The sequence below is a fragment of the Podarcis erhardii genome (genome assembly GCF_964252035.2).
Source record: "Podarcis erhardii genome assembly, chromosome: 17".
Taxonomy (NCBI): Eukaryota; Metazoa; Chordata; class Lepidosauria; order Squamata; family Lacertidae; genus Podarcis; species Podarcis erhardii.
This window is the reverse complement of record NC_138515.1, coordinates 2,350,105-2,472,000: the sequence shown is the minus strand read 5'-3', so window position 1 is coordinate 2,472,000 and position 121,896 is coordinate 2,350,105. Positions and strand designations below refer to the sequence as shown.

General features: G+C 46.7%; 1 protein-coding gene across 9 annotated transcripts; it reads right to left on the bottom strand.

Annotated features, from left to right (window-relative positions):
• Window positions 1–18,358: 18,358 nt before the first annotated feature.
• On the bottom strand, window positions 18,359–110,272 carry L1CAM (L1 cell adhesion molecule). Of its 9 annotated transcripts, none has more exons than XM_081844506.1 (29): window positions 110,174–110,272; window positions 87,083–87,270; window positions 71,491–71,505; window positions 71,111–71,216; window positions 68,136–68,332; window positions 65,591–65,713; window positions 64,460–64,630; window positions 63,081–63,192; window positions 60,164–60,348; window positions 59,158–59,289; window positions 58,917–59,060; window positions 56,845–56,956; window positions 55,978–56,144; window positions 54,515–54,674; window positions 54,300–54,428; window positions 53,563–53,660; window positions 52,153–52,350; window positions 50,845–50,915; window positions 43,744–43,963; window positions 42,047–42,162; window positions 40,905–41,124; window positions 39,603–39,725; window positions 39,143–39,325; window positions 35,065–35,187; window positions 32,823–32,990; window positions 29,031–29,162; window positions 27,152–27,224; window positions 24,517–24,528; window positions 18,359–18,798 (listed from the first exon to the last, which is right to left on the bottom strand). In XM_081844506.1, the coding sequence occupies exons 1-29, from the start codon at window positions 110,260–110,262 to the stop codon at window positions 18,570–18,572; spliced, it is 3,996 nt and encodes a 1,331-aa protein (XP_081700632.1). In that variant the 5' UTR covers window positions 110,263–110,272; the 3' UTR covers window positions 18,359–18,569. The 9 variants fall into 9 exon arrangements, with proteins under 9 accessions (XP_081700632.1, XP_081700635.1, XP_081700639.1 ...); XM_081844509.1 differs by having other exon boundaries at window positions 29,043–29,162; XM_081844513.1 differs by having other exon boundaries at window positions 29,127–29,162.
• Window positions 110,273–121,896: the final 11,624 nt, after the last annotated feature.

Below are 121,896 nucleotides of genomic sequence, written 5' to 3'. Positions count from 1 at the left end.
ATGAAATCCCTAAATCCAAAAAGAAAAAGAGAAAGGAAGGAACTCCCAAAGAAATCAGACAAAATGGAGGATAAAGCTATCCATGGCTACTTGTTACGACTGCTACATAGAAACTCCAGGATCAGCTGCAGTGTGCCTATGAAGACCACTGGCCAGGGCAACTGAGGCAAACCACAAAATGGCTCCTCCCCACCTTGCTCTATATCAGGAACCGGTGGGAATAAAGATCTACAGATGGTGCATTCCTTGGAGGCTGGATCTGCTGCTGCTGTGGATCCTGCTACCCAAAGTGGTCGCCTCACCTTCCCTCATGAGTGGGCCGGCCCTGCCACTTGCTGGGAATCACAAGTCAGGGGAAAGACACTCATGGGCTTCCAAGAAGCGCCTGGTTGGTCATTGAGAGAAGAGAATGATGCCCTAGATGGGCGTTTGCAGTGCTTTTTTTCATGCAGTTTGAATCCCCGCGACAGGGTGAGCTTCCGTTGCTCGGTCCCAGCTCCTGCCAACCTAGCAGTTCGAAAGCACATCAAAGTGCAAGTAGATAAATAGGTACCGCTCCGGTGGGAAGGTAAACGGCGTTTCCATGCACTGCTCTGGTTTGCCAGAAGCAGCTTAGTCATGCTGGCCACATGACCCGGAAGCTGTACGCCGGCTCCCTCGGCCTATAGAGCGAGATGAGCACACAACTCCAGAGTCGGCCACGACTGGACCTAATGGTCAGGGGTCCCTTTACCCTTTACCTTTTTTACCCTACATATTTGACCAATGGCACTGCTGGTTTTTAAAAACCTAACAGGAAGAGCCAAGTGAAGCCAAAACACATCTGTTTTTAAAGAATGCGTATACAACTCTTGTTAACAGTGATGATTTCTTCTTAATCTCCTTTATTTTCTTTTTAAAATAAGTTTATTCAACATTACTACTTTCTACTTTTATTATGCCTGCCTTGATTGGGGATTTGATTTTCACACTGTTTAATTCATTTGGCATATGTATTAAAAAGCATACTGTAAGAAAATGTGTACATAAATTGGGTGCAGTAATCTTCTTAATGCATTCATCCAATGATTCACTCAGAATCAATGAGAAAATGTTTTCCACTCCTCCAATATATTATTCCCAATAAAGAACAAGTGATGTCAGATGAACTTCAGATGAAAATTATCCATCAATTGATTTTCCTGTCTTGTGTGAATGTATTATATTAAGCTAATCATTTTAGAAACTTTCCACACATATTTTGCAGTTATTCATTAACTGAGTGATCTGTTTAAAGCTATTGCCACTTTTTCCAGCTGTGAGGGCACTTGTGGCATTAATTCTTTTGGTATCTGAAGAAGTGTGCATGCACATGAAAGCTCATACCAAGAACTAACTTAGTTGGTCTTTAAGGTGCTACTGGAAGGAATTTTTTATTTTGTATTAATTCTTTTGACATTCAATATTTAAAGCATTGTATCTAAACCACAGAGCCTAGGGTTTGCCGTTCAGAAGGTCAGCAGTTCGAATCCCCGCAATGGTGTGAGCTCCCATTGTTTGGTCCCAGCTCCTGCCCACCTAGCAGTTCAAAAGCATGTCAAAGTGCAAGTAGATAAATAGGTACCGCTCTGGCGGGAAGGTAAACAGCGTTTCCATGCGCTGCTCTGGTTCACCAGAAACGGCTTAGTCATGCTGGCCACATGATCCGGAAGCTGTCTGCGGACAAACGCCGGCTCCCTCGGCCTATAGAGCAAGATGAGCGCCGCAACCCCAGAGTTGTCCACAACTGGACCTAATGGTCAGGGGTACATCTACATTTATAAGGATCATTTGGCATCAGTGTAGATATGTTGATTACACCTTCATGGGGTCTTTGTCTTGAAAATGGCCACCACAGCTGGAGGAAGGTGCCATTCTTTCTTCAACAAATGGAACACAAACCGCCCTATATCCTAGGGAGTTTTACTGGCATGGGATACCATCCACAAATCAACATCCAAAGTTCTTCCTTAAAAGCTATACAAGTAACACTTTCCAGATGTTTTTCAAACTTTCCTCTCTAAGTCCCAAGTTTCCTAATGATATTATGTTCATCCAATGCCCTAAATATTTATAGATGATAAGATATTGTTCCTTTAGTTGCAGCTTTTATTGATCACATGTAGCACTTGCACTTCTGATTTCCAACAAGAAGATTAATGTTGGTTATTAAGGAAAATAATTATTTTGTAGCATCTGCTGTGTGTCTTTTTCATGGTGGGTACAGGGACTGAGAAGCCAACTATATGTGTACTATGTGTCAAAATGATACTTGTGACTCCACACAAATATCACAAACTGTAAAGTAACAGAGCAATCCTAGGCTTGTCTAATCAAAAGATTAACCACACTGAATTCAATAGGACAACCAGCAAAGTGAGTACAGGACTGCAGCTGTGAATCCTGATTCTGTACATGTTTACTAGGAATTTAGGACTCAGCTATACAGCTGCAAATAAAATGTTTTAAGTGTGTTGTAAAGTGCAATATACAAATGTGATACTAGATGGCAATGGTGAGCTATGGCAAATTAAATATAGTTTTCAAAACTTTTTTTAAAAAAGCATTTTCACAGCGTTTTTGATATGTGTGTAGATTCTACCTAAGTCCCACCTGATTTCAATGGAGATTAATCCTGAATAAGTATGCAAAGAATTGCAATCTTAAACCTGGTTTGCACATCACACTAACAAAGCCAAACTATGGCTTAGCAGCAGTGTGTTCAAGCATTCAGAGTCACAGATGAGCTCATAGCTGCTTTGCTCCTCTTTGGTTTAGCATAGTGTGTGATCTGAACCGGGGTAGTGATTCTGCTTACTCCTCAGTAACTACAAGCTGTAACTAAGAACAAACCTTGGTCACATAATCTGGCTTAGTGTGATGTGTGAACCAGGCTATGGCTGCATACACGTGACATTTGATTTTAGAATCAGTGGAGGCTGAGTACTACCCCCCCCATCTGTTCCACACACAATCCAGAGCTACTGCATATTTTTTGTTCCTGGAAAGCACTTCTTGAGAAGCTGGTTCCAAATGAAAATGGATGTGGGAAGTCCTGGCATTGGAGGGGTGTATCCATACCTGCTCAATGACATTGTGGGTGGGTCACTACTTCATTCACCTGGGATATGGGCATGGAGGCAAAGGTGGGAATAACCTCATCAAGGGGAGGGTTTTCAAATGTGTATCAAGTAGCCAGGTCTAGAATCAATCTAGGCTGAAAGCAACACACTGAGGATGAGCATGAATGATTCCAAACTGAGAAAACTAAATTTTGGCTTTACCAACTGGTTGGTGCGTATGCATCCAATGTCTCTTAATTTCCATTTCAGAGAAAGAAAACAGAAAAAGAAACAGGTGTCAGTACCCTCAGAGTAAGGGCCAAATGAGATAAGATTCAGGAGAACAGTGTTGTGCTTTTTTAAAACTTCAAAGCAGCAGTGGAGTGTTGCAAGATTTTTGGAGGGAGGAGGGTTAAACCTTCCACAATTGCACCATTTTCCCCTCCTCCCCAAAGCTACTATAATCTCTACTGGGGAGAAAGAAAATGCAGGCAAGATCCAAGGACATGTCTGACTCCAGTCAACTGGAAGTTAAGAGCACAGGGGTTCATTCTAGCTTAAAGCTCTGCAGTTCCTTTTATTGGGAGATGTTGTGCAAGCACAGAACTATCAGGGGAAGCCGTGGTTCCTGCACTGCTAAGGGTTTGAATCCTAATATCACATAACACCATCTCCCCCTGTTTTTTTTACAGGTTTTGAAGCTGAAAAATATGCTGTTGGAAGCGGATCCTGGCTAACGACGCTCCAGCTGCTGAGACAGCAGTTTGGGCATCTCTGGGGTGTCAACTGTTTACTGTGCTGCTGCTGTTTAGCCCAGGGAGCTGTGATCTATGGGACTTGATGGTGTTTGCCTTTAATTCATTCTCTCTGTGAGTAGGAGGGATGTTAATGGAATTTCTAGCTATGGCTGCCTCTGCAGTTGATCCCTTCCCTGCCACATGCCCTGCTGCTCCTAAATATCCGGGGCTACTGACCCTGTTGAGAGTTTGGATTTCTTTGCATGGCAACTGATATTATATTGGCTGGACCCAAGCATTTCCCCTTTCCCAGACAGCTATGGCCCTCCCTGAACTTTTAGCAGTTCTTAACCAACTTTCCAGCATCAGCAGCACACACTGCATGAACTAGCAGAAGGAAGGAGTCTATGATTCTATGAACCATCTTTGCAACTGTGGTTGGAAGATTCCAGGACAATCAGAGAAACATTTAAGCATTTCAGTGTAAACACCCTTCCATTTGAAGGGTGTTTTTGAATGTCAAATGTGCACCTGTAACATCTTCGTCAGCACCTTTGGTGGGGTGTGTTTTTGGGGGGGTGGCATTGTTTTAAATTGTTCTTAAGTGTTAGATGTTAATTTGTAATTTGTACTAGTACTTGTATTTTTTTTGTTTTATACGGTGGATTAATATTCTATAGCCATTCATATAATAAATAATAAAAATAATATATTTAGTATTTATACCCCGCCCATCTAGCTGAGTTTCCCCAGCCACTCTGGGCAGCTTCCAACACAATTTTAAAATACAACGTGTTTGTGGGAGAGGGTTATTGTTTTGTTGTTTTTGTTTTAAGTATTTACTTGTGTTTTTGCCTTGCATTTTAATCCTGTAAACTGCCCTGAGATCTTGTGATGAGGGGCAGTACATAAATCTAATAAAATAAATAAATAAATACATTGCTACAGTATACAGTGGTACCTCTGGATACGAACGGGATCCGTTCCGAAGCCCCTTTCACATCCTGAAGCGAACGCACCCCGTGTCTGCACGTGCGCGGGTCGCGATTCGCCGCTTCTGCGCATGCATGTGACGTCATTTTGACTGCCTGCGCGTGCGTGAGCAGTGAAACCCGGAAGTAACACGTTCCGTTACTTCTGGGTCACCGCAAAGCGCAACTCAAAAGCACTTAACCTGAAGCAACTTCAATCCAAGGTAGGACTGTAGTATCAAAATTTTACACACACACAACCAGAATTAGTATCCACACCTCTCTTCAAGAGCATTGGCTATTCTTCTACAGTCCTCCATGACATATTGCTGCAGACAGGGATTTTCAATGAATGATCAGAAAAGAGCAGAGCTTCTTTGTGTTGATGAGGAGATGAGAATTCGTTTGTCTCAAATTAGACCTAATATAAATGAGATTATCTGGCAAAAGCAAGCTCATATCTCTCACTGATTCTTAAGAGGTTTGTTTATAATTATATTTTGGGAATGATTCGTGTTGTTATTAAATTTATATGCCACCCTTCACGCAAGGATCATCGAAGCAATAAGTCTACTTGTCCCACCCCGGGTCAAAAGAGAGACAAATAAACTACTGGTAGGCAGAAAATGTCCATTTGTTTTAAAAGCTGTTGAATGGGAAGCTCACTGAGGAAGCAAGAGAAGTACAGAAGGGGCAGTTCCCAGACTGACAGCCCTTGTACCAAACAGTTATTAATTCCCAGTGCTGTTTGGGAGACTGGAGCAAGCCTTAAAATGCTGCATTGTTTTATACTTTCTGGATGTCCCATGATCATATTATAAAGCAGTTGTGTTCTGTGTTACAAATCAAGCACTGCCAGGAGTTATTTCATTTTCTTTTCCAAAGTATTTCTTATCAATTACAATTTTTTATTGGGAAAGTGTGGCCCAGAGAAGATGTTTGAGAACCACTGGTTTAAGGGCATATTCAGGGGAAAACACCCAGGGAAGGTGCAAAGCAGGGCTTGTAGGTGTTGTGACTGGAGAGAGCCCTGAGGGCTAGAGAGGCTTGAAGGCCACATTCTGCCCCCTGACCTGAGGCTCTCCACCCCTGATATCAAGGACAGATAATTTACAGAGTTCCATGTGGAGGTAATGTTACAGTTGATGTGGAATTGATGGTTTCATCTTGCATTTGTGTGGAATTCTTCTGGTGAAAGCATTATGGGTACCTGCTGGCTGAGGATTCTGGTCCTTCAGTCTGCTTGAGACCTTTGCATCTTTCTTGGCACTGCAAGAGATGCTGGTACAGTGGTACCTCAGGTTAAGAACTTTGCTTCAGGATGAGAACAGAAATCGCGCAGCGGTAGCAGGAGGCCCCATTAGCTAAAGTGGTGCTTCAGGTTAAGAACAGTTTCAGGTTAAGAACGGACCTCCGGGATGAATTAAGTACTTAACCTGAGGTACCACTGTATTCACCTCTTGGGCAGCATACTATTGCTCAGTGGTGCCTTTGAAAATACTTCCCAGAGGGCTTTGCCATTTTCATTTTTTGCAACATTAACAACAAAGAGGTTTGTGGCACCTCAAGCACTGCATAAAGGTAAAGGGTAAAGGGACCCCTGACCATTAGGTCCAGTCGTGGACGACTCTGGGGTTGCGGCGCTCATCTCGCTTTATTGGCCAAGGGAGCTGGTTACAGCTTCTGGGTCATGTGGCCAGCATGACTAAGCTGCTTCTGGCAAACCAGAGCAGCGCATGGAAACGCCGTTTACCTTCCCACCGGAGCGGTACCTATTTATCTACTTGCACTTTGATGTGCTTTCGAACTGCTAGGTTGGCAGGAGCTGGGACCGAGCAACGGAAGCTCACCCTGTCGCGGGGATTCAAACTGCGACCTTCTGGTCGGCAAGTCCTAGGCTCTGTGGTTTAACCCACAGCTCCACCTGCATCCCTCCAAGCACTGCATAGGTGCTGCCAATTTGTTTATTTATTTATTTCATAGAAATTATAGACCTCTTGACTGTAGAGAAAACCTCAAAGTGGTGTTCCTGCCCCAATATTGCAAAACTGCAACTCCCATCATCCCAAGCATTGTCCATACTGGCTGGGTTTGATGGGAACTGTAGTCTATAATGACTGAAGGGCAATATGTTAGCTGCTCTGCTGTAAGCCACATAAACTCTATAATTAAGTAACTATAACTAGTAATTGAGTTTTCTTTCTTCCTCCTCCCTCCTAACCCCTGCTCTTTTTGTGTCATGTCTTTTAAATGTAAGCTTCTGGGCTGGGACTGTCTTATCGCTGGCATTTGCAAATTGCTCTGAGAGTCTTTTCTGACTGAAGAGCAGAATGAAAATGCTTTAAACAGATAAGCTTCCATGGACTAGAGTCCCCTTCATCAGATGGATGGAACGTTATGCATCTGATGAAAGGAACTCTGGTCCATGAAAGCCAATGCCACCATAACCTTGTTAGTCTTTAAGGGGCACATCAGATTATTGGTGGAATGCTCTGTCCCATGAGACCAGGGCCCTGTAGGATTTAACTTCCTTCCGCAGGGCCTATAAGACAGAGTTATTCTGCCTGGCTTTCGATTTGAACTTAGCCTGATCTTTTATTCCCCTTCCTTCCCTCCCGCTCCCCTTTTATGAAGATTACCCGCTCTGGGATCTACAGCTACCGGTAATTCTCCCTTGGTCTCCTTGCTGGCCCAAATAGGACTAATTTAGCCAGCTAACCCTGGTGATCATCTAATGTTTATTGGGTGGATTTCCCCCTAAACTGATTTTCAAATTCTGAATTTATTTACAGATAGGTAGCCGTGTTGGTCTGCCATAGTCAAAACAAAATAAAAAAATTCCTTCCAGTAGCACCTTAAAGACCAACTAAGTTAGTTCTTGGTATGAGCTTTCGTGTGCATGCACACTACTGAAGAAGTGTGCATGCACACGAAAGTTCATACCAAGAACTAACTTAGTTGGTCTTTAAGGTGCTACTGAAAGGAATTTTTTTATTTTGTTCTGAATTTATTGTTATTCATATTTTATACTGTATTTTATGCTGTTTTTTGTTGCATCAATTATGTGTTTTAAATTTGTTCAAAACAAAATAAAAAAAATTCCTTCCAGTAGCACCTTAAAGACCAACTGAGTTAGTTCTAGGTATGAGCTTTCGTGTGCATGCACACTTCTTCAGATAGAACTAACTCAGTTGGTCTTTAAGGTGCTACTGGAAGGAATTTTTTTTATTTTGTTTTGACCATGGCAGACCAACACGGCTACCTATCTGTAACTTTAAATTTGTTGTTAGCCACCCTGAGCCTGGTTTTCTGAACTGGGAAGGGCGGGGTATAAACAAAAATTTATTTATTTATTTATTTTATTCTAAAAAATAGTAAACGATCCTTCCACAGCCACGTGAATCAGACTGGCCCTGGTGAAGTGGGAGGGATGCTAGTGGAAGGCAGGTGTCTTTTTCCTCGTGACGCACACAGTTGTCTGCGAACACTGTGGGAAGCCAGACAGATGGACTTGCCAGCCAGCATCAGGCCCTTGCCAGGCCCTTGCAGCCACATGGGCTTGTGGAAGCGAGACATCAATAGGAGATGCAGCACTTCATGAGCCAGGATGGCAGAGGCTGGGCACACTCAGCTGGTTTGTTCCGCCCATGATGACATCAGAGCCATCTGCTATACCTTGGCTCACCTGTGCAGTAACATGTGCTCATACACTGTGGCCACCCCCTCCGCCGCTCCATGAATCTGAAAAAGGTGACAGGAGCTAAGTGCCAGACATTCTGGAAGCTTTAGCCACTTAGTGTATTTCCATTTTTCGGGTTAGGTATCACATAATAATAATAATAATAATAATAATAATAATAATAATAATTTATTTATACCCCGCCCATCTGGCTGGGGTTCCCCAGCCACTCTGGGTGGCTTCCAACAAAATATTAAAATACCGTAATACATCAAACATTAAAAGGTTCCCTAAACAGGGCTGCCTTCAGATGTCTTCTAAAAGTCTGGTAGTTGTTGTTTTTTTATAATAATTTTTATTCATTTTCCAAACACATAATAAAGACAAGCGAAACACAAAACAAAAACATACAAAACATTTAAACATGTATAACTTCATAATCTTATTTTCATGCACCTTTTTTCCTTCGACTTCCCCATACCTCCCCATCACTGCATCCTTGTTTTACGATTCTTTAGCAACCCTTTAGTCAATTTATCTATAATTCCCTTTCATTAAGTTTTCTTTAATTTGTTAATTACAGCTGTATAAAAGTCTGGTAGTTGTTTTTCTCTTTGACCTCTGGTGGGAGGGCATTCTACAGGGTGGGCGCCACCACCGAGAAGGCCCTCTGCCTTGTTCCCTGAAACCTCACTTCTCGCAGGGAGGGAACTGCCAGAAGGCCCTCAGTGCTGGACCTCAGTGTCTGGGTAGAACAATGGGGGTGGAGACGCTCCTTCAATATACTGGACCGAGGCCATTTAGGACTTTAAAGGTCAGCACCAACACTTTGAATTGTGCTCCGAAATGTACTGAGAGCTAATGTAGGTCTTTCAGGACCGGTGTTATATCGTCTTGGCAGCCGCTCCCAGTCACCAGTCTAGCAGCTGCATTCTGAATTAGTTGTAGTTTCCAGGTCACCTTCAAAGGTAGCCCCACGTAGAGCGCATTGCAGTAGTCCAAGCGGGAGATAACCAGAGCATGCACCACTCTGGTCTCAGCCTGTGTACCAGATGGAGCTGGTAAACAGCTGCCCTGGACACTAGGAGATGTGTGAAGGATTGCCTGGTGTAGGCCCTGAGAGGGCTTCTGTATAGGAAGGAGAATTTGCATAGAAAGGAGAATTTCACTAGCTGCAGCTTTTGCAATGGTGTATGGCTAGGTATGCAGTAGCAGCTGAAAAGACAGAGGTAATTTCCACCCCTGCTGCATTTCAAGTCGCATTTGCATGGTACTGTATGCATCAGAGAGGGGGCAGGCATGCCTTCACCCACGTTTGGTCTTCCTGCCCCTGCAGCCCCTGGCACTCCTGTCAATGAAGTTACAATCTCTGCACACATAACGGCAGACGCAAACCACTCTGAGGTAGGAAGTGAACGCAGCTTAGGTTTTCTAGTTTGATTGAAGCTGGCTTGAGGAGGAGGAGGAGGAGGAGGAGGAGGAGGAGGAGGAGGAGGAGAAGAAGAAGAAGAAGAAGAAGAAGAAGAAGAAGAAGAAGAAGAAGAAGAAGAAGACAACACATCAAACTGGAGTCTCTCTCAAGAAGCTGCAGGATTGATATGGACTGTGGCTAACATTGGGGGGAGTCTTCAAACATCAGCAGAGAGAGAGCAGTGGACGCAGAGAAAGCGGGAATGTGCAGACAGCCAAAGAAGAAGAAAAATCTTTTGCAGGTACTGAATGAGGTCAGTCAAGTTCCTGCATGGGTTGGTCAGCTGCATGATATTCCTTGTAGATGAAACTGGTTCTGTTAATTACCAGCTGTAGAAAGTTGTGCACGGGGCTGGTTAGCTGGTCTTCCCACTATCATGAAGTCATTTCCACACCCCACCCTCCCTGTCTTTCCCCAGTGCCTGGATTTTCAAAATACTGTAGACAAATCAATCCCTTGGACATAGCTCAGTGTGGTGCTGATAACACCAAGGTTGCAGGTTCATTCCCCGGGTGGAACAGCTGCACATTCCTGCATTGCAGGGGGTTGGACTAGATGATCCTCAGGGTCTTTTCCAACTCTACAATTCTATTATAAGGTGCCAAATTAACTTGCCAAACACTTGAAAACTCTGAATGAGAAAGCATGGGCATGGCAGGAGTACTGGATTTGGAGGCAAGTACATGTACCTAAGTGCAAGTAGATAAATAGGTACCGCTTTATAGCGGGAAGGTAAACGGCGTTTCGTGTGCGGCACTGGTGCTGGCTCGCCAGTGCAGCTTCGTCACACTGGCCATGTGACCCAGAAGTGTCTTTGGACAGCGCCGGCTCCCGGCCTCTTGAGCGAGATGAGCGCACAACCCTAGAGTCGGTCACGACTGGCCCGTACGGGCAGGGGTACCTTTACTTTACCTTTTTACATGTACCATTTGAGAAGGAAATGGAGGGGGTGGGGGAATGTGGCCCTTATTCTTTCTCCTTCAAGCAAAGGTCGAAGTGGGAGTGGTGAAGTAATCAATGATAGTTCATATGCATTTTTGTTTGTATAATAGTAATGCCTCTGAGCATGTAAAGGGACCCCTGACCATTAGGTCCAGTTGTGGCCGACTCTGGGGTTGTGGCGCTCATCTCACTTTATTGGCTGAGGGAGCCGGCATACAGCTTCCGGGTCATGTGGCCAGCAGGACTAAGCTGCTTCTGGCAAACCAGAGCAGTGCATGGAAACGCTATTTACCTTCCTGCTGGAGCAGTACCTATTTATCTACTTGCACTTTGAGGTACTTTCGAACTGCTAGGTTGGCAGGAGCAGGGACCGAGCAATGGGAGCTCACCTTGTCACAGGGATTCGAACCGCCGACCTTCTGATCGGCAAGTCCTAGGCTCTGTGGTTTAACCCACAGCACCACCCGCATCCTTTTCCTCTGAGCATGTATAGGCTACCTATTTCTTCACCAATGGGCAAGAAATCCTGCTCCCGCATATCTAGCACTAAGCAGCACGGCACCCACACAGGCCTGCCCCCCCCCAGTTCCTGTTTCAGGAAATAAGCAATGCCTGCTTCCCCCACAACAATAGCCTTCTGAGATCAGTCCTAGTTTACAGTGGTCTTTAGCTCCACCAAACCTCGTGCAGTTTCCACTACTCTCTCATTGACTGCACCTCCATCCTTTCCCCACTGGGTGCCAGTGCCAGCGTATGATTCTCCATCCCATGAACCTCTTAAAATTCCAGGGGCTCTCATGGTGCATAGTGGTGCAAACAAGAGACTTCAGCAGAAAAGCAGTCAGCACAATAGCACAGAGGGAAATAAATAAAGTACCCCGGTGCCACCTGCAGGCCACTAGTACTACTGCATTTTGCTACCCGCTCTGATTATCTTTTGTCTTTCTTTTAGGGCCTGAGGCTGGGGGGTGGGGAGGTGGGATGCCACGTGAGCCCTTGCATCTGTCAGTGCAAGGTGCAGTATTATTCCTCGGGACATTGGGACAATATATGTTGGAAAGCTTAAGAAAGTGGGTTGTGTCCTTTTCGTTTGCTTAGGTCTGAGCCACAACGTTAAGGCTACCACAAGATGATGCACCACATAAGTCTGCTTGAGAATTGTGCCCCAGGATGTCTCTCAGAGGATGCTGAGGTGCAACTCTTTGATCACCTGTAGCATGCACAACCTGGGAATTGTATGCCAACATCCTCTGTAACACTGCAACACACCCGGGGGTGGAGTGTTGCAACATATCACACATACAATAAGAGCGCATCATTTATACTGGGCTGTCCACAGGTGATTCTAATTTATTAGTTGTTCTGTGATGCTTGTTTCAATGTTACTGCATTATTTCTGTCTGGAGGGACCCTCTTGCGCAACAAATGTGATATATGCAGCCCTTCACCAAAAAGTTATGGGACAGCACTGACTGAAAATGAAGTGGAAGGTGCAAATGGTATTGAAAGCAGGGACTACAGCAAAGCACCCTGATACCACCATGAGCACAAATCACCATGAATGCACAATAAAAAGGAAGGCTGGAGTCTCTTGAGAGCCAGTGTGGTGTAGTGGTTAAGAGCAGTAGTCTCGTAATCTGGGGAACTGGGTTTGCATCTCCGCTCCTCCACCTGCAGCTGCTGGGTGACCTTGGGCCAGTCACACTTCTCTGAAGTCTCTCAGCCCCGCTTACCTCACAGAGTGTTTGTTGTGGGGCAGAAAGGGAAAGGAGAATGTTAGCCGCTTTGAGACTCCTGAAGGGGAGTGAAAGGCGGGATATCAAATCCAAACTCCTCCTCCTCCTCCTCCACTGCCAAGCGAACCAGTTTAGATTAGTGGCTATTGAGCTGGCCCTCTCAGAAAATGCTCCACCTCCGCTACTTGGGTTACATGTCCCTGTTTATAAGGGGAATACAGTGGTACCTCGGGTTACATACACTTCAGGTTACAGACTCCGCTAACCCAGAAATATTACCTCGGGTTAAGAACTTTGCTTCAGGATGAGAACAGAAATTGTGCTCCGGCGGCGCGGCAGCAGCAGGCCCCATTAGCTAAAGTGGTGCTTCAGGTTAAGAACAGTTTCAGGTTAAAAACGGACCTCCGGAACGAATTAAGTACTTAACCTGAGGTTAAGGCAGGAGCTTTAAATCAATTGTTCTTTGGGAGGAAGAAATTCACAATACCCATGTTCAGGGGTGACCTGTCCCACTTCACCACCCAAGGCCAAAAGGGAAGGGGCACCTCATTTACTGGGGATGCTCAGGGCTTCTGGCAAGATCTCACAATAAGCTTCTGCCATTGCTCCTGCCTTGTGGGATTCCGCCGCCCGAGGCAGCTGCTTCCATCTGACTCATAGGTGGGCTGGCCCTGGTGAAAACGTGATTTCTCTGGTGCAGCAGTTGTCAGGCTTTCCCATTATTTCATAGGTCATAGGAGCCAACTCCTAGGGGCCCTGAGGTCTTCGGCCCCCACAATAAAATATTTGCCATTCAGATAGTGTGTGTGCACAGTTATGTGATCAGTTATGTGGGGCGGGGCTTACCTGGTGGCTGTGAGTTTAAAATGGCAGACTGTGACCTGCAAACTTGAGTACAGTCGTACCTTGGGTTAAGTACTTAATTCATTCCGGAGGTCCGTTCTTAACCTGAAACTGTTCTTAACCTGAAGCACCTCCTGCTGCCGCCATGCCGCCAGAGCACGATTTCTGTTCTCATCCTGAAGCAAAGTTCTTAACCTGAGGTACTATTTCTGGGTTAGCGGAGTCTGTAACTTGAAGCGTATGTAACCCAAGGTACCACTGTATAGCAAAGTAAATGTCAGGAAAGCTAAGCATTATTTTATTTTATTATTACCAGTGTGAAAAAACAAAACCCAGAGACTGCACATGAAAATTATGGGATTAGATTCATATATCTGAAACCCACTAATGACTCTGGTCCCTTGCTCATGTTGTGGCTCTTTTGTTAGAACAACAACTTTATGTGGTTTAAGCTCTCGGGGGTAAAGAGATGGTGGCCTGGTGTGACAGCACTGTTGGGAGGCAGGAGAGAGGTGCAGCTGGAGGAGGAATTTAGTCATTCTCCAAGACCTCCAAGTGACTGATGCCATCTTCTGTCATCTGAGTGGAACTGGAAGTTGACCATTCTGGCATTCCTGCACTAGGAAAGGTGCAAGGAGCCCAATGCAGTGTATTCATATAACTGGGTTGGAGCCATCATTCCTTTGCCTCACACAACAACTTGGTTGGCTAACATCTGATATGGCCTGAGTTAATGATATTTCATAGGAAAATAGGCTTTGCATTTTGTCTGCTTTCCTAGAAATCCTTATGAGGGGAGTCTCCCACCAGAAACCTCCTCTTGTCAAGCCGCAGAGGCTGCTATTCTATGCCTCTTCAAACCTGTGAAGTTTCTCCTCCTGCCATTCCCTTCCACGCACCTGCCCTGCAATTGCCAGGGTGGAGTGAGGGGTCTGGATCATGTAGCACCACCTTCAGAAATCTTGAGCAGGGTCTTAGGCATGTTTACCCAGAAGCAGGACCCACTGCGTTTGATAGGATTGCAATGTCCTCCTTCTGTTCTCTGCTTAGAAAGGACACATGAGGTCTGATAAGTGGTAGAAGCAGATTTGAGTGATCACTGGCTTTTATTGTTTTGGTGGCCCATGTGAAATGGCTGAGCCAGAAGGCAAATTGGATCCTCTTCAATCGGTGCTGAACAGCCATCATGTTTTTCTTTCACACCACACTTGATCAAACACCTGTCATTTCAGTAATTATGTGTATTTAAACTAAATACCTTCTTCCCAAACTTCAGTGTAGGGACCTTTCCCCCTAAATACACAGGTGAAACTAGTGTGTCTCTTAGATGGGACAGAACTGTCAAATGCTATTATTTACTGTGAGAAAAGTTTCAGGGGATTGGATGTAGACTTTAGTCATGCTTAGGGGAGACACACTGAAATCAATAGGACTTAAGTTAGTGATTTAAATGGACTGCCCCTAAGCATGACTGACTCTAGATCCAGCCCTAAGCATTTGCTTCAGGAATATGGAATACAGAATATTCCCAATTAAGTTAACACACCGAAGTCAAAATAGCTCCCCCATACAAACTAGGCCAAATTCCACAGCATGGGTTTCAGCAGTGTGCCATCAGCCTCAGCTGCCCACAGCTCTTCTTGCTTTAGCCATTTCCTCAAAGGAAGGCTTATTGGCTGCTACTGCACGCAAATCACAAGGAAAACCCACTTTAAAAAGTTTGGCTTTCATCAAAACTAGTACGAGGAGGAGGAGGGAGCCATTGCGGCTGTGTGGCTCTAGACACACAGCTGTGTGCCCTTCAATCTCAGATCCGCCAGTTAATCAAGGGCAAGCTTTAATCACAGATTACTCTGCCAATTAAACTGATTAAAGTTTGCCGCCCAAGTCCTTGTGTCCTTAATGTACAAAGCAGTCATCAGAGCGGCAGGCTGGCCTTCCTAAGGAGGCATAAGCAGCTGTTAGGAGAGGCAACAGCAACACCCTGCCAGCTTTGAGGCGCATCTTGATTGATCCAGCAGGCAGAGTGGCAGTGTGCTTGACCCAATCTGTGTTTTACAATACTGGCCGACTGAGGGTTGATAACAGAGAAACAGCTAAGGGCTCTCGGAGGTCTACGAAGGTCCTTGATCGCAGGGAGAGTTCTACTGACTGAACCTTTCCCGGGTTTTGTTCCTCTATTATCAGGGTCAAACTAGATGTTACGGCCAGTGTCTGGCTACATCGAGTTCTAGGCTTATCTCCTCCCTGACAAGCTTGCTTTCCATGTGCAGGGAAGGTTACTGGTATAGAGAAGCAATCAGGTAATGAGAATCCCCCACTTGCAGCATGAAGAGGTATGACTCAGATATGGGTTGACCCCTTCCGTGAGAAGCTGCTGGAACTGGCCAACTGGAAAAACCAACAGGGGCATCTTCCCAAACTCCCTGCTGATGATGTCAAACGCTGCATTTGCACTTTATCTGGCTCGAGATGTCCGCCGGTTGGGGAAGTTGATTTACACCTGGGGTCAAATGTGGTCCCACAGGCTTCTCTGTGTGGCCCTTGGGACTCTCTCTTTTCAGCCGCACACCCGCTCACCACAGGCCACACCAGCTCTGATCCTCCCTTCGCGAGTGTGTAGGCTTCCTTGAACTCAAATAATGCCTCATTGACCAGCCTGGAGGAGAGAGAGGGCTGGTGTGTGAGAGTGCATAGAAAATAGCCTCATGGACCAAGGTAAAATTTGCAGCAGTTAGTTGTGCCCACTTTTGCCTCTAATTCTGCCCCCTGTGGGCACATGCCTCCAGTTCCCCATCCCTGGTCTACACTGGCTGGCAGCAGCTCCCAGATTCTCGGGGGAAAGTCCTTCCCCATCCCCTGCTCCCAGGCCCTCTTTTAATTGGCAATGCCAGAGGGTGAACCTGGGATCTTAGGCATGAAAGGCATGTGGCCCACCACTCAGCTATGGCCCCTCCCACAGCACGATGCCACCTCAGTTCTGGGCAACTGTCACTGAGAGAGGTGAAGAGTGTGCTTCGGACTGGCAAGAGGAAAACCGGTTTGGCTTTAGGGACCCCAAGAGAACACGCCTGCCGTGAGCCACGTTTCCCCATCATCACTCCAAGCAAGCTCCAATTCCAGCATTTATTTACCATTTTATAATTCTGTTTATATATACATATATATATATATATTAAAAAAGCCATTGAGAGAGAAAGGTAGATAGCAACAGACCTGACAAAAGAGAAGGATACACAGGGCAGGGAGGCTTGGAGCAGGGTGGGGGAAGGAATCACAGAGTAGGAGGAAGGGGACTTTTCAAATGTTTTTTCCTTTTTTGTTTTTTAAATTCCAAGCCACCTAAATAGACCAACTAGAAGACTTCAAAACACCAGTCCTAAGATACCTAAAACAAACTCGAGCACAAGGGTTTGAAATATTTACAGACCAGGGAAAAGATGGGGTTTATTTTGCGTAGGGTTGCTCAAAACATCAGAGTACTTTTGTTATTATTTTTTATTATTATTTTAAAAAACGTTTTATGCAAAAAAGCAAGGGTTTGCTTCATCCCCAACAAGCAAGAGGGAAAAAAATTACATCAGACAGAGGCTGGAGATGGGGGTGGGGGGGTTTGATTCGGTGAAGAGGCCACTTTCAAAGGACAGAACGTGTCGCAAGGCAGCTGCGTGAGATGCATTCAAGAAGCACAGAGGTTCTTGGGTTTTTTCTTTTCTCTATTGTTTGTGGGGAGGCTGGGAGTGGGGGACAGAGAAAGAGGAGGGGGGTGTCTGTGAAATGGTAAGATATTTGGCCCAGTGGAAGAAACTGTGGGTTTTGGTCATCAGAAAAAAGAGGGACATGAATTAATGTGGCACCCAAAGAGGAAGAAAAAGGAACAAGAGAGATGCACGCACACACACACACCCTAAGTGGGAAATTCAGCACCAGAAGGGGACTAAGTTCTGGCAATGGGTTTCAAACTTTGTTCCCAGGGGTGTAAGCTGGGGCCTCTTGGAAACTAATTTGGGGATTCCTCAGTGAGTCATGGCAGCTAAGTTTCTCCTGAAGAACCCCTTGCTTATGACCACCAATCTTCCACTGCGATGCTTAGTGTGGACCCTGGACCATGTCCCAGAATGCTTGGCAACGCAGACCTCCACGGCAGATGTGCAAGAATGCCTCAGCAGATCAGCCTCGAGACAGAAAGTTTGAAAGCCACTGGTCAAAGGGAACTGCCCCCTGAACAAGGCATGGGTTGGGAAATCAAGCAAGCAAGGAGGAAAGGATTGACAGATCTATGCAGTGGGGTTTGGGGGTCCAGCTGGGGCACACCTCCCCTTGCTAGGTGCAAATTTAGGAAACTTCAGTTGGCTTAATCCATGAAAAGAAGGGGGTGCATAGCAGAATCAAGAGACCCACAGCTTTTGAACTTTCCAGCCCACTGATACTCATTCCTTTCCCACAGCCATCTTTTCAGCTATCCCACAAGCCTTCCTTCCTTCCTTCCTTCCTTCCTTCCTTCCTTCCTTCCTTCCTTCCTTCCTTCCGCAGGGGCAGGCAGAAGACCCCCATGGACTCCCGGCCCCTATTATTCCATCAGCTGTTCTGTTTGCTTCCCATGTCTTGGGGGGCGGAGTGGAGATGGGACTTTGCAGTACCAGTTAGCACCTGCTTCCTAAACACCTATGAAGAACGAACATTTCTGAGGCTTGGGAAGGGGGTCATCCGTTCTTTTGGCAATTTTGAACCCTGAGCCCCACTAAGCCCCTCTGAGCTTGTCACTGCCTGGCCCTCCCCACCACAAACACACACACACACCCAATTTGGCTGAAGGATAACTGGGTTTTGGGAGAGGGGTGCAGAAAAGAGAGATATGACTTTGCTCAGGGCTGGTGAATAATTATGGGAATCCCCTGATTTTCTAACCCTCCCTGATGGGGTGGGGGGGTCAGCTAGTAAACAAAGGGGTGAATTCCCCCAATTACCACTTCTGCTTGAGCAATTATTATTTCTTTGTTTCTTTCCCTTGGTGAGGAGGGGGTTATCCCTGTGTCCTCAACCCAATAATCCACAGGGAAATCCTCTTCCCCCGGGGTTGGGGGTATCCTTTGGGAAAGTGCCCCCTCTTTTATTCCAGGGCAGTGACCACATTGGTGGGGCTCGTAGCCCCTGAGCTGTCGTTTCCCCCTCCTTCTTTGCCCTTTTGACCGCTGTACTGGCCGATGAAGGAGCCGTCCTCATTGAACTGGACATCCACGCTGCCCCCATAGTCAGCCAAGCTGTCGTCGCTTCCCAGGGCCTTAATTTCGCCGTTCAGGGAGGGCTGGCTGCTTGTGAAGGGTTTCTCCTCATTATCACTGCAGGGAGGAAAGGAGAGGGATGAGAAAGGGCAAGAGCAGCAACTGGTGTGCTCTACATTCTGCTAGGCAAGGCAGGCCTCAAAGGGAAGCAAACAAATCATGGGTGCAGGAACCTGTGGCCCTCGAGGTGCCATTGAACTCCAACTCCCATCATCCCCGACCATTTCTTACGTTGGGTGGGGCTGATGGGAGTTGGAGTCCCAACACCTGAAGGGCCACAGGTTCCCCACTCCACTATAAGGCAGCATGCAAAACTGCAAGACTTGAATATTTGGGGGTGGGGAGAAGTGAAGTGCATGCCAGAGGACCAGTCCACACATTACAAATATGGCTTGACACACTGTGGGAACGGCTGTGAGAGAAACTGCATCTGCAGCGCGCTTGTAGCCCTGCCCCCATCATTCAGCCCAGACACTGACGTCCAGCTCCAAGGTTCCCTCATTGCAAGAAGGGAAGTTACAGGGAACCTTTCTTGGAAGTGGTGTCCTCCCTGTGGAACGCCCTCCCACCAGATGCCAAGGAAATAAACAACTATCTGACTTTTAGAAGACATCCAAAGGCAGCCCTGTTTAGGGAAGTTTTTAATGTTTGATGTTTTCTGTGGTTTTATAATGTGTTGGAAGCCACCCAGAGTGGCTGGGCAACCCAGACAGATGGGCGGGGTATAACAACAACAACAACAACAACAACAACAACGAGGAGGAGGAGGAGGAGGAGGAGGAGGAGGAGGAGGAGGAGGAATAAGTCATCTTAGGGCTTATCCACACTTAACCTTTCCTCTGGAGAGTTCCCCACAAAAACCCGCTCTTTACCACTGAATTGGAGCATTGCTCTTTGTTGTGCTTCAACTTTAAAGAGTGGGTTTTCACGGGGAAAGCTCTGGGGCAAAAGATGGAGCTTTAAAGCATGGGAAGAGCAGGCCAAAAGGTAAGCATGGAGAAGCCCTCAGGCAACAGGTTTGGGCTGTCATTTAAGTGCAGCAGAGTGGAAGACAGACAGACAGACCTGTCCCCTGGGGCTTAAGTCACTGAGAAGTAGTCCTGTTTGTTTCAATGGGTCTTGTGCAAGAGAAGCTCTTGGTGGATGGTGCCCCATCTCAGTGGGCAGAAGGAGAATGCACTTTTGATTATGCACGTCAGGCACTAACATGCTCAGCCACAGTAATCCACAGGATCACTCTCTGGCTCTGTACACACTATACCCTTCCCCCAAAGAATCCTGGGAATTATAGCTCTGCAAAGGGTAAACTACAGTTCCCAGTATTCTTCAGGGGAAGCAATGTGCTTTAAATGTGAAGTGTGTACAAAGCCCTCACAAACATGTCCCTCAGAGCCTCTTTGGAATGTGTGAAGTGCCATAAGGTGGATGAGAATGCCCAAAATAAAGGACTGTTTAAAGCACCAGAGCTCAGTGAGGTAAGGTGGGGAGGGACTTAGTTTCACACACACCCTGCTTTGTATGCAAACAGGCAAACATGTGCTTAAGATGCCTGTAAGTGTCTAGGTTGGCCCTTACAAATGTCATCATAAAAGTCCTGTGCTCCCAAAAGCATCGAATGCTGGTTGTGAGCCTGCAACAAAGGAAAGTGCAAAAGAAAATGCAAATTGGGAAGCCCAAGGTTGAGTGCTCTCCTGTGGGACAGGGAGAGGACCTGCTGAAGTCTGTGCTTCCAGGATTACACCCTTGAGGATCGCTGCACGTAAGAGAAAATGAATGTTTGAAACTGGCCCAAAGGGACACATTTTAACATTTGAAGAGGAGACTGTGGGCAGGCGGTCAACATATGCCTGAGAGATGCAATTGGCTTAGGATCTCAGGGATATGTTTGCAGACATCATCATCATTTATTAGTTATACCCCACCCATCTGGCTGGGTTTCCCCAGCCACTCTGGGCAGCTTCCAACAGGAGATTAAAAATACATTAAAACACCAGTCATCAAAAAACTTCCCTAAACATGCACAATCTCTCCCCTGCCCCCCCCCCATGTCCCACATCTTCAGGTAGATCAACACCACACACCTAAAATACATCCAATGTACATTTAGAGCAAACACCTTCCACCAAAGAATTCTGGGAGCTGCAGTTTAGGGGAAGTCATGAGCTTTAAATGTATGGTGTGGGTCTGTCTTTCCTCTTATTGTGAGAAGTGATCCCAATTTGCAATACAAAGCATGGCGAGAGAGAGACAGATACAGACAGACAGACAGTGTCGGCAATAAACACACCAAAAAGGGGCAGGCCAAGGATATGCCCCAAAGGGCAATGTGTAAGCGTGCAAAGATAAAACAGACAGCAGGAAACACTTTTCAGGCAGGCATGCATGACTAAAACCCAATCAGAGGAGTGGATGTGGAAAGTGGCAGGAGCAAAAATGCACATAAAGGACATGTAAGAAGTTTGTTTTATGGCTGCGAAACATGGGCTGTAAGTGAGCCAGAGATGGCAATGTTAAGACTCCTGCTCCGTGATTGCAGTCATGGGATTGTTGTCTTTCACATGACGGTGTATGTTTTGACTCCACAGAGTGGGAAGTGACGGAGACAGGATGTTTGTGTTACTGTGTTCTGCGAAGTGGGACTATTGTCCTTTGTTCTTTCTCTTTGCTGTCTGATGAGAAAGAGGAAGGAGCTAAGTCAAAATGCTCCGAGTGTATTATATGTAAATAAAGTAGATTAGCCAAAATGCTGAGCTACTGAGTTCTGTTACACAAGCTGCGAAGACTCTGTGGATCCATAAGTGTGCTGATGTCTGTTGGCATCAGTTGCTGTGATGTTTGGGTAGAAGAAAGCTTTTGAAGCTCCCGAACGATTGACCAGGAGGGAGAGAACATGCCAGTCGGGCATGTGTCTCTGCCAGGGTCCTACTAGACAGTAGGACAGCTCCTGAGAGGCATGACTGGGAAGAAAGTGTGGGTGTGTAATGGAGATAAGGCTATGTGTGCTTTAATAATGCAGCAAGGAACCCCAAACGTCATATCAGGAAATGCCAGATCCTGCAACCTGTATGCATCATGCAAACTAAGCAAATCTGCATCTATTTCCTTAGCTCATATTATTTATTCTGACTTTGCTTGCTGTAGGAAGGGGCAATGAGCACCGTGGATCACTGAAGGCCTCACTTTCTGGTCTCATTAAATCCTGTCAATACTCCTTTGGGGTTTGACAATTTCACTAAATGGCTGCTCTATCTTCACAACCATAAGGCCCAGAAACAAGCTCCCCAACCCCATTTAAATAGAAGCTGAGATTCTCAAGACGCTATGTAGCTAGTACCAAGTTCTGCAGTTTTTCTGAACTTGTACAGAATTGCAGATTGCTGCCCAGAGAGGGAAATCAGGTTCAAAGGAAAGTCCAATTGTACTACAGGGGTGACATCTGTTAGAAAGAAGCAGGCGTACTCAGTCAAGTGAACCCTAGAGGGGCTGAGCAAAGCCCTGGCTGTAGAAGTGTGCAAACATGCCCATGAACTAATGAGGCAGGGACCAAAGTGAATCTCTGTTGTCATCAATTCTGACAAAGCTACGAAGGCCCATGCCCACCGCAAAGAGGAAAGCATGCAGGCTGCAGCACTAAGAAAAAGCATCTATTCAGTATCTCCCAAAGGGAGGAAGCAGGGAACTCCAGGGCGCCTTCTGCAAGGCTTAGATGGCAGGTAGCTGAGACGATGCTGCTTTGGTGCTCCAGGAAAGCAGATCAGGACAAAAGTGCAAGGGCTGGAGGGCAAGGGGGAGATCGTTACCTAATTCTAAGCATTGATGAACTTCAAGGAAGGAAGACAATAAGAGAGAAAGAGGTCAAATCATGCACAATTAGCTCTTGGGTCACTTTTATCCTGATGGCATTATATATACGCACACACTTCCTCTCTCCCCTGTATAACTGTGTCAGTTCCTGTTCATTAAACCCAAGTTTTGCCATTGGTTTCAATAAGAGATGGACTGCATTTGTCCACAGATAACTGTTTCCTTTAGGACACTGGTCTTCAACTTGTGGGTCGCAACAGGAGCACTACCACCATGCAAATATATGGTAAAAGATTAAAAAATGGGTCTCCAAAATTCATGTTTTGGTTACAAGTGGGTCCTGAGTGTGAAAAAGCTGAAGGTTCTTGCTTTTGGATACAGTGGTACCTCCAGATACGAACGGGATCCGTTCCGGAGCCCTCTTTGCATCTAGAAGTAAACGTGAGTAGCGATGGCACGTCTGCGCACGCGTGCGTTGCTTTTTGCCGCTTCTGTGCATGCGTGTGATGTCATTTTGAGCGTCTGCGCATGCGCAAGCGGCAAAACCCGGAAGTAACACGCTCCGTTACTTCCGGGTTGCCAAGGAGCGCAACTCGAAGCGTATTCAACCCGAGGTATGACTGTATAGCTAAATTCTATGATACACTTTTTCCATGTGCGCAGTATCTGGAATCCCAACATTGTTCAAAAATTATTTTAAAGAAAAGGGCTTTGGGAGAAGGGACTGCCAAACACTCTAAAATCAATTCTCCAAATTCATAAAAATACCATCAGTAAAATAATAATTAAAGCAAAGCACCCTTTGTAAAATGGGAGTTCAAAGTTGCATTGTTTATAATTAGCTAAAAATGGGTAACAAATTGTCCAAACTTTGCCTTTTACAACAAGCTTTAAATTGTACTTCTAACGGGACCTCTTGGAATGCTTGATTTTATTCATTCATACAGTTTCTCTTATGAGCAGTTTTGTAGTACTGAGGCAGCAGTAGCAAAAGTCAAATTTACAAATGCAATGAAGAATGTTTTTATACAGTCTGAGATGTTAATGTTGAATTGTGTGAACGTTGCACTGCTCCAGTAGCACACACCTGCTCTTTCCTAAATATATACCGGTAATTAGGAGAGCTGTATCTTTAGTAGTTTCACTGACTGCCCATTGCAGTTCATTATGGAAGAGTACTGCATGCTTCAACTGATTGACTGAATTTATTTATAAGCTGTGCCCAAAGAGGCTAACAATAAATATTCACTTATTGTCAAAACAGAAAACATTGGAGGGGGGGAGAGCTTTGAGACGGGCATATGGGCTCGTTGAACATCTGCTGCATTTCCTATGTTCAAAGCTCTAGGAACTTCAGTGGCTTGTTAGCTGAAAAGGATTATTGGCTGAATTTGGAAAATGTTGAATTGCTGCTTGGCAACAAAGAAAAAAAATGAATGAAAAATGTGCAGCTGAAAATATATGGGATTTTGTGCTCCACCCCCGCACATGTGGTCATCAGTTTTGATGATTACTGAATAGTGATTTTATATTCTTGAGTGTTTTCTTGTTTTGGTGATCAAAACCCTATCTGTCTGTCTAAAAACAATCGGAATTCCAGACATTTATCGCATAATCTGCATATATCCTCAGGGTGGAAAGATCAGGCATGTAGCATTTCAGGGGAGATCTACCAAGAAATTAAAAGCCATTTTCACAAGCTAACATTAATAAGACTGCCTGTTGGTCTGGAACTCATCACTGGAATGCTAATGCAAGGCAGACAGTAGAAGAGAACAGCATTTAAAATGTAATCTGTCTTGACACCTATTTTTCATTTGGATTTGCAAAAGATGAGGAAAGCACAAAGCTATTTAAGGGTCACTTGTGGATAAAGACAGTGAAAAAGGGAGGCAGGAAGCAAGGGGGTGAGTGTCCTTGTCCAGCCCCACCTTCCTCAGGCAATATGCAGTCCCCGGATATCCCTCTTACCTCTCCAGGGACCTCCATTAATGAAGCAAGAGATGGGGGAGAAAAGAGAGAAAACCAGCGTCATATTTCAAGAGTTTCCTGCAGGGGACTAAGGGCAGAAATGCATATACTAAGGCTGCGTTGTACTGTGTAATTTGGGTCTATGGACTGCAATAAAGTGTAAATATACTAAGGGCTTATCCACACTTCCTCTTGTTCCGTTGTCCTCCCACCCCACCCTAAGGGGAAACTGCTCTTCAGAGCTCAATTGAAGCAGATGGCAATCTGCTTTTCCATGGATTGCTCTTCGTTCCAATTAAGAACTAAAGTTGAGGTGGATTTAGGGCAGCACGGCCAGTTCCTCAGAACTGAGTGCTGAACTCGGGGGGGGGGGGAGGACCACAGGGTGTTGCAACTATGGCATAGAGCATGCGCAGAACGGAAGATGAAGGTGGGGGGGGTGCTAAATTTTGGGCTTGCACAGGGTGCTGCGGAAAGTTGAAAGCCCAAAGTCCTCCCCTGGCTAAAGAGCAGGTTTTCCCTGGGAAAAGTGGGGCAAGGGGAAACCGCTTGGACCCACGCTTTCTAGGCATGGGATAAGCGGAAGCGTGGGCAAGCCCTAAGAGGAGTGAGCAGCATGCTAAACATCAGGAATCCTATTTATGAACCCTCACTTCTTCTGACCTCTCACCCCTTAACTTACCCAGGGACTCCCTTCTTCAGTCAAGCCTTTCAAGAAGCCTCACCAACTTTTTATTGCATCCTTCCCCAACCTAGTGCCCTCCAGATGCTGCTGAGCCCCCATCATCTCTGATTATTGGCTGAGGATGATGATGGTTACAGTCCAACAACCTCTGGGGACACAAGGCTGGGAAAGGCTGCTCAACTGATTCCTCCGTTGACCTCCCCCTCCCTCTCCTCACTGCTCCCTGTCAGTCCTTGACTGCTTCCCTATCTTGTCTATTGTAGATTACCAACCCTATGCAGAAACAGCACAACTTTGTCAGTCTGTAAAAACCCCCAGCATCCCACTAACGCTATATCAATGGAAATACTTGGTGTAGTAACTCAGGTGCCAACTCACAAGATCTCCTGGCTGCCCTGATGTGTAGCACCATCAGAATCTCAATCTCACACTTACTAAACTGGATTATTGCAGCAACCATCATTTGGCAGATGATGGTGTTTTGTACAAGACTCTGCAGAAGATCACTCACCGGCCACCACCGTCACCCTTACTCTCTCCTCCTGCTTGGTCACTCCCTGAACCTACCACCAAGGAAGAGGGACTCATACTCAAGACTGGGTGTCCAAATAAAAATCCCAGCAATTGATTTACATGAAGGTAATCCAAATCCTCTGCCAAGATAAGTGGGATTTCTACAACCTGCATACATTATGCAAATTTGCATGACATCTTACTTAGTTTATTTTTCTTTTGATAGTCATGGAGAGGGAGAAGGAGGTATTCAGGGCACTGAAGTGAGGCACAACCCACAGAAGTATATACCATATTTTTTCGCCCTATAAGATGCACCTTTCAGAGGAGGAAAACAAGAAACAAGAAAGCAATGCAAAGCCTCTTGAGTGAAGAGGCAGGAGCGCTCCTGCTGTGCTCAAGAGGCTTTGCGTGGCTATCCCCGAAGCCAGAAGAGCAAGAGGGATCAGTGCGCACCGATCCCTCTCGCTGTTCTGGCTTCTGCGATAGCTGCGCACTCTGCATTCGCTCCATAAGTAGCACACACATTTCCCCTTACTTTTTAGGAGGGAAAAAGTGTGTCTTATAGAGCGAAAAATACGGTGTTTGCAACAATAAGGGCTAGAAACTTGCTTCCTTTAAAAAAAGGAAAAAAGAAAGCTTGAGATTCTTAAGGAAGCTGAGTTCTGTGGCCAATATCACATTCTACTGCTTTTCCACATTTCTGCAAAACTACACAGCCCTGCTAATATCTCACAAGGTTTGGTCACTGGGATTCCAAGCACAGGCTGGATTGGTCATCGTGTGGTGGTGTAGACTAGGTGCGTGGCAGCATCAGAAGCAGGCTCACTTCAGTAAATATCTTGAAGTGTTGAGAATGGGCAATACCTATCCAAACACCCAGGCTTGTTTACATCTCGGATGGGAGGATAAAGGAAGAGCATAAGAAGAGGAGCCCTCCTGGATCAGGCCAAGGGGGACCCATCTAGTTCAGGATCCTGTTCTCACAGTAGCCAACCAGATGCCCACGGGAAACCTGCAAGCAGGCCATGGGAGCAACATCTCTCCCTCCTCTCCTGCAGCTTCCAGCAACTGGCATTCAGAAGCATCACTGCCTCCAACAGCGAAGGCACAACACAACCATCAGGACTGGTGGCCATGGATGGCCTTATCCTGCATAAATTTGTTCCGTCTTTAATGCCATCACTGCTCTTGGATGCAAAATAAACCCCAGAGTCTGTTTCTCTGGCCACAAGCAAGTGCAGCCCATTAAACCCACACTTTCCCAAGCATGGGCGTCCAGGCACATGAGGCCACTTAAGTTCCTGGGGTTCAAACCTATAGAAACCACATGGATAAACCTTGTGGTCATGGAGAGTGGCTGCCTTGGCCCTGCATGTCTTTACCGCCCCACCCTCCCTCCTGAGCCCAGGGCATCTCCACTCCCCTGCCTTGTACCTGTACTCCCCAAAGGTCTCGTCCTTCATAGGCCTGGCCTCGGAATCCACCTGAGTATCTTCTTTGTCTTTCACTAGAGAAGAAGAGAAAACATGTCAAATGAGGTGAAAGCCTTGATGGGCAGGGGACCAACCAACCAACCAGAGCAGAGCAGAGGTTTGGAATTAGGGTCTGGGGTGGGTGAGGTTAGTGCAGAAGGTGGCCAAGCAGGCAGGGAGATGTTATTAAGAAAGAGGAGAGGAGCAGCCCTGCCTCTCATTCTGAAAGGCTATGCCTCTCCTCTGCCTCACTGAGGTGTTGGGATGGGAACTATGGGAAAACTGCAGGTTGGGGGGAAACCTGTGACAGACGGTTGTTAGAGAGCTGCCCCACAGCTCTTGGGGCTGAGTGGTTATCTGAATGAGGGTTTAGCTATGTGGGCTGGAGATGGAAAACATGCCTGCCCCCCCCCACCAGAGCATTGAGATGTGCACTATGGAAATATTATTGTCCAGGGGTCTCTATAAATTCATTTCTTTTGTCCCACAGCCATCTCAAGGCAAATAAGCTTTGAAGCATTATGAAAGCTGCCAAAGCTCTTGGATCAGAGATGAGTGGAAGCATCTCTAGATAACAACATGCTATTTTTAAATTTTTTTAGGGGGTGGGGAAGTTATTTGGCGCAGTTATTCAATGTAGTGCTCTTACAAATGTTCCACCGGCCCAAGCATTTCAGTTTGCCAGATGAAACCATCTCCCCTCTCCCTCCCCCAAGCACTGTTCTCAGGGTTCTCCCAACCCCGCCCCCATGCTATCTGGGAGGGGGAATCCCATGGCACTAGCAGGAATCGTTGTGTTGGCTCCTGCCAGAGTAACTGTTTAGTCCCCCCCCCCCCCGGGGTTTCCAACGCCCAAGGGGAGGCGAGAGAACCCACTTCAGGCAGAGGGCCAGAGGAAACCATGGGCAGAGCAACAATGAAAAAATTACCTTTCTACAGTAGTGCCTAGTTTGTGCACACACTCACACACCCCTCTCTAGCCTCCATCCAGGCATGTAAGTGGCATTATGAGACTTCAAGAGCACAGAGCACACAAGGAGAGAGTGCAAAGCAGGGTCAGTGAGGGGTGCAAGAGGGTGGCTGGGGAGAATTCCAAGGGGCAGGTAGAGAAGCCCGGAGAGCTGCATTCGGCCCCTGAGCCTGTGGCCCCCACGCCTGCTCAGGGGACAGCAAAATAGTAATAAGAGCATATGAACAACACAAAGGTAACGCCAGCATTCAAAAGCCTCAACTGTTTTTGGCTTCTCTGCAAGGAGCCCTGGGAGCTGCAGATAGGAGAGGATGCTGAGAAGCTGGAAGAGGCATTCTCACAAAGTGCAATTCCCAGGCTACCTTAGGGAAGCAGTTACCATGAAAACAGCTTATGCCGGTAACACATCCGTGTCCTAACCTAAAATCTGTCTCTCCAGTACGTAATGCAAAGATGGGGAACCTCTGGCTCTCAAGATGTTACTGGTCTGCAACACCCGCAATCTCTGACCATTGGCAACGCTGGCTGGGGCCGATGGAGTCCAGCAACATCTGGAGGGTGTTATGTTTTCCCTCCCTGTTTTGGACTTCCCCAGCCCAGTGGGTCAAATAGGGGACTTGATCGCATGAGTTCAACTCCTAGCTCAACAATGGACTTCACTCCGTGAACTCCATCAACTCCCCCATCTCTCAAGCTCAGCATCCTTGTCTGTAAAATGGGAACGATAACAACCTACCTCACAGGAGTGTTGTGAGGACGAACGCCACCAGGCACACTAAAAGTGCTATGTAACTGAAAAGTGATAATAGCCTGGGGGGTGGCCCACGGGGGTCTGCTGCGAGGTGCTAGGGTGGGGCTGGGGGCACCTCACCCGAGTACTTGCCGCCCTTGCTGCGCTTGATGAAGCAGAGAAGCACCAGAACCAGGATAAGGAGAACGATGGCGCTGACAAAGCCGATGAACCAACCTTCCGCAGCAAAGCTCTTCTGGAAATCCTCAGGAACTGCAAAGAGCACAGAGAGGAAATTAATGTTAAAACTTTTGAAGCAGGTGAACTCTGAAGTGCTTTCGCCTGTTGCACAGCTTAGCAGAGTATAGCAGAGTACTGCAGCATTTCTTAGGCAACACTTGAGATTGCCCAGGCAGGAAGACGATCAGGAACAAAGACTGACGACTACTAGTAACTTGATTCTTGTAGTTTATTATACACAGCAGTAAACATACAAGTCTATCTACAAGTTACTATTTTACAACACAAAGTGCTGGGCTGGGGCCCACCTGTTATATTCAATGCTTTGATGCTTTGCCCATCTCTAAATTCTGACTCCTGAGAGACGTTCCTCCCAAAAACATCTGACTGGAATGTGGAATTTCCCTGTGATGGTGGAAATCCACCAAGTAAGTATGTCAAGATCAGGCTGCAGAGAGAACAACTTACTGTTATCCTGGCAGGGCCGCACTAACTCCTAGAGAACACCTAGGTTCTTACCATATACCCCTGCACAACCTGGGTTCAAATAGCACCTGCGTATATATATATATATATATATATATATATATATATATATATATACACACACACACACACACCAGCTGATTTTGTGTGTGTGTGTGTGTGTGTGTGTGTGTGTGTTTTGAGATCGGGGGATTAGACCCATCTTCATGCAGCAGCGCATAGGAAAGTACATTCCGTTCATACATGGAGCAGGTCATTCTAGGAAACGCCACCCATATTATGCTGGTTCTTAAATGGACAAAATGTACAAAATCTGCTCCACGCATCTGGGGTTAAGGGTTCATTGGCTCCTGCTGGAATACTTCCCCAGAAATGCTGGAGCCATTTGCACCTATCAGTGGGCTGGGCCACTAGTTTCTCTCAAAAGAGAAACATCACTTTTCTGCAATGTTCTCAGCAGTATCGTGAGTGGACCAGTTGGTTGGGAAGGGCTCTCCGCCCATGTATGGCAGCTAGGGGCATTTACTCACGAATTCAGGAAAGAGCAGCATGGTTAGAACAGCAGCCTGGAGTCCTCCCTAACCAAGCGCCATGCACATGAAAGCTCATACCAAGAACTGACTTAGTTGGTCTTTAAGGTGCTACTGGAAGGAATTTTTTTTGTTTTGACTATGGCAGACCAACACGGCTACCTATCTGTAAATGGAGGGTTCCAGTTTCAATTCCTCGTAAGTCCAGAGGGGTCTGGATAAAGACCCCTGTCTTGTGTGAATGTATTATATTAAGCTAATCATTTTAGAAACTTTCCACACATATTTTGCAGTTATTCATTAACTGAGTGATCTGTTTAAAGCTATTGCCACTTTTTCCAGCTGTGAGGGCACTTGTGGCATTAATTCTTTTGGTATCTGAAGAAGTGTGCATGCACACGAAAGCTCATACCAAGAACTGACTTAGTTGGTCTTTAAGGTGCTACTGGAAGGAATTTTTTTTGTTGGAACCCTCCATGTGCAAAGTGTGTGTCTACCATTGAGCTACAGCCATTTCCTGCATCCATGGGTCTACTCAGACACCCCAAACATGGGGTGCTTACACATTAGCTAACAGCTTGAGAGAACAGAATGGTTTTCACCAACACACATACCAAGATGTTTAAGCAAGCACCAGACAAATGCACCTGTGCTATCCCATTCCCACAGCTTGGGGAAAAGGCAGCGGAAAGCAAGCAATATAATAACAAATAATGAAGATTTCTCTTATAAAATCTCCTACTCCCCCCTCCAAAAAGCTCTCCTGATCTAAGTCAGTACAAATCTAAATATAGCCATTGCTCTCAGAAGTAGGATTGTCTTCCTAAAATTCACTCTCCTGCCATATAAACCAGCAGCCTCTTGTCCCTTTGTCTACATGGCAAGAGGGAACAATGACTCTCTTATCTTCTTTGCTGTGGCTTTAAAAATATTTCAAGACAGCAATCAAATCTCCACCTTCCCCATCTTTTCCCAAGCCTAGAGACACAAACAGCTCCTTTCAGCATCACTTCCCAAGTCTCCACGAGTATGAATCTGACATTTTTGTCAGATCACAGAAGGCCCTTCCTCCACTTAAAAGATGTCACATTTAATAGTGACAACCATAAATAATACATTACAACGCCTAATAAAAAGCCTGAGAAACTAGGAGGGAGGCAATGCTCAAAAGATAAATGCAACAGGGCAATACAATCAAAGTCTTTGAAAATATAATTGATAGATTGTGAAGCACTAGCTGTGAAGCACAGACTACACACACACACACACACACACACACAAGCTCCTGTAACATCATCTTCAGGAACAGTTTAATGAAGACTGGAGAAGAGCCCTTCAGTTTGAAAGTAACAGGTCTGATCCTAATATGGTTTTTTTCTCCATTAAAAAATAGCCAGTGGAGGAAGACCCTTCGCTTTTAAAAGGCAGGCTAAAGTTGCTCTCTCCTCCAAGGCATCTACTTCATAGAATCATAGAACTGTAGAGTTGAAAGGGACCGTGAAACCCCCTGCAATGCAGGAATCACAACTGAAGCATCCCTGACAGATGGCCACCCAACTTCTGCTTAAAAACCTCCAATGAGCAGGGCTGGCCCACCCATGAGGCAAGGTGGCCACCTGGGGGGGGGCAGAATCTGCAGGGCAGCAGACCCAGCCTACATGGAATGCATTGCTCACTGCTGCAGCAGCAGCAATATCTGCAGCAATGCTCCTTGAAGGCCAGATTTGCCTCCTCCTCAGTAGCTCCCCACCATGCTGCCTCTGCAGTGGCCTCTCAGAAAACAGCTGGCAAGGCTGGTCTTCTCCTCCCACCCCTAGGGAGGAAATGGATGGGGCCACCCTCCGAGATCTTCTGAGTTCTGCGCCCACCTGGCATGATTCAGAGTAGGCCCCTTCCCGTGACAGCCTTCGACTCTCACTTCACCCATCAAGTAGGGTTCCTGGTGACTCAAGGGGCACAGGATCCCTCACTCTGCCTTAATCCATCTTTTTCTATTATTCTACTGTTCTAATAATGGTGGCAAGAAATTGGAAGAATGAAATCTTACCACCGATTAGCAAATCCTTATGATAGAATACCTGCAACTAGCAAAATTAACTGGAAAAATTAGAGGAATGTCAAACCAGAAGATATTTAGGGAATGGAAAGTATTTAAAGAATACTTAAAAATGTACTGTACTAACGATAAGATACTTGCAGAAATACAGTGAAATTGGTAACCAAGAATTACTTGAAATACAATAGTGAATTATATGTCTATATACAAAACAAAGTAATATGAATCTGTCCAAAGAATACAGATAATGTAAGTAGTATAATGAGAATTATTGGAAGTTATATATTTTAATTTGTCATGTAGGTGTAATATATTGTATTTGTTTATGTTTGTTTTTCTATCTTTTCTTATTTCATTGTTTTTATTCATTTGTATTGTTTTCTGTATTTTATGTTATGTCATGTATGTTATGTATCTCATGTATATTTGTCTATATGAAAATTAATAAAGATTTTCTAAAAATTTTTTTTTTAAAAATCCATCTTTTTCTTTGTAGTAACCAAGCTGCAATAAATCTCTTTGTTATCCTTCCTCACCTTTTGGTCTTGTTATTGCTCACTGATCCAGCAAAAGAACCACTCTCCTTAGCAATGCAACCCCTTGGTCCAAAATAGCACTTACCTACGCCACTAGTTTCAACCTCTGTCTCCCAGATGGTCTGATCCTCCCCAGTGCGGTGCGCTTTCACAAGCCGGACCCGATACTGCTTGCCTGGCTGCAAGTCTGGGATGCTGAAGGAGCCCTGGCTGGAGCTGGCATCCCCTACGGTTCGCCACGATTCTTTATCTGCTTAGAAAACAGGGAGAGACAGGGGGAAACCAGACTGTGCATTCAGTCCCCTCGGCAGCCACACCCTTTCACCTGAATCTGGGTTAGAAGAAGTCAGCGCGAGCAAACCTGACCTTTTCAGCCTTTCATTTTTCCAAGCTTAAGTTCAGTTCTCCATGTTTACACATAATTGTTTGTTTTATTTTTTAAAATTCTTGTAAGATTCACCAGTGGTTTAGTGTGAACATTTTATAAGCAATATTGCTGAATATACACATTTTTTGCAAAGCATGTTTTCCCTAATATTAACACTTTCCCTAATGGAATGCATTTTTGTATGTTATTTTCACTAATATATGCATTGCATGCACCTCGATAATAAGCCTCTTATAATAAACCTCTTATACACATTACTTCCTGCCAACCTAGCAGTTCGAAAGCACATCAAAGTGCAAGTAGATAAATAGGTACCGCTCTGGCGGGAAGGTAAACAGTGTTTCCGTGCACTGCTCTGGTTCACCAGAAGTGGCTTAGTCATGCTGGCCACATGACCCGGAAGCTGTACGCCGGATCCCTCAGCCAATAAAGCGAGATGAGCGCCGCAACCCCAGAGTCGGTCACGACTGGACCTAACAGTCAGGGATCCCTGCACCTTTACACATTACTTGGCTGGAGTACTTCCTTGTAATTTTCAGTGAATGTGAATTTCAAAGGGTGGTTGTGTTTTGGCTTGTGCAGTGTTTTTTGGACAGTGTGAATTCAGTAGACTTTCCTTTAAATACAAACTTAATTGTACTTCTCCCCCATCTCTAGCTAGAACAGGCATGGGAAAACTCAGCCCTCCAGATGTTTTGGGACTACAACTCCCATCATCCCTAGCTGACAGGACCAGTGGTCAGGGATGATGGGAGTTGTAGTCCCAAAACATCTGGAGGGCTGAGTTTGCCCATGCCTGAGCTACAAACTGGCCTGCAGATGCTGCCCAGCAGACACTAAGAGCACAGGCTGATTTGTGTACTGCCTTTCCTCTCCTTAAAAAATGTATAGAACTATGTTATTTCCGAATTTAAGGACCAACCTCCACTCTCCAAGTTGTTGACTAAGAAACTGTCAGTATTGTTACTAAATGCCATCAATATTGTTCTGTTCTCAGATGCTCAGACGGGCTCATGACATCTGCTGCTGGCTTGGGAGGATTTTTGTGAGAAGAATTTGTTCATGTCAAGAGCAAAATTATTGGGAAATATCCATCATCCACACTAGCAGAAGAGGAATGGAGGATAGTCTTCTGCTCCATCCCATCCCTGCCTGCCTGCAGAAAGGGCATTGTGTGTCAGAGCAGCAACTAATTAGCTCCCACTCACCCAAGCAGATTTCTCTTCAAAATCCTCCTTTGCAAATATTGCTGTTTATCAATACTCGGTAATGCGAATATTTCACTTCAGTGTATAAATGTCTAACATTTATGCCATTTGCCTAACTTGATGAAGAAGGATGAATAGTATGTCCAAAATCTATTCACTAAACTATTCACCTTTTAGAGGTTGAACACTGAATTCTAATCATAAAGAAGGCTGAGATGGGAAGATCTGTGCTGTACCTGTGGTCCTCCAGATGTTGTTGTCTACAAACACCCTTCGTCCCCAACCCACTGGCCAAGCTGCCTGGAGCTCATGGGAGTTGGAGTCCAAAAACATATGGAAGGTCACCAAGGTTCTCCAGCCCTGCCCTATGCTCTTTTTGTTTCAGTAGCAAAGAGAATCCACATTTTCCAAGTGACCATGCCTGGCACTTTTTCCAGCTTCTAGCAACACAGTCCATTTTCTGTTGGCAGGGGAGATTAAAACCAGTGCACACTGCTAAATGTGCAGGATATTTATGGACTTGGTTGACCGATGGAGTCATCTGGTGGCTATGAGAAAGCCTCTATCCTTCCTTCTCAATTACCACACCTATAAAATTACAGTAAGTAGCATCTCAGTTTCTCTGGTGGCACGAAGACTATGAGAGAAGGTAAAGTTGCTGTGGTTTCCCCTCCCACCCACCACCCACCACCTTATCCAAAGGGCCACAGCCCACCTTTGCTTGCTCTTACCAGTCTTGCTCATAAGATGGACTTTGATTTCCACATCTCGCTGGTTGGGTCGTGGGGTCCAGACGATGGTGGTGTAGTTCTTCCCTGTTTCACCCAAACTGATATTCATAAAGCTCAGGTTCACTGGGCATGGAGGCAGAAAGAAAAACAAGGTTGCAGAGGAATTTATTAACATTTCAATGCCTTCCTTAAGAAGACAACAGAAAGTAATGCCTGATTAACTCCATGGAGCAGGGACGAGGAATCTATGGCTCTCTAGACATCGTTGGATGGCAGCTCCCAACACCCCAGACGATTAGCCTTACTGGCTGGGGACCAGTGGGAGTTGAAGCCCAAGGGCATCTGTAGGGCCACAGGGCCCCTCCCCCAGCCTTGCTACAGAGCCCTCCAGAGAGAAAAACAACATAATCAAGGCAGAAAAAGCATCTGGAAGTGATACCCTATGATCCCATGCATGGATTGATCTTCTCTGCCCATCATCCTGAAATTCTGCATGAAAAAAACCACAGATAAATCTGGAACATGGCATAGATTTTTGTTTTCTGAGAATCATTGATTCTGAAGGGAGTGGGGAAGGTAACCAAGATAAAGTGTTGCTTTCCTTTCTTTCTGCTACCAAGAGTGATAGATATGTCTGACTGTGGAAGTCTGAAACTGGGGGTCCTCCAAGAACTTTTAAGCTCATATGGTAGAAAGGGGACCTGCCACCCTTACTGGAGCAGGTTGTGAGTCAGATGTGGAGAATGTGGCGGACTGTTGCTTTTGCAGCAAGCACTCACTTGGTTGTGAGCAGGTTGCGGCACAAGTGATGGCACCAGCAGCCTCTGTTGGCATTGCTGGCTCTCTAAACCACCACCCAGAACCCATGTTGCAATGCAGCCACATGAAATGAAAGTAGCACTTCTTCCTGCACCTCCAAAAGCACCGTTTAGCAAGGGCCCTCTCCCCTTAGGCAATCCCACTCCGTGGTAGACAGCTTGTCACCCAGCAGAGAACTTGCTGCATGAGTCACCACTGCTTGCTCTCGTGTTCCAAGCACTCCAGCCCCAATGATGACAAGCGATCAGAAATGTAGTTCTCTATTGGCAAAGCACTTGATCGCATCAGTTTCTAAGGTGCAACAAATATACACACTACTCTTGCTACTTAGCTAGCTAGGAAGCTACTTCTTCAGAATTATACTCTAATTTGCAGCAACAATGCAACCACACCCCATTCAGCTCACCTAAACCCCCTCATCAGATATAGTGAGTACAAGCAAGTGGCGGCTCCAGCTGCTCCTGTCGCTTTAAGCCCCTCCTTGTCCTCCACACCTGGAGACAGTGTGGGAGAGGATGGAGATTCTAATGGGTCTGACTCTCTCTGGGACTGTCTCTTCGGCCTCTGCCTTGCTACAACTCTGCCCCTGCCTCCTTCTCCCAGACTCTTCCCTCTTCCTCTTCCCCCACCCCCAGCTCCTGTCAGGCAGCTGTCAGCGACTCCCAGCCAGTTGCCAGAAACATGCAAAGACAAGGGAATGTTTCTTACCATCCTCTCTTTATTCAGTACTTACAGAGAGAGGCTATAGAACCCAGCCTCTGGATAATGGTGTTGTCCCTAGTGAATCTCCATCCCTCATCTCTCCCAGCTCCCCATTCATCACTTCTATGGGTGCTGCTCCATGCCCTCTGCTTTTGAGCCCTTTGCTCTCCTACTTTCAAGGTTCGCCGGGTTCTGGGAGGTGGGGTGTGGAATGCTTTCTAAAGACACTCTGTCTGTCAGCTGTTGCCCCCTGCTGCTGCTTCCTCCTTCTCCTCCTCTCCCATTATTTCCCAACTTTTCCCTCGTCTGCCTCTGAGCTGCGACCTCCCTCAAACTCCTGTTGTAAATCTAAGCTGTCTTCCTCTCCCTCCTCCCTGGAAGGGTCAGGCTGGGGAGGCGGTCTCCACCATTCCTCCTCTGCCCAGTCCCTGACAGATCCTGCCTCACGAGTGGCACAGAACCCCATAAGTCACTGGCTCCTTCCCCTGGATCATCCTCCTACCCCGTGGCTCTTCTGCCCGCCCCTCAGATGCCTGCCCATTCCTAACATCTTGGAACCATTGCTCTTCCTTTGGAATCCACAGATCTCTGGATCCAAACAATTTTGCCCAGTCTTCTGTCTTGCTCCCTGTCTCCCCTCTCTTACTGACCACTGCTACTAAGCCAGTGGTAAATTCTGAACTGCAGGAACTTGTCATGACAACCCCCATAACTGAAACACCAAGGTGAGTCCAAAATGCACATTGCTGTGCTGATGCATTACACACACACACACACACACACACACACACCGCACAAGAACAGCACCAGATAGCACAATACCCCCTTTTTAGAATGAACTGACCATCATAGAATTACTGAGCTGGCCTCATTCTCTGACTTCCTCTAGACTAATAGTACAAACAATAGTTCAACTTGAAAGCTTTGTCACCACCTCATTCACACGAATTGTCTGTCAAAGAAAGGTCTGCCAATTGTGGAGAAAGGCAGAGGCAATCTTCACACAACAGAAGAATCTCCTAGTTCCCCAGACAAGAAATCAAGAAAGAAAGCCTGGTCTTGAAGTATCACCTGACCAATTATGTTCTATTGGTGCAAGAAGGCTTCCTTGGTTGGCATGGAGGGTTCCTGCAGTTTGGGGGGGGGGCATGCAGAGTGAGTCTTTGTCTGACATCCCTCAGGACACCAGTTCAAGACCCAGGGTGGACTCAAGTCTTAATACTTGTTGTTGATCATAGAGGCAGCCTTGTTGCAAAGCAATGCATTACCTCCAGGCAATGGATCATGGATGCCATGAAACATATCATTCTGACTAGCAGAGTGCAAACCTGCTAGAAAATTCTCCATTGGAATGCTGAAGCAATGGAAGAATATTTCCTATATTCATCAGTGAGAAAGCAATGTTACACCTTGGATCTTCTGCCTCAAGTGCTCAGCTTATTCACACATGAACGAGGCTCAGGCTTGCATGTTTACCCCCATGCGGCCCCTTTATTTAGTTACTTCTTTCATGGGGGCAAACCATAGTTTACCACTATGTCAGAAACAGGAAACTATGGCTTGCACTTCCCCTTCCAAATTGAAATTGCAAATCAGCTTCAAATCATGGTTTATCATGCACAAACCAAAGCATGTTGGTTAGGATGAAATGACAAAGCACTCTGTTGCTGAAGAGGGAGAAACTAACTGATACAGGGCACATGAAGGGATGAGAGAGCATGCAGGACTTGTTCACATAGTGCTTTATCATTTGATGTCACTTCTGAAACAAGCCATAATTATCTATTGGCCTTTGATCCTGCAAGTCCCTGATCTACATGTTGGGATCAACACAGGAATCACTCTCTTTGCATGTGGCGTATGGACATCAGGTATGCCTACTGGGGACACCGGAGTCCCCCACAAAAGCCTTTGTCTGGGAACCTTCATCTAAAAGCTGTGCCAGGGACTTTGAACCTTATTACCAACAACATAAAAGAAGGTCAGTGAGAAACCTTGAGTACATTTAGTAAAACCTGGAGGGCCAAAGGTTCCCCATCTCTGACCCAGAACATACAGCTGTATCCTATAATCTCTGAGTGTGAATACAATTTCTATTTTAATTTCAAGAGTATTTTTTTTTAAAAAAGGAGCACACACACTATCACTAATCCAGCAAACAAATACATCAAGGATTATTCAAAAGTCCTCCTCACAACCTGTTCTTATTCTTTTCAAAGGCACCTACTTTAACTTACAAAAAACAAAACTGGCAAACTATGGGTGGCCATGGGAGCAGTGCCCAAGGGCCAGGCTATGGCAGGGGGGTAGGGGTGGCCTTGCTCCAGTTTTGTCCTCCTCGTCCTAAGCAGGGAGTTTGTGCAACCTCCACAGGAAACATCTTCTCTTTTTCTTCCTGGGTTTGACAGGGATGTGTGGCCCTCTGGATGCTCTTGAACTCCAACTCCCATCAGCACCAGAAAACATAGCCAGTGATCCGGGATGACAGGAGTTGTTCAACAATATCTGGAGGGCCACAAGTTCTCCTTGGAGGGCGTATCCATAAGGCTTCACTTACCTGACTCGCGCATTGCATGTTCTTCCAGAACAAATGGCTCCCCTGGCCCCACACTGGTTTCTGCCCATAAATACAACTTGTAGGGAGTATGGGGGGCAAGGTCAGTGAGATTAAAGTCATTGTGTTCAGCACTGATGCTGTAGGAGGTGGATTCCAGCGCTGTCTGGTTGGCTGTCTGGTTGGCTAGGCGCAAGAAAGCAGAGAGGGTTGGAGCATTAACAATTAGGGTTGTCACTATTAGTTGTCACTACTGGCAATATTACAAGTAACAGTAGCAGCAGTATGCTTAGAAACACCATCTATACCCCCACATCCAAAGTACAGTATGCTTTATTTTTACTAAGAATAGTTTTGGGCTGTTTTTCTGGACAAATGCCCAACCAAATGCCTCTCAAGCCCCCTAGTATTCCACAGACCAACCTCACTGCAAGCGGCCAGACAAACCCTTCCACGGACTCACCTTGCTGGAAGGCCAACTTGTATCTCAGCAATTTCCCATTGGGGAATTTGGGGGGTGTCCACTCCAGTTTCAGTGCCGTATCTGAGATGCAGTCCAAGTGGAAGGATGCTGGGGGACTGGGCACTGTGTGTGGAGGCAGAGAGAGAAAAGGAGAGTGAAGATAGTGAGAGGAAGCATTTGGGAAGAAGTGGGCCACATGTGGTGAAAAGAAACACTCCCATTCCAGAAGTTTCTTGGGGCTAAAAAGCTGAAAGTGAGCAGGCGCACCAAGAGACCAGACTGCTACCCCTGGATGTGGGAAGGCCAGGTTCATATCCTAGCTCAGGCTCAAAGTTCACTGGATTACCTTGAACAAGTTATTATATCTCAGCACAACCTTTTCCAGAGGATTAACAAGCTCCATCTTAGTTAAACAATGGGATAATGTTTCAGCTTCCATTCTAAAGTATCATTAGATTATCTCATACACAATTACATAAACATGGTCTATCAACAACATGCGCTTGCGGATGCAATAAGAAAACTGCTTCCTTGAAACGTATGTTTATACACTGTTCAGTTTTGGAAAAGTTTTGGGAGGGAAAGTATTAGGATGAATAAATAACATTGTGGGGAAAGAATTAAAAATTTCAGAAGATAACATCATCTTAAACTATAGTTTTGACAATCAGTCAATAAATGGATTCTCTGTGCCCTTGAATCTGCAAAAACATTGATATTGATACATTGGAAGGACCAACGTCCGGCCCTCTTCAGTCAGTGGATAGATGAGATGACAACTCTTGCAACTCATGAACAGATTGCTTTGAGACGAAGATTATTGCATGGGGAAATTTAATAATATTTGGAAAGTATTTGTCAAAACCATAGTGACACATGAATACAGTAACTTAAGGGAAACAATTAGTTTATGCAACTACACATATACAATATAGTTCTGTAACCTTAATTATATTTTATGGTTATTTTATTATTGCAGTTTTCCTCAGTTTTTAAAAATGTTGCAATGTATCCTTCTTTTTCCCTTTAAACAACAACAACCTACTACAGAGGACTGTTGTAGGATAAAATGAGGTTACCCAACGTTACGCTGAGGTTTGCTGGAATTTTTGTTGTTGTTATTACTGTTATAATTTCTGTATGCTTTGGTACTTGCATCTAACAAAACAAGGACACAGAATGCGGTGGGAGGGCTCAGCCCCTAGAGGTAAGAGGAGCATAAAGTTAGCAGCAGGTTAGCCATATGCGTTGAGGGGAGATAAAATGTGGACGGTTTGAGGGTGATGGGCTTAGGGCACTTACCCCCCTCCGGGGTGTTGAACTCCAGGGCCTCATTGCGGGGTCCCTCGGCCTGCCCGTTCAGCACACTCATCTGAAGTCGGTACCGGCTCCAGGGCCTGAAGCCCCCCAGGGTGACTTGAGACACATCCCCTTCAATCTCCAGGTCCCCATGGGGGTGGGGGTGAAGGTAGACCTGACGATGGCTGTGCTCTGCCATGGTCCCAAGGTTTGAATAATAAATCTGGGGAAGGGGGAGAGAGAGGAACAGAGATTTTACCCCCAGTTTGGTTCTGGCACCCTTTGTGCAAAGTGCCTCTTGCCATGTGCAGATTGCCTCCATGCTCCAAGAAGAAGGTTTTAAAAAAACCTGATGGGAATGTACTTTTGATCATGTAAAGAGTGACTTTGCCCTTTTAATGGTACATAATTTTAAAAAATTATTATTATTATTATTATTATTATTATTCCCCGCCTTTTCTCCTGACAGGGACTCAAGGCAGCTTATAGATAAAATAAGAACAGTTTAATCTATATGGGTCCAGAATGTTTCTGAGCACATCTTCACTCTTTCTCAAAGGGCCTTTTTTAAAAAAAAAGCAAGGAAGCAACATTAAATACAACATTTTATCCTGGCGTTCAGTGCAGTCAATATGGCAGCTGGGCAGAAGGATGAAATTCTGGCTGGGACAGTAGAATTATTGTGAGTTGGCAGAGCTGTTTTGCATTGTACTGAAATCCTTTAGGCCAGTTGGGTATGTGTATACTCAACTATTTTAAAAAAAACAACAACACAATAATAATTCTGCAGCAAAGTACTGTATTCCAAATTCTGCACCACAATTTGCTTCTATAAATTTCTCTTATTTTGCTCTGATTTAGTCTGCAACGGCTTACTATTTCAAATAATTTAGGCTGCAATCCTATACCACCTGACCAGGGACCAGGTCTTATTGATCTCACTGGGACTTCTTTTATGGTAGATATGTCCAGGACTGTGCTGTGCTACTATTTTGGTTTTGCTGGTGACAGAGCAGCATTGTAATGGGTCCGGGGAAATTTATTTGAAGAGTGGGATGTAAGTTCTGAAAACACACAAGTAAAAATGAACAGACCCCTGCAGATGCTGCCCCCTCCCTGCTACTGAGGTGAGGTTTTGCCTTTACCTTAAATCCCCTGAGGTGGCCAAAAATTTTCTGTCTGTGAAGCAGGGTCCAGGAAATCTTGATGGTTGTGCTGTTGATCACCATAATTCCCATATTCTCAGGGACGGCTTCGGGTACTGTCGGGAGAGCAATTAATCCCATTCAGATGTGACCAGGCAAGAAGAAGAGAGGGCCTGAGAGCTTGAGCAGGCCCAAAACGTTTCTCTACCTGAGACCAAACTGGCTGGACTGGCAGGTGGCTTTTACATCAAGGCTGGCACAGGGACATGGCCTTCGGCTGCGCCTGAGGGGTGTCAACTAGGCTGAGGAGACTGCCTTGGGCAGACACCTCACCAACTGCAGCAGTGGCTCACCTGTGGCCCAAAGGTCCCAGAAGGCACCCAAAAAATCACATTAAGGGCTCATCTGATTGTCCCATGATTTCTAGCCAAGGGTGCAAGGGGGGGGTTGTTTCTCCCTCCGCTTTCCCTGGGGAAACCTACCGTTCACCACTGAATCGTAACAAACAGCAATCTGCAGAGAACCCAACTGATGTTTGTCCCAATTCAGCAGTAAACAGCAGGTTTTCCCGGGGAAAGAAGTGGGAGAAAAGATAAATCTCTCAAACCCATGCCCACACACACACACACACACACACACACACACACACATTTTTCTTGTGACCCCAAGGTCCCTCAAATTTGTAATTAAAAATAATTTAATTTTTTATAAAACTACTGACTGTTCTCAAAGGTTCCCTGTTATGAATTTATGATGTCAAAAGGGGGTTTTGTCCCTCATCCAACCCATGCATCCTTTCCCTCCCCCCTTTTTTTACCATGCCCACTTTTACATTTACACTGGACAATTGAGCATAGGTCAATTCAGTTCTTGGCCCCCAAAAGGTTAGCCACCCCACCCCTGATCTAATGTCGGGGCCAGGCCTGATACTTGGGTGTGGACCTAATTGTTCTGGAAAGCAATATGACAAGTGAGGAGGCTTTTTTAAAAAAGTCCTCAAAAATGTGCCAGCATTTTAGTGCAAATTTCTCCTAATACATATATTTTGCATTGCAATTTTGTCTAATATACAAAGGTTTGCAAGTGATTGTGCATGTTATTTTCACTAATATATGATGTTTTATGCACACTTCCTCCTGGGAGAACTGTAGCACAAAATACAGAGACGTGAAGAATGCAAATGGCAGCTGCCTTTCAATTTGCATATTGTTTCGGAAAGTACACTGCTGCTACCATGATATCTGTTGCTGCCACCGCTGCCCACATGTCCCGCTGTGCCATCACTGTGTGCCTTGCCATGTCTGCCACGGCCGAAGAAGTAACACTGCCGTTCATGCCAATTTCACACAAGACCCAAAATGGGCAGGATCTCACCCACAATCGTGTTGATTTCAATACGTCTGCTCAGAGTAGAGCTTGGTTGGCCACAACCCTGAATTAGGTAGGTTTGCATTAAAATCTGAATGGAAGTGAGCTTCTCCCCCAAACCTAGCAACAGCAGAGCCACACTTTTTCTGATCCTAGTAAGACACCCATGATGAAATATGCCTTTTTTAAAAGGTGTTCTGCTGGCTTTAACCTGGCTTTGTTTGAGGTGTTCCTACCTGAGGTGGCCTCGATGGGTAAAAATCCAAACGGACACGCTTGTCACTACATCTCCCCCTTCCCCAATAGCAGCTCCCCGACTCCCTACTCACCTCCCTCCCCAGAGTAGCCAAGAGTGGTGTGTGGTTCAGGTCCTTTGCCAAAGCCATTCTGCGCCTGCACTTTAATCTCGTAGGGCGAAAAGACAGGGGTGTCCGTCACCACCACAGGGGGGCGCTCCACCTCCACCGTGTTCCATTGCTCGTGGTTCCTTGGTCGCCACTGCACAAGGTATTTCAGCATCGGGGCGTTCCACTCCCTGCGAGGCAAGGGCTGAAAGGGAAGGGGTGAGGGTGGGGTCAGAGGAGGTAAAGGAATGGGGAACAGCAATGCTGAGTATTAGAGCACCTGCGCTGGATCAGGCCAGAGGCCTCTCTACCCCAAAAGCAACCAACCAGGCGTCTCTTAGTGCTCAGAAGCACTAAATGCATGGAGCTTCCCTTGCGGCTCCTCCCAGCTCTTTTCGCCTCTGTTCATGCAGCTGCCACTTTAAACCATCATGGCAAAGCTCTTTGGCTAAGACATATCCTGCGTGAGATCGTGTGATCCTTGGGGGAGGGATCAGGGGGAAGCCACCAAACCTTACAGGCTGTTTTCATTTCATTTATTTATTTAATAAAATTTATACACTGTTTGATTGTAAAGAAAACTTCAAATAGTCTACAAAAAAAGACAAAACAATAAAATGGTTGGAAATTCACAACCTTACTTTAAAACATACAAAAACAAAATTAAAATACTAAAACAGATTAAAATTCTGATGATAGTGAGTTCTGTGCTAGTTATGGTTAAGTGATGAAGTACTTTTCCTTCCTTTATTTTGGCAAACCTGGTGTTGGGAGAAAATGGAAAAGCAGGACCCCTTTCACTCTGGACTTATCCACCCTTACCTGTAACCCCCTTCCGCCCAGGGGCAGGTCCAACACTCCGTGTCCAAGCGCTTTCCCAGGAAAACCCACTCTTTAAAGCTGAATCACAACAAATGGCAATTTGGGTTTTCTGTGGATTGCCTTTTGCTCCAATTCAGTTTAAAGAGTGGGTTTTTGCAGGGAAAGCTTCAGTGACCTACTCAAGGAGCACCCAATGAGATTTGAATTCAGATTGCCTTGGTCTACGTCTGCCATTTTAGCCGCTGTCTCTTCTTCAGCCCTGAGGCCACAGCACGACAGGCCCCAATTCTGCAGAGGGGATGCTTGAAATATATAAGGGAATTCCTTGTAGGCCTGCCAGGACAGCAGCTGGAGAACCAGTGGTTAACTTTCAAATGCACAGAACAAGGAGCTCCTGTCCATGCCCACCCCAGACCTTTTCTCCACCTTCTTCCTCTGTTTGCAGTAGTAAACACTTGCCCTGTGCATATGAAAGAGAAGCCAGCAGAAGGATCACAGGAGGAGCTGAGTTAAATGGATGTCTGGGTATGGGCTTGGCTGCCCCACCCGGAAAAGAAGGGAAACTGCTGCATCCTCTTCCCACGCCCGCCCACCCCTCCTGGTCAAAGGGATGCATGAGCATTGGGGTCTCAGGAGAAAGGGCTTGTCCAGCAGCCCAGACACTGGAAGCATATCTTTCTAACTCCTGATGTGTGGTCTTAGCTCCAAAAGTTGGACACGGCCCCAGAGAAACATTGCGTCAGAAGTGTCACACTTTTCCAAGGGTCCAGCAGGGGGAGGCAGTGGCTTAGAAGACCAAGGGGGCCCCACCTGAGGAAAGGCTCTATCTATTGATGGTGTTTCCTGCTTGCAGGGGGTTGGACTCGATGGCCCTTGTGGTCTCTTCCAACTCTATGATTCTATGATTCCCACTCCATGCTAGGCTCCAGTGTCAGACTTACATATAAGCTAAACAGGCTATACCTTAGGGTCCCACTCTCTTGGGAGCCCCCCAAAAAATTAATGGAAAAAAACTGGATGTACATTTCCAAAATATAAGATAAAAAACAAATAAAATAAAACCTACATACAGCAACAGTGGTAAATGGCTTTAGATACCTAAAAGGTAAAGGTAAAGGTACCCCTGCCAGTACGGGCCAGTCTTGACAGACTCTAGGGTTGTGCGCTCATCTCACTCTAGAGGCCAGGAACCAGCGCTGTCCGCAGACACTTCCGGGTCACGTGGCCAGCGTGACGAAGCTGCTCCGGCGAACCGGCACCAGAGCAGCACACGGAACGCCGTTTACCTTCCCGCTATAAAGCGGTACCTATTTATCTACTTGCACTTAAGGGTGCTTTCGAACTGCTAGGTGGGCAAGAGCTGGGACCGAACGATGGGAGCTCACCCCGCCGCGGGGATTCAAACTGCCGACCATGCGATCGGCAAGTCCTAGGCGCTGAGGTTTTACCCACAGTATTAGGTCCATAAATTACAATAGCATATATTCAACACAAAAAACAGCGACAATTTGTTGTTGACAAAGGACAGCTGAACATATAAAGGGCCCCATGACCTTCAGTAGCTTAGGGCCTCATCAAACCTAAATCCGGCCCTGCTAGGCTCTGACACCTTTCTTCACTGACCTTTGGCTCTTGCGACTTTAATCACTGCCTAAAGCAGAAATTGAAAAGGCAATGCTTTGTTCCTCCAAGACTTCCCGCACAAGGAGGCAAACCTCACAAGGTGAAGGAAACAGTAAGGTTTGTTTTCAAGAGCACTCCATTTTTGCTGTTGTTATGCCTTGGTGGGTGTCAAGTGTAAGAACTCTTCATCAGAAGCAATATGAACTTTTTGCCTCCTGAATAACAGATTTCCTTGGGCCGGATTCAAGAACGTGGTTCATTTAGCAGAAGTAGCGCAAGGACTCCCACTAGCACAGCGGGGCTTTCCCTGCTCTCCTCCCCATGTGCCCCCACTTCCCCAGTTCCACTCTGGAGGGTCAGGAGAACCCACAGAAGGAAGGAACACGGAGACTGTTTTCCTGTGGAGGTCGAAATGCTTGTGCTGATGGAACAATCTCTGTAGCAGAACACTGAATTATACCCTTTGTCTTTCTGTGCGATAAAATGGGCTTTATGTACCCAGTTCTACCCTGTGCGAAAAATCCCACACAGGCTGAAATTTAAGCTACGAGATGCCAATGAATAGAACTCCCCATCACTTCTTTTTACTCAGTGCTACTCCCTCACTACTAACAAGAGACTGGTCCACTTGCTATCACCTGCTGAGCAAAGCAAAGGAGAACTTTCCCGTTAAATGCTTCTGTTCACAAAAACTTCTTACGAGGCTATGGAACTTTCAATGCTTCTGGGCTTCTTTCCCAGTTTTACCCTGGGTTAAAGATCTCACTCTGGGAAGTCCCTCTAAGCTAAAACAAATACAACAGAGTTGGCTTTTTTCTTTACCCACTACAAAATAAGACAATGTCTCGTTTGAGATGCAAAAAGTAATTTACTGCCCTGCATAAAGCATTCTTACACCTGAAACATGGAACAGCAGAAAACTGGAATGCTTTGGGAAATAAACCATACAAAGCCCTTTAGCACCTTGCAACCTTCTTTGTTCCTGTTGGGGTCTGGAACAGGTGCTGTCCTTCCTTTTTCATCTCCCCACTTCACCACTTAAAATTTCTATGCTAGGAAATGCTTCACCTGTAAATTTCAATCTACTGTGCCTTTTAGGCTGCTGTTGAAGCAGGGCAACCCAGAACTGAGGCTATGTAAAAATTAGTCACTTAAAACACTGCAAGGTTGTTATCCGCCTCACCTCCACTCCCTGCTGTGTTTCAAGCTCATTTCTTACACTTCTGTACACACCAAGTTGGGGGTGGGGATATTTTCACCCCATGCCCATTAGCTGATTTGCTTCCCCACGCTGAACTCCAATCACTGGAGCTCTCAGCTGTGCATGTGCTGTCATCTGCGCATGCACAACAGCTGTCTCCAGCGTGCACACCTCAACTTAACCACTCCTTTCATTTTCAAATTGAATGGAACCTGGTTTGAGGGAATGTGAATTCAATAGTATTCCTCAAAAAGCTGGAGTGTGGCTAATGTCAGGGGTACTTCGCTTCAAACAACAGTGGGGGGCACACTGGAGCTGGAGTAAATACTGATGTACACACGGCCTGAATGGAAAGTAAATTCCTGTTCTTTTATAGGGACATTTGCCAGGTACCATCCTCGTTGTCTTTTCATAGCCAAGTGAAGCCCAGGCTTTTTACTGCAACACCTTATACTGCTGAAAATGGTTCAGAAACTTTGGCTGGTGCAGAATTTGGTGTCCAGGTTGCTCACTGGGGCAAGATGGTTTGAGCATATTACGCTGATCCTGGCCCAACTGCCCATTGCTTTCTGGGCACAATTCAAAATGCTGGCTTTGACCAATAAAGCCTTAAATGGCTCAGGACTGCAATACCTCAAAGACCATATGAACCAACCCAGACCCTGCAATCATCAGCTGAGGCCTCCATGAGAGGCCCAGAGGGTGGCAACATGAGAATGGATATTTTCTGTGGCTTCCCATCTGTGGAAGGCTCTCCCTGTGAGGCTCATCTGGCATCCTCACTACACATCTTTAGGCACCAGGCAAAAATGTTTCCCTAGAACCAGGCCTTTGGCTGATTGAAAATCCTATGGCCTTTTAAATGTGTTTGTGGAGGAGGAGTTATTGGTCTGCTTTTGCTCTCGTTTTATTATGTATCTTATGTTCTCATTTTGTATTTTTATGTTGTGAATCATCCTGTGATTTTCAGATGAAGGGCAGTATATAAATTTAACAACAACAACAACAACAACAACAACAACAACAATAATAATAGAATAATAAAAATAAGAAGCTGCTTCCCACTCCTTCACTAGATGGGTAGTTGCCATAGTTTTCAGGTAGATGTGGGTGCAGGATGTCACCAACCTTTTGAGAGTCATACAGCAGGCAGAAGCTCAACAGATGCTGCTTCTCCCTGGTGTGAACAGGTGTGTGAATTTGAACTTATTTCTATGGTTCATCACATATCATAAGTATAAATATTGACATAACTTATATATGATATGAGCTTCTCCATCATGAACTTAGCTTAACCGTGGTACAAACCTGATACCAGCCATCATACCTGTATCCAGAGGTGGGTGCATGTGGCAAACTGTGGGGTTGGAGTCCTGGACTGCACCCACTTCAGACTACAGGGATGATGACACACATGCATTTTTCTGTTCTTTCTACTTAAAAAGAAGAGAGTGAGAAAAACTCTCCCTAGAACATCAGGGGGAAGTTTATGCTGAAAATGTTTCTAAACTTACAAGCTTATTTGCTTCATGCAGCAATTTCTTTATTTAACTCGAGGGAGCATTCAGGCACATTAAGTTCCCCTAAAGAGGCTGAAGTGATACCCCACAGGTTGCAACCTTGCCCTCTGATGGGGAGGGAATGCTAATCCATACCCTCTGGTGTTCCAAACAAAAGTCATCATCAGGAAGATAATTCCTCTTGACAGCAGCCACCATCCTGGGTTAAACAGGAAATGGGAGCCACATGGCAACCCTCCCTCAGGGCCAAGACTGAACTGCGAGGGGCAACCAATGCCAGGCCAGCTGTGGTTAACACACAGTGTCCCCTCCACCGCCTGTATTGTGATAACATTTGTCTAGCTGAACTTGGTATTTGCCTCCCCGAACGGAAGCGTCTGGCACCAGCTCCCTCCTGGGAACAAAGCCCACAGTCCTCATCATTATGGCAAGCGCAAGCATTTGGGGACAATGCCGGCAGCAAACACAGTGCAGTGCGAACATGCCGCCCCTTTGCACGGGAATGCAAGCAACACAGCAAACCCAAACAGAGCGAAGATAATAAAAGGCCCAAGTGGCGTGTGTGCACTGTGTTGCCTCAATAGAAACACCCCACTCTGGCACCCTGTGTCAGCACACTCCACGTGCCACCTCAGTGAAGAGGCCACTCTCTCACTCTCTCACTCTCTTTCTCACACACTTGCTCTGCAGGGCTGGAATAGCGGACACAAAAGACAGACGTGAATGCAGGTCCTCCCTCATGTAATTTGGGCTGCAGAGGACACAGGAAGTGAGAAAGAAGAAGCAGCGCCATTAGTCAAAATGTGTGCCAAGAAAGGAGAAGAGGGTGGCGGGAATCCCCCAGAACCAAGAGGGTCATTGGCCCGTCTCACTCAGGGGAAGATTATTCCCAGAATCCTAAATATAGTGACTGAAAGTGAAATGAGTGTGAGCTGGACAGAGCCGGTTCAAATACCACCTCCATTTCAGTGCCCCTGACACCTGTAATAAAGGGTTAAGAATGCTTGGCCTACTTTACAGGGTTGTTGTAAGGAATACTGAGATCATGTATGTGAAATGCTCTGAATGTTAAAAAAAAATGTTTGTTTTGTATCAGCTTGTATCAGCTGGGATAAATTTAATCGGGATGGCCTGTGGTTGATTCGTTATGTTAGATTGCTTTGGGATTGACTTTGTTTAAAAGGGCTTTTATATGTAGTATTATGAAGTATTATGACTTTTTTGTTTGTACACTGAGTTTGGGGGAAAGTGGCATAAAGCTGCATGCAAACAAAACAAACAAACAAACAAATCCTTGAGTGACTTTCGTTCAGACCTTAACGTCTGCCTGATTTCGTTCCACTGGTGACTTCTGCTGGGGACACGCTATGCATTGTGTTAGGTCCGCCCCATGCTGTGAGCGGCTCTTTGTGTTCTGACTTGTTTAGCAGGCACATTGACAAATGCTGCAGCAGAGGTGCAAGAGCAAAGTGCTGAATATGTGATGTGAGGCATGGAGATAATAATACTGACCAACCTTACAAGGTTATTTGTTAAGATTACAAGAAGACAATATGTGTGGCTCAGTTGGACCACACAAAGCAACACACATACAAAGCAACTGGCCTCCAGCAACATATTGCTTGTGTGCCTTGCAGAAATACCCAAATTCACCTCAGAATTTAGGTTTAGGCAAAATTCAACAGCAACTCTTGCATCTGCTCAACACATAGCTGTCAACGTTTCCCCTTTTTTAAGGGAAATTCCCTTATTCCAAATAGGATTCCTCGCAAGAAAAGGGAAAAGTTGACAGCTATGGCTCAACATGCTGCTAAGTCAGCCATGCCACTAACACTGTGGAGGAGGAGGAGGAGGAGGAGGAGGAGGAGGAGGAGATCCAGGGATACCAAGACTAGGGCTGCAAGAATATTTATATTTTACCGTCCAGGTGATGATCATATTAGAAGTCTCGTTCCCCTTTCCTTTGACATCAGATGGATTCCGCTTAGGGGCTAGAAAGCAATGGAGCACAGTTAGGTTTGCTTATATATCAGCTCAGACAAAGCACCCACCATGACTAAGAGGCAGATAGTGGCATTTTCTTATGCCAAGCCACTTGTTCCCTCTCTTTCTCACGTTTGGGCTGTGAGTAGCCAAAACAGTATCACTCATGAGGGAGGAAACAGCAGGCTTGGGGGGAAATCCCAAGGTTTTCAGAAAAACAAAAAATATTTAGGAGACAGGAGACTTAACAGAGGAAAAACCTTAAAACAGTCCAATTAAGATCTGTGCATGCTCAATGGCTATGAAATTCTGCCTGTTGCAGGCCGGTGGGGGGGGGGGAGAGGAAAGCCTGGTGTGGGGAGGAATGGAATAGTGGGGCTGGAGCCCTGAACAGAAGCACTCTGAGCTGTAACATTTTGTTGCAGGGCCCCATTTGTCTGTGTATCACAAGCAATGTTGATTCTTACAGGGCAGGGCTGGCTCAATAAACTTTGGCAACTGAGGCGAAACACAAAATGCCACCCCTACGCCCCACTGCCACTGCCAGGGAAGAAGGGCAAAATGAAGATCTACATCAGGAGCAAGGAATAATTATTATTTTTAATTTTTAATTTTTATTTTTTTTATTTATACCCCGCCCATCTGGCTGGGTGGCTTCCAACAAAATATTAAAATACAGTAATGCATCAAACATTAAAAGCTTCCCTAAACAGGGCTGCCTTCAGATGTCTTCTAAAAGTCTGGTGGCTGTTTTTCTCTTTGACATCTGATGGGAGGGCGTTCCACAGGGTGGGTGCCACTACCAAGAAGGCCCTCTGCCTGGCTCCCTGTAACCTCACTTCTCGCAGGGAGGGAACCGCCAGAAGGCCCTCGGCGCTGGACCTCAGTGTCCGGGCAGAACGATGGGGGTGGAGATGCTCCTTCAGATATACTGGACCGAGGCCGTTTAGGCCTTTAAAGGTCTACATTGGGAACAAGAGTGGGAGGAGAGTAACAGCCCCTCCTATTCACCAAGAGGCCAAGGAAGCAGCAGATTCAGCCTCCAAAGATCATGCAGTACCTGCTGCTGCCACCATGGCAACAGTTGGCAATGCATTCCTTGGAGCCTGGATCTGCTATCCCTGTGGATCCTGCCGCTCGAGGCAATCGCCTCACCTTGCCTAATGGATGGGCTGGCCCTGCTACAGGGAACGATGACACTTAAGCCCCAAACATGCTTCTCCTTGGCATTGTCAGCCTCCTTACCTGCAGGATTTGTGACATAGCTGACAGGATGGGAATTTAGCGGACTGTCCCCATGATCATTTCTGGCCTTCACATAGAAGTTGTATTTCCTGAATGGAGAAAGGTGAAGCGTGGCCCACGGCTGGTTTCCTGGTACAGTGGTTAACTTTTCCATTTTTCCTTGCCCAAAGTTGCTTTCGTCACAAAATACAGTATACTCTGTGGGGAGAGTAAAGGCCATGTCAATAGTTAGACTAAGCTCCTCCCAGAAAAAAATCAAGGTCATCACAGCCTTTGACTGGGAAGCCCCACCACAACCAACTGGGAAAGAGATGCATTCTCTGCACATGCTCAGAAGCGTTCATTTTCCTGCAGCCAGTCTGAGCACACCAACGAAAATAACACTGGAGCAAATGTGTGACTTAAACAGAGCTTCCAGTTCCAAGTATATCTCAAATGAAGCACTGCATTGCTTCACACATAATACAGCAACAAACCCAGCAAGGAGTCAGAACCAACCCCTTATGGCTTTCTGACAAGAATACCTTCAGGAGACAAGCACTTTCTAACAGTTGTTTGCCCCACTTGAGATGTTTAGTTCTATACTTACAAAAATGAGCTGTGAGTCTAAAGCGCATACTAATGAGATTCTTTACAAACAGACCCAGGTACAAAAAGCACCTCAGTTTAAATGCCAAAATACATTGGTAGCGGCAGGGAAGTGCTATGATGCATTTACAGCCATGGTCCTTAAGGCCCACCTGGCTTCAAGAAGAACTCGTTTTCTACCCTGCCTTCTATTGCAAATAATAATAGGGCCTTCACCACAGGGAAACAGCAGAGAGATGCCATTCTGCATCCACAGAGAATCGGGGCCAAAGATGCCTTTCAATTTGTAAAACAAGTTCAGGTTGCAGATAACTCTAGTATTTAGCCTGTCTTTGTTTTAAATGCAGCTAGGACCTGTGTGGAGGACCTGTGGAGGAATATGGTTGTTCTGCTGAGGTGATTTCAGTAGCTGCTGAGAAAGGAAGAAATAGGGGTACAGGAGGAAGATAAAGTTTATGGGCAGGAATTGGGGGAGGGCAAAGTAAAACACTGAAAAGGGTATCAGGCTAGTTTTGCAAAACAAAGAGGTAATAGTGTGTGCACATTTTGCATCATATCAGGTTCTACAGGTTTGTTAAAAAATGAAATCAGGAAATCTGAGGGTTATGATTTATTTGGTGGGGGGAATAGCTGCCCCCCATGTTTCCCCATCCTGCCATTACCCATGGTATGACTGGATCCTGCCCTCCCACCCAAACACATCCCACGTGAGAGAGTTCTGAAGAAAAGCCAAGAATTCGAAGGCTTTGAGTGAGGATTCCAAACTGGTAACATGGCAATGCTGGCTCTAAGCACCACAGTGCACTCAGCCCTGTTTCTTACCCTTGATAGGCCTGTTGTGATCATCTCCTGGTGTCCACGTCAACTTCACCTGCCAGTCCTGCTGCTCCGACAGTTCCAGATTTGACACAGGGCCAGGACTGCCTGAAAGAGAGACCATCATGTGAGCCACAATGAGGGAGTGATCGCAGGATGAAAGCCCCAAATCTTCTTTGTATCTCCTTTAGCAGTTTTCCCAGAGCTGACCCAAAACATTTTGGATCCTGAGATTAAAATTCCAAATGGCAGCTCTGTCTCTCCCCACCCCACCCCATGGTATAATTAATGTTGTTATTATTTCACTAACTGATAGGGCTATCTAGAAATGGAAGTAGTTTCAGTTAATAAATATTTGTCTTTTAAACATGTCTCTCTCTCCCATGCACATATATATCAATTTCCTCACAACCCGGACTCAAATAAAACTTGCTTCACAGATGCCTTCGGAGGCATGTTGAAGGATGTACATGTTTATGTACATCTCCCGGTCAGAAGAAGCATCACTTCTCTCTCTCTCTCTCTGTCCCTCCCTCCCCCACCTTGAGTTCCCTTTTATAGTAACACCAGATTCACCTCAAAACATCAAAAACCAAAAACATGTGCCCCAAATCTACCAGCTGCAGCCACTGCCTCACTTACCATCACTTTGCTCTCTCAGTAAGTTTGGAGTCTAAAGAACCCAAGACAACCATTTTACAAGAGGTAAAAGAACCCATATCTGATTTCTTCTTTTTTGGTACTTGCCATATACCCAAAGCTTGGCACTTTTCTCCACAGAGTCAAGAGCTGTCCAAGCCCGGCAGGTGTATATTCCTTGGTCAGAATAGTCCAGGTCAGTGATGGTCAAGGATGTGTCATTGATGAAATACCTAGCAGGTGGATAAAATAAGAGTGCTTTGTGGTTTCCCTCAGTCCACAGCCCCCCCCACAACCCTGCCCTGCCCACACCACTCACTTGTCATTGTCAGCGGACTCCTTAATCAGCTGCCCTTTTCGGTGCCACTCAAGACCAGGGCCTGGGATGGTGTCATCGAACACCACTTTGCAATGGAACGTCACATGGCCACCCTTCTCCCCTTCTGTGTTTGTAGGCTCCACTTCAAACTGTGTGGCTCCTGGAACAGGGACAGAATGTGGAGTCGTGTCCTCTCTCCCCACCATGCCTTGCTATGGTTGGAGGGATGAGATCTCAATAGCCCTCATGGCTTCTCTTTCCCTATCATTCCACAGTGTGACGAGCACCTCCCATTGCAGACAGGGCCAGGCAACAAATTTTCAGGCAAGGCAACCTCTTAAGAAGTTCTCCTGCACACACCTCACTGAAATGAACCAGGTGACCACTTTTGACCTGTTTCCTACACTTTTACCTTAAATGGCACCCCAAACCGAGTATTCCTAAAGCTGCTCTGATTTAAATTAGCTTGGCAGTGGCCTGAATATGTTAATTTTAGGCAGACCTCAACATGCAAGACAAAAGGCAAATCTAAAATGTGAGCATGAGGGGAAAAAACAAGATTTGCTGCCACCCCAGGAGAGCTATCATTCTTACTGTGAGGTTACCAAGACAGTACTCTTTCCACTTCTCAGAAGAGGGCACTTACTCTTTCCACTTCTCAGAAGAGGGCAGGATACTCAGGAGAACCTGAATCATCTCCTAATTTCATTGGGGAAGCACCCAAAACTTCAGTATTATCTATAAAATCCATCTGTGAAGCTGGCTGTACAGGAGGATGGAGATGTTCAACTAAGGGCCTTAGAGGCTGTGGCTGAGAGTTCAGAGGTGGGCAGAAAGTAGTCCACGAGGTGCCCTCCATATGTTGTTGGCAGGGGCATCCCCTCCCATTTTGACACCTGAGGCAAAACAGGAAGGGTGCTGCTCCTGTCAAATCTTTGCTTACGAGGGTCGCACAGTGCAGCTTCCGGCAGCATCTCATGGAACTCTCACAAGAACTTGTCAGAAGCCACTGCCACTACTTCTCCCCATTTTTCTGATGGTCACTGGGCTCCATCCTGCAGGATTCAGCTGCCCAAGGCAGTTGTCTCAGTCTGCCTCATGGGCGGGCTGGGCCTGGTTGCTGGGCAATGCGAGCTGAAGCCAATGTGGTCTGTGGTCAGGGGGAGGATGGAAATTGTAGTCCAACATCTGACACCAAACTGTCTACCTCATGAAGTGAGATCTGATCCCTTTGGCCTTTCTCTCTGTTTACCTTTAGTGTGACTGCTCAGGCTGGAGAAAGCAGGAAAGTGGAACACCTATTTTTCAATTTCATCATACCGCAATGACCTATGACTGCTATCTTCCCATCAAGCCTCATTGTGCCTTACTATTATGCCTTACTGACTATTTCCTATCCAACTTCTCTTCAGATTCATAACCCGTCTGAGAGGTGTGGTGCATTCTGGGAAATCTGCTCCCACCTTTGACAAAAAGTTGGGCAACGATGGAGACATTGTTCTGATCATTCTCAGCAAAGCATGTGAAGTTCCCTGCATCCTCACGCTGGACTTTCTCAAGCTGCAGGGTTCCGTTTGTGAATAGAAAGCTCCGGTAATCTTCCATGATGGAGTACATGCCTTCTGTAAGCCTGGAAGTAAGAGCAAGAGGGGGCACATCAAGCGCATGAAAGAGAAAATGCTCTGTTGTCAATATGGTTAGTGTTGCTGTCACTTAAAAACAAAAAAATTCCAGAGGGATTCCTGTGATTTTAAGATCTACACCATAAGCAGAGGGTGCCTCCAGAGTGTCAGTGTTTTGCAGGAGAGATTTCAGTGCATACTGGAACTTCAGTTTTGAGCAATTAAAGTTTGATATGACAGATTGATGCTAATAATAAAGATCTCACAGCATATATTCACTGTCTCCACACAAATAAGGCATCATTTTCCATTTACAAATAAAAGTTACTACACTTACTCAGTGGCACTCAACCCCAAGCGCCAGAACTTTGGCACAGAGAAGATGAGATATATACAAATGGTGCCATAGCTGCTTAGGACAAAGTTAGCAAGAAAATGGAATCGATAGATCCAAAGGATTCAAGTTACAAGAAAAGAAATTCCAACTAAACATCAGGAAGGGGAAGAGCTGTTCAACAGTGGAAAGGACTTCCTCAGAAGGTGGTGGACTCTCCTTCCTTGGAGGTTTTTAAGCAGTGGCTGGATGGCCATCTGCCATGGATGCTTTTGCTGAGATTCCTGCATTGCAGGGGGTTGGACTAGATGACCCTCTGGTCCCTTCCAACTCTATGATTCTATGAAATACATCAGCCATAGCAGAGAACTCACCAGTTCACAGTGGGCCGAGGTGCCCCAAAAGTCTCACAGTGCAGGGTGGCTGTCTGGTTCTCCACCACATTGTATACTAACCCATCCGGGGTCAGGATCTCTGTTGGCAGACCTGAATTAAATCAAGTAGATAGATACGTTTGGGGCATGGCACCCTCTGAACAAACAACCAGTTCTGTCTCCTCAACGAAACCCATCTAGGATTTTGCAAGTATATTGGACCAGCCTCATAATCAGGGTTTTTTTAAGTGAGGGCCGGGGGGGGGGGGGAGGGTGTTGAGGACATGGGGTTTTTTTACAATTAGTTTGTATTAAATATTTTATTGTGTCACAAAACAAACAAATAAACAGGGGAAAGTACATATAGTGTCTCCACTTTCAATTCATAGAGTATTTTTCACATTTCGTTTACAGTCGTTTAAAAACATTTCTTTTACAGTCAGACTTTATTGTTAAAGATATTGTGTGGTTGGGGTAAAAGAGAGGAGGGAGATAGAGATAGATCTTTTGCTCTATTGCATAGTGTTTGTGTGGTGTTTTTGTGTCAGCATCACGTGGGCTGGACCTTTATTTATATATTTTTGTTGGCATTGCAAGAGCTTAGAGAGTCCAGAGCTTGGTTGGTTGCCGTGTGGTTGGTTTGTCTGTGTGAGCAGGGACAGGGGGGTTGGGGTTGGGTCAAGTTAGCCATACAAAAAATTATGGGAAGCCACCCTTTGAGAAAAGTTAACCAACAAGCTTAAACTAGCACAGGGAGGGTTGCCATATTTTGAAGGGCAAAAAAGAGGACACATTTGCCAACTTCTACTTTTAAAAAGTAGGATGTGTCCATGAAAAAGAGGATGTGTCCTGGAAAAAGAGGACATATGGCAACCCTAACTGGTCACCCTCACCCCGGTGTTGCTCCCCTTCATCACATTTACAGCACAACAAAACAATGACCTATCCCCCTCCCACAGGATACAAACTGGGGAAATTGTAAGTCAAACAGCAAAAAAACCCCAACAACAATTAAACACATTTAGTCATTTAGCATATTAGATCTTTTTGGTAAAGGCTTTTAATGTGTATGTGTATATATGTGTGTGTGTGTGTGTTTTGTATACCGTATGTATATGTATGTGTGTGTGCGCGCACACACACACACACACTTGTTTGTTGTATTACTATTTGGCCAGATGCTAGCCAAGGCTTAACACTCGTTGACCAGAATGTCTGGAGGTAGGAATAAGTGTACTTCTCTTACTGACAAATGGGGTCAAGTAAGCCTTCGTGTTTTCCTTGTATCTCCATAAGTAAAAGGGTTTGACTAGGCTCAAGAGCTAGAGGCCCCTGAACCTAATTCCCTCTTCCTGGAGAAACCTCTCTGGGCCTTTCCCTCCCCAAGAGGCAAAGCCAGATGTGAAGCAGTGACATCTGTGGCAACAAAACGCATAGTGGGCTGGGGCTGATGTGCTAGCTAGCCCAACACACATCACTAAATGACCCTCCAGGAAAAGTAGCTACTAGAGACTTGGTAAAGGTAAAGGTAAAGGGACCCCTGACCATTAGGTCCAGTCGTGGCTGACTCTGGGGTTGCGGCACTCATCTCGCTTTATTCACCGAGGGAGCCAGCGTACAGCTTCCAGGTCATGTGGCCAGCAGGACTAAGCCGCTTCTGGCGAACCAGAGCAGCGCACGGAAACGCCATTTACCTTCCCGCCGGAACGGTACCTATTTATCTACTTGCACTTTGACGTGTTTTCAAACTGCTAGGTTGGCAGGAGCAGGGACCAAGCAAAAGGAGCTCACCCTGTTGCGGGAATTCGAACTGCCAACCTTCTGATCAGCAAGTCCTAGGCTCTGTGGTTTAACCCACAGCACCACCCGCAGCTAAAGACTTTACCTTCTTTTTAAAAACAAAAAACCCTGAAAACTGAAATTCAGAGGAGCCTGGAACACCTTCAGGCATTATTTGCAATGTGAGAATGGTGACACTTGTGTGTGTGTGCTCTCTGTTGGCTCCTCCCACCTTGCCACCCTGTGCAGCTGGTCTAGCCCCACGCACATCCAAGAGGAGCAGATAAACTCACGGACAATGAGGATGTACGCATTGGCCAGGAGACTGCCATGCTTATTATGGGCTTCACACTGGATCACAGCTGTGTCATTGGGCTGCACTTGGTTGAGGATCAAAGCTCCCGGGACCACCTTCCTTCTCGGGTCTGGCATCACCTCTGAAACCCAGCAAAAGAGTTTAGGCCCACGAGAGGAAGTATGGCAGCATGGCATCCCTTTCCCTCACCCACATTCCATACCTGCCCATTCACTCACCTTCTAGCGGGATCCCATTTATCCTCCACGACACCTCTGGTTTGGGTTGCCCATCAACATCACAATTCAAGCGCACATTTTCTCCTGGTGCAAAGATCTCGCTCTCGGGCTCTTTTATCCAGTATGGAGCAGCTGAGAAAAGAAGGCAGAGTGAAAGGGCCGCCTCCCCACCCACAAGCCCCATCTGCAGCCTCACTGCTAACTCCACAGACTCATCTAGACCCAGCCTTGCCTTTCTGGAAAAGAATCCTATCCAGGAAACCTTGGCTGGCATGAAGGAGAGACCTCTCAGGGCAGTGCACGATGCCCTTGGAGGGTGAGACGTTTGATGGGGCCACAGTGAAGGAGTTGTCCCCCTTTCTTTTTTTACCCTTTTTGTTGTCTTTATTAAAGGATTTTCATAGCTAGCAAGGATGCGTACAATGCCTCAGTCCTTTCTCACATTGGGTGTGAGACGCTGCTGTCATAGAGGTGGGAGGGAGAATAAGGGAGAGCGGGGAGAAAGAAGTAGGGTAGTGATTTTTCATTCTTTTCATTAGTGTACATATGTGCAGAGTTTTTGGTCAGTGTTGCAAGGATAGGTTCTTTATTTATCTGTTTGTTCTTGTTGGCAGTGTGAGATGCTGGAGAGACCAGAGCGTGGTTGGTTGCATTTAGCTGATTGTCGTGAGTTTTTTTGGGGGGGGGTTACCCTCCTTTTCTCACATTCCTGACGACAACAACAACAAAATCTTCTTCCCACTATTCACTTAAAACAAACAAAATAGACTGCAAGTTTAGCACCATGTCTAGTCTGGTCCCCAATTCAATGGGACTTAAAACCTAAGTAATGTTTTTCGTTCTTTGCTGAATGTTTCCCCCTACTGAAATCTGAAATGAATGGCTTCTCCTAGGAGAGACCCCCTCACACACACCCCACTAGAGTCCTAGTGCCCCGGCTTAGCTGGTGCCCCCTCTTATCCCACCAGCTACGCTTGTGTAGTTATGCCTGTGGCTGTGGACATACCCTCGACCGTCACGTAGTAGCTGTGGCGGATCGTGCCGTGGTCGTTGTGAGCAATGCACTGGTATTCCCCATCATCATCCTCCTCCACACTTGGGATGCGCAGGGTTTTATTTGAGTTCTCAAAGACTACCCGGTCCGAAAGCTTCAGTCTGTTCATGTGAATCCATTCCACGGTTGGTGTAGGGCTGCCAGAGACAGGAGAGAAAGGGTGAGGGTAAAAAATGGCTAATGACTCTGGTTGGGGGTCCAACTAGTTTAATGCCTAAGACCAAGAACCCTCCAGGTGTTGCTGGGGTTCAACTACCATCGTCTCCATTGGCCCACGCTGACCGGGGCTGATGAGAGAGAGCTAGAGCCCTATAGCATCCGCAGGACCAACAGGAAAGCTGGAAAGAGCCCTGCTACGTTGTCCTATCCCAGATCCTCTCCTCCTCCCTGCCCCATACCGTGTCACTGGCAGTAGTGATGCAATGGCTGAAAGCCAGTGTGGTGTAGTGGCCTGAGTGCTGGACTATGACCTGGGAGAGCAGGGTTCCAATCCCCGCTCAGCCATGAAGCTCAGTGAGTGACTTTGGACCAGTCACAGATAGGTAGCCGTGTTGGTCTGCCATGGTCAAAACAAAATAAAAAAATTCCTTCCAGTAGCACCTTAAAGACCAACTGAGTTAGTTCTAGGTATGAGCTTTCGTGTGCATGCATGCATCTGAAGAAGTGTGCATGCACACGAAAGCTCATACCTAGAACTAACTCAGTTGGTCTTTAAGGTGCTACTGGAAGGAATTTTTTTATTTTGTTTGGACCAGTCACTCTCTCTTAGCCTAACCTCCCTCATAGGGCTGCTGAGAGTTAAAAGAGAGAGTGGGAGAACTAAGAACTATGTCACCTTGAACTTTTTGGAGAAAAGATGGGATCTAATGGTAATAAAAAACAAACATTTAATTGATTATTTTGTTAGATTAATGGCTTAAAAACTTATTGATTGGCTAAATGTATTCTTTTAATTAAAAAATTATTTTATTTTAAAAACAAGAACTCATAAAAACTGCCATCTTAGTAGTGAAATCGCCTCTTATGTAAGAGAGAAGAGGGGAGGTTTCATCTTCTACGATGTGGCTGCTATGAAATATTATCTATTTATTTTATAAATATTTTTATATAACTATATAATTAAAATAAAGCAGGAAATGTCTATCTACAATAAAAACCACAGGAAAAAATTAAAACCAGAGACCATCTACTAACTATTACGGAAATATGTTTTCTCAGTTGCCTTCACAAGCTTCAGGAAGTGCTCTATTTCACTCTGCAGCAGTTTTGGATTGCATCAAGATTCAGTTAGCTCAATTTTGCTTCCAACACCATCAGCAAGACATAACTGTGAAATCCTAGCAATGTGACATATTTTTCTTTCATCTCATTTCATCTTCACAACAAGGAAGTAGCCTAGACTGAGGGATTGTGACTGGCTTCACAGTCATGCAGTAAGATTGACTTGAACCTGAACCGCTTTGCTCATAGGTCAACATGCCACCACCATAACGCCCTGGCTCCCCTTCCGACTATGCGCACCAAGCAAGGTTGCTCTTAGTCTTCCTCTCGAAGGTACTCTCTATTCTTTCTGTCATCATCCAGACAATAAATGAAACCATGACTAAGAACGCTGCCCAAGTGCTTCCTGGATCTCCTTGGCTGGCACTTTCCCCTTCTTTATCCTCATCAGCCAGCCTGTGGCTGAAGGGCCGGCTGAGCTGAGAGTCTCCAGAGAAGCCAACTAGCAAGACGTTTCCTTAATCACACAAGAAACACTTTGGATTGTAAGCCAGCCTTTAAGTGCCTTTCCTGCTTCCAAGCCCACAGGATGCAGCCAGGGGGGAGAAAGGAGGCTGCCCACACCTGAGGATGGAGCTGGAGGTCTCTGTTTGCTTGCCAAATTACCAAGGAGGGAAGACTAAAATCCCAAGAGGGTCCCCTCCTCTTCTCCACTTGCAATGCAGGGACTCTGGAGACACATTAAAAAGGAGCTTGCCTGCCCGCCGACCTGCAGGTACGTCTCCCCTACTGAAGCTGCACTAAGGAGAATGGAACCTCAATCTCTTGCCTTCTCTCAACTTCCATATGTACACGCACACAGTCTTAGACCCATCCATACCTCCCTCTCTCAAACATCAAATGTTTCTCTCTTTCTCTCTCTCTCTCTCATAGACACACACACACACACAGAGAGAGAGAGAGAGAGTCAGATATCTGCTTTAGGCAACCAGAAGGGAAAGATCTGTGAGTGCCCCTAAACCGTGAGTGGTTAAGCTGTCCCTCCAGCCAGCATGACCAATGGTCAGATTAACCACCCCGGCCCTCAACTAACAGAGTAATGGATGAACACCAGGGAAACACTTGAAGAAGATAATAAGGGGTGGGTTTAATGTAGGGATGGGTAACTTGTGGCTCTCCACATAGACACTGCTGGATTACAGTTCCCGTCATCCCTGACCACTGGGCATACTGGCTGTGGCTGAGGAGAGCTGGAATCCAGTAATATCTGGAGGGCCACAGGTTCTGTATCCCTGGGTTGAGAAAGCCAAGAAGTTACACTTCCATGTGATTCATAGTTGCCCCGTGGAACTCACTGCCACAGGAATACTGTGAAGGTAGTTAATTTCAGGTAAAATTAATGTGAATTTAGAGAAATTTATGAAGTATCCTAAGGTACATTCATGGATATATTTTTTAAAAAAGCCAAGATATCCAGAGGCTGCAGAATCATGTGACAGCTGATCCACTGGGTGACTGTCTCTGATGGAACTCTTCCCCTTCAAGGATCTTCAAACCTTCCTCTCCCCAACTCTCTCCATGGGCGTTTTGGAGTCCTTTTCGGGTAGAGTTTGAGCCCTTTGACAACAGGTATCTCCAAGGCACTTACAGTCCTGCCACAATGCACTCCAGCACCAAGGGCTCCCCCTGCTTCGCCTCGTATGTGTTGGGCATCTTATCCGGTACAATTAGCATTGGCTTCTGGTTCGAGAAACTGTTGGCTGTGGAAGAGAAAGAAGGGAAGGCAACTGGGCAGCAATGGAACCAACAGGGTGCTGAGCGCACTCTGAGCTAATCTGACCTGCTGTGACCCTGTCCCATAGAGCAGTGGCAGCTCCTGCAGAGGCCTAGTTGGTGCAAACTGTGGAAGAGGCAGGAGCAGCACTGCTCTTCAGCAGCACCACCTTAAGAGTGCAGAATAGGGACCATCTCATTTGTCCCTCTGATCTAACAAGGCAAGCATGCACCCTTTTAACAGAGCTACTCAGCCACAGACCTTCCATTTCTATCTACATTTGCACATCACACTCAGCCAAACCATGGCTTAGTGCCATCACATAAGCATGCAGGCTCCCAGAGAGGAGATTGTGGCTACCGTGCTCCTCCCCAGTTGTTCTGCTGCAGCAGTAACCAAGGCGTTTGGCTTGACTCTCTCCAGAGTAACCATGAACTATAACCAAGATCTGCCCTGTGGTTTACAGCTTGCAGTTTGTCTGGGAGAGCTAAATCATGAGTCAGGTTCAGATATGTGTGAAGTCAAACCATGGCTTAGTGCAGTGCAGCACTAAGTGCTCTTTTCTTCTGGAGCTCATATGCTTGTGCGTTCACACAAAGCCATAGTTTGGCTTAAATTGACCCTTCTCTCAGTCCCGCCACACTCACAGGCATGCTTGGTAGAGACGTGGGAGAGGGCCTTCTTGATGGTTTCTCCCAGACTTCAGAACTCCTTCCCTAGAGAAGGTAGACTGGCCCCCTCCTTGTTGTCCAGCAAGTGAAGACCCTCTTGCTCCAACAGGCTTTTGGGAGGTGTCTGCTGGCGCCATGCGCTTTTATTGTAATTATAAAAACAACATCATCAAACTGGGCCAAAGACCAGCCAGAATTAAACTGGAGCTTCACACAGCTGTTGAAGTTGACAAGTGAGGGATTGAAGGCAGGTCAGGGAACCTGTTGTCTTCCTGACATTATTGAACTACAACTCCCATCATGCATGACCATTGGTCAAACTGGCTGGGGCCAATTGGAATTGGAGTCCAATGACATCTAGAGGGCTACAGATTGCCATCTCTGCTGTACTTGCCATAGCCTACTGTTCACCCTGTTATACTTCTCCCTTCCTTAGCCTCAAAACTAATTACCAAGAAACTAACACTTTCTCAGTGTATCTTAGACTGGGTGGACAGAAGATCAGGTGACTGATGGATCCTTGTACCTTTCCACCACAGAAGGTAGCTGCACTTCAGAAATGCAGGGTATCTGAAGACTTACTGGGGAAAACCTTTAGTTCAATGGGCTCCTTCTGGATGATGATTCGAGGACCTTGGAAATGGGCGTTGCAAATATAGTCAGGGCGGCTGTCCTTCATCTGGACGTTGGCAAAATAGAGATTCCCGTCCTGGCCCATGGTGACACGGTCATCTTTTGTGATATGCTCGATCTCTGAAGGGGAAGGAGAGAGTGGAAATAGCAAAGTGGGGTGAGAAGCCACAGCACGGTAGACTGATTCTTCCACCCTATCTCTTGGCCCAGCCAACATCATAGGAGAGAGAGGAATCACACCCCATTTCATTCATTCATTCATTCATTCATTCATTCATGAATTGATCAGGTGGATCAGACCAAAGGTCTCCCTTCCAACAGTAGCCTGGCATATGCCTCAGTGAAAGTGGATACTGACAGTCCTGTGCTCTGCTTTCCCCCCACAAGACCTCAGATCTCCTTCAGGTAGCAGGCCATGGGATCTGAATCCCAGTAATCAGTTCCAAGCAAAACCACCTTGATTAATGCATTGAGCTACACTTTCCTGGACAAAAGTCCATCTCCTAGGGTACTTAGAGTGGACTTACATAGAATCAGACCATCTACCCGAATACTGCTTATTCCACGGGTAGGGAACTTGTGGCCTCCAAAGGTTGTGGGACTACAAATCCCATTTTATCCCTGGCCATTGGCAATTCAGGGCTGGGATTTGTGGGAGTTGGAGTCCAACATCTAGAGGGCCACAGACTCCCCAGCTCTGATCCATTCTGACTGGTTGAATCACAGATTGATCCAGGGACTTGCATACATAAAAGGCAGGAATAATGTGATCCCCACCCCCCATTTTTGTTTTCAATTTACCTCTTGTATGTTGCATAGAGGTATTTGTTAAGAAGCCACTAATAAATATGTAATATTTATTTGTAATAAATAGACATAGAAAAATACATAAATATAAAGGCATGTGTCCCAACATTATACTATCTGACAATGAGCCTAGAACCCAAGCCTCTTCCCTCCTGAGTTGAGTAGCCTAACTGCTCACCCTAAGCAGCAGGCCAACTGCTGGCAGACAGTAGTCCCCACCTTGGTCATCTTTGCCACATGATCACACCTGGAAGGGCCACCAGGGATACTCACTGTTGTTCAGCCAGTAGATTTTGGGTGGGACAGCACTTTCAGGTGGGTTGCAGGGTAAGACCGTATGGGTCCCTTCCTCCACTGCAATAGGTGCCACCTTCTCCTTTGGCCACTGTGGAGCACCTGGACAAAGACAGGAAGCAAGGGAGGAAACTGGGTGAGCAAGAGACAGCAAGTGGGGAAGACTCCAGAGAGATCAGCCGAGAAGCATCGCTTGCAAAGTCCTCTGGGTTCACTTCTTCACACATCCAGTTCCTCTTTCCCTCTTACAGAAGACGTACATCCCACAGGTCTTTGGGAGGAATTCAGCATCACACTATTCCATTTGTTCCGTCAGAACAAACATTTCAGCTTGTGCAATGGAGCCATCTCCCTTCTACTCCCCTCCAGTGCTGCTCTGGGGGGTTCTGCTTGGAGGAGTGTGGTGTGAATGGGGGTAGGAGCCAGGGAGAGTTTCACTGTACTAGTGGGACTTGTCCTGGTTCCTGCTAGCACACCTACTTAGATGAACCTGGCCCTCTGAATATTATTCAGTGACTGGAAATGCCTCTCAGGGCCAAGAGTTCTGGGAACGGGCAGGAGATATGCAGCCCAGAGCACATAGCACTAAAAGGGGGTCGGTCCTGGGTTCCTGCTCTGTATCCTCAAAATATCCATGTGAAAACAAGGGTGGGGAAATGCAGAGACACCTTGAGAAAGGTAACTCAATAAGAACGACAGAAGAGATTAAAAAGAAAGAGGGTCTTGAGGGAGTATTTTCTAGGATTGGAGGAAAAGTGCTGTCCTAGAAGTGATTTGTGCTGCAAAAGAGGCAGAGGCGCTTTTATTAAAAAGGACCTTGGACTGAGGGCAAAATGGGCTCGGGTTGCTTTATCCATAATGCACCACCCCCTCCCAAAAAACCCCCATCCTTCTTTCCTAGGGAGAGGGAATAAGATTGCCACCTACTATACTGCCTTGATCAGTGATGTGTGCAAATCCTCTTATTGCACTGGCTGCTGAAGTTCAGCATTAGGCGGGCAGAGATTCATTCATCAAGTCCTGATATCTGCAGTCTCTCACTTGTGCTATTGGGGAGGGGAGGGATTTTCCAATCTGCCCAATGTACACATACACTGATGCACAGAACAGCTCCAGCATGTGTTTTATGAAAGCAGATGCATGACAAGGCATGATGGTGTTTGGCCTTGCCTACTCACAAGTAGCAGCTAATGAAGTAGAGCTAAAGGAGGGAAACACTGCTGCAATGCCCCAGAAGAGGGCAGGGATGGCAGAATCTGCCAGAAGAGGAGGAGCAGGGTCCCGGGAGAGGAGGGGGAGAGAGTTCAGGCAGTGATGGGGAAGAGGGTCGCTGCGCACTTGCAAGCGCAGGCTTCTCACTTGGGACAAGAACCAGGCAACTTTAAAGGTAGAATGGGAGGGGGGTGTCAAGGGCTGGGACAACATCTTTGGTTATGCCCAGCCATGGATCCTGGAACTCTGCTTATGAACCCATGAACTGTGCCTCCTATACTGCACATCAGTTGATCCTGAGGCTGTGTGCTGATTTTATCAATAAAGCTATTGGGATTTCCCAAGCCGAGAATCTGAGGGGCTTTCATATGAGGGCGGAAGCCAGGGCACCCTGAAGAATGTAGGGGAGCATGGATTTACCTGGCCTCTGAGGTTGTGGCTTGTGTAAGGCCTGTGATTTGACCTTCCTGGCTCATAGTTCACTCTCAAAAACCACTGAATTCACAACAAAAGCAGCAATAATAATATGCAGTAAAGGGCAAGTGGATTTTCTTTTGGGATTTTTAGTAAAGGTAAAGGAAAAACAATCAGAAGGTTCCAGTTCTGGAATACAGAAGAGAATGTTAACAGACTGTAAAATTTCCCTTCCTCTTAAAAATTTGTCACCGCCACCATTAAAAAGAAAAAAGGCCCATTTTTGGTGTCAGTTCTCTTTTGTGGTTACAGTCAGGATCAATAATGTGTCTCCTCTCCCCCCCCCCGCCCCGCACACACCCCGCTTCCCCCCCACTTTTGTTTTAACTCCTTCCCTGGCAGGCATGGGGAGGGCGAGGCCAAGCCAGAGGGTGGGGGAGGGGCCCACAGAGGTGCTGATGGAGAGGACTGGCAATTACATCACCCCGACACCATGAATCCATGGCAACGGTTTCCATGGAAACAAGAGCAACTGGCTGCACTCCAGGGAGTCCAGGCAGGTAAAAGGGGAGGTGGGAGGGGGAAGAAGCAAGGGATATACATTTATTGTGAGGGGGAGGGGAGAAATTTATTACTCAGATAACTGGCGGGGGGGTGTGCGCGTGTATGGCAGCATACATGAGTGTGTGCGTATGCGCAGAGCTGCAGTCGCAGTCATTGTGTGGCAGAAATGAGCAACATCAGCCAAGCCTGGGCCAGGCATAGGGTGGGTGTGCATGGTGTGCAGCTGAAGGTGGTGGACGTGCCCATGCAAGGGGATAGGGTGGGGCTGGAGCAGGGACACCATGCTGGGCGAGACTGAGGGGCACCGAGCGAGGGTGGGTGGGTGGGCACTCACTCTCAGCTATAATTTGGCTTTCAGAGCTCATGGCAGTGCCCAGAATGTTGCTGGCATAACAGCGATATCTCCCGTGGAACCTGGTAGGCGTATTCCCATTGTTTGTCGTGATGTTCAGGGTCCCTCTGTCGTTCCATTGCGTCATCCCCGGCACCTGCTCAGGATCAATTTCGCGCCCATCCCTGGTCCACCGGAACCTGCCAAGTAGAGAAGGTGCATCAGGAATGAAAGGGAGACCATGCTGGACACAAGAGGCTGCTGCACAGATCAGGAATGCAGCGGGCATCTCTTTAGGCAGGAATTTGGGAGATACTCATGGGAGGGAGCTGGAATCATTTTCACAGAAAGATCACTTCTAAGGCTTGCGGCTGGCAGGAAAGCCTTCTAAAGAGGGAGATATATGCAGAAAATTTGGGGTGCAATGCAATAGGGCCGGAGGGAGGGTGTTTCTTTTAGGAGATGGTCAGGGATGAGCCCATGTAAAACCAGTATGCACCAGTAGGGGGAGGTGAGGCTGGGGAAGCAATGGTGGGAATGGATGGTAATGGGAATGGAAGGCAGGGGGACACTAATTTCTCTCATATTCACAAGAGCTGAGCTGAAGGCAAGGAAGCAGATTAGGAGCTGAGCAAAGGTCAGAGGAAGGTGAGGAACATTACTGGAGCAGCATAAGAGGGAATAAAAGAGATATTAGGAACAGAGTGGAGCTGCGCTTAGAGCACTGTGCAATATCCAGTCTCATAAGCACTGGAGAGACCAGATACTACGATGGGAGGTGGAAACCCAGGGCTGAATGCGTTCTGGCTTAGAAATAGCCAAGTATGGTGCTCAAAAATGCAATTCCTAGGAACAGAATTTCTACAAATATACACTCCTATGCATACATCATTTCTATTTTGATTCTTTATTAGGATTTGAGTCTTGGCAAAATTTGGAATTTTGTTTTTTTTATTCAGAACACTGTAGCTCAGAGGGTTGAGGGGACGTGTCAATTACACTTTCTCTCATTTTCTCATTTTTTCTAAACCTAAGTTTAGCTTGCCAAATTTACACATAAATGAGCAGGGTGGTATTCTTTAAAAAAAACATTCTTATGAATATTTGACAGCATTGTAGTGCTCCTTTTCCTAAAATACACATTTCTGCAAGCAATTTCCACTGATATGTTGCATGTCTGTATGTTATTTTATATATCCATTTTTATGCACACCTTTTCCCCAATATGCACACTTTTTTGTTGGAGAACTGCAACTCAAAATTCAGATACATATGAATTTTGAAGGAATTTCAGTTCATTTGTTGTTTCAGGAAATGTAAATTTGGCAAATTTGCAAACATGCAAACTAAACTGAATTCCCCACCCCCATCCCTAGCAAGTATAGAAGATCTGATACTGTACCTGCAAGCGTGTGACCAAAAGTATCATTGTTTATATGGCTAGCAATTCAGTAGTCAAGATCAAATATTGTACCTTTTGAAGAACACTGAGAAACACAGAGCAAAATGCATACATACTGTATCTACTCAGACATAAGTACTGTTGAGTTCACGAGGTGACTAGGGCTTACTCCCTAGTAAATGCATATGGGACTGCAGCCTTAGACTGCTGCAGAATACAATGGTTAGATTTGCTGGTTAGCACTAGCCACTGAGACCACATCTTGCTAGTATTCAGGCAGCTGCAATGGTTCCCTATCAGTTTCTGGGACAACAAAAAGTGTTCGTTTTAAACCTTTAAGGCCCTTCTTAGCTTAGTTAGAATTGAGGTATACAAAAGCCTGCCTATTTCTGAGTATTAAAAAATTCTCTGAGGTTCCTTTCTGGCTGCACCCCCCCGCCCAAAGAAAACACACACAGTGTGCGTGAATAATAGAGAGGAAGGTAGGTGAGCTCTTAATGAAATCCCCACCCCCTGACTGCTCCCTAATTTTAGCAAAAAAAATTCCCCCGATAGCTTTCTAGAAACAGTAGCTAAGTGGCTTTCCTAAGACCACCTAGTGACTTCTTAGTGCAGAGTGGAGAGAGACCTGAATCAGGGGCACAGCCCAATCTTGAAGTCTCTACACAAAAGGTGCAAATTAAAAACACAAAATTGCAAAGCAATCCAAACATCTAGCTTGCAGGCTTCCCAAATTATTCCCTACTTTGCCTCCTGCCTCCTTATAATCAATCAATGCAGGGGACAGGGGGGGCAGCAGTTCATCCATGTCTCTGTATCCTGGGCAACTGGAGGCAGAGATGACTTGGGGCCAGCTCCTCTGCAGGTGGGTGCTCCTGACACTTAGCACGCCCCCCCCACTGTGTTTCCTTTCCAGTGTAAGATGCAGCAGGCATCAAGCAAAGGAGGAAAATGTGCCTCAGAGCTAAACTCAGAGTGACGCGGAAGATCTGAAATCAGATCTCCTGACATCTCTGACTTGGTTTAAAACCAGCGCTGGTAGTGATGGGGGGGGGGGGGAATGAGAATGAAGACGCAGAGCTGGGACCTAACCTTTTCTTCCCGTGCTGAATCCTCAGCCCTGAACCTATGATTATCACAGCAACACAAGTGCCTGTCTTGTCTCTAAGAGCTGCCTGAGAAGGGGGAGCAATTTCAACCAGGAAAACATCCTGGATGGAAAAGGTTCCCTCTCCCTCCCCCTCCCCCAGCAACACACCACAGCACCAGTCCAGTCTGACCCCTGACCCCTCTCCCCACCATGACTGCTTTTCAAAAACAGAAAGAGAAATGATCAGATGCAGTGACAGATCTTCCACATCCTATCTGGTAAGCTCACATTCACACCGTAAATATAAAGCACATTAAATTCACATGGCTTCCCCCCAAGAATCCTGGGAACTACAGTGTGTTAAGAGTGCTGGGAACTGTAGCTCTGTGAGGAAGTAAACTACAATTCCCTTTAAATGTATGGTGCAGATATCAGCGCACCAACCTAAAGACAAAGCATTTTGGAGGCTATTTTTGTCATACTTACTTCACTGGGGGATTCCCAGTAGCCTCACATTTCAGGATGGCCTCGTCATTTGGGAAAATAACAATCTTCTTATCTGGCTGCTCCGTGAATTCAGGTGGCTGTAGTACTGGAAAACCAAGGTGGGAACAAGAATCAGCAACCAGGACCCCTAAGATGGAGAGGGCCACCCTTTGAAGCCCCCTGCCTCCCCCCGCCCTGGACAGATTGCAATAAAACGGTTATACCTTGCACAAAGATATATCAGGACAGTGTCGGTCAGATTCAGACCATGGTAGGAGACCCCTCCCCAACAATGCAATCACACGGACTGGCCCTTCACCTTGTCCTGCTCCCGCCCTGCAGCCAGACACACACTCACACAACATTTCATGAAGACTCACAGTTTGTCCGGTCAACTGCGCCAGCCAGGAAGCAACAGAAGGGAGAAAATAAGTGTTTGTTAGTGGCCATTTCACAGAATCACTGCACAGCATGGAAATAAAACATGCAATTTTTTGTGCAAGATGGGGAAAGCGGGGGGGGGGAGCACAATCAGAGCACAGGTATGCAAAATGAGTGTGTTTGAGGCAGGAAGCATACAAGGTGAAATTGGAGTATACAAGACAGGGGAGTGTACAAGATGAAATTCTTCAGGACAGGACAGGCACACATGGGACAATCAGGTGCCTGTCTGCAGTTTGAGTGACCGGGGTGGACAATGGTCATCAGTCTGCACATTAGGGTGCGTTGACTGGATTTGTGTGTGTCCTAGAGAGTGAGGTAGTTTGTGGTTAGAGAGTGTGAGAGGAGCTGCTGTGCAGAGCAGCAGGTACACAACTATGTGACACAAGTCATGAATGAGTGAGGCGCTCCAGGGGGAGCAGGAGAGCGGCAGGCAATTCATGGGGCAAAAGAACTCCTCCCGATGGCCTATTTGTTCGGCATTCATCCTGATCTGCTTGCAAAAAGCTTAGGCAGCAGTTAGATTATAGCCAGTCTTTATTGGGCATTTGTTCTGATCTGCAGGGATACGGCCTGCATTCATCCTGATTTGCTTTCAGGGTGTTCTCATTAATCATGCATTCATCTCATGCTTTCCAAAGCATTTACCTGTCACTTTCCAACTTGCAAAAAGTCAGGTTCTTTTTTTTATGTGGATTTCTTGCACTTGGGTGCTTCAGGTTTAAAACATGCAAATCTAAATTTGCAGTATGTGCCTGAATTCCTCCCATCAAAATAGTGCGAGTTTGGAGGCACCCAAAATGTACAGGCTGGATCATGGGTAGGCAAACTAAGGCCCAAGGGCCGGATCCGGCCCAATCGCCTAAATCTGGCCCGTGGACGGTCCAGGAAACAGCATGTTTTTACATGGGTAGAATGTGTGCTTTTATTTAAAATGCATCTCTGGGTTATTTGTGGGGCATACGAATTCGTTCATTTCCCCCCCCCCCTAAATATAGTCCAGCCGCCCACAAGGTCTCCTTTAAATCAGAACCAGTGAAGGCGGTGAAGGTCCTGTGTGAGTGTCTGGAGGCGGTTGGAGGATGGATGGCGGCTAACAGATTGAGCTTGAATCCTGACAAGACAGAAGTACTGTTTGGGGGGGAAAGGAGGCAGGCAGGTGTGGAGGATTCCCTGGTCCTGAATGGGGTAACTGTGCCCCTGAAGGACCAGGTGCGCAGCCTGGGAGTCATTTTGGACTCACAGCTGTCCATGGAGGCACAGGTCAAATCTGTGTCCAGGGCAGCTGTTTACCAGCTCCATCTGGTACGTAGGCTGAGACCCTATCTGCCTGCAGACTGTCTCACCAGAGTGGTGCAAGCTCTGGTTATCTCCCGCTTGGACTACTGTAATGCGCTCTACATGGGGCTACCTTTGAAGATGACCCGGAAACTACAACTAATCCAGAATGCGGCAGCTAGACTGGTGACTGGGGGCAGCCACCGAGACCATATAACACCAGTCTTGAAAGACCTACATTGGCTCCCAGTACATTTCCGAGCACAATTCAAAGTGTTGGTGCTGACCTTTAAAGCCCTAAACGGCCTCGGTCCAGTATATCTGAAGGAGAGTCTCCACCCCATCGTTCTGCCCGGACACTGAGGTCCAGCTCCGAGGGCCTTCTGGCGGTTCCCTCACTGCGAGAGGCCAAGTTACAGGGAACCAGGCAGAGGGCCTTCTCGGTAGTGGTGCCCGCCCTGTGGAACGCCCTTCCAGCAGATGTCAAAGCGATAAACAACTACCTGACATTCAGAAGACATCTGAAGGCAGCCCTGTTCAGGGAAGTTTTTAATATGTGACATTTTAGTGTATTTTTCATCTTTGTTGGAAGCCACCCAGAGTGGCTGGGGAAACCCAGCCAGATGGGCGGGGTACAAATAAATAACAACAACAACAACAACAACAACAACAACAACAACAACAACAACAACTATTATTATTATTATTATTATTATTATTATTATTATTATTATTATTACTATTATTTAAAAACCACAACTAGTTCTGTAAATATCCATTCAAAGTTTAGACCAGGGCTGTGGGAATCCTCCCAATATGCCATGGATCAGACAAAAAATCCAGCTAGCCTTCTGACTAGCTGGCTGCCTCCTTGCACCCCACCCCCACCCCGCTGCCAATTCCCTCAGTACAAGCTGAATTGATTCTTGGAGGAAGCGCGTTGCCTCTGGTTGAGTCAGCGACAGGTTGGGAAGGGGCTCCAATCCAATTAGAGGAGGAATAGAGTCTCTTGGGATCCACTTGCCTGCTCATCCAGACATAAGGGGAGGTGGGAGAAGAGAGAGACACAAACATGGGAGGGGGAGGGGAGAGGGCAGGAAGGAGCCAGGGTGGAAGGGAGAGACCCTGAGGCCTCATGGTGAGACTGGGGCAGCTGCAGGAGAGCTCATAGCCACTGGACGAGCGCTCCAAATTAAATCATGCAAACCGTAACTTCTTTTCAAAATGTTTGTCTCCAAAAGGCAATACATGTTCCCTCTACAAAGGGAAAAAAGTGGGAAGGAAATGTTCAATATTATTAGAAAAACATGAGGCATTATTCCCTTCTTAGATGCCTGGGTTCCTAAAGGGATTGGGAAATGGATCCCAAGAGGAATTCTACTGTATCTATTACAAACAGCTAAAATTTTCACAGCAAGAGGTTAGCTTCAGAAAGAATCACCATATATAAAGTGTTAAAGTTTGCTAAATTCACTTAGTGCAAAATAGTTTAAGCCTGCAATCCTAAAAGCATTGACAAGAAAGCAAGTCCCACTGAAATGAGTAAACACTCTTAGGATTGTATTACATGTGCAATGGATTATTGATCAGTGCAGTCTGAATTTGTAAGCAAATGCTGAGAGTGTTGGTTAAGAAAATGAGGAACATCCATTCAGCTCAGATGGCTGATGCTTGGTTATTTAAAATGAATTGTTGTTATTTCTATACTGCCCTAAATCCAAAATTCACAGGGCAGTTTCCAATATAAAAGCACAAAATACATGCCGTAATAACAAACAAAAACAATACCCCCATATACAGATTGATCACATATAGCTCTGAACCTGATGACCCTCAGTTCCAAAGAGAGACAGGAGACTTTTCTAGAAACCAAGCCCGTGCTTTGCAACTCATTTGCAAAACATCATTGCAAAACATACTGGCCTGGTATCATCGGGCTGCGGCCCAGCAGGAGTCTTGGACTGGGTCTCCCGTTGCTGGGGAAAGGATTCCACTTGGGAAGAACATGGCTGGAAGAACTGGAGAGACAGGTGCCCTGCTTTGCTGGTGCCCCGCCATTCTGGCTGCCTCCGCCCCCTCACCACACCCCCAATGATCCATCAATGCTATGGGTCCCACTAGCTCTGCTTGGGGCCCCAATGAAGCCCCCAGTTGTAGCCATGATGCCCTGCAGATGGGTCAGGCTGAGGGCAAGGCAGCGGAAACTTCGGGGCAGCCGAGCCGTCCTGTCGACAACACACAGCAAGTGCACAACAAGGCGCTGATTGTTCAAACTGAAGCTCTGTGCCTTTCTTATGCACTCTGAAAACTTGATTAAATATCATGGAAATAAATAGCATTTTGCACATTTGCCCCCTTTTTTTTCCAAGCATGCTCTACTTGAACGTTTCTGTTCTGAATGAAATATATTAGACGTTTAGGCTTTTAGGCTCTCCGAGCACAGAGCAATGCCATAAAACACCAGGAACTGCCTTAAACTGACACAGGCTGCTGGTTCATTTCGCTCAGACAAAAGGCTTCCAGGATCCAACTAGATGCACTACGAAGGACACTGGCCACGGTGTCCAACTAGATGCACTACGAAGGACACTGGCCACGGTGCTAGAGCCCCAGCCCTGCATGCCTGAGGTCCCGGGTTCAATCCCCAGCATCTCCAGGGGGCTGAGAGAAGACTCCCTGATGGAAACTCTGGAGGGCTGCTGCCAAGGGCCAGACTCAGAAAAGGGCAGCTGCTCATGACAAGATTTGGCTTGCTGTGCTTCTTCTGGGTCAGAAGTACAGGGTGGGCTAGAAAGTGGGGGAGGAGCTTTAAGCCCTTGAGGTGGTCCTGCTGCGGACTCTGCCCCCTCATGTCCTCACCAACGGCAAAGAGCAGACATTGGGGAAAGGGGGCTGATCCAAATGGGACCTGTGCAAGGGCAAAGGTTAAAACCCTCTTCCTTCCACGTAACATACCCCAGTGCAGATCAGCCCCTCCCCACTCAGGCATGCCTGATACAGTGGTACCTCGGGTTACATATATTTCAGGTTGCAGACTCCGCTAACCCAGAAATAGTGCTTCAGGTTAAGAACTTTGCTTCAGGATGAGAACAGAAATCGTGCTCCGGCGGCACAGCAGCAGCAGGAGGCCCCATTAGCTAAAGTGGTGCTTCAGGTTAAGAACAGTTTCAGGTTAAGAATGGACCTCCGGAACGAATTAAGTACTTAACCTGAGGTACCACTGTATTTGTAAAGGAAAATCAAGCCTGCAAGGGTCAGCTCTGGTGATTAATGCTGCATCTAATGTCCCCCTTAGGCAAAGAAATTTCCCAGCTCTGCTATCCACAATCCTTTTAACCTGCAGGTGCCAGGAGTTGAAGGGGGGCATCTGCATTCAAAACCCTATTGAATGTGAGTTCTGTTGGTTCAGAGTCTGCAGGGATGACTCAGGGGCTTCCCCTCGCTATAGGCCAGCCTTCCACAACCTGGTGTCCTCTAGATGTTGCTGGCATGACCAATGGTGAGGGGTGTTGGGAGTTGTAGACCAGGGGCATCCTCACCTGCACTAAAGGGCCATCAAGCTGGCTACACCTTGGGCTTTTCATTGCTTGGCCAAGAGCTTTTTATTCCACAGGGCCTCTGAGGAAGACCAGATTAGTTCTGCTGGGGCCACGTGGGGCTTTTAGTTCTGCTTCTCTGTTGTCGTTTTATTGTTTGGATTCTAATTGAATTCTGGATTGTTTTAATTTGTATTCAATAGCAGTGAGCTTCCTTGAGGGCAGAAAATTAATTAAGGAAGAGCAGGGTTGTCAGAGTCTCATCTCCACACAAGTAGCGCCAAACATTCTCGCACATTAGACCTGCAAGAAGCAAGTTGCAGGTAGCCTAGAGTTCATACTAGTCAACCTCCTAGACCAGTGCAAGGTGTTTTTGTTTTGCAGATGTGTTCTACCAGTGGATTTAGAATGGACTGTCCACATGCCATTCTGCTTTATGAGTTGCTCTGCAGTGCTTCCACAATGTCTTGAGTCCCATCAGGGAAAAAGGCAGGGTGTAAATTAATAATGGTGATGTTACTGCATTATAGAGCAACAAAAGCAGGACAGAAGAGAAAATGGATCATTTCTGGTATTAAAAGTTCCAGGATTTCAAAAAGAAGTCACAGGACATGGAAATGGTATCTGCACCGAAAAACATTTGCAGGCACAAAGGGCATTGAAAGCAGGATCACATGTAATTACCGTACATTGGAGGCAAGCATGACCACAAATCATCATCATGACAGCACGATAAAAAGTACACATATTTTTTCAATGTAAGAAGGAAAGCACTGGGAAGCTTGAGGTAATTTTGAGCAAAAAAGCAGTGGGAATGGAAAGGATTAAGCATATTCTTCCCCCTCAACCCCCACTCCTCAATTTCTGTTGTCCGCAATTGCAGCCTTTTCAGTTGAAAAAAAAAAGTTGAGAGAGATATTGTTCTCCTCTGTCCCATTCAGAAGGGGCACTGAGTTCATCAAACTCAGGCCCACAGCCACCCTGTGGGGACAGCCCTGCCTTATTCTTGAAACAGAGATGAGGGGACTTGTGTGCTCTCCAGAAAGCATAGCCAGTGGTCATCATCATCATCATCATCCTCATCATCTGGAGGGCCAAAGACCCCCAACATCTGTCTTACAACTTCTGCCTTAACCACACTCGCTCCTCATACCCCTCAACTGTCCTTTTTTTAAAAAAAATATTTTTTATTAACCGACCAATCAAATCAAATCAAATCAAATCACATCATATAAATTCCAAATTACAAAGCCGAATTTTAAATTTTTGTTGAGGGGACCCATATTTCGAGTTCCGAAGGGGGATTCTGATCATCTTCTTGCTGCTGCGTTAATATCCACAAATCAATCCAAATAATGTTCATAATTCTATCCAGTCTTATCTTGCTGTTTCCACATCTCATCTTATTCGTATATTTTTCCTTCTTTTCTTTACGATCTCTTCTGATAATCTTCTTAAGCTGACAAACACCAATTATAATCCTGTGTGAATTTTCCGTTCGACCAGTCCTCATATCAGATGGTTTCCATATATCATCACTTTCATAAATAACATCACTCTTTCCATCATTAACACGTAGATCTGTCACTCTTAAGTCCCTCTGAGGAGTATCACCCACAATATAACAACAGCTCTGTTCCTCCTCCCAGACTTAAGTCCTCCGACAGAACTAGCCAACATGGCGACGGTATTTTTTACTGCGTCATTCCAAAGCTCTTATAATTTTCACAGTCTTCTTGAAACATGCTTTGGTTAGTGAATTATCTCCACACAGTCTTAAATCCACAGCTTAAGTCATTAAAACGACATTTCTGACTTATGAGGGGGGGGATTCTTGTTTAATCACATAGAGGAAAGAAAGGAAAGTTTTTTTCCCCCTCCCCCATCAGTCCCTTTGCCATACCGAGTCTTGGCGTATCTTCTCATGATTTACTCTTGTTCCTCCAACTCGTCTTGTTTTATCAGAGATCTCTTCTTTTAGCAGTCTTTACTCCCCCTCCTTCCTTGAAATATGTGCATTCGCTTCATCCTAATTGTTTCTTTTGAAGTTCTTGCAGCTAGCGGCGCGGATCAGAGACGGCGTCCAGGAGTGCCGAAATCCCACAGGAGGGCATTGTGCCTAGTGCCCCCATCCCCACAAATTCGGGGGTGATATAGGGCACAGCAGGCAAGGGCAGCCCCCCCCCCAACCTTGGGGGGGTAGGGAGGCTATTTTACTCCCATCACAGCCTCCTAATTACCTCGTGTGGGTCAGAGAGATGTTATTGTCAGCCATCTTCTGATGTGCCCCTAGTGCCCCCCCCATACCCCTCAACTATCCTGGTTAAATTGGGACATCCCATTTTTTGGTTCCTTGCTGTCACGCGAGACCATGGCACCCAAAAACATGTGAGAGCACAGTGTCTAAAAACGTATGAGAGCACTGTAGCCAATAATCCACAAGAGTACTGTCATGGCACCCATGAAGTGCATTTTGAAGCTCCGTACTCTCACGCGGGTCACATGACTTGCTCAGGAGCATGGCCCAGAAGACACACATCCCGGTTTGGGGCTGCGACATGTTAGAGAGTATGCAAACTAAGGAAGAAGATACCACTCTTCCCTTAATAGCAGGTATTGAGCTATTGCAATAAGTATGGAATGATTGTCCCCTCCCAACACCTTGTATATCAAAAAACAGTAAGTACTCAGGTGCAGCCGACAAGAGTGGCTGGGGAAACCCAGCCAGATGAGTGGGGTATAAATAATAAAATAATAATAAAACAAAAAAGCTTTTCACGCATTACATTTTGTTTTTAAGGTGTGCATCCAAAAATGTAAAGTGTGGGGCGATTGATCAGAAAGCCAGGAGTGGCTGCACTGCATGGCGAAGAGGAAGTGTGGAGCTGGCCCAGAAAAGCATGGCGGGTCATTGCAACAATGAAAATAATGGGCAGCCCACGTAAAACAATTCAGTACATTTTTGCAAGGTGACCTTTGGGATTCAAAAAGAAAAGGTCACAAAAATGGTGAGACAAAACCAGCACCTAGGGCAGATCTGTGCAATCCTTTAAAATATGGCTTCCAGCAGATTCCCATGAAATGTAGTTTTCTTGTCACAGAACTACAATACTCAGCATTCTTAACAAACTACAGTTCCAAGGTTTCGGTGGGGTGGGTGGGTGTCACATATTTAAATGTGCTTTGCATAGATGGTGGGGATTTGCCCAGCTCCAATTTTTTTCACCACACCTGCTATGGTGAATATGTGTCACTGCTATCTCTGGCAAGGTATGTTGAGCCTGGGCCTTCCTCACAACCCCTGAAGATGGCACAGATGGGTGCAGATCACCAAGACCATTGCAGCATAACCCCGGTCCCCACCCCCAAGGTCGTTTGCCTGAGGCATTGCCCAGATGCCCAGTGGACTTCAAGACCATACTCACAAGCCCCCTCCTTTTCCTCCTCTGGAGCAGGAAAGGATGGCAGAGGCTGCTTAGGAGCCAGACCAGGAAGCTCCAAGCCTCCACTTCCCACAGCAAAGGCAGGTGGGTGGGGAGGTGTCTCTGGCTGCCCCTCAGCAGAGGTGTCCTGAGGACTTGGGCAGAGCTGGAGTCAGCCAAGCAAAGGAAGGACAGGGACCAGCGATCACAATGTTTGGCTTAGTTAACACGGACAGCCAACCATTGTGGGACCCTGATTGAGATTTTTAAATTACATCCCACGGGAGTAACATTATACTAGCGTTTGTTACATGTGACCTGTTTACTGAGTAGCCATCCTGATTTGTTTGCACAATGTTTGTGGGGAGGTTATATGCTGTTTATTAAGCACTCGCTTCAATTTGTTTGAGGAGAATATATGATGCCATGTGAAATCCCCACTTTCCATAATGGAAAAAAATGCTATTCTTTTTGGAAGTAGGTTTATTGTGAAGGAGCCCAAACCCACCTTAATTGCATAACCTGAATTTGCCCCAATCTACTAATGAAGAACCGCATCTTTATAATATATTGGAAATCTCCACTGACATGGCATCCTTTCAGGGATGCATTTCTTAACCTTCTCCAGCTGCTTCCAGTGGCTGAAAGCAGGGCCCTTTTTGGTGGTGGCACCCTGTCTCTGGAATGCTGCCCCCAAGAAAGCTCACCTGATAGTTATTCTTATGTTTTTTCAGACCTTCTCATCCTCCCAGCCCTTTTCAGGGATTACCTGGATCTGCTCCTGTGATGCTCCTGTGTTTTTATTACATCTGCTGTTTTAGTGGGACTTATTTTGGGTCCTAGAATTGGACTGTGAAAGTGATGTCAACAGACTTTCCATACACTGGGGTTTACTGCTTAAGGGCTGTGCAGTCATTGCTGAATCACCTAGAGATTACAAGGGTCCAGCAAGTGCTTCTGATGCAGTGAAATAATAAGCAATCAAATCTTTTATCCAAGTCACTGTTCAGTTTCCCCCAGCAATCACAGCTGTTGCATACTAGTAGGCAGGGAAATAATGATCCACAATAATACAAAAATGCCATATACTTACAGGTTGGACTATTCAAAGCAGTTCCCAAACATTATCTTTACAGCCCTGTAAAGTAGGCCACTGTAGCTTTCTCCTCTTTACAGATGGGGCTGAGGCTTAGAGGGAACAGCTTGCCTAGGGCTACCTTGTAAGTTTATGACCGAGATGAAACTCAGAATTTCTTGGCTCATAACTTACATTCTTAACCCATAGAATCGTATACTGTTTCCCAGTTTGCACATAATGGTAAGCCAGAATGAAACAAACTTGGTCTTACTGATATGAGCAAGCAAGCTGGTGCCCACTGCTCACATTTGTGCCCACTCCTCCTTCCTTTGCCAGACCAAGAGGAAATAGACCAGAGCCCTGGAATAGCATTATGTGCAAACCAGAGCTCGTGGTTAGCTTCTCTCGAGGCAAGCGGCAGGAACAAGTTTCTTCTTGGCTTGATCTCATGATTTGTTTGGAGAGAAATTAACCGCAAGTGCCAATTTGCACACAATGCCAAGAAAGTCAATGCTCTGCTCTGCTTCCTCCTGGCACAGAAAAGGGGAGCGGGAGCAAACTGAATGGCAGACCAGCAGACTTACTCATTCCCAGCAAGCTGGATATGGAAAAACTATGGCCCTCCAGTTTTTGCTAAACTATAACTCCCATCAGCCCCAGCTAGCTTAGCCAGGGATGATGGGAGTTGTAGTTCAGCGACATCTAGAGGGCTACAGGTTCCCCACAATTGTGGTAAACCACAGATTGTTGAACTCTGGTTATGTATGAATCAGGCTGTGAACATCACTGAGAGGGTATCATGAGTCCCCACCTATCTACACCAACACAGTCTTTCTTTTCTTTGTTTCCTCCCTCTCCATCTCCAGCACTTGCGTGATTTCAACCTACAGTGTTGGTTTGTTTAAAAATTGCTGTCTCACACTACTTGCAGCATCATCACATTTTATTATATGGGAAAAGGGATAGCCAATAAAGAACTAAGAAAAAGCACAACATTCCTCCTTGCCCTGAAAAGGTCCCTAGAGCAGAGGTTTCTTTCTAAAGCTGCTATCTGGCTGTACAGTAATGTAGCTTTTCAACTGTGAATGAAAGCAAGTCAGTGGATCGCAAGGAACTACACCCTTGGGTGTAGAAGGAATTAGTTACAGAAATCCCAGGAACACTTGCAACTACCTTTGAGGAGGCTCAACAGCTCTGGCAGGAGAGAGGAGGGCAAAGCGGCCAGGGAAACAAATTATAAATCCTGTTAGCTTAACGCCGCTCCCTCTGAAGTTGTCAGAGGAAAATCAGGAAACAATTGATTTGTAAAGCATGCAAGAATCCAATGTGGATTTGCAAAGAACAAATTATGCAGAGCCAAAAATAATTTCCTGCCTTTGACAAAACAGCTCATTTCATAGACAATGAGTAACACAGTGGAGATATCATTTGAACTCAGCAACACGTTTGGCATTAGTTGAGCCTGACTTTCCTGCAAGTAAATATCTGGACTGAAAAAGCAGTCGCCTGACACAACTGGCAGGAAAGGAATGTCCAAAGACAGGGGTGTTGATAGGACTGAGATCAGTTTTGTGTGAATTCCTTGGAGGAGGGAAGAGAACAGCTCCAGTCATAGCACATGAAGCAAAAGACTTTGAAAATGCTGTGAAGGTTGGAATTTAAATCCTGCCTATTCTTAGTAAACTAGAATGTGAAACCCTGAAAGTGAATTCAGCCATGTCTGGAGTGGAGGGTGAGAAAGTAATTCTGACTTCTGCCTCAAAAGAGCTTGTGAAAATGCTCCTGTTCTCTCACCCAAATATGGCCCAATAAGAAATGCCAGCAAGTGGCCAGCTCACCACCCCACCCCCACCACTTCTAACAGTCCACATTGTTATTGAAGATTCTATAGGAACAGCAGCCCACAATGGACACACAATGGATGTCCTGGCATTTGTCCTCAGTGACAAATTCAGCACCAGCTCTGTAGCCTCCTTCCCAATGGGTGATCGTGCTGGTCACAGATACTGCCAACCAAACCCATGCAGAGCTTGTCTGAGGCCCGGAGCAGGAGTCTTATTCATGAGACTTGCCACCATGGCAGCAACACCTAATCTGAACTGACGCTACGTGCTAGTATGCAGTAACACTAATCCAGATTTTACTATCAAAGCCTTGCAGTGCATAAGGACAGACATGGGCATTTCACCTTTTGCCATTTTGCCCATTAAGTCCTCAGTCTGCTGGGAGGCACGGGGCATTCTTGGCATAACAGCATAAGTCTGGCTAAGCCCTCTGTGGCCTGGGGCAAACATACCCGGCTGCCTTCCCCCCTCTGTGTGGGCCTGTGACTCTCCCCATTCCTAAACCCATCTCTCAGGCTGGGCTGTCTTCTGCAGAGTGTTTCTGCTGCTGGATTGATTCTTCACCTCACTCACACTTGGAGCCATCCTCTCCTTTTCCCACAGAAACCCCATTGGCCACAGAACCAAACCTACAGGAGAAAGGATGGCAGAGGGAGCATCACACTGGAGAGCAATTCACCACATAGCTCAGGACACACAGAGGACCCCCCCCCCTTCCACACACTCAACCCTCGTGACCTTCACTCAAATGGCAATGCTTTTCACAAGGCTTTTGAAAAGGGTGGCTGTGCATCCAGCGCACATCTGAGAGCCCCAGCAACAAAGACATAGAAACCGTTTCCCATGCAGGTTCCTCATCTGTCCCTATCTACCCATAACACAAGACCAGGGCAGCTGAGGCCCAGTCGCTATCAAAGAGGTACACCTTTGTCTGAGATCCACAACTTCATATTGCAGGTGCTGAAGTCACATTCCTCCATACACAAAAATATATTCCACATAGTGAATGAACTACCACGTGAGGGAGAATTTTTCATTTCTTTGTATGAAGGAAGATTCAGTCATGATAAACTTAAACTACAGACCAGGGCTTCTTGGACTAAATGCTTCTCCATGCAAAAATAAATAAACCTCTCACACAGAAACCTAGTGGGTCAGGGAGAATGCTAACCTTGAACTCATGCTTGTGCCTGTGTGGAATGAGGTCTGCTCATACCATAGGACTTCCCCCCTCTCCTTCCTTCCATGCACCCTCTAAATTTGTTCTAGGTTTTCCCCCAACCCCCCAGAGCAGATTTAGAGGGTGGGGGCAGAGAGGGAGTTGCATGAGTGGACCTTGTTCCATGCATACAACAACTTGGTTGAATTCTGCCTCATCTCCCTGACATGCTAGTTTTCCATGTGCAACTGGGTTTTTTGGTGGGGTGCAGAGATTTCATTGTGAGTCCCCACCTGCATTCTACAGCCCAAACCAAGGTTTTCCTCCCCGGTAAAAATTAGGCTTGAGAGAACAGCATAAGCCACACAATCATCTCTGTAGAAAAGAAAAATGCCATTCATCCCTTTTGACTCACAAAAGCACTTAAGCCAAGGGACAAAGTAAATGGGACAGCAGGAGAGCCATTAGTTTAGATCCAGGTCTCCCCTAATCAAATACAAAATTGAAGGGTCCTGTATTTTTTGTATTTGTTAAAAGCAGCAAAAAGAGAACACTTGTCCATAGTTGTTTCCTTAAAGGCTCTTTTCTTGTCCAATTCATTCCAGTTACCCGAAAGCAGCTGAGTGGGAGAAAGAGAGGCTGACACTACTTTCAAGCCTCATTGCCATGTAGGGACAATTTCTGGTGCTGGTAATGGGGCATCCCAGTGCAAAGGGAAGGAAGGGTTAACCCTAGCCCTTCCCCAGACATGATCCTCTCCCCAAAATGCATGGAAATCAGGCTTGAAATCAGGTTTCCATTGTCCTCAATTGGAAGCTGGTTTTATTATTAATCACTGTGCAGTGGGGAGGGGGAGGCTGTGGGCTGAATGAGGAGACCACCATGAGCCACACTCGGCCTGCAGGCCAGTAGCTCCCCACCCGAGGGCTGCAGGGAGATAAGTGAGGGACACTGAGAAGGTTTGCCCATCCTCTTACCGGCACCCCCCTTTTGCACTAAAAGAAAAGCTCCCCAGCCCAGCCCTCTTAGCATGCATGTATATGATTGGAACAGACCCCGACCCCAACAAATGGGGCTGCCACCATCAGGTCTAGTTTGGCTCCAAGAATATGAAGAGCTTCCACCATGCACCTGGCCAGGATGGAAGGAGCTGCTTCCATTCTACACTTGGGGGGGGGTTGGGGGGGAGGATGTTTTAAAGTATTGTAATTTTTTCTTGATTTGTTTTATGTGTTTGTAAACCACTTTGAGGTTTCTTTTACAATCAAGTGGTGAAATAAATGAAATAAATAAAATAATTTCTGCGGACCTTCTGACTTCCACCTCTTAGGGTGGGGAAGGGGCTGGGACGCTGGATTGGAAACACAGGTCCTCTTTCTTCTGCCCTCTTCCTAATAATCTAACCCAGAGGCTCCCAAACCTATTTAGCCTACCGCCCCCTTTTCAGAAAGAAAAAAAAATTACTCAGTGCCCCCCTGACGGCTTAGGGCACCACAGCTTGCCTGCCAGTGGCCAAATAGGCAGACAAGTTGCAATCGACTTCCTAAGCCTGGGTGAAGCCAAAAAGGGTTCACCCATGATTGGGAAAACCTCTCACCTCCAGCATGACCTCCAGACCCAAGGGAGGCATTGTTGCCGTCCCACAACAGTGACTGACCTGGCAGTAAGCGTCATTACACAACAGATGAAACATGTACGAACGGTTTTTCAAAATTTTCTTGTCCTCTCTTCTTTCTTTATGCTTCCATCACCCCCTATTTTTTATTCAATGCCCCCCAATTGCGCCTGAGGCTACTACCACCCCCCTGGATTGTTCCAGCACCCCCCCTGGGGGGGAGGGTATCGCCCACTTTGGGCATCACTGATCTAACGCCTGCTTCCTTTGCACAACAGTGCTGAAAGGACAGCTCTTCTATGCCTGCCTCCCAGGCCTCAAGAGCTGTCCTTGGTGCTGAAATTGCCTGTAAGCACACTTCCATGCAATCTGTTTTGCAACAAGCAAGCAAGCCAGTGTCAAAAGAATCATTGGCCTCAGCAGGGAAGGGACAAGGAGGAGGGGCTGATAACTCCTAAACTCATCAAACTGTAGTCAAAGCACAAAGATGTCTGAAGAAACTGTGTCAGTAATGGCAATGCGATCTAGTAGAAGGATTTGTGGATTTGGGTCTAGAAGGCCGGGGTCAACTTCCATCACAGCCACAGACACCTGGATGGTTGCGCTAAAGTTGCTATCTTAGGCCTACATTTCTGTCCAAATCATGGAATTGTATGTACAGTCCATCTCAACAGGGAGGTTGTGAGGCTGGCAGAAGGAAGCGCTGTGAAGTTGTCTGCACACTGAAAACACTATAGAAATTAGATGATATATTTAATGACTAACAAAATATATTTAACGACTCACAAATGTATAATTTGTACAGAAATGTGGTCATAAAGGCAAGGTGTAGGTGAGTGCCAGAATCAACAGCTGGGTATAGCTCCACCTTTCTTTTCGTTGGCCCATCCTTCCTTCCCTTTCTGTTTCCATTTCTGCAAGCTCTGCACATCCACACCTTAAGTGATGCACATCTCTGTAGACTTACATTCATTCTCAAACCTTTGCTTCCTGACCTGTTACGATTGGCAAAATTTGCCGCTTTGATTAGTGTGAAGCACGTTGGGTGCTAACCATCCAAATAGGTCTGAGATGAGGGTGAGGATTGGATTAATGACTGCTGGTGTCACAAGGCACTAGTACTTTCCACAAACAGACAGGAGTAGCACTATTTCTCTATGCAGTTTCTAGGGGGCAGGGCATTTAGGGAGCTCCCCCCTGGCAACACGATGCAGGTCCCCCATTTATTTTACCTACCTACCACTCCCAGTTTCCAGATGGAATTGCTCTCTGCTGCACCAAAGGTTTAGGGAAAGGAAGGCAGGCAGACTGAGCTGGGAGGCACTATTACCCAAGGTTATGTGATAATATAAAATCAGAGATAAATGCCTGCAACAGGGCTATGAGAAACCAACAAGAATTGTAAAAGAAATACAAATGCAACTGTCTGAAAAGAACCAACCACATGTTCTGACACAACAAAACATGGCCAGAATCCATCACCATCACCACAAGCTCTCACATTCGGGAAACATGCCACAAGCAGCAGTAGTAAACCCCATCCTACCGCTTTCCAAAACCACACGTAGGGGGGAAGATACTGATGCCATCACTACTCACATCCTTTGGGGAACTCGATGGATGCTGCTGGATCACAGAGGAGCAGAACCAATGGCCAGAGCATCAGCAAACCAGCCAGCATTGAAGCCATTTCACCTGGCACCCCTGGCCAGGGCCTCTCTCCAACTCTGGGCAGTGGCGCAGCAAAAGGGGAGCAAGCAGCATGCACCCCCCACTGTGGCTTGTGGCTGTGGGAGAAAAGAGGGAGGGAGAGAGAAAGAGACTGTTAGTGTAAAGAAAAAAGGGAAGAAACCCTGTGTAATAATCATTGTCCCCCTCCCCCACAAAACATCCTTTCCCCCAAGGACGACAGCACAGGCAGCAAAAAGGAGCTGGAAAGGAGAGGGAGTTAATGATGCCTTCTGTGTTTATTTATTTCCATCAGCCTTCACTCCAACTTGTTGGAGGAGCATGCTGTGTGTACAAGTGGGTGAACCATCAGCCCAGTATCCCCAGTCCCAGACCGCCCCCATCAACAAAGCAGGATTACTAAAGAGAGAAGGAAAGAAGGGAGATCCCGAAATCGAAGTCAAGGCAAGATGTAGCAGGTCTTGGCCTAGGGTGCCGTGTATTTTCGAGGCAGAAAGGAAAGGGGAGGGGCCCTTTTGTTCAGGAAGGGAGGGTGGGTCACGAGAAGGCAGAGCGGGTGGGGGGCGGGTGAGTGAGGAAAGGTTTATGGGGGCTGGGGGCTGAAAGAGGAAGAGAGAGGCGATGGTGGATGAGGAAGAATAGTGGGTTGATGGATGGAGATAGCAAAGTAGGGAGGGTGGGAGAGACAGAGACAGAGACAGAGGGAGAGGGAGAGGGAGAGGGAGAGAGAGAGAGAGGGAGAGAGAGAGAGAGAGAGTGCAGAGGATGGAAAGAAAGCAGAGAGATAAGAATATATTATTATAAATGGAAAGATAAACAGATACACGGAAAGGCAGAATTCTAATAGTTCACACTGATGCTGTGCTCTTTATCCACTGATTGTCAATTTCCATACATCTCCTGCCCTTGTCCCCTAACAGATATTTCTGATGAATGGAAGATTTTTTTTTAAGCAAGCAAACTGTGCAATGCAGTACAACCTCATGTTCAGTAGCTCCAGAGGTTCTACTGATGTCAAGATATGGATGTGCTAGAGGTATAGATTTTCCTGGTTTTTAGCTGCATCACTTGCATTGTACATTGGGCAAAGTCCAGACAAATACCACCAGGAGAACCAAAGGAATCCCAAGAAACAGAACTCTCCATGGAGCAAGGTGGGTGTGCAGGTGGGTGTAGCTTACAGAATCTGTTTTTTTTATAACAAGCCTATTAAAATCTTCCAGATGAAGGAGTTTGCCTAAGAGAAGCCTGTAAAACTTCTGATCTTCCGAGTCAAACACAGAGCTTATCAGCCACACATGGTCCCCTCCTGGTAGGCTCAACAAACCTGGCTTTGCTGCCTGCCTGGAGTTGCATAAACATGAACATTTTCTAAACAGCCCGCCAGGCCATAAGACATGGCTTGCATCTGGTTTGGTCGGACGTAAGTTGTGCAGGCCCAGCCTAATGTTATCTAATGGATTCACAGGAGATGGAAACATTTGAGACAGAGACTTCCCAGCTCATGCTCTTAATCAGCATGACGCCAGGAGTGCATTCAGATGTGGAGAATATTCAATCAGTTTTCCTAATTATAATGCCAGTACTTCCGTCTCATTTTGTAATGCTCCTTCACATCACTGACTGACTGGACAGTCCTATGTGTCAGGTCCACATCTGATTGTTCTGATATTACTAGCTAAAATCCTGTAATTCTGACAGGTGATATATGTGAAAGCAGGTTCTGCCAATCAAGGGGTGAAGGGCAGGCTTTGCCTTCTTCACAGCTGCGTCCCCATGACCCAGATGAATGAATGGCAGCCACTTGTGTACAGTATATGGAAGGAAGTAAAAAGGTTCATTTAGAGACACCACTGAGATCGCGTCTAAATTTGCTCCCTGCCCAGGTAACAAATATTAGGCTTATGCCTCTCTATTTAGCGCTATCCAGAGCTAGCCTTCCTAGTCACTTTAAAGCATGGATAAGGAGCCCATGGCCCTGCCACCAGCCCCAGTTTAGCATGCCTAGTTGTCATGGATGATAGGTGCTGGAAGTGTGACAGAAAGCTCAGAACTTCTTGACATTTTGCAGAAGACATGTGCTTGTGGCTATTTTTTTCACGACTTCCTTCAATTTTAAATCCCCCCCCCATGAAGGCTGGACTTTGCCCATGCACACAGGGCATGGTTCCACTGAAGATAAAATCTATACAACAGAAGCACTCTGTAGGCTGCCAGCACCCTTACAACCAGCCTTCCATACAGGAGGGTGCTTCTAGGCCAGCACCAACAGCCACACCCAAAAACCAGAGGATCAGCCACAGTGAATCTAATGCATACATTCCAGCATGTACCCCACTGACTCACAAATACTTTTTTGGGGTGGTATTTCCACACTGCCATAACACATGAGTAGAATAGCTGTTCATTTCTCTGTTGGCCATAAAGAGCTGCTTCACAATGAGTCAGAGCATAGGCCCACAAAGCCCAGTCTGGTGTACTTACAGAAGCTCTTCAAGATTTGAAGCAGTGGCTTTTTCCAGCCCAGAACATCTCCAACCCTTTAGCTGGTGATGACAAGGACAGAACCTGGGACCTTAGGCATGCCTAAATATGTGATCTAGCACTGAATTTCTGCAAATCTCGATGACAGAATATGAGGATAGAGACAGATTTCCTGGCAAATGGAATTTGGGCCAAAAGCTAGAGCACTGGCTAGGGTAGGATGACATCTGAACCAGCCCTGGAACCAGTTTGCAGAATGGCCTATTTGGGCTTCAGGGACAGCCCTGGATTGTGCTTGGTTTTATTTTACTTCTAAATGAAATAAATTTAGGAGAAAAAACAAAATTGTGTTAGATGATGCATTGTGTGACCAGAGCCCTCCAACATGGCGGGCAGGACAATGTTATCATCTATCTTGCACTATGCCATGCCAGAAGCCTCAGATCACATTAGATGTGTGTGTTGAATGCTCAGAGACCTCCAGCACAGCAAGCTAGAAATGAAACATCAACTTCTTCCTGTTCCAGGGGTGACCTCAGAGTGCGCAGATTGTCACAGTATGGTCTGGCGACATCAGCTGGGCACGTTTAGCTTCCCTGTATATGCCTGGAGTGCACTGTGGGACCCATTTCAGATTCTACAATCCAATCCTTTGCTTGAGTGGCAAACAGTTTTTCCATTCCAGGCACTGCTAAAACTACCCAAGGTGAAACCAAGACAAATGACCATTTGCTGACTTCTCTGCAACCTTCTGATGAGTGATGTGACCTGGTACCCTTCCCTGGCTTCTCTCTGAATATACTTCAAGTGCAAGAGGATAGTAGAATTGCCCTCCTGACCAGCAGAACAATGCAGACAACAAAGCAAAGACACATGCGCATGCCGGTGGCGAATGACTTGTTTGTAAATGGGTGCTGGCATTTCTTAAGAATGTAAGGGGTTCCTGCTAGATCAGGTCAAAGACCCATCAGGCCCACCATCCTGCCATTGCAGTGACCACCTAGATGCCTCGTGGCATGTGCTCCAAGTCATTTTCCAGGGACAGTCCCAGAATTTTGAAAGCTATCCTGAGCCAGTGTGGTGTAGTGGTTCAGAGCAGTGGACTTGTAATCTGGGGAACCGGGTTCGCGTCTCCGCTCCTCCACATGCAGCTGCTGGGTGACCTTGGGCTAGTCACACTTCTCTGAAGTCTCACAGCCCCACTCACCTCACAGAGTGTTTGTTGTGGGGCAGAAAGGGAAAGGAGAATGTTAGCCGCTTTGAGACTCCTTAGGGTAGTGATAAAGTGGAATATCAAATCCAAACTCTTCTTCTTCTTCTCTTCTTTGTGAGCCTGCATCTACTCTTGCCCCTTTCTAAAATTTATTTAATGATGTGTGTTTTTCTTTTTGTAAATCTACCACATAAAATCTGGATGGTTTTCTCAGGATGGTACAGGCTTTGTGTGCTATGTTCCATTGGTGGAAATGCTCTGGGGGGGGGGACAACAAAAAATGTGGGGTTGAGGAGGGTCAGTTGGGCAGGAGAGAGTGAGAAACGTCCCTATTTTCATCTGAGGAATGTTGGTAGGTATGTGATGGGAATCCTGCATGTGTATGGGCCCCTACATTCCCTGACTGCAACTCCCCATTTCCCTCCCATGTCTCCTGCCTTCCTCTATTCATCTGGCAATTACCAAGCGAGGGGCTTATATTGTTAGCACGGCGGGGGCTCAGTGAACAGCAGCCGGGATGCAGATGGAGCCAAGGGGGCAGCTATGGGGAGCTGAATAATTTAAGGGGGAGGGGGAGGGGGCAACCTGTCAGCTGTGGCTGGGGGGGGGGTGAGCTCACAGGGGACAGGCCATGATTCTGATTATGCTACCCAGGAAGGTCAAGGCAATGCAAATAAAGGAGGGGACGAAAGAGGAGGAATCACAGGGTGTGAAAAAGAGAGATGTTTCTGATCATCCGTCCTTTTAAATCATAGGAGAATAGGCAGAATGCATGGGGTATGCTTGCTTAGCCTAAAGAAGTGGAGATTATTAGGCACCAGGGAGACAAAGCTACAGAGTCTCAAAGGCTTTTTTCTGAAAATGTCAGACGGGGGAAAAATAAGACATGATGGCTAAGGAAGCAAGGATTCCCTTACTGGATCAGGCCAAGAGGCATCATAGACCAGCCTTCTGTCTGCAACATCAGCCAACAAAATGCTTCAGGGGAGACCCCAAGCAGGGTGTGGCTACACCCATTGTTTATGCCCAGTATCTAGGAAGCACGGGGGTAGGCGTCCTCTGATCCTGGAGTTTCTATTTTTAAAATGTTGATTTGTCATGCTAATCGCCATTTGATAGACCTGGCCATTATCATATTTGGAAATGGAGAAAGGGGTTGGACCATAGAGCTAAAACAGTATAGAATAGCATGCCACTCTGAACTTTTGTCACTGAACTTGAAAGCTTCTGTTTCCTGTCAATAAGAATTTGTCTCTATGATGCCGCTCCAATTTACCCAGTATCAGTCTTCACCCAACAGTGTATATTCAAGTTGTTACACGAAATGCTGTTCAAATGGCACTGGGACTGGGAGTCCTTAGGGTGAACAGGATAACCCAACTTTCAATTACTGTAACTTTATATCCTTCAGACTTTAGGGGGGGGCGGGGGACAATGTCTTTAGAAGTCCATTAATGTAAAACTGCAGCCCCATCCTACCTAATACTTGGAGAGCGTACATTGTCTCCATAATTATTGCAACAAGCCCTCTGAAACAGGCCAGTATCCCCTGTAGTCAACGTCATCTGCCCAGTATATAATAGCCAACTAACTTTCAACACCAACTTTCCACAACTAAAAAAACCAGATCAACAGCCAGGGAAGCTACGGAGCCATAAATATGCTGCTCAACCTCAGTGTTCACTGGTTTGAACCAACGATGTTTCTAGCACTCATAATTGCTAAGACAAGAAACAATCTATGCCTAGTGGGTCAAAACTTGGAGGTGGGGAGATCTGTGGCCTGAAATCATGCCACAGGCTGCATCCAGTCTGATCTCTCGCCCCCACCCCCCACCCCCACAGCCATTCACAGCAGGATCATGGGGAAGCAGCCGGCTATAGACAGACACTCTGGTGGCAGGAATCCTGCCAAAGCAAACAGGAAACTGTGCTTGGCACAATTCTGGACATCAACAGTGGTCACTGCCCCCCTGAGCCCATCACAGTGTTCTGTGGCAGATGGTTCCAGAGAGCAAGGAAGAGCTCCCTTCACACAAAGGACTGCTAATATACACAAACGCATGCTCATGCACAGAGCAACCTGGCCTGAGCACCTCAACCTAAATTGCTGCAGATTCATTAACACTCCTACCCTCCGGGTATTTGGATTGCAATGTGAAGTCTGCTCAAAACATGTAGGGGACTATAACAGACAGAGAGAGCCCTATCGTAGTGAGATGGGCAACTTGGAGTGGCAGATTTTGGGTGCTGTTGACGGGCAGCAGAGTAGACAATATACAAATCTGACTCACAAAGCACAGCCCATTGGGAAGTTCTCCTGCACAGCTCTTGCTGAAATGCATGGGAGCTGTGCAAGGGCTGTTACTATACACATTATCATCATCCACTTATTGCAGTGGGGCTTATGGAGGAGAACTTCCAGTAGGATTGGTCCTGTGTCAGTTAAACTATGTACACACCATAAATTAAAAACATGACTTCCACCAAGGAATCCTTGTTGCTGTAGTTTACCCCTCACACAGCTACAATTCCAGGACCCCTGAGCAAACTAAAGTTTGCAGAATTATTTGTGGTGGAGGCCTGGCCTTGTGCTTTAAATGTTTGTCAAGGGGGTGGTGTGTACACAGCCTTAATCAGAAGCCAAATTGTCTCGGGCTGGCACACAGACACACAATGCAACACACACACACACACACACACACACACACACACACACACGAGAATGCCTTTCAGTCTTAATCCTCCCATCTACCCAGGCTAGGTCTCCTATCCAAAAAGCCCTTAGTGACCTTCTCGCTCATCTCTCCCGTTGCTGGTTCTGCTTGACCCAGCCCTGTCCCCCTGCTTGCTACCCGACCCCCCCCCCACCTCTTTTAACCTTTTCATATTTCATCTCCCTTGGTAAAACAAACATCCACAGAAGCAGGAGAATTAATGAAGTAGGTGACAGGCCTTGTCAAAAGCCCTCTTAACAGGGGCTGGGAGTAGAGTTGGGGGGGGGAGATAGGGGGTGGGAATGACTGAAGAGGAGAATCTGATGACAGGCCCTAATCAAAAGGAACTGGAAATGTTTGCATGAGAAAAGGCAGCTCCCCATCTCCTCCGCCACTGGTGTGCCATGAGACACAACAGCCTCTCCCCATATAAGGGCAGGAGATTTTTTATTTCCTCAAGATAGTACTAGAGCTAAAATGTCCCATGGTGGCGTGGGGGGGGGGTTAGAATCCTTTTAACAAGGACTATTGAACCGATTAAAGAATTTTAAATGCATTGATTAGCCGTCTTCTTTTTTTAAGCTGTGAATGAATTAATGGAGCAACTAAATTCATTTTCCAGAATATTGCCAAGACCTCAGACTGAACAATGTATAAAATCAGGGGAGGAAAGCCCATAACTCACTGCTTGAGCATGTGATTTGGATGGGGAACTTCTGCGGTCCAGCCCCAACATCTCCGGTTAAAAGGGATCTCAGAGCTGCCACCAGCTGCAGCACAAAGCAAAGGGGCTGGAGAGTTTTGTACTAAGCAGCATTAAAAATAAAGAAGCAGCCTGTCCGCCATCTGACCTGACGCCCTCTACAGGACAAACTGAGCATTGCAACAGAGCCCCTCCAATCCTCTGGAATTAACTGGATCTCTTGCACTTTCATTTGGAGATTTATCTTAGGCTTCAGTGTTTAATGAGAAAGTGAAAGGCTAGGAGGGATTAGAAGCTGCCCAGCTCACAGAGATCATGTCCTGCTCCACTAGGATCCCTCAGTTGTTGTTGTTGTTTTAAAAAAATGCTTGTTTGCAGCTAATATTCTGTTTTTCCACAGATCTCATTGCCTCTGAGACGCAACGGCTGACCACTACCCTCTGCTGATGGAGACAGTGGCGTAGCGTGGGGGGTGCAGGGGGGGCCGGCCGCACCGGGCGCAACATCTGGGGTTAGGGCAAATCCACGGGTTAGGGGGCGCAAATCCACGGGTTAGGGGGCGCAAATCCACGGGTTAGGGGGCGCAAATTACTTGCCTTGCCCCGGGTGCTGACAACCCACGCTACGCCACTGGATGGAGAGCATCATGAAGCACATGCATGGCCTCTTCCTCTCACAGATGTGGGTGTTGGGTGGAGAAGGGGGACCTAGGAGAGCTGCATCTCTCATGGCTTAAAAGCTGCTCTGCCTTCTAACTTTTGGCAGCTGTGAGCTGCATTGAGCCTAGTGTATTAGGAGAAGTCAGCACACAAAAGAGGGTGGTGTGTGCCTCTACAATCCCACCCTGGGCTTGCATTAGCACCCTGTGGAGCTGTGCCTGTAAGGCCTGGGTGCTGCTCAGAAGCCAACTTTCATCTCAGCAAACAAGGAGGACAGCAAACAGAAGACAGAACTGGGGTTCAAGATGGACTTAACAGATTGGGGAACTGGGTCATAACTAACAAAATGAACTTCAATACGGCCAAATGTCACATTCTACACTTAGGCAGGAAGAACCAGCTGCATAAATATGGGGGGGGGGGCCTCACCTGGATAACCAGTAGTACATGTGAAAAGGATCTAGGGGTCTTAGTGAACCACAAGCTGAAGATGAGTCAACAGTGTGGTGCAGCAGCAAAAAAACAAAAACAAAACAAAACACCATACCTGGAGAGCACCAGGTTGGGGAAGGTTGATATAGTACTTTGAGTGTTCAAAGTTCGTACATTTTTTTTTCTAAATTTACTGTTATATCTTTTGTAAACCTCTTTCAGTGTTTTTTTAAAAAAATAATAAAATCAAGAGGCCTATACATTTTATGAAATAAAAAAATGAAGTCCTTCATGGGCACTAGCCTCTTGTGCTCCTTACAACAACTCTGTAAGGTAAGTTGCCATTATTACATCTTCCATATTGCGGAAGCAGCTGGATCGGGCTGAGGCTGAGAGGGAGAAGCTTACCTAAGGCCACCTTGGGGGGGGAGGCAAAGGCAAGAATCAAGACCAGGTTGGGGGGGGCTGTTTCTTGATTTGCAGCTCAGAACAACCCTAAACTGGTTTTCTAATTCCTATTGCATTCAGTGGGGCTTATCCCATTGAAAGTGTGTCTAGGTTTGTAGTCTTCACTACTTTGCTACAACAAATACATCTGCATAAGAATCTAAGGCACCCTGAGAAACAGAACTAGCCTCAAATCTTTCTCCACTGAGCTTCAGGGCTGGGAGACATCTTTTCTTGCCTATCTCACTCCAACCTTCAGAGGCAGGTCACACACAGTTATTCCCGTTGTTCTGGCAGGGAAAACCGAGTCCATATAATAGTGATGCCACTGAGCAGGCCCCATGTGCCCGCAAACATACACAGACACATACAAACACAAACACACAACCCTAGTCTGGTATTATGAAACGTCTAAATAGCCCTTTTCACTCGACTTAAATATATATATATTTGCCCTCACAACAACCCCCTGAAGCAGGTTACTATTATTCCCAGAAGAGTGTGCAACAGCATTTCTGCTTGCCCAAGAGAATTATCTCCATTCTATAGGTCCTTTGGTCCTCCAGATGTTGCTGAACTATAGCTCCCATCAGCCCCGGCATGGATGGGCAGCGGCCAGGGACAATGGGAGTCGTAGTTCAGCAACTTCAGATGGGCCAAAGGTTCCCCACACCTGACAGTGCTACACTGAATACAACCTATGATAAAGTAATAAGAACCACAACAGCAAATTTGTATCTCTTCCTGAATGAATAAATGACGAGCTATTTATATGCTAGGGATATATACACTAGAAACACCAACACTGAACATACTGTGGATTGACACTTTCTGCTAGAAATTGCTCCTTGGCACTCCATAGCTAATGAATTGAAATACAGTTGTTAATGGAGGTCACCATTCTCACTACCTCTCCTCCATGTAGTTCAGGGGTGATGAAGTGATCATGCATGAGGGCCAACTAAAGTTTTTGAGCTTTTTTTACAATTTTAAATGGATTAAATAGACCGGATTAGGCCCCCGAAACGGATTTTGGACATGCCTGATGTAGTTAAAAGATAGCAACAGGAAAGAACAGATCTTCCCTTTTTATTATTCTGATTTGGGGGGCAGGGAGCACTGCCATTGAATGAAACTGATCTACACTGGCAACAATAGTGCCTTGCGGCACCTTAATCTGTTTTAAAGGGGCTAGTGGAACATCATGCCTGTGGGGCAGTTACAGATTTAAGGGGTCCAAGTAATAAACTGTAAGTGTTGGGGGGAGAAATAGAATCACAGAATTGTACAGTTGGAAGGGAGACGTCTAGGCCAAACCTCTGCAGTGCTGCCTGGGAAAGATCTCAACTTAAAAGGCCTGGTGGCAGAGGAAGCAACCACGACAAAAGGGATCTGTCAAATATATATCCCAATAGCAGCTGCACAATGTTCTTGCACAGGTGAAAAATTTCGGCAGGCTGGACCCACATTTACCCAATTCCTGCTGTCAGAGGGGACCACCTTATCTTGCTTCATGGCACAGCCATCACCTGTACTGCTCTTAGGCTACATACACACCAAACATTTAAGACATATTTCTCCTCCCTCCCCCACCCCCTGAAAAAGAATTCTAGAAACTGTAGTTTGTTAAGGGTGATGAGGAATGGCAGCCCTGTGATGGGTAAGCTACAGCACTTGGGTGCTTTCAATGCACGGCGGTGCGCAGCCTTAGAAACGGGCATTGTGGGTGTGCTTAGGGCTGACCAGGGTCTCTTGTCAAATCACGCCCTCTGTGGTTTGCATATTGTGCGCAGTTCAGTCACCATGAAGCCTTGGAGTTTGGGGTGACAGTTGGCGTAGTTTCTCTCATGAGCACCTGCTCTTTATTTTTTGGGCAGGTGTTGATTTGCAGGCACTGCCCAGGTGAGGCGCATGCCAGGCATCCTGTGCGCAAAGAGCAGCCTCTTCCACTCCCTCGCTGCTGCCCTACAGGACAGTGCCACTCTGTGGTCTCCATAGCAACCATGGGCAAAGATAAGCTAATGAGCCTTAAGGACTCTGCCTACTAAACACACACAAAGGAGGGGAAGGCAGGGGAGGAGGAGGCAGGATCCATAACTGTCCGCAGGGAATTCAACCCAGGGGAATTGGCTTCTGCTCTAACCACTAAGCCCCAATCCTTTCCCAGAATCAGAAAACAGAGTCCAAGTTTCGTTTTTCTTCTCCCTGCCTCTCTCAGCAAAACACAGCAGAGCTGGCCATGGCAGGGGTCCCTGCGCAGGGAGATAAGGAAGGTCTGGTCAGCTGAAGGGTGAACAACCTCCATTTCTGCTCCTCCCTTGTCCTCATTTGCAAAAGAAAACATGCAAATCCCAACAAGGGAGAGGGATGAGGGGAAACATATTTATCGGGGAAAGGAGCAGTTCCAAGGTTGGGGGGGCGAGCCCCTTAAATCCTCTCTCTCTCTCTCTCTCTCTCCTTATATTTCCACCCTGAGAATTGCCCTTCTTCAGGTTCTATCAGCAACCCTCCAGGCTCATCAGGAAGCCTAAAAAAATTAAAAGCCCACCCCTGAAACCCACAGATTATGATGGTGATGATTACATTTGCATAATTACATAATTACATTTGAGGCCAGAGGAACATGGCCTGGCTGTGAGGCATGGAGGCCGCTCCCTGCAAGGCCCTTTCCACCTGGCCTAGGGGGCTGGACCCACACTCACCAGCCCCACTGAAGAGGCTCCTCATGAGGCCAGAGGAATATGCGTTGTCCGGCATCATGAACAGGGCATAAAGGAGGAGGGCCATTTAACAGAGAGCTGCAATAATATTATTAATCATTTATATACCATACTTAACATACAAGTGCAAGAAAGCAAACCTTGAGGCTGCCTGAGGGGGCTTTAGGAAGAAGTGGAGGAGGAGGAGGAGGAGATCCCCTCCATCGGAGAAGGACTCTCAGCAGGGCCGTACGTGGGTGGAAAACTCTGCCATTGTACATGTTCTGGTGATTTTCCAGCAATGGAGAAAGGGGGAAACAGTGTGTGTCAGGGACGGGTGTGGATATGCCCCATCCAAAGTCCTCTTGTTTCCTCAATACACCCTTTGGAATGATGCCATTCTATGGGTGGCTCTGTAGACAATTCCCTCCCATTGGAGCAAAGAAGGAATAGATGACCCCTTTGCCTCTCCTCTGGCTGCAGGGACCTCTCCCTCCTTCCTCCATTAGTGACCTTTAGGACTGTGCTGTTGTTTAATTTTAAACTTGGAGCAATTTGTGGCTTCATTTTGCAGATGGAGAAGTGATGCTGGTAGATCCCTCTTGGTTTGTGGCGCCCCCTGCCTTGCCTGTGCCCATCAGGTACTCTCAGTACAGGACAGCACCATGTCGACATAAGGCTGCCTTGGGTCGATTTTCCATTCTGTGGGTTTTGGTATTATTTCAGCATTTGAGGGTCATAGAGAATCCATCCTATCCATATGACATGCATTGTGGGATCCTGGGAGGCATAGATCCAATGATGGTGATAGATAGATAGATGATAGATAGATAGTCTTTTTTACATCTGGTTATGGTTTAGAACTTATCCACAGACACATTTAACAACTGTGATGCGGCTGTATGAGAGCAGAAGATGCTGAAAGGGTTTCATAGGGTTACTAAGCTGCTTTGAATACTCAAGGCCATTCAGACTAGCTTTCAGGGCACCTGGAGTCTATTCTTAGCCCCAGAAAGAGAATGGAGTGAAGAGAGCTGGAGAGAGGCTGGAAGGCCAAACGCTCATAATTTCTGAGAAGTGTCTTGACAGCAATCCAGTAATTCTGGGGGTGGTGGGAAGGGAAGTGGCCTTTGCGGGGGAAAGGGTGGCTTTCCCCCTTTTGTTTATAAAATGAGATTGCAAGATTCTAAATTAGCATTCAGTCTGGACTTAGGGGTGGAGCATTTGCACTTGCTGTCCTGTTTTGCAGCCTCTGTGCTGCTCAGTGGGTCTGAGAACCTGCCTGCCCTTATTATCCCAACAGGTTCCTTGGACCCCTCCAAGCTGCAGAGGAAGCTGCGTGCACATTATTTTAAAGAAACACAGCAAACTGCAAAAAAATATCTTCTCCAGATCTTTATGCAAAGTATAGATGTTTCAGCATTTTGTAATCTTTCCTCCCAATAACAACAACAACTGGCTAGAATCAGTGTATTTATGCGCAGCGACCCAAAAGAGGCGGCTGCCATGGGGGTTCCTGCTCAGTCATGGATAAGAGGGGGGGGTGAGCAGACGCAAAGAATGGTGGCAGGACTTAATCTCTTGCCTTAATAGTTGTGCAGAAGAGTTCTGTGAGTCTTTCCCTGCTCAGCTCTGAATGAGAAACTGCAGCTGCCAAAATCCTTTCTTCTACGTAAGGATTAAAGATACATGATCTTGCCATCCTAAAGGAAAGGTGGGGAACCTCAGGCTCAGGGCTCCCAGGGGCCCCTCCAGGTGCTTTTGACCCAGACTGGATGGAGGCTGTGGGGTGTGCGTGTGTGCACATGCATGTGCACACTAACCTCTGACTTTTGCAGGGCTGCAGTGTAGTCTACTGTACAAAGGCAAGAGTCACATTTGTTGCTCTGATCACTTTTTCGCCAATGGCCGTGGTCCAAAGGCACATTGACAGGTAGGGAACTGGGTCACATACAGGGTGGGAATAAACTAAAACTTTTAAGTGTGGTGTGTGTACACGGGTGTACATGGGTGAACATGTACACACCAGTTACACGCACAAGAGCAACAGTTTGGCTTGGATTGCTGAGGGCAGATTCACATGTCCAAATGATCACATATTACTCTGGCCCTGAAGACCCAAAGACAGACATGAGACTTTTCTAGAAATCATGCCTGTGCTTTTGCAACTCATTTGCAAAACATTCTGGCTTGGTGTCATTGGGCTGCAGCCCAGCAGGAGTCTTGGACTGGGTCATTCCCATTGCTGGGAAAAGGATTTCATGTGGGCCTCCTCCTTCTTGGAACAGGCTGATTCATGCAGCTGGAAGACCTGGAGAGGCAGAGGCAGGGTTCTTCCCTGTGCCACCTCCCCGTTGCCCTGCTTTGCTGGTGCCCCACCATTCCTGCTGCCCCTGCCCAGCTCACCACAACCCCAATGATCCATCAATGCTATGGGTCCCACTAGCTCTGCTTGGGGCCTCAATCAAGTCCCCGATTGTAGCCATGATGCCCTGAGGATGGGTCAGGCTGAGGGCGAGGCAGCGGAAACTTGGGGGCAGCCGAGCCATCCTGTTGACAACACACAGCAAGTGCACAACAAGGCGCTGATTGTTTGGGACCCAGATTCCAGAGGAGTGATGGCAGCTAAGGCTGCAGGATGACTGCAAGAGCCCGCAGAACAAGTCTGTTTCACAGAGCATAAAGCCAAAGAGAGGGAAGTGCAAAGGCCTTCCTCTCTTGCCAGTCCAGCCGCATCTTGGCTCTGGGCCCACCAAGGTAGGAGGGGCTGCTCAGAGTGGCAAAGAGGAAACATGTGACACGGTAGAGGCTGTGTACACACTTTACCTTTTAAAGCATGTTTCAAGCATACAATTTCCCCACAAAGAATCCTGGGAAAGAATCCTTAGGCAAGAACCAGCTGCACAAATATAAGATGGGGGACACCTGGCTTGCCAGTAGTGAATGTGGAAAAGACCTAGGGGTCTTAGTAGACCACAAGCTGAACATGAGTCAACAGTGTGATGCAGCAATAAAAAAAGCTAATGCTATTCTAGGCTGCATCAACCCAAGTCTAGTATCCAGATCAAAGGAAATAATAGCCCTGCTCTATTCTGCCCTTGTCAGACCACACTTGGGGTACTGTGTCCAGTTCTGGGCATCACAATTTAAGAAGGATATCGACAAGCCAGAACATTTGCAGAGGAGAGAGACCGAAATGATAAAGTAAATGAAGCCTTATAAAGAACAGCTGAAGGAGCTGGGTATGTTTAGCCTGTAAAAGAGGAGAATGAGCGGAAATATGATAGCCATCTTCAGATATCAAAAGGGCTGTCACATGAAGGATGGAGCAAGCTTGTTGTTGCTGTTGTTATTGTTATTTCTCCTGCCGTGGAGGGTAGAACCCAAATCAATGGCTTCAAGTTACAAGAAAATAGATTCTGACTAAACATCAGGAAGAGCTATTTGACAGCAAAACGGACTCCAACGACAAGAGTTGGACTCTTCTTCCTTGGAGGTTTTAATGCAGAGGTTGGGTGGCCATCTGTCATGTATGATCTAGTTGAGATTCCTGCATGGCAAGGATTGGACTAGATGACCCTCGGGATCATACCTGTCAACTTTTCCCTTTTCCTCCGAGGAATCCCATTCGGAATAAGGGAATTTCCCTTTAAAAAAGGAAAATGTTGATAGCTATGCTCGGGATCCCTTCCAGCTCTACAATTCTACAATTCTATGAGTCTAAGTGTAGTTTAAGGGTGCTGGGAATTGCAGTTCTGTGACGGGTAAACCACAGTTCACAGGACTCTGCTTGGGAGAGGGGGAGCCGTGTGTTTTAACATGTGTGGTATGTACCCAGCCAGAAAACCTTTCAGGTTAAACACTTGCTCCTCTCAGCCTACTTGCATTCAATCTCACTCATTACACTCATTAACAACCCTAAATGGTTGTGACAGGTGATCTTCCCCCAGGTGAATTAACATCCAGTAGACAAGCAAAGGAGACCTCCTGCAAGGTGCCATCTCCCCAGGACTCCGAAATAGCCTGTCTCCTTCAATGTAACAGCCCCCACCCCCACCCCAAAGAAGCAAGTGTGACATACTGCGTGGAATACCAGCAGCCCTGTTACCCATTGCAAGCTGAAAACAATGAACTTTTGCCCAACCAAGCCAAGAGAGGAAACAAAAGCAAAAAACAGGCAATAGCTTCTCAGACTGCAGCCTTCTTCCTTCGCTCCGTACAGACGCGTGGCTCAGAAAGTCTCCATTTGCCATGAACAAGCAAAAGAAAGAAAGAAACCTGAAAAGTGGGAGTGTGATGTCTCTGCCAAACCCAGACCCTGTCACTCCTCAGAGCAAGGGAAGGTGTGTTGTCATCGTCACCACACACATATGCAACTGCACTGCCTTCGTTCACTTTGGTGGAACTTACGAGTCGGGAAGATGCTTCAAAAGGCAACACAACTGACACTCCTAGTTGTGGAGGCAGGAGAAGGTGACAAAGGTGCCAAGAGGTTGGAGGCAGCCCTCCTGTGCCGTGTTAGAAATCAGCCAGGCACCAGGTGCATTTTGTGATTGGCGCAGGTCCAACTGAGGCCACCTGGAGATCTCGGGATGCCAGGCTGATGACGGGGGAAAGCAAAATGTCACTTAGGGAAGGATCTGAAATACTTTCCTTGAAGCTTGAATTTGTTTTATTATGGATTGTTTTATTTGACGTTTTAATGTGTTGTGAACTGCTTTGAGATTTTTTCCACCTTTAAAATATAAAGCAGTATAGAAATGAAATTAATAATAAAAATAAATTCCACTGCAAAAAAGGCACCTAGACATTCCATTCTGGTGCCTGTAACCTACACTTAAGGTGCCCTTTGACGATTAGATTATATATCTGAGTTTCTAACACTGGACCCAGAGTCCCATGCTCAGCTTCCCCCTCCCCAGCCCTGAATACTCCCTCCCTGCAGCTGCCATTGCTGTCCTATAAAACCCCCTTTAGAGGGCTGGGTCTCTGCCCCTGCCCGCTTACTTTTTGTAACCCTTTGGGTGATATATGCTGGAAAGCAAAGCCAGGCTCCAACCACTGGCCATTTTTATTTGCCCAGAAACCTTGGAGCTCCACCAAGGTTCAGAGACATTTCTGGAGAAATTTTAGATGGTGGGCAATGCCCAGTGAGGCTTGCTAACACTCTCATCAAGGCACTTGGCTGTGAGGCCCCAGATTGTGGCCCCAAAGTCTACACTTAACAGCTTTACTGGGGGCAAATTTGATATTTGAGTAGGATAGCAAGTAACCTGAGCTAACCCTGAGTCTCTGCCCCACCTCCTCTGGAGGACTGGGGATTGCCACAAGGAGAGGCAGGATGTGGAGAGTGGTGTGCAAACGTTACATTCAGTAAGAAATCTCAGGATAATTTGGTTGAATGGCTTTCGCTCAGGGTTAGAAGCAAGTTGAAAACATGTTGGTGTCTCAACAGTTATTAATTCCAGATGGCACCAACACTAGACACCTCTGCTAATTAATATGGGGTGTAAAGTTCACTGGCATGAATGGAAGCTGCTAAGACTGTGGATCTTCTATATTTCAGTGTTACCTCAGCCAGAGACCTTCCCAGTGCATTGTAGCCTATGGGTTGGATTTGTCCTGTAGGATGTGGAAACCTTGCTTTTTCTCAAGGCAGAGATCAGCTTTACAAATTAGACAAGAGCCTCACATACATTTTTGCTAGCCCCTTGCCCCTACTGTGTGAGTCACCTGGAGCTGGTGAGTAGCCTAGCCAGCTCTCTTTCAGTGATCTAAGCTTCCTGACTTCATCACCTTTATTGCAGCACTTAATTGCCAGAGGTGACCAAGCAACTGGCTATTTACAATGGTGGCAGGGTTTTCAGCTCTGTGTTTCCAGCTATCTTCTCTGAAGCCCCTTTGGTCTGCTGGCAAGTCAGTGGTCCAGCCTTTGAGGAGAAAGGGCCCTTCCCACATCATCACACTACAGAGAGGACTGGGCACCCAGACACCTGGGGTCCGCCATCCCCTGGAAGCTGGAACAAAAGTCCACACTCCTCTAGCAAGGCCTTGTGGTGGTAGGTCAGAAGAAATTGGCTTGTTTGGAAACATCTCTTTTATATACAATATGAGCGAGGGACTTTGGGGAACACCAGAGGGGGAAGAGACTGAGAATCCAGCTCTTTCTTTCCCCATCCCATCCTCTGAGTTTATTCCTGCAGGTGCTGAGTGGGGGCAGCAGGACACACACAGAGAGAGAGACTCTAGGCAGGCAAATACAGCAAGATGAAAAAGAGATGCAGGGAGATGAGTCACTATGGGTCTGGTTACAGGGATGGACGTGCAGGTGCAGCCCTGGGTGCGGCAAGGGAACTGGGGGTACAGCGGCTGCACCAGGCAGCAGCAGCAGTTCTGGATGAAACCCCCAGGCCCTGAGGTAGCTGCAGGTGCCAAGAACCCCAGCCTCCTCCTTCCCTCTCCCTACCCCAAACAAAGCCCTAAAGTCTCCACTCTCAGTCTCCACTCCTGCTGCGCTGAGAAGCAGAAGGCTGGGGACAAAGCAGGAGAGAGACAGAGAGAGAATCCCAGGAACAAAGAGCTTTTCATGAAAAAGGCAGGAAAGAGAGATCGTTGGGCTCTAATGTGGATGGAAGAGGTGAGAGAGCTGGGTGGCAAGAAGGAGAAGAGTGTGGGGCATTTGTCAAACCTGTGGGGAGGAGGGGGCAGATCAGACAGCAGGGAGGGTTTTGGGTCAGGGCCGAGGGCATCCGTGCAGCTGGGCAGAGCCGGCCTTGGTATTCCTCTCTATCCTGCCACCAGCTCTATTGACAAGGTGGATTGATGAGGAACATGCCAGACCATAATTCCTCGTTGCCTGGGCAACATGCCGCTATCCGTCCCTCTCCCCACCACGCAGCTCCTGCCTCAGACAGATTCCTCCCGTAAATCAATTGCCACCTGCTGCCCCTCTCCCCCCTCCCCCCCCACCCATCACCTCCTTGTCAGGGCGGGGAGGGGGGGAGAGGCAGGCTGGGGGCATCCAGGGTTATCCTCCACAGCTCCGGGAAGGGGGATTTTTTAATCATTAAGGAAAGGTTGGGAATCAAGCTCCTGACCTAGGTAGGGCGCACACCCCCAGGGGATATTCTCCTGCAGAAGTCCCATGGAAGTGAATGGAAAGCGCTGCAGAAAACCATAGCCATGCTGTGAGGAGGACAGTGTTATTTATTAAACTGGACTTTGTTCATGGGAGGGGGGTTGATTTGTACATATATCCTTGATGTGGGGAACTCCTGGGCTTTCCTTGGGTGGTCTGCTTTAGCATCAGGCTTTGGAGCCAGGAAAAGGAAAGGAAACTGGGGAAATAGATGACGTTTGGGGCCTTAACCTACATAGATGCCCAGGATATTGTAAATAAGGGTGTTTTTTCCTTAACAGAAATTCAAGAGCAATTACCCAGATACCGGAATTATGTGCTTCAATGTTAATACTCCCTCTTGTTATTGAAAGTGATAATTAAATAGCATCTCTCCCTAATAAAGAGCCAGACAGACAGCAAAACAGTATTGCAGTCTGCCAAAAAAGGGACGGGGGGGGGGGAATTGGATGGCAAAATGTTTTCCCTCCCCATCTTCTGACTGCCATAAAATCAAAATCAGATTTGTTCCAGCTGAGATTTGGGGTTATTTAACTTCCCAGGATATGATGCCTATTCATGCTGATCTGCCCAACATTTGGGGGATCTCAGGACCCTCATCTTTCAGGGCAGAAAATGCCATTGATTTTCATTCATTTTCTTAACTACTCACTTGATTGCAGGAGGATTTATGTCCGGTGTGTGTGTGTTTAATTGGCTGTGGTTGTGCTGTGTCTGGTAGAAATCCAAGGATTGGAGTGTTCACAAATGCTGTTTTCCAGCTCAGAGGATTTCTTGGTCAGCAGGTGTTCAGCCCAAAATATTAGACTTCTGCTGTGAATATTCTGGGTTGCATTTCCCAGTAAGAGATTTCTCCCTGGCAAGGGCATATCCCCATTTAAGCTCAGAAATTATTTCCCCCTTATTGGAATCGAAGGAGAATTCAAGGTGATTAAGAGGGAGAGGGGAGTCTTCCTGATCTCTGCTTTTTTGCTATATATAAAAGCTGATCAAATTGAGAGGGGAGAAACTTTAATGCCTTCCTCTCTCAGAATCAGCCTTTGCCAACCTGGTGCCCCCAGGTGGATGGGACTTGTAGTCCAAAGCAACTGGAAGATTTCAGCTTGGTGAAGGCTTCCTGGGATTTTGCTCCCCTAGATGGGGCAAGAGGAAGAGGATGTGTGCCTGGATTGGTCAGTGTAGTTTTGCCCCCCAAGATGATGGTGATGGTGAACTGGCAATACCCTGTTCTCTGAATGAGTGAGCAGTGCTTGCTTTCCTAAACAACAGCTTGTTTAGACAGTTGCACCTCCTAAATGCAACTTTTTTATTTACCTCTGTTAAATAAATGTAAATGATTCGGTGCACATGTTCAAAACAGTCAGTTTTTCAATTGCTGGTTTGTCATCAAATTAATGGGTTCTGAAAACAGATTCTGGGGCTGAGCCCTGGCAGCTCTGCTCTGATTCCCACACTGGGGGCAGGGGTGCCTCCTTGAATAAAGTATTGGGGGGGGGATGTAAGCCCCACCTCACATAACAGACCACAAGACAAGGCATGAGCACACCATTTGAATGGCAATGCCCATCAACCTGGGGGGGAGGCTGGCCCCCTCAAATATTTTATTGGGGGGGGGAAGGACCTTGGCCCCTAGGAGTTGGCTCATATGGTTAGGGGGGGGCAGAAGAAGGAGCCAGATACAAGCTGAGCCTTGGCTTTTGCCCATGCACACACAACCTGCCATCAAGTCCACAGACACTTCATCAATCTCAGCAAGCCTGTGGCATGAAAATGTGTGTGTGTGTGTGTGTGTGTGTGTGTACATGCAAAACTGCTATGATCTAAGCATAGGAAAACAAGCCCCACCCAGCCCAGGAAATACAGCCTGAAGTTAGCAGCAAATCATCACACATGGGCACAGACCTGTGCAAACCACCAGCACCCGACTCTCTGTTGTGTGCAGCAGTTCACTTTTAAACAGAGAGGGGCCTGGGCTCATTTGAAGCCTCTGACCTGGCAGCCGGGGGGGGGGGTAAGGCAGATGCAGGCAGTGAGGTGTTCTCTTCATTTGATATTGCTCCAGGTGTCCTCACATCTGAAGGATGCCAGCCTCACCCTACAGCTTTTAGGACTGAGCCTAGGAGAGCGGTTGATCCCACTCAAACACTCCGTGCATGCAAAGCACAGCAGATTTTTTCTCTCTCTCTCTCTCTCTCACACACACACACACACTGATGTTTTGGGGCTGATGGGAGTTGCAGTTCAAAACATCTAGTGGGTGCCAGATTGGCACAAGAACACATCCTGGAAATTCTTTACTTCTAGGAAACACCTCCACAAAGGCACCATGCAAGCACTGCAGGCCTGGGCTGTGCACATGCCACCACCCACCATATCTGCACAGCACAATAAGAGAGGCACATACAACCCTTTTTTCCCTTTACACACAACCTGTCTCTCCTCCACACACAACTGACTGCACACTTAGGTCTGCATAACGCACTCATCACACACACACCAGTATTATGTTTCAATAGCCATGAATCCATCAACCGACTTACACCAAACCCTTTGAGAAGACCTAGAAACCCACCAATCATTCACATTCACACACACACACACACGTTGTGACATTACCCTGTTGCACATGCCTGCAAAGCAGATTTTCATAGACATATAAACTGTCAAAAGATTGTGGACCTCTGGCTCATGTCCATTGCCAGCACTGCCCCCCCCCCCGAGAGAGACACAGCAGCAACACCATATGCACAAAACCCCAAGCCCTCCCCACTGCCCCTCCCTATTCTGCACAACACAACACAGCCCCCCCTCTCTCACACACATACCCCATGCAATCAACATTCCTTCTCACCTGCAAAATTCTGTTATTCACATATAGCCAACTCACACGCGCATTTCAAGCTCTGCATGTGCAACCCACAACCTGTACACACATGCACAACCAGTACCCATCTTCCAGTGCCATCACAGTACCCATCTTCCAGTGCCATCTTCCAGTCCTTACTCACAATGATTTCATTCCTGCCTCCCAGTGCTATTTACAAATTCTTCCAGAATAGCACAACCTTGTACAACGCCTCCAAAACAGAGCGATGCTCCGAGTAACTACTTCCCACACACAACAGTCTGATACCTCCTCTCAGACACATGCAAACTGTAGTTTTAAAGAGCTCCCATCTTGCCTTCCATGGATGCAGAAATAATTGAAAAAGATGTGTTGCGTGAAGCAGCAGTCCAAATGGTACCCTGCCTCCCACCAACAATTTAAATATATATATGATACATTAAATAATTAACTACTTGCTGCTCTTTAATGGCCACTGCCCAAAACCTGCCGCCTGAGGCAGACCATCTCACACTGCGTAATGGTCATGCTGGTCCTCCACCGAGGACAGGAATGGTAGAGCCTTCTGATTTAGGCCCAGATCCAGCTGCCACACCCTTTCACTACTCTCCCTCCCTCTCCCCCTCCAACCATAATTCAACATCTTCGCCCACAAGCTGCCCGCGATTCCCACAGCATCCTTGCCAGCACACAATGCTTCCCCTTCTCACACACCAAGGTCCACAGCGTGCCCTTTCCCCCACATACAGGCACATGCTCTAGCCTCCTTAGCGCAGATGTACACAGGAGAGACTCATCATCAGACACCATTCTGCTACCCTTCCTCCCTACCCACACACCCAGCTCCCTCCCTCTCTCTCTCTCTCACACACACACCCCCCCGTCTTGTCACAACCCTTCTAGCGCACACAACTCATTCTGAAGACAACCTTGCCTCGGCTTCCACTCCTGGAATACTCCCCTTCCTCATGCAAGCCCTCATCCTGGCATACAATGGTGCACACATCTGTTTCCCTGACACATCCCCATCCCTGGCACATATTCTCACACTCAAGGGGCCCTGCTGCCTCCCTCCCTCCCGCCTCTTCTCTCACACACCCCTTATTACTGCCCCCCAAAAGACCCCCATACATCTTCCTCTGAGAGGAAAGAGCTAAAGATGGCTTGCACCTAGAGATTTTGGCCCCCCCCCGGCCCCCGCCATCTTCTCCAGCACATCTCTTGGCCCTTACATTCCCATGCACCCTCCCCGCAAGAGGGGTCCCTTTCCCTGCACCCGGAGGGTCTCCCCTTCTCGGCCCCTTCTTCCCCGATTCCCTCCCCTGGAGCCTAGCCCCACGGACACACATTCAGTCCTCCTGACCCACAGCCCCCACCACACGCCCCGCAACTTCTCCTAGAGACAGATGCGCATCGAGGGCGGGGAGGGGGCGGGCGGGCTGCACCAACCTATTTCTTCTAACCGGGCTGTGCGTGTTCCACTGAGGAACCCCTCAGGTCTCCTTTATACCCCAAATTTAGAAGAGCCCCCCCCACCTCCAGATCCTGACAAAGGCGGGAGGAGGGACAGCCCTCCCAGCGAGGGGACCCATCCTCTCCCCCAACCCCGAGGCTCCTGCCGAGGCCGGGGAGGGGGTCCCTGCGGCAGCCCCTCCGGCCTCCTACCTGAGCCGCGCCCGTCCCTGCGCTCGCCCCGCAGCCGCCGCCTCGCCGACTCCTGCTGCTCCTGCTGCAGAGCCCGATCGATGTGACATAATCGGCGGCGGCGGCGAGAGTCCCCTCCCTCCCCGCCCCGCCCTGCCCCCTCCCTCCGCCCTCCTCCCCTCCTTCCCGGGCTCTGGTTGGGCCCCAAAGCTGGACGGGGAGGGGGGGATAAGGTAGGCATCGGCTGGGGCGGGGGGGGGGAGAAGGGAGTGCCCCCCTCCACTCCCGGCCCTGCGCTAAGGAGAGTTGGGGTGGGGCGGACTGGTGGGGGGAGAATGAGCGCAGCCTCTCCTTCTCCACTTTTCTTCCTCCGCTTGGACGGGAGGAGGGGGTGCCCCAGCGGGTGGGTTGCACCTCAAGGGTCTGGCGCCGGACGCCTGGGTCCCTCCCCCGCCCGCGAGCCTGGGGGGGGGGGAGAGGAAAACGGGCCGCAGCAGGGATGCCAGCAACGGCATCCAAAAATCTTTGGCTTTCTGCTCGCATCTTGGAGGAGGAGACGGTGCAGCAACGAAGTAGTAGGGTGGGATACGCACAGAGAGACATGTTTTTAATTGATATATAGATAAATGTAGCCAAGACCTTCTCCTGAGCTGGGCTCGTGGGAGAGGGAAGGAATTTAGGAGCCTCAAAACGGGATTTGGAAGAGCTATTTGAAGGTCACAAGCCCCACATCTTCCAGTCTCTCTCCCCCCCCCCCCGTCCTCCGCCCTCATACACACACTTTTAGAGAGTGCCCTTTTGGTGCCACCTTTGTGTACGTGTGAGAGTTGACAAAGGCAAAACGTTTCTTAATAAACGTCCCAAAGACTCAGAAATGAGGAGTTTCGAAGGGAGAGCTTTCGGCAAATCTTAAGAGCGGGGTGTCTTGATTAAGAAGGTGCTAAGGGAGATATGGTTAAGGGGGTACAAGTTGGCATAAAGGACCCCTGGCTTCCCTGGAGGGACCACAACCAACCCAGATTCGAGGGGTGCCGGGTGCTGCGATTTCAGAGCCAAAAAGGGTCTGGCCTTTCTCTGGCTGCCAAAGTGGCCGGCGGGCCGAATGGCTGTGGCGGAACGCAGCCACAGGACGGAGCCGCGCCACCTTCCTGCCCTTCCTCATGCCAGCTTGGCTCCTCTGTATCTGATAGGCCAGGGAGCAGGCAGAGAAATGGATCCTGGCGCCTGTAGGCTTTCGATGTGCAAAGCAGCGTGGTGAAGGATGGAGGAGGCAGGAGAGGAGGAGGAAGACGAAGCAGAAAAAGCAAGCGCCTGGAGCTCTCCAGCAACAGAGATGAGGAAAGCATAGGATGAGGAGGAGCAGCTACAGGTGGCGCCAGGCCACTCCAGCACCTGCCGCACCTGGGATCGGAAACGAAGAGAGATGAACAGGAGACGCAGGAGACTCCGGGGCTGGACACAGGCTTTAGGTGAGGCGACCTGATGAGCAGTGGGGCCAAAGGGCTTCCCCAGGGCAGGAGCTTTCGCAGGGCAAGCAAATGAACTGTGAAGATCCACAGCACCGCAGGAGGCTTGCAGGGCAGGAGGGCGCAGGACGGCTCATCCCAGAGGAATGTGGTGGTATCTTTGTTCTGTCCACACCTGAGGAATCATAGACCAAAACAGGGGTGGGGAAAGCTCTGGCCCTCCAGGAGTGGTTGGGCTACAGCACCCAGCCAGCATGGCCAATAGTCAGCGAGGGATGGGAGTGGCAGCCTGGCAACATCTGGAAGGCCGCCGGCTCCTCAGCACACACACATCCCCGCTGGTTGGTTGGTTCTTAAATCAAATTCCAGGCAGTTGTTTCAGATCTAGGAGTGGCTCAAGACCCTTTTCCTCCCACAAGTGGCTACATGCACAGCACGAGCCAAAACCCTGGGGCAAATATAGAAGCAGAGCATTTCAGAGCTCGGAGCCTTAGAAGCCATCTTGTCCAACCCCTTTTCTTAGGGCTTCCTTTTACAGACAATTGATCCACAGCTAAAGCAGGGGTGAGGAACGTGTCCAGCACATTGTACAAAGGGAACATTTGCATGTGTTGCTCCACCCATTTCTTGTTCTGGCCACGCCCACGGAAAGGGACCCTTGGGAGTTTCCTCAGAAGGGAATTTATTCACTTTTATTTGTTTTTATTCATTTCATTTCTATACTGATTTGTATTTTTAGAGGGGGGGAGAATCTCAAAGCGGTTCAGAAGAATAAATTACAGAAGAAAGTCGAATATAAAGTATACATTCAAAGCAACATAATTAACTGGAAACTAAATATTATCTTAAATATTTCAAAATAAAACTTTGCAGAGGATGTCAACTGCAGAATCCACATTTAAGGCAGCCAAGTTAACAAAACAAATTATCTTAAATGTTTAAGTGGAAGCTCAGGCTTGATGACCTGAGAGGCAGCCAAGATGGTCTCTGGCCTCTGCTTTTGTAGCAGGAGTCAGTCCAGGCCCCGCCCTCCCAGGCCTGGTGGGGAAAGGCTGCAGGGCAGAGAGCTGGTCTTCTGGGACTCACAGCCAAGGCTCAGATCTAGTCCAAAAGGGCTTTCCATAACTGGCAAAAGCTCTCTGGGACCTTCTGTAGCAACATTCACTTTCTCAGCCCTTCTCTCTGAGATCCTTTTGACAGGAAGTGCCAAGCTGAGCCAAAGGTCCTCCGCAGACACAGGCATGCCGCCCCTCAGCCAGCATCCTCTTGAACCTCACAAGGCTTCGTGGGGAAACACGGGGATGTTTCACAACCTCCTCCCCAGACATACTTCTCCCCTGCTTGCAAAGTCAGACTGGCTTTGCCAAACCTGGGACCCCCCCCCTTTTCCCCACCCCCCCAGCTTCATATGCCACCAGGAGGGCAGGTGGTTAATCAGATCAGATGTATGTCCTGCTCCCCACAACAATAAGTCCCAAAGCGATTTATGATAATAAAATACCATAGTGAAAAGTGCGCAAGCCGCTTGGCATTATACAGCCCAATCCCATTGGTGGTTATTCAAAAATAAGTTCTCAATGTGGCTTACCCTCAAGTAAGAGTACCTGCTGGCCATCATTATTTTATGGGAGGGATTCAAACACATATTAAAAATTTAGGTTTGTGCAATTAATGTGGATTAAAGTTCTAAAGGGACATGGGGGTGCTGTGGGTTAAACCACAGAGCCTAGGATCAGAAGGTCGGTGGTTTGAATCCTCACTACGGGGTGAGCTCCCGTTGCTCAGTCCCTGCTCCTGCCCACCTAGCAGTTTGAAAGCACAAAAAGTGCAAGTAGATAAATAGGTACCGCTTTATAGCGGGAAGGTAAACGACGTTTCCATGCGCTGCTCTGGTTCGCCAGAAGCGGCTTAGTCATGCTGGCCACATGACCCGGAAGCTGTATGCCGGCTCCCTCGGCCAGTAAAGCAAGATGAGTGCCGCAACCCGAGTCGGCCATGACTGGACCTAATGGTCAGGGGTCCCTTTATCTTTACCTTTAAAGTTCTATTAATATAACAAATCCACTTTTAAAAAAAAATAAGTGAGCTTTTCGTGGTGAGGAAAGCAGCTGGGATATCCACTGAAAAGTGTGGGATGAACAAATGGCGAATGGGAAAGATGTATAAACATCCCAGAAAGAAAACAGGATGAATGCTGCTCATGTAGCCGCCCCACAAACAAATCAGAATGGATGTTCAACAAAGTCCAGACATTTTGCAGATAAACCAGACCATCTGGTTTAGGTTAGGTGCCCTAAATGTGGACAAGACTGCAACCATATTCTTTAATCTAATTCTAGTCCTACCCCAAGTATAAACTGTTTGTCTGTTTGTCCTCCTAAATCCATCAAAGTTGGCTTCAAAGAAACACACACTTCCTAAGTCTTATCCCTGAAAACAGAACTGAAATTTAATTTGCTTTTAAAAAAAAATCATCCTAAGATTTCTCCTCTGTGAATGTTGTTGAGTAACCAGCTGATATAAGTCTTTGTTTATTTGACTTCACATTTTGACATCTAATTGTATTGGATCTCCATATTCAACAGCTGACATGTAAATGGCATGTTATATTCAAAAGTGGACAGAATTTTTATGTTTTGTCGCATGATGCAGCATGAACACTTTGATCATATAATACACTTTTATCATATAATTTTGCAAAAATACCCACAGTCTATTACACAATGGTCTGAGGACCTCGTGAACATATTTCAGGTTAGTTTTGTGTGGATACCTATCTGGACATTTGAGGGGCTTACATATATATTTAACTTAAGATGCATGTACTGTGTGGTTATTGTATTCAGATTGTGACCTGTCAGCTTTATTTTTTTACTCTTTAGTATTATTTATATACCATTTTTTAAATTTAAAAATGCCTTTACTTTCCTCCCTCTTTTTTCTTTGTTAAATCTGCAAATAATATTTTTTTTAAAATCTTGCAAAATAGTACAGGACCTGGCTTCATCCCCACAAATGGTAGGAACTAAAATGGAGGCAAAATCTGGGGTGCTGCTGGTTTATATTTTTAAAAATCCCAGCATGTAATTTGCAGGACCATTGCAGATTCTGGACTGGGACTCCTTGGACAGACTTCTTGGTTTCCTAATGCCCTGGGAATCTGCCTGTTTTCTCCAAGGCGTCTCTATAGCTGACACGAAGGAGATGGTCACATGGCGTCGGTTCACCACTCAGTTTCAAAGGGCTTATTGTAATAAAGAAGTTTTGGAAACAACTCAGATCAGCAACCGTTTGCATGGGAGCAGTTTGCGACGCTGCGATTTCATAGGAGGCACAGACATCCGCACCATACACTGAATGCCCATTTAGATCACATAGCTTCACCACAAGAATCCCGGGAACTGAACTTTGTTAAGGGTGCTGGGAACTGTAGCTCTGTGAGGGTAAACTACAATTCCCTGGAGCCTTTTGCAGGAAGCCCTGATGGTTGAAGTGATATAAATGTGCTTTAAATGTACGGTGTGGATGTGATCTACAGGGCTAAGGGGCAAAAATTCACTGGGGCACCTTCCTGCACCAGCCCTGTTGAACAGCATGACCACTGTGTTCTCTTCCCTCCCTCTGTTCCTGCTCCTCTGCTTTTAACAGCAGCCATCAGGCACACAAAAATACAGCTAGTTAAGCTTTTTGGGGTAGGATTATGAAGTGATGGAGGAAGCTTTCCCTGCATATCAGAACACATCATTAAAGGCATCAGAGTGAGGCCAGTTTGACAACCCTAAAAGGCAAAACATACATCTTCATATAGTGATATTTCCATTCCACTCTAATCTTTATTTAAACTGTCTTTCATAGTGCCTAATCAATAAAGAAATCAAAATTACTGAAAAGGAAGAGGCCCTGATAGACCAGTGACTTCCTCTCCAGAAACTGGCTGGTTTTGGTTTGTCACTTCCTCAGCTTTAACAGTTCCCAGTGTGTCAGAATGCTCAAAGAAGCAGGCAGAGACAGCTTTCGGATATTGGGTGCTATTAAGTGTGGCAGAGGGGTGGAAGGCAGAGATCCAAGGGGCACAATCCCCAAGGCAGTTTTTCTTGCCTGAGTTCCACTGAAACTAACAAGCCCTCGCTAGTGGACTGAGACATACTGACGAGGGGAATTGGAAATGCAATTTTGGTCTTCTGACTCAAATGGAGTGGCCCCTGAAACAAACCATTAAGTGGGATCTGGGCCTCTGCCAGAGTTTCCTCCCCTCCCTGGTCCTTTGGGGGCAGATCCACATAGACTATACATTTAAGCACAGTCAACATACATGGTTCTCTTCCAAAGAATCCTGAAGTTTGTGGAGTGTGCCGGGAACTGTGTCTCTGTGAAGGGAAAACCAACCCCTCCCATACTTGTACGATCTCTCATGGATGCTTCAGCTGAGATTCCTGCATTGCAGGGGGTTGGATGATGACTCTTGGGGTCTCTTCCAACTCTATAATTCTACAATTCTATGATCTTCTGTAGTAAACAGACCTGCCAGCCAGCAAATGTGGGAAGGGGACAGAAAAGAGGATCAAGGAAGAAATGAATGGGAGAAGCAACCCATGTTGAAGAGGACCTTGTAACAGACTCTTAATTAGTAGTTTTAAAGAAAGCAGTGTGAATCTCTGGGTTGCAACTGAAAGTCCAGGCCTGGGTCTAAAAGCAGGCATAGCCTCAGCATTGGAAGTGGCACCCTTACCCTTCTGAGTAAAATATTTTGCTGAAAAACAGCAGCCAGTTGTCTAGGTGTGCCTGTATGTGGGTGCAGTCAGTGAAACACATGCAAATCAGGATTTGAACAGGAAACCTTCCTTTATTGAAACTAAAGAAAAGAAGGCTCATATAAACTACTGTACAATTTCTCCACAGGAATTCTAAAATGGATGGGGTTTTCAGTTCATAGAGTCCTTTCTACATGTCAGTACATTCAATGTGAGTCATTGATGTCATAGCCAACCGAGAATTATAAAAAAATTTTTTTTTTACTTATTTCCCCCCTTGTTCCATTGCATGCCCAGCTTCTGTGCTGATTTCAAGGCTCCTTTAAACCAAAGCTTCCTTTTGCATCCAGAAAAGGGAACTTGTGTTTAATTTTGACTTACTGGAACCAAGAACAAGAACCAAGAGAAGAAGAAGGAGAAGGAGAAGGAGAAGGAGAAGGAGAAGGAGAAGGAGAAGGAGAAGGAGAAGAAGAAGAAGAAGAAGAAGAAGAAGAAGAAGAAGAAGAAGAAGAAGAAGAATTAAAGTCACAATATTGGTACTGAAACTAATAATGTGAGGGGAGGTTTGGGAAGGGGGTGTACAAACACACTCAGAGTACTCCCAGACCAGCAAACCATGACTTATCTTTTCAGCCCAAGAAGGTTGCCTCTGAACTGTATAACTTCATTTATTCTATGGAAAAAGCAGGAAATGAAAACTGACCCCCCCCCCCCATGCATTTCCACCTAGAACTATCTTTCCCTGACTTCCATGGGTCTTACTCCCAGGCAGGGCCTTTTTTTTGAGGGGGAACTCACAGGAACTCAGTTCTGGCACCTCTCAGGTGGGTGCCATTGCCATTATAAGAGAACAAGGGAGGCACTCATGGTGAGTTCTGGCACCTCTTTTTTTTTAGAAAAATAGTACTCCCAGGTAAGTGTGTACAGCACTACAGCTTAAGGGAACTCTATATGTGAACAGGAAACACTTGATTAAAGGTGTGAGGTTGCTTTTAGAGGAAGAGGCAGATATGCAGCCACTGTGTAAAAGGCCAGGTGCAGAAGGAAACCAAACATTATTTATTCTCATAAAGTATAGAAAAAAATTGCCCACAGGGACAGGCATTGCTGGATTTTATGGGGAGCCAGCATTGCAGCCAGTTTTGGTAAAGCAATAATAGCATTAAAGGCACCTTGTGTGGAGCAACATGAGACAATCCATATCTTCTTGTTCTCCTAGACATGTGTTTTTTAACCAGCTCCTTCTGATTCCTAGAATGTCCTAAGAGCTAGAAACTCCCCATCCCGCTCAGTCCTGTAAAATATCCTTTCTACTAAAAACCTAGTTTCTGATACAAGAAAATGCTGAACTTAGGCACTTTATAAGATGATGCTGATAATGATGATGGTGCTGGTGATGATGATGATAGGGTTCCAGGCCTATGTTTGTGAGGCTAGCATGTGTTTGAAACCCTGTCTGGGTAAAAGCAGCTGAGAGGGAGCTTCAGGGAGAAAGAGAGGGAGGGGAGCGGGTTAAGTACTGCTCTGGACCCTGTTGCTTCTCCGCTGCCACACTGCAATGATCTAGGTTCCCCAACCCACATCTGCCACCAAAGGTATGGCTTCAGTTGTCCAGAGTGGGTGCAGATCTATGTCCCCTGCCTCCCCCAGAAGCGCAACTCTCTTTAAAAACAACCTCCTTGTCTTTTATGAGATGCTATTGCAGAGCTTTCCAAACTGTTCATGTTGATGACACACATTTTGGACATGCATCATTTCGCAACATAGTAATTCAGTTTTACTAGCAAACCAGAAGTTAAAATAACCCCTTTCCGGCCCTGGGAGGAGCACAGGGAGCGTTTGTGCGACACATCTACACACTGCAGCTGACACACTAACACGTCGCAACACAGAGTTTGGAAAGCTCTGTGTTACTGTGACATGCTGTTACTGTTATTGAAATGTTGTTTAATACTTTGAACTTATTCGTTAATTTGTTGCAAAATTCCACTGTTAAATTTCCACTCTGGAAATATTTGGCTATATGTGAAGGGCTTGCTGAAGTGGATGTGGACAGGCTGCTTGGACACGTGAAACCAACCACCTGTCTCCTTGATCCTTGCCCATCCTGTGGCTAATAAAAGCAAGCCGGGAAGGGCTGGGCGATGGGCTCTGCGGGGTGGTGAATGCTTCTCTCTGTGAGGGAACATTCCCAGAACCGCTGAAAGAGGCAGTCATTAAACCGCTTCTTAAAAAAAAATCTTTAGACCCGGCCAGTACGGCCAACTATCACCCAGTCTAAAATCTTCCATTCTTGGGCAAGGTGATTGAGCACGTGGTTGCTAAACAACTCCAGGCATGCCTGGAGGATGCGGACCATTTGGATCCCTTCCAATCGGGATTCAGGCCTCATCATGGGACTGAAACTGCCTTGGTCGCGCTGGATGATGATCTCTGGTGGGCTAGGGACAAAGGTGAGAGCTGTTTCCTAGTTCTGCTGGATCTCTCAGCGGCTTTTGATACAATTGACCATAACATCCTTCTGGACTGTCTAGAGGAGCTGGGGGCACTGTTATACAGTGGTTCCACTCCTTCCTCCTGGGCCGTGTCCAGAAAGTGGTGTTGGGGGATGAGTGTTCAGACCCCTGGGCCCTCACTTGTGGGGTGCCACAGGGTTCTGTCCTCTCCCCCATGCTTTTTAACATCTACATGTAGCCACTGGGAAAGATCATCAGGGGGTTTGGGCTGGGTGTCCATCAATATGCGGATGATACCCAGCTCTACCTCTTTCAAATCAGAACGAGTGAAGGCAGTGAAGGTCCTGTGTGAGTGTCTGGAGGCAGTTGGAGGATGGATGGCGGCTAACAGATTGCGGGAAGCATTCACTACCCCACAGAGACTGAAACTGTGGCTTTTGGCATGCAAGGCCGATGGTGTTCCCAGTGAGCTCTGGCCCTTCCCTCATCATGTTGTCATTGTTATTTATGAACAGAAATACAGGCAACAACTGATTTACATGCATCCAATTGACATGCGACCGTGTGGATCGCAGCAAAGTGGCCGGAAAAGGGGGCAGAACGGGGGGGGGGAGGCAGAACAGGGTCAAACAGGCTTAGGCGTGCTCCGCCATCGCGCACAATGACCCGGAACACAAAGCAGGGGCTGCCTGTACCCCTTAATGCCAAAACAGGCTTCTAAGCAGCTTACCTTATACTGAGCTAAAAGCAGCTAAAGGCAAGCAAGGCAGTATAAAACGCTGACCACCCTCCCCACTAGAAATAAATCATCATATTGAGAAGATCCATAAGAAAAACACTTGTGCCAAAAAGAATTATTGTGGAAATATTTAGGCATGGGCATAGTCAGGATTTTTGTTAGGGGGGCAGGCTTTTGTTAGGGGTCCAGAACCCCCCCTGCCCCACCTTGGCTACTCCCATGTATTTGGGCATGTGCTAAATTTTGTCCCTGCTCTGGGCACCTTATCACCAAAGTCTGCCCCCGCTCCTGGGTACTCAGTAGGGGGCAATCATAGCCGCCCAGTTGTAGTGGCACAAGGATGAGGCACTGAAGTGATAGCATGTGCCAGGAGAGAGATGGCTGGGAGTAGCTGGAGGGGAAGAGGGGGTGCTTCACACTGGGAGACGAGGACACATGATGCAGCTGGTGCCACTTGCTCGTCTCTGAGCATCTTCATCAGTGAATGGGAGCAGCTGACAGCTCCATGAGCAGCCTGCATAGTGTTCCCCACCCCCTTCGGCTGCCTGTGTGGTGAAGGGCAGGTGAAGAACAGATCTCAGCTGTAGGTAGAAAAGGGAAGACAGAGAGACCCAACCTCCTTCCTCCTTCACTCCCAGCCCTGTGCTGATCCCAGGTCCCTGAGGCTAGAAACAGAACTTTTCTATATAAAAAGGGGAAATTTTCACTGGTGGGGAAGGAATGCAAAAGAGCACTTAAAAATAACGAGAAAGGGGTTTTTAAAATCTTCATTTTAGGACACATTTATTTCTAAAGAAGAAAAATCGTGAAACAGGCATTTTAATAGCAAATAATTGGAATTTAAAGAAACTTGGCATTGAACCTTAAATGGAAAATGTCCAGAATTCCAAAATATTTTTGTAAAAATATCCGACTCAGCATAAATCTCTGAAACAGGCTGACATTGTCTTCTGTCTTTGGTTGAAAGAAATAGGACAATAACAAGTCAGAGACCATAATGGGCTGTATCTGTCCCATTCAGAACTATATTTAGCCATGTGTTACCTGTCCGTCTTGTCATTCTTGTTTATGTGTTCACTATAAGATGATGCAGTGTGCCTTGAGTGTGGTGAGAGAGTTGCATCTGTGACCAGAAGTTTTTGTGCCAGAATTTATGAGCAACATCTGGTGAAGACGCCCAGACATGAATATCCTCAGTCACACCTGTGCTGAAGATGAGACACTCCAGAAATTACTTGCCACTGTAAAGTGATGCATGATGGGGCAAAAATACTTAATTTACATATATGCTCATAGAGCAGTGACTGACCAGGAAAGATACCTTGGAATCATAGTAGATCGCTTGACCAAGATAACTGACCCAAAGTGAACTAACTTTGAAAGAGGCAAATTCCATGCTAGGGATAATTAGGAAAGGAACTGAAAATAAAACTGCCTGCATGACTGGTGTGTTTTTAAAAGGCCGGTGTGCTTTTCAGATATTTGCATTGTGACAGCCTTTGATTCCTATCATATATTTGTGCAGCTGGTTCTTGCCACCTATGTGTAGAACTTTACATTTGTCTCTACTGAAATGCATTTTGTTAGTTTGGGCCTATTTCCCCAATCTGTTAAGGTCCTCTTGAAACCTGATTCTGTCTTCTGCAGCCTTAGCTACCCCTCCCAGTTTGGTGTCATCTGCAAATTAGATGAGCACCCCTCAATACATTCTTCATCCTAGTCATTTATAAAGATGATGAACAACAACAGGCCCAGGACAGAATCTGTGGCATCCCACCTGTTCCTTTTCCCCACATATCACAATATTCTGCGATGGGAGGACTGTCTCCTTTAAGAACGACAATCATTTTCTCCAACCAAGGCTCTTGGTCTTGCGCAACCCTCATGTTTGCTGACCCCAGACAACAAGTACAAATAAGGGACTGGGAGGGTGTGAAGCTCTGGGCCAACACCAATGATAACACCCACACACCTTCCAGGAAAAGTGTCCTCCATGAGATGTTGCCTCCAGTCCAAGGATTTCTCTAGAGACCTGCTGTTGCCTGTACCTTTATAAGCATGGGTCTGGGAGTTGTTCCAAGTCACCTCCAAGGTAGAGAGAATCTGCCACTTCCCTTGGCTGCTCCCATGGATGTGAAGAATCATTCCATCCCCAGAGCCTCTCCGCCAGCTTCTTCCCCTCCATTAGAACTTACCCCCTCCACCTTACCTGGAATGACTGACCAAATGGAGAAGGAGGACACACACAGGATGTCCTTAACACTTGCATTGAGTGGGGAAGGAAGTTCCACAGAGGCACAGCCACCCACCCCCACCTACCATCTGCTGCAGC

Excerpts from the sequence above, each read along its gene's own strand:
- L1CAM (XM_081844506.1), bottom strand. The coding sequence starts at position 110,262 with ATGTCACATCGATCGGGCTCTGCAGCAGGAGCAGCAGGAGTCGGCGAG. Across the intron at positions 63,193-64,459 it reads TGAACTAAAGGTTTTCCCCA|CCAACAGTTTCTCGAACCAG; the intron begins GTAAGTCTTCAG and ends TCTCTTCCACAG. Across the intron at positions 39,326-39,602 it reads CAAGTTGGCCTTCCAGCAAG|CCAACCAGACAGCCAACCAG; the intron begins GTGAGTCCGTGG and ends TCTTGCGCCTAG.